Below are 144,179 nucleotides of genomic sequence, written 5' to 3' on the forward strand. Positions count from 1 at the left end.
GTGATATTAATACAAGAATACATTCACCTTTATTTAAAACATAAATAAGTAATTGATCTGAGCATTGCTGTTTATTTGGTCACTAAAAAACTAGTTTGGTTTTTGGTGAATCTTTCCAGATCTTCAAAGACTTTGTGGTCAATGTACTGGGAAAAGTACCTCATTGACTCCAGTCGGCACGGGCTGTATGGGTCATCTTGGCTAGTTTTATGGATATGGTCTCCATTTGACCATGCTCATAGAAACAAAGCTTGCATTCCTGAGGCAATTCTCATTTTTCATGGCTCCACTTAAAATAAAAACAACAATAAGACATACGTGCTACTCTTGGCCCACAGAGGGCCATTTCTTTCCAGCTCGTCCCTATCTGTCTCTCTGTCTGTATCTGTGCGCTCATGGAGCCTCCTGCATCTTTTCCCCCCTTCTTCTTGACCCTCTTCTATCCCAGGTGTGAAATCCTCATCTCTCTCATCATCTGAGAGCTAAAAATCTGAATCTCCGTTAACTATCTGGTACAGAAAAATTATTTGATTAAGCCTATAACATGCTACACTAAATGTATTATTTCATTTATATGATATTACGTATTTAGCAATATTTGAAATTTCTTAATTTTGTGCGTCCTGTGATGCCATAGAATTCAGTTGAAAGGACCACAGAAAAGAGCCTATATGGGGTCTTTGATTTAAAAAATGTTCCCACCTGTGTGTTTAACAGTTTGCATATTTGTATGTTTTTTAACATTTGTTTGTGAATATTTTATATTTTTCCCATATCCCTTTATGATATAGGTAAATTCATTATTGAACGCTGTTGTGTTAATATACTTTATGTTTTTTTATAAATATTCATAATATTTGGGTTGCATCCACTATGATGTAGCTACACAGAACTCTTAGAAGTCACTGCAGTGAGGATTGTAAAGTTTAAATGTTATTTCTTATTTCTTTGTATTCATTCCATTTTTATATTGTTTTCTTTTAAGCCTGTCTTTGTGTGTGTAATATCCCTCCATAGAGATTCATAACGTCTTATTTTATCTTACGAAATTCTGGGCAACATCAAGCAATGTGCCACGCCCATAAACAAAGAAACATGCCTTATTATCTTCTTATTTTTGCACCCTCGTGGTATAGCATAATAAATATATACTACTAATAAATACTAGTACATTATAGTGATAAATCACACCCTGTTCCACACTGTCTGTGTGTGTAGAGGAAGGGAGGGGAGCTGGACCGACAGCGTGGCTGCAGTGCCGCAGAAATACAACGGGTCCAGTCGACCAGCAGTCAAGCTGCTAATAACATCCTCTGCTTGAGTCCTTTTGAATGGACATTTTGGACACATTTTATGTAACTGTGTGCCTTACAACCCAAAACGCGAGTGGGTTTATTTTTTTGCGGGAGCATAAGCGTGTGTGGAGTTACGCCCACTGTCACGGATATCTGGCCGAGAGGCTGACAGTGACAGACCGTAGAAAGCAGCCTGCTTTCCCCGGCGCCGGGAGCCACCAACCCGGCCGGTGGGGACCGGTGGGATCGGCTAGCTGGAAGGCTAGCTAACTGTCATTAGCCGAGGAGATCCTCTCTGACCAGCATCCTCACACACTTTGCTGCCTTGACGTCAACTTAAAAGGGTGAGCTATCGTGCTAAATGAGTCACATTTGTGCATGTTAATAGACAAATGGCTTGCGATTAATGGTGGGAATATATTTAAAAACAAGGGGATGACAGGCTCACCGTTAGCTGTGAGCTAGTGAACAAGAGAGCTAGCTAAACATTCCCAAACTGGACATAACTAAAACATATAGTAAGCTAACGTGGACAGTGGAGACAGTGGTTGACATTGTCAACTATTTTCATTTTTATTTACTGTATATAAACAGTATGTGTCCATATCATTATGCAATATCGAGAGCTCAGTGCTGTGCAGCTGTCATCTCTGAGCTGTCATTCCCAAACACCCAGCCTTAATGTGAAGTGAATGTGGTTTTTATGCACAGTGTGTGTGATGTTTGTGTTTTAATTTCCTCTCCTCCCAACACATATTTCTGTGACAGTGTGAAGATGGACTGAAACATGAAGGGTGGAACTGTCCCATCACCCAAATAAGAGGGTGTCTCTCTTAGGTATGGTTCACAAATTCCTCTTCTTTGTTCACACTCTAGTTAACCTTTGAAATATAATGTTGAATTATTTCTTGAAACTGACAGAGGTAACTGACTGATCATGGTACACAATTGTTTCTTGAACCCACTTTGTTGTGCATAATTTGTTGGTACCGGCAAACCATCTGCTAATTATGTGCAATGCCTTGTTTTTTATGCTGCTGTAACTAAAACATTTCCCAATTTGGGATCAATAATGTATATCTTATCTTATCTTATCTTATCTTATCTTATGTGTTGTAGACAGAGAGTGTATGTTGGATCTTGACCATTGGCCACTTCTAGCCTACACAACTACTTGTGCGGTTGTGTTTCAGTATTCTCAGCAAACTTGTGTCCTGGCCAATGTTTCCCCATTCCCCACATCCTGTGTTTTGAGGAAGCTTCCTCTTTTGTCCTAAAGTGCTTAGCTGCATCCTGATCATGGTCACAGATCGCACAACTGCTCTCAATGGGTGCTTTGTTTTAGTTCAGAGTTTTCCGTTTTAGCTTGTTATTGTTCAATGCTATACCTTTCTTTGTCACAGAAGGTTGCTGTTATCTTTCTGGTTAACTATCAATTTCCTCCATTTTTGTATCAGTCATAACTTCATGTGGGTGGATACTTTTCTGTAAGTTGAAGGATTGATGTATTTAGTTTGCTATCCACTCTTATTTTAATATATTATTACTTGTACATGATTTAGCCATCCATCCATTTCTCCGTTTAACCTTGTCAGTTTTAAGGCCCGGACACACCAAGCCGATTTCGGCCGTCGATAGATGTCTGGCCGTCGATGAGCGTCCTGTCGCCCTACTCAGATTGGTGTGTCCCGCACACGGCCGTGCCGACACCTTCCGCAGCCGATTCGACATGTTGAATCGACCGCGGAGCCTGCGGAGGCTGTCGGCTAAATAAATCACTCCGATTGGCTGTTCAGCTACACTATTTGCCTGAATGGTAGTGGAGCAGTACAGTACTTAAGTAAATGTACTTTGTTACTGTCCACAATCTGCCTAGAAGTATTTTAATGTTGTAGCTGTTCAAGATGGTCATTTTAAAATGTTTAAAAAATATACTGTTAGTAGGCTAGTTAAACCAATAATAATGCTACGGCTGCAACTGACAATTATGTAGGCACATTTTTTTTTCTTCTTAACGCTATGTGATTAAAAGAATAAACACAAATAGCAGGATAGGCACACATATTTTTTGTGAATATACGACCCTCCGGAGTGTTTGCAATTGCCGCAAATTCTTACACGACCACTAGAGGTGCTAAACTTTAAAACGTGACTATAGGTCGTAATAAGCTGCTGAACAATCAACCTATTTGGTCGTATGAGTTGGAGGACTTGTTGGAGGCGACACAACAGTCGTGTTCCGTCGGGACGTGTTCTTTGGTGTCAGTTTGGTTTGTAGGGGCCTTAATATGTGCAACAGCGGAAGCAGAACGGCCTTGACACCAATTTTTTTAGCAGCACCTACAACGTGATAATCAGACCACATTACTTTTTCATTTTAAACTTAATCAAAGAAATATACAGAATACGCCATGCTCTGCATGTCAACTTTAAAACAATAACTTTAGCTGTTTCATTCTATCTATGCATGTTGCTATTTTTTGTGGCCATTCTTCTGGCTCCAGCACAGGAAGGTGATCTTAATCATGCCTGCAATAAAAACAAAAACAATTGGCTTGGTTGCTTTCCTAACAAGGAAAACATAGATATGGATATTGGAATAACTAAAATAATGCGAGATGTGGGTGGTTATTCAGAGGCTGCAAGTGGTTGAAAGCCTGCAGGGAGACTAACCATCATGTCATGAGGCGCTTTCACACCGGAGTACTTTTCCCAGGAATAGTTCCGATAGTTCCTGGGATTTTGCGTTCACACCAAAAAGATCTAGAACTAGAACTTTTTGGTGTGAACCTTTTCACTCCTTTTTAGGCCATGCTCGAGAGCAGGTACTTTCCTGGGGAGAAAAAGGTTCCAATTTATGATTGTCTGGGCGAATTGCAAACCACGCCCCGTAAAACTCTGAAAAGTTTTTGTGAAGCCGCCATTTTCTTTGCTCGCATCAGCATTATTAGCATTAGCATTAGCCCAGCGCACCAACGGAGAGAGACTAATTTATGGCAACACAAAAGAAAACATGGGAGCGGTGGAGTGATGAGGAGGTGTCGGCGCTTCTGGCGATTTACTCGGAAGGCTTCAGTAGTAGCTGCTGGGAAGACTCCCAGCAGCTACTGAAGCCCCCGGCCGGGGGACTTCCGGCCGGGGACTTCAGGTGGCAGTATACGCCATGAAGTTGTTTGCGGCCTGCCAGTAAACCCAAAGCAGAAGAAGAAGAAGAAGAAGTGACGTCAGCGGCTCCCTCATGGACTTATTCTAGTGTGAACGCGATTTACTAGATAGTTCCAGGAAATAAAAGTTCCGGGGAACTAAGTTCCGGGAACTACTCCTGGGAAAAGTAGCCTACTTGGTGTGAAAGCGCCTATGGTGTCATCCCAAATATTTCAAAAGTCTAGTGCAGGAGGGCATCTTGCCAGCGGCCTTTACCAATGCATCCAAACTGGGAATCAGGGGCAATGTTGTGTCTAGACTTCTGAGAGCTTGTGGATATGAAAGTAGTTTTGGTATTGTAAAAGATTCCAAATATCATGAAAAATGTTGATTATTTTATTGATAACTGTTGTTGTTATACAACTTTATATCATGCTATTTACAAATGGTTCTTTGCTCACAAAAAGGACCAACCACCCGTTGTTGAAAAGATGAGCCAAATATAGCTTGAACTCACTAATACTTACTATATTTTGGATTGAACTGTGGTGTAGTTATATGATTTAGTAATAAGTTATAGCGTCTTAAGGGATTTATTATGTAATCTTGATTGTAGTTTGGATTTTTGCATTTGTATATAGCTGCAAGCTTTATTATCACAAATAAAGACTTAATCAAAGCGAGGAAAACCCTTGAAAGTATACGTCAGTACAGTGTTGTTTTGAGGGTATTTGTTTCACACTTTAGCTTGTAAGTACCAAGCATAAAGTATCTGTTTCTATTAAATATTTAAAGCTAATATAGTCTTGACAGCAAAAATTATCCAGACATAGTAGCTTTCATAATTGCAATAGCTCTACTCCTGAAGAAGGACAGAAGCACACTAATGTAATGAGTGAAAGATGGGTATTGGTTTGATGAATCATGATTAAAATACTTTGGTTTTTCTTCTGTCTCTTTCCATTTTTGAGAGCTGATAATGGCTATTAATTGGCTAAATGTTAAGTGATGTTGTAATTTCCAAAGAGCCCACACAAACACATATTTTCCACTCCTTGTGTCACAATCTGTTGCCGTTGAGTCACTGTGTTGTTTTTGTGTTTGAGTGTTAGACATGAGCAGTCTGTCTAAGGTCCCACAAGATGCTGCATTTCCAGTACTCAATAAGAGAGAATTAAATGAGCACATTATTACTGGCTAGTAAGCACTTAGTGAGAAAATTCAAAAGATATGTTATTTTGTTCGTCACTGGTTTAAGAGAAAACCAATATTGGTTATGGATACAGCACTGTACCTTGTGACATGTTTTTTTGTTTTCTGGGTGTGCACCCATTGGGTTTACTTTTATTCCATCTCCCTTTTTCACATTTGTTTTACAATACCCTGGTACCATGCTCAGTATAAATAAATCATGCTTTTTCATGCTTCATGTGCTTATACTGATGATATCAATTTCAAAAGAATACAATACAAATTAAAAAACTTAACATCAAAAGGTATAAAGATAGGTTGTCATGAACACCTTGATATGAACCTAAAAAGACTTGCAAATGAGAAAGGAATGATTTCAGGTATATATAAACTTCTCCTCACCTCCACCGCCAATACTAATCTGCAGACACAGAAAAGATGGGAGCAGGACTTAGGCATCACCCTTACCCCAGTTGAGTGGGACAGAATCTGGTCGAACTCAACATCAATCTCCAAGTGTGTCCGGTTTAGAGTAATACAGTTACAAATCCTTCACAGAGCGTACATCACACCCTGTAGACTCAAAAAGATGGATCAAACACTCTCTGGCCTATGCTGGCATGGTTGTGTGGAAGTGGGTACCCTTTTACATTGTCTTTGTCCTGTCCGGCTGTAAAATCTCTTTGGGACGTAGTTGGAGATACACTCGCTGAGATTCTGAACATAGAGATACTCTTAACTCCAGCTACATGCTTGCTGGGATCCCCGCTCAATGGCATAACATCAACATTTGCAAGTAAACTCATAGCCCTAGCATGCCTTTCAACTAAACGCCTCGTTCTTATGAACTGGAAAGTCAGAAAGCCAAACTGCTTCAATTTAAATAGATGGCTGGAGGACTTCCTAAACATCTTAAGTATGGAAGAAGCTGCTTTCTCCCTGTAATATTTGGTTAAGCCAGACAACAGGCGTTGGGATAAGATAAGGGCTTTCCTGGACTCAAACCATCTCGGCTGCCAATAATAAATATAATAATTGTAATAATATTAATAAATAAAGAGAAATAAACTATGAAGAAACAGAAAAATAATGGTAATAATAATGAAAAAAGTGAAATTAAATGGGAAATGGATGAATAGGTGAATCAGAAAAGGAAGAGATGTGTATGTGTGTGTATATATATATATGTGTGCATATATATATATATATATATATATATATATATATATATATATATATACATTTATTTGACTATTTATCTATTTATTTATCTATTATAAATGTTTTTGTTTTATAATAATAATGAGGAAACAATGAAGTATATCTATATTATGAAGCAAATCATGTATAAATACGACGCCATATGCATACATAAAATGTAACTGACACTGTAATCCCGCTACTTTCCCACCCTTCATGTTATTGTCCTGTCCTGTTTGTGATGTGTGTGAGCCATGTCCTTGTCCGTATATTTATGTCTTTGAAAAAATGTCTAATAAAATACAAATGTTAAAAAAAAATTCAAAAGAATATATTTTTGATAGAGCTGCTTAAATCATCTTTAGAAGAACACATGTTTGTTCCGTTAACATCCAGTATGTTTCTAAGTGGTAGAGTAGGTTATACAGTAAGTTAGAATTTCATTCAATATTGATTCAGAGTGCTACGACTTTTTGAAACTGCTGAACACCTACAAACAGGACTTCTGATGCACAGATGTGAGCTGGGCTTGGAGAGCTTGTGATGAAAGTCTTTTGTTGGATTTGTCCGCACAGTTAGAGTATCAGATGAGACACTTGACCTGGCTGAATTTCCACTTCTTTTGTCTTTGAATTTAGTCTCAAGTGTCGAGTACTGTCAAGAAATGTTCAGCGAAGGCATCCATTGTAGACCAGGGACTGGATCCAAACAGAAAGATAAGCGTGTTTCTCTCAGGATTGTTTCATGCGGTGGTGCTGAGTTCATCAACAAATGCTATTCCAGACTGAAGTTTGATTTGCTGACAAATGGACTAGAGATTTTACAAGATGCTCTCAAAATAGGTGAAGTAAAAGCCATTGGGCCAGTTGATGGGCCAGAATAAAAAATTAACAACTTGAGCCATACCGAATTGTTAAGTTTCGCAGTGGCAGAATTTGTGTTCATGCATTGTAGGTTGTTGCTAATGTCGGTCGAGAGTAAAAGTATTTAAAAGAAAATGGTCTGTAAGTGTCTTGGTTAGATACACTTGAGTGACATGACAGGGTAAACTATGCCAGTTCTTCACCTGACTTGCATGCTCTGCTGTCAGTCACTGTACTTGCTGTTTTGTGGTTGACTGAACACGCTTGTTCTCTTTAACTCAGTGAGCACTGCTAAGCCTCGGCAACATGCAGGACTGCAGATTCACAGAGCTGTACTGGCGAGTTTTCAACTGAAATTAGCTCATTTTCAAAAAAGCCACCAGATTTTAAGTCATCCTTATATAAACTTTCTTTATTTAAGGTTGCCACTTAGTTAATTATTGCGTAATTGGGTTACTAAATCAATGCTTTTTTAAATGACACTTTTTGATACATTCTTTTAAGTCACAAGCCAAATAAACAGTTGCTCATTTGGTCCACCCAGTTATGTATACTAAACAACATTATTAGTCAGAAAAAATAAACATGAAGTCAAATGTATTAAACAGTCCAATTGCATATTACTATTTGTATGTTATGTATTACTACAGAGGGGCTTTCATTGAATTCGACTTAAAGCCTGTTTCTTTACATTATGACTGTCAAAATATTTGTTGTTCTTTTTCAGGTTGTGCTCTGCAGCTTCACTCTGACTGAGCTGGGAGACAGAGAGGAAGATGCCTCCCAGGCCGTCCTCAGGGGAGCTATGGGGCATCCACTTGATGCCTCCCAGGTACGCACACTAGAACAAATTGTGAATAAAAATGCTTTTTTGACCGTAAAGAATAGCCTCAAAAAGTACACATGCCTGTTCTTTTATTAGGTTTAAGCCTTTAGTGATCGTTTTTAGAATGTTATTTTGATATGGTATGTTCCTTATTAACACACTGAAATGCCTAACGAGGGCCTAGTAGGCTTAGTGAAAAGTACATTTAAATGATTCATCAACATATTATAGTAATGCTGAGAGTTTCTGCAGGATCCTGGTGGACTGCCTGCTGCCCAATGGGATGATTCTGACCCTGGAGTGTCTCCGTGAGGCCACGCTCATCACCATCAAACATGAGCTGTTCAAAGAGGCCAGGAAATATCCTCTTCATCACCTCCTGCAGGAGGAGACATCCTATATCTTTATCAGTGTAACACAAGTAAGAGTTAATCATCTCAATTTGAATATTTCTTACACATAAGTTTCCACCTAAATACATAAAACACAAGGGAAATCCATTATTAAAAGTTTGATGGACTAACCCCAGAAAATCAGTTAATAATGAAGAAAATAAATGTTTCTGGAGCTGCTTTAGGTGCTGGTAAAAAAGTAATAAAGAAATAGGTCTCTAGAACTTGTGTTTAAAAACAAACTGTTTCACCTGTAAAAAACAAACATCCATCCTTCACCTACAGGAAGACTGTAAGTTATTTCAGAAATTCCCAATGGTTTTGTGAAAAACATTTGTTTTGCCTGCCTGCAGGAAGCCGAGCGGGAGGAGTTCTACGACGAGACCCGGAGGTTATGTGATCTCCGACTCTTCCAGCCTTTCCTCAAGGTCATTGAACCAGTTGGCAATAGAGAGGAAAAGATCCTCAACAGAGAGATTGGTGAGAGGTTTTTCTCCTCTAATAGCACTTGTTCTATTGGATCCTTTGTGAAAAAATGTGGACGAAATAAAGTTTGGAACATGACTAGTGCATATGCTTGTTCAGAAAGAAAAACTATCTCCTGCTACCTACCAATGTTGAAAAGAACACTGACACTGCTTTGTATTTTTCAGGTTTTGCCATTGGTATGCCTGTGTGTGAGTTTGACCTTGTGAAGGATCCGGAGGTTCAGGACTTCAGGAGAAACATCCTGAATGTTTGTAAAGACTCTGTGGAGATGAGAGATGCCAGCGGGCCCCACAGCAGAGCGCTCTATGTTTATCCTCCCAATATAGAATCCACACAGGAACTTCCAAAACACATCTATAGCAAGCTGGACAAAGGTAGGCAACAGCTTAAGACTTGTTTCCAGTCTAACATGTTTAACAGGAACATTTAAAAAAAAAACTAATTATTATTATTAAATAGAAAACAGAACACGAAAAGCACTTAAAGACAACAGGGAGCAGGAGGTACGTTTTAGCCTCCCATCAATACTTAATGACTACTAGCCAGCTACTACAATGGATATGAACTGCAGTAATGGGCAGGTCAATCAATGACTGATTGAGGTACTACTACTGTCAAGCTAAATACATACCACAATTTAAGGTGGGTGGTTATGGTTTTTCTGGGTTGCTGCTAGAGTAAAATTTGATTCATTGATTCATTTTCTCACCTTTCTTTTTGTCTCTCTGTCATGTTTTGTAGGTCAGATTATCGTTGTGATTTGGGTGATTGTTTCTCCAAACAATGACAAACAAAAGTATACACTGAAGATCAACCACGACTGTGTGCCTGAACAGGTAGGATGAATATGGACTAAAAGGAAAAGACGATTGATTAGTTATGGACCACGTCACTCTTTGAATATAACACGTGGGATTTAAAGGGTGTCTAATATAGGCGCGTATCTTGTCCTAAAGGTGATTGCAGAGGCCATTCGTAAGAAGACACGCAGCATGCTGCTGTCCCCAGAGCAGCTGAAGATGTGTGTGCAGGAATATCAGGGTAAATACATCCTCAAAGTGTGTGGCTGTGATGAGTACCTGCTGGAAAAGTACCCCATCAGCCAGTATAAGGTAAGGGCGTCCCCAGATGATAAAGACATACAAGAAGAAAAAATGTATTTGGAAAATTTGACCTCAAATGACTTGAATGACAAAAAGTAAATATTTCCCGAGAAATTCTGCAGAATGAAGAGTTGGAATGTCTCAGTTTAATGTCTCACACAAAAAAACAATCAAACCATCAAAGGATGCTCTTAGATAGATCAAGCTAATCCCGAGATTTTAAATAAATCCCTGTCAGGATATAGCCAATGTCTCATCCAATTGAGATCTTTTATTTATTGTAAACATTGAGTATATGTCAAAACAACATATTAAAACACTGGAACCATTCCCTCATCAAGCACAGCAATGTGATCCCACACACAATGTCCGTGTGAGCCAAATCAAAGCAGAAGGTGCACACGGTATCAGTGTTTCCTCTACAGTCACTTCGCGGCTGCTGGAAAATGACCAATTGATATCACTGTCACACTTACGCATGCTGTAACTCTAGCAGCTCTGTGGACTCTAACCGTCCATCTCTGCGTCACTCCCTCTCTCCTTCCCTCCCTCTAGTATATCCGAAGTTGCATCATGCTGGGCAGGCTGCCTAACCTGATGCTAATGGCCAAAGACAGCTTATACTCTCAGTTGCCTACAGACAACTTTGTCATGCCGTCGTACTCTCGACGCATCTCCACGGCAACATCCTATATGAATGGCGAGACATCTGCCAAGTCGCTGTGGACCATCAACGGGACCCTGCGGATACGAATCCTGTGTGCCACCTATGTTAACGTCAATATACGGGACATAGACAAGGTGGGGGCGCGCAGACATTACATGAATATACCAGTGTTTGTGCTTCTCAGTCAAATTAAACAACAGATCATTGACTCTAATACTATATCCCTTCATAGATTGTAGGAGAAGATTAAAATGTAGATTAAGAGATTTTTTTGTAGTAACATTTTGTATTCATTCTATTTTTGTAGATTAATGGATATTTGTTTTTAAGCTAAATCCGTTGACTGTTATTTCAGTTGTGCAAAGTGTCCCATCTTCCAACTCCCTCACTTCCTGTGGAAACAAACAGTCATTGTCCACGTCTCCTGTGAACAGAGACCTTGAAGGGAAAGCAGTTCTGGTAGCTCATGTTGATGTGCTGTCAGGAATCATTTGCACAAATGTTATGTTTTCATAAATGCCAGACTGCTCCATAAAGATAAAGCTCATTTAATGTGACAGCTGTTACAAGTTGCCAATGGTGTCCAACAGTTAACTCTTTTACAATGTTATAGTGCAGCTATGCCAACCACTCTTATTGATGTTTCCCTTTCTCGTTCTGTTTTGCTTCTCTTTTATATTTACAGATTTATGTGAGAACAGGCATTTACCATGGAGGTGAACAGATGTGTGACAATGTCAACACGCAGAGAGTACCTTGTTCTAACCCGAGGTAATTGACAACTCTTCATAAAATACCTTTTAAATTACTAAAGCAGCCCATTCCTGCAGGACTTTTTTATCATGACTTTATTTGTAATGACCTCTTCATTATATAGTGACAAAATGCTTAAAAAACATGACTAGTCAGAGAAAAGTTAAACAAATAAGAAGAAATAAGATAAAGATATTTAAATACAATGAAATGAAATGAAATGAATCAATTATTAGTATCCAATAATATAAATAACTTCTACTTCAATTTAATTTTCTCTTTGTTTGACTTAGAAAGTAACAATTGACACTTCAAATTCACCTTAAGTAGTCTAGTGCAGGAAGGGAATGGTAACAGTTACTGTAAGTGCTGACTATAGTAACACTAAACTGCTGTATTACATTACTGGTGAACCCAAGTCTACTCTATTGTATGTACTGTATAGGCCTGTAAGAACAGTCCCTGTGTGATAGCAGTGAAAGGGGGCACAGGTCTCTTTACGTCATTACTTTCCCTGAAGGATTATATTTGAGATTTGTTCTTGTTGTACTTTTTTGGCCTTGTCTCATACATTTTCTCTGTATCTCTTTCTTTTGTTTAACTACAGGTGGAATGAATGGCTCACCTATGATATGTACATCCCTGACATACCTCGAGCCGCCAGACTCTGCCTCTCCATCTGCTCTGTCAAAGGCAGGAAGGGAGCCAAGGAGGTAGGATAGAGAGCAGTGAAGGAAATGACCACACAATGCAACTTAACTGGACAGGAAGTGGACATGCAAAAAACAGGAAGTGTCTTACTAGGCTATTTTGATACTACTGTTGAATTGTTTTGAACAGTTAGGAACAGTTATGGAAAAGAAAACATACATATAGGGGAATGCAATATCTTTGGATAAAAAACACCAAAACATCCATAACCGGGCAAAACAAACCAAACATAAACCAATGTTATCCAAAGGATAAAAATAGCTGATCATACAAATACCATCAGCAGTATATGCCATATCACAGATAGGCACACAGTTCTGCAGAGAGCAGATGACCTCCATGTGTCTCAATCCTTTATTCAACACTCGCATACCTAGCCATCCTGAAGGGTCCTACTGTATACTGTATGTGTATAAGTGCCTCTTGTGTGTGTATTGTGTGCTGGTATTGCTATATGAAGCTACCTTACATCATGTGTCAGTCTCTCTCAGTATATGTGTCCGAGGTGAACGGGAGCTGTGGTATCGTCTTTGGCTCTGTTTAATTACTAATCAGCCATGGGCACTGTGGTGGCAGAATACATCCACAGAAACACAATCAGCGGGAGAGACTTTTCCATTCATGCTTCAATTTGTTTCGCTAGTGCAAGCCGTGCTGATGGCATGTTTTGCAACAGACTTTTATTCTCACTTAAAACTCATATCAAGTATTTTAATTAAATACTTCGAAAATAGACAAATGTATACTTTAATTGTGGAACATTTTAAATTAGGGCTGAGATGTTAGCTGTTTAATATCTTGTGATTTAAAACTTAAAACGTTATGCTTATTTTAGGTGCATAATATTAATATCAAACGTACAATACAAATAATAATGGTATGTATTCTGTTTGGAAACCATGTGTTGTAAAACAGTTTGAAGTGTGTCTGAGGTTTTGTGCATTAGGTCAAAAAGTCGTAGCAGACGCCCACACGGATTGATTCTTCTTCCGTCTCTCTTTGGTACAAAAGCTGAAAGAAAGAGAAGCGGGTGTATGTGTGTGAGAGAGAGAGTATCAATGGATGGCAGACATGGATATTGTAACAGACACCCGGGTAAGCCCTATCCCGTACAGCGCAGAGGCTGAGGTCAGGTTAACGGATGCTCTTTCAGGCCCAACCTGATAAACACTTCTTTACAGCAGCCATTTGTTCCAGCACTTACTATTAATAGGTGCATTTTGACTGGCTGTCTGCATGTAACTCTGTCTGGCTCCCCATGTTGCCCTTTGTCCCCTGGTTCCATCGCTTCCCCCTAGTGAAGAATCACTCTGAAGATCAAGATGTTATCATAAACATTTCCTCTGCTTTTGTGGAGGCTAGCTTAGTGGCTCTGGTAGAAGGAGTACTGCAGTTTAAGGATTGTTCGATAAGATTTATATATTATATTAGATATTGCCAAGACCCATCATTTTACCGTCCGTTAATCCATAATCAATTACTCATAGAAAGGTTGAATTTAGAGTTGAATTGATGATTTTGCCAGAAATGCTCTATTGCAAACCAAAAAAGGGACTAGAGGAGGGCAGAACTCAGCCAGTCATGAGCGCTAAAAATAAGTAGTGTTATATTTTATTGCTCAGAGCCTTTCTATAACACGCTGATATCATTTTACCAGTTGGTGATCCTACTAAAGGGGGCTTCAACGTGAATTTCCCCAGTCTGGAACTCATTTTCCAGATCATTCAGACACCACTTATAGGCAGCACAAATCCCCTTCCTCTCATTGTTAACAAAAGTTATTTATTGATGTTTTTATTTGTATTTACTCCAACATGTAATTGGTTGTTCTTCTGTAATCCTGCTGACAGACCAACAATCCAAACAAAAACATAACCTCCTAGGAGGTAACAACAGACGTGTTGTCATATACAGCACCAGAAAAAACATTAAGTCACATTTAGGATGAACTGAATGAATATCTAGCAAATATAAAAAGCCTTTAAAATCACTTTACCTGCATACTATAACCTACTTAAACCTTGTAAGACTCTTTAAACTCTTTAAGTTTTAAAAAACACTCATTTTTGTCAGGGTATCACCCCATTGTAAACTAACATGTTAAAGGCAAACACACAGCAGCTCCTTGATCTGCTTTCTGAGTAAGTAAGTGTTCTCAGCAAAAGGGAACCTTAATGAGACTATATTCTTTCACAGTGCGAGTCCCAGAATATGTTGGTGTTAAAAGCCTCTTTGATATTCTAAATGATTCACCATCTGTGTTTGTGTTTGTTTTTTTCCCATGAGCTTCACACATTGCAATTAATTCAATTTCCACTCAATGGGTCCTTCTCTCTCTCTCTCTCTCTCTCTCTCTCTCTCTCTCTCTCTCTCTCTCTCTCTCTCTCTCTCTCTCTCTCTCTCTCTCTCTCTCTCTCTCTCTCTCTCTCTCTTCTCTTACTTGTCTGTCTCCCTTTAGGAGCACTGTCCACTAGCTTGGGGTAATATCAATATGTTTGACTACACTCACACTCTGGTGGCCAACAAGATGGCTCTGAATCTTTGGCCTGTCCCTCACGGCCTTGAAGACCTCCTCAACCCCATCGGAGTCACTGGATCCAACCCTAATAAGGTATTTGAATTAAGCAATCTTTCAATCACATTGTTTTGCACTGTTGCTTCATTTCATAACAAATGTACAAATTTACCATTTTTGTTATTCACACAATGTGTTGATATTCATTTCTACTTTCCAGGAAACCCCATGCCTGGAGCTGGAATTTGACCACTTCAGTAGTTTGGTCAAATACCCAGAAATGAATGCAGTAGAGGATCATGCAAACTGGACCATCTCAAGGGAACTGGGGTTTAACTACAACCTTTCTGGACAGGTAATTACCTGCTAACAAGCTTCCTATCAGTGGGCTAGAAGAGTACAATAACACAGTGTATATTTTAAATGTTTTGAACCTCAAACACAAGGAAATAAATGTCAGTTATAGCTTAAGACCATGAGGGGCCTCACATGTTTAATGTTGCATCTGTAAGAGGGCTGGACCAAAATGTAACAATATTGAACTGATTACATACATGTCAAGTGTGAAATCCACAGCAATTGCAGCATTAAGAAACATAACGAAATACAACTTAAGCTCCATGTTCATTCATTGACATGTAAGTTACAGTGCTCAAATACACACTTAATAAATAAAATATAACATGTACAGAGTTACTAAGAATAGAATAAGTAAGTTATTAATGAAGGTGTTTGAGTTTCACTGCTCATTACACCCCTTTGTAGTGTGACATTGATTTAGGAGTTCGTAATGTGAGGTGTGGGTCTGTCCTTGTTGAAGGCATTTCTTGCAATAACAAAATCTGCCCAATTAAAAGTCATGCAGGTGAGTAAGTAATGTGAACAGAAAGCTGTGTTGTGTACTGTAAGACACCACATTTAATTATAGTAAGGTGTTATATAAACACATTTGTGAATATTACACATTTTATATTTGTAGGGTTCCCTTTGGTGAAATAGTGATTGCTTTTAACATACGTAGGCAGCACCACAGTTGATTACAGTAGGTTGAATGTATGAATAGATGCAACGTGTCACACACACACACACACACACACACACACACACACACACACACACACACACACACACACACACACACACATTAATTGAAATGAAAGCCATTTTAACTTTCTTTCTGACATTTCATAAAAATAAAAAAAACTGTTTGATATAAGTACATCAATACATTTAAAAAATGTATATCATTTTCCACCCAACCATGAAATATAAAATCTCCTGGCCCGAGTCGCCCCAACACTTTTCCTGTAACTCAGTCGTGCAGTTAGCTGTCGTGTTCAGTTATTCATGATGGTGCAGCTGATGCCGTCTTATCAGGTTTCTAGATGATGTGTGGCATGAGAGCCATGACTTGTGTGAGGTTGGAGTTACTCTGCCATGTGAGAGGATGTGAACAGTGTGAGACAATGTGTTAACTTATTCATGATGTCTGTGTCAAATGTGGTGAATGTCCAACTCAATAAGCGTGAGGATATCATCCGGCTCACTTCTGAGCAGAACATTGTTTTATTTTATCTTAGGTACAATTTAAATCTAAATTAACATCAAATTTTACCAGAATATTGAAGATTTTGGCACTTGGTTTCATAAAGGTGTTTGGTTGGGCGAGGGACAGTTGAATGTATATACAGATTTATTTTGGCAAAGTAATTGCCAAAGAAAAGAAACTCAAATTGGCGATTTAAGGGAAACAGTAAGTGCTTTGACAGCCTAAGACTTACGCCAAATGTAAACAGTATCTGGCTGCATATCATACCAACTGCATTCTGTCTGGGTCACAGTGTCAATAGATATTGAAGTGAAACGTCTGTTATTCTGCAGCCAAATGAATCCATTTAGATGGTTTTGCCAACATTTGTGTGTATCAAAAGCATAAATACATGCTATATTTTATTTTACTGTAGATATGAAGGTTTAACATGTTGTCTACCTCCCCCAGTTTTTGTCTCCTATTTTTCTACAAACACTAGTTTTATCCTGTATCTGATAAGATAAAGTCAGGATTTGCATCATTAGAATGAATAAATATCAAGTAAAAGCCAGAAGAATACTGGCATTTAAATGAATTCAAAGTTAATTTCCCGCTTCTCATGAGCAAGCTGCTCCTGTAAAAACAGACCCAGATGGTGACTTGAATACAGTTTCTCATTTTGCCAACCACTACCATGATCTAGGGCTGTGCAATTAATCGTATTTTAATCGCAATTACGATTTTGGCCTGCCACAATTACGAAAACAACATAATCGAAGAAAATGATTATTTTGCTTTGCTAGGTTGTGGTTGTATTTTTGTATTGATTTTTCAGTTGAATTATACGTTCAGGGTAATCAACAGTTAAAAAGATACTGTTCAAATTATTATTTGTATTTAAAAGTTCAATAAATGGATGTTTTCAAAGGCAATGAATAATCGTATTTAATAATCGTGATATCAATTATTGACCAAAATAATCGTGATTATGATTTTTGCCATAATCGCACAGCCCTACCATGATCTGGTACTCTAATGTGTGCATATAAATAATAAGTGATTGTTGGTGTAAATGAAGGCTGTGGTTGTCTCAGATCAGTATACAATGTGCAGTAATTTAGAAATGTAAACTTTGAAAGCTGACGGAAATGGTTGAATAAAACAAAATATATAGTGCAAAAGTTAAAATGGTATGAATTACAGACTTGTATCTTTTGTGGTGTGTGGTTTCAGGTCCATCAGACTGTGTGATCTATTAGGGCTGTTCAATGTGGATTTATTTATGATGACAGCGTAATGTGGTGTATAAAGTTATTCCTTAATCTGTAACTTGATATGTTTGACAAGCACCGCAACAGTAATGGAAACAGTTGGTATCGTTCCAAGCTTTATTGGCTCCTCATAGTAACTGCATGGTTGATTATCCAGAGAGGCACATATTTATTAGATAAAGATACTGTGATGCCAAAAAAATAAAAAATAAAAAAGTAACAAATGGTAGTTTTAACAATAAGCGTCAAAGAAGACAACATCGCTGTTTAAGGTTATGATTAAAGTTAAATCATGACAGCCAATAGATTTATTATGGTACTGTTGGCAATAATAATGTTTTTATTTGTACTTTTTTGTTCTGTTTTAGAGCAACCGGTCGGCCAGAGATCATGCCCTGACGGATAGCGACACTGAGCAGATGAGACAGCTGAGTAACAGAGACGCTCTCTCAGAAATCACTGAGCAGGAGAAAGACTTCCTCTGGAGACACAGGTAACCACACAGCCAGCAAGTATAACACTATAACTACCATATATCACACATAAAGTACTACTTGGATTGAAGAAAGTGGCATGAATTGAACAGGTCAAATTCTATGTAGCTGTACGTGAAAATAGATTCAATTCGGGCTTGTTATTTTTGGTTGGTAGCTAAAAGTGCTATTGTTTTGGGTTTTATTCAGCTGTTATTCTGAAAGGGACTGGTTGGTACAGTGGAAAGAAAATAGTTCCTACATTTAAATGCTCACAACAAAGTCTGTGTCATCTTAAGTAAAGGGTATGATTTCTGGAAGAGACATTGCTGTTGATCTTTTAAATAACTTTTGGTGTGAACTGTCTATTTAATAATACATAAAACAAAAAAAGTTAAACAACATTTTAAAGAATAACCAGAGCCAAATTGTGTACGCTGAATACTCATGTAAATCAATATCACTTATCAGATTTAGTTTTAACTTTGTATGCAGGATGTAGATGTGTAAAAACAACAGATTAAAACTTAAAGTGGAAATGTAGTTATCTCCTTTCTTATTTTCTACCAGACACTACTGCATGAACATCCCTGAGATCCTTCCCAAGATCCTGCTCTCTGTCAAATGGAACTCCAGGGATGAAGTAGCACAGGTAATGTCATGCCATTTCCTACCTGCTCATTACAAAAACACTCATACATACTCAAAATAAACTTGATCAACGAGTAAAGGAAAGATGTTTTGGGGGATTGTGAAAAATACAAATACATGCAGAAAAAAGTAGGTAAATGCAAATTGTGTTTTCCATCTACTCCATGTTGGACCACTTAAATCAACTTGTTAGGAAAGAACTCCTTTTTAAGCTTGAGTGTATACTTGAGTTAATATATTTACCGCCGCAGACAGCTGATAGTTTATAATGAGTATTAAATCATATTTCTTGTTTGTCTCCCAGATGTACTGTCTGTTGAAGGAATGGCCGTCCACCCGCCCTGAGCAGGCCATGGAGCTGTTGGACTGTAACTACCCAGACCCCATGGTCAGACACTTTGCTGTATGCTGCCTCGAAAAATACCTGACCGACGACAAACTGTCCCAGTACCTCATCCAACTTGTACAGGTGGGTCTGATACTTTAAGTAGACTGTGGGGTGCCTTTGTACAGTTATATCTGTAGGAAAGCAGCTGTATTGAAGACTCTAAAAGTCTGCCTTAAGCTGTTGCTTTGTGTACTGAGGCTCCATGGTGAAAAACAGTATTGAATCCGAAATGACTAACCTGAACCCCCGTTATGCATCTCGATCATTTCTCTTCTCCTGTTCTAGGTATTAAAATATGAGCAGTATCTCGACAATCCCCTGGCCCGTTTCCTCCTCAAAAAGGCTCTGACCAATCAAAGGATAGGTCATTTCTTCTTCTGGCATCTAAAGTGAGTCACCATCCAGATTGCTTTTTCCCTAATGTTTATGCAGCGTCCTTTCTCTGTGAGCTATTATTATCTTTCCTTCCTGCTTCCCACTCCCTTCTCTTTGTGGCTTCTTCACAGGTCAGAAATGCACAACAAAACAGTGAGCCAGAGGTTTGGGCTACTGCTGGAGGCGTACTGCCGGGCCTGTGGGATGTACCTCAAACACCTGAGCAGGCAAGTGGAGGCCATGGAGAAGCTCATTAACCTCACTGACATCCTCAAACAGGAGAAGAAAGATGAGACGCAGAAAGTAAGGAGAGCAGCAGCACACACTTACACACACGTATTATACATTTGCACAAAAAAACATTATGCTTTTGTCTGGTTCAGGTCCAGATGCGGTTCCTTGTGGACCAGATGAAGAGACCGGACTACATGGATGCTCTGCAGAACTACACCTCTCCTCTCAACCCTGCACACCAACTGGGAAACCTGAGGTAGGGAGCAGCGTGACTGAGCCTGTGTGTGCATGTGTGCTGTTGTAAAAAGAGGGCATTGTACAATACCTTGAATGAATTTGTGCACAGGTTAGATGAATGCAGGATCATGTCGTCAGCGAAGAGACCGTTGTGGCTGAACTGGGAGAATCCTGACATCATGTCCGAGCTGCTCTTTCAGAACAATGAGATCATCTTCAAAAATGGAGATGGTAAGTAACACACGGACACAAACAACCCACATTACACTTTGCCACACTCAAGTGTTTTGTATCTCACTCAATACCACCAGTATGCCATTGAAAGAAACTCTGATAGCTTTAGCTCTGTTAGCCGGTAAAGGCCTTAATAGGCGCTTTCACACCAAGTACTTTGCCGTACTTAGTTCATCAGAACTTAGTTCATCAGAACTCTTTAGTTCTGAAGCAGATCGCGTTCACACCGGAATAAGTCCCTGAGGGAGGGTTAGGCAAATGAAGCCGCTGACGTCACTTTTTCTTCTGCTTTGGGTTTACTGGCAGGCCGTAAACAACTTTACGGCGTATACTGCCACCCGAAGTCCCCGACCGGAAGTCCCCGGAGTTGGGGACTGGCTTCAGTAGAAGCTGCTGGGACTCCCAGCAGCTTCTACTGAAGCCTTCAGAGTAAATCGCCAGAAACGCCGACACCTCCTCATTTCCACCGCTCCCATGTTTTCTTTTGTGTTGCCATAAGTTAGTCTCTCTGCGTTTGTGCGCTGGGCTAATGCTAATGCTAATAATGCTAATGCGAGGAAAATAAAATGGCGGCTTCACAAAACTTTTTGGGAGTTTTACGGGGCGTGGTTTGCAATCTGCCCAGCCAATCAGAAATGGGAACCTTTTTCTCCCAGGAAAGTACCTGCTCTCTAGCAGGGACGGAAAAGGGGGTAAAAAGGTTCTCATGAACTAAGTTCTAGTTCCGGATTTTTTTGGTGTGAATGCAAATCTTCGGAACTATATAGGAACTATACTGGGAAAAGTACTCCGGTGTGAAAGCGCCTAATGGGTAAAAATCTTTTTTTAAATCAATATTTTAATGTCTTAAAAATGCAAAGCCATTGGATTCAGGATTTTCAGTTTTTTTTGTGATCTTGCATTGTTTAATCTCAAAAATAATTAGTAACATCTAATTAAAAATGTTTGCCATTAACATCAAACAGATCCTGATAGCGGTTAAAATGCATATACAAAATCTCTGATTTCATTCCAAGTGTAGTTAAAAATGTTCAATTTAATTTACTTAGTCTGTAGGAACCCTCTAACCAACTTCATTGTTTATGTTTGTGTTATAGACCTGCGGCAGGATATGCTGACGTTGCAGATTATTAAAATCATGGAGAACATTTGGCAGAATCAGGGGCTGGACCTACGGTACTCTCCCTATTCTATTTTCTCGATCCCTTTTCCTCCCATATTTTTCTTGCACAGTTTTTTCTGCTTCAATTGATACATTCTCTAACTTTCTCCTGCCTCAGTGCATATGGCTAAACAAATCTGTTGGTGTGTGTCTACAGGATGCTTCCGTACGGCTGTCTGTCGTTGGGAGACTGTGTGGGGCTCATTGAGGTGGTTCGCAGCTCCCACACCATCATGCAGATTCAGTGTAAAGGAGGCTTGAAAGGAGCCCTGCAGTTCAACTCAAACACTCTGCACCAGTGGCTCAAGGACAAGAACAAGGGCGAGATGTGAGCTCCTCTCTCCTGAGATTATTTTTCACATCATTAGACAGGGAAGAACATAAGAGGACTTTAGTGTGACCCTTAAAGAAATCTGCTGTTGCTAAGAGTTGCAGCCTATTTCCTGCCCACATAAGTTTCCAAATCCACATTAGTTTTTTAAAGAATTTTCACATTTCCAATTGCTTTTAAATGCTAAATTAATTGTGTCACTGCTAATTTGTGTGTGTGTTTTTGCAGGTATGACCTGGCTGTGGATCTGTTCACGAGGTCCTGTGCTGGCTACTGTGTAGCTACATTTATCCTCGGGATAGGAGACAGACACAACAGCAACATTATGGTCAAAGATGATGGACAGGTAACTTGTGTATGAACACCAGACACTTTTATTTAAGGCACAGTAGGACACGTTACAGTTTTCCCTAACAGACACATAGTGAACAACCTGCACAATGTTTCAATCCTAATCTGTCTAGCCAAGCCTCTGTTTTTTCTTCTTCTTATATATGAGCGAATACTCAGCAGACTGAATGGCACATTTTATTGAAATAAATTGGTATCAGCAGTAAATAGATTTCACTTAAGAGGAGGTAACTTGTTATAGAGAAACTACTTTTTGACTTTGTGCTTTCTTCTTTTCCCTGCTCCCCTCTAGTTGTTTCACATAGATTTTGGCCATTTCCTTGACCATAAGAAGAAGAAGTTTGGCTACAAGAGAGAGCGTGTGCCCTTTGTGCTGACACAAGACTTCCTCATCGTCATCAGCAAGGGTTCCCAAGAGTGTGCCAAGACCAAAGAGTTTGAGAGGTACTGCAGCATTTAAACTATGTATTAGTCTTCTACATGCAACTAATAAGTCAGTCTGTTGATTGGTTGTTTGAGGTTGTAGAATTCCAAAATGTGTCTCTTAATGTGCTATCCTGAAATTCTGCCATAAAAAAGGTTTGGTATACTGTAGGTGCGTTCATCTTAAACTAGGTTTAAAGGGTTACATTGTTACCACTGTATTGAAACTGGTTTTGTCTTTTTTTTATTTTATATTGTAATGCAGGTTTGATTTTATGTTTTTATATTTTGAGGATTAGGGAACTTGGGAGGGAACAGCCCCTAAATCTTCTTCATATGGCACCCGACTGCAAGTTAAACAGACCGTCTCTCGTGGAATTAGGTGGTTGTTACTGCCAGTGTTGGGGGTAACGTGTTACAGTAATCAGATTACATTTGTCTCTAATTCAGTAGTGTAACGCGTTACTGTTGGTCTTGGTTACAGGACAAAATTATCTTGTTACTTGCGTTACTTTAAGGTCTTCTACTATCTGCATAACTGGAGGACAGAACATTTAATAAAACGGCCTGTTTCACTAGTGCTACACACGCAAGTTCATGGATGAGGAAACAAGGCAGAAATTACAGAGTTGCATAGCAGAGATAAACAGGCATGTCTCAGCAAATATCGTTGAGGAAATGTTGCCCGTTTCAACGGTGGAACTGCAATATTTCTGAAACATATTGAGCAAGATACAGGTAACGGGGCTGCCGCCATCATACAGGAAAACACAGCTGAATTTCAAACAAAGAGCAGAAAACCGAGGTCTTGTGTACAGTATTGTCCTTATTAGATTAAGGATGTGTGCTTATCTGGGCATCTGATGTTACAGAGGGATCCAAAAGTAATGTAACTTGTAGTGTAACTAATTACTTTCAGCAGTGAGTAACTAAGTAAGGCATTACTTTTTTTTTTAAAGTAACATCTAATGTGTAATGCATCACTTTTTTTGAGCAACTACCCCAACACTGGTTACTGCACAATACTGAGTTTAGTTTTAGTTTTTTTTATTCTTGTTGTCTTTGCTTCGACCTGTTTTGTTGATATTTCTCACATTACATTCCATCTCCCCCCAGGTTCCAGGAGATGTGTTATAAAGCCTACCTGGCCATCCGGCAGCATGCGAACCTGTTCATCAACCTGTTCTCCATGATGCTGGGCTCCGGCATGCCTGAGCTGCAGTCATTTGATGACATTGCCTACATCAGGAAGACGCTGGCCTTGGAGAAAAGTGAACAGGTAATAAGACTTTTCCCCTGAACTCATATCCACTCCGATCTGATATTGTTATTGTCGTGTATCTCACATTAAAATGTCATCATCTTCTTTATTTGATTCTGCTTTGTGCAGGAGGCGTTGGACTACTTTATGAAACAGATGAACGATGCTCACCATGGAGGGTGGACCACCAAGATGGACTGGATATTCCACACAATCAGACAGCATGCACTGAACTGATCTCCTGCACACAAACAACACAACACCAGTCCCGCCATGAAGTAACACCTCAGTGATGAAGGAAGTTTACACCCATACCATTTCTGTTCATCTAAACAAGGTTCCGGTTTTTCTTTGGCCATAATCATATGCTTTCTTCTCAACAATCGGTTCTACAAGAGATTGTTGTCTCCATGTCCTTGTGAAGATATTCCCTTCCTGGCCAATGCATCCACAAACAGGAACAAACTGGGAAACAAAGAAAATGTTACCTCTCACCCTGCTGCTCTTGTTGGGAAAACACAAATTGGACAAAACAGCTTAAAGAAAATCGTCCAATCGTATGAAGCCACAAAGTAAATCCAACTTGCTGCCGTTCTACTGTGTTAGCTCTGCACTGTGGCTCCATCCCAGAAAGAGATGCTTGTATCTCTGCTGAGAAGATAGCGTGCACAAAAGAACATATCAAACCTAGTATTTGTTACGCAAATATGTTGCACATCGCAAGATTAAAGAAGTATGACGTAAGTATGACTTACCACTGTTCCCTCCTGAGCTGATTTGGTGTCAGCTTCGCCACCTTTAACCCTCTGTGAAAAGAACTGCATAAGAGCCTGTCGGTTGTTTTGCACAGCTCTAAAGTCTCCCTCGGCCTCAAAGAAAAAGCACTCCACCCTTGGGAACATTTGTTGGTGGCGCTGCTTTAGACTCATAAACTTCAGGGTGATGATGCCTCTCCATCAAAAAACAGCACTTAAAAAGTAGTAGAATACTATACAGGTTTATTATGACTTTTTTTTATTTATTTATGTATCTAGTTTATCCTTTTTTTACACATGCAACACTCAACTCTCCAGAAACACACTTGTTTGTTTCAATATATATTTGGAGTTTTTTTGTATTTGTGCTTCCTTTATCTGACTACCATGAGTTCTGCAAATGACGACTACTAATGCCCTTTTCGCCTCCTGCAATTCTAAGTTAAACATCAGTTTGTTAGTGACGCTAGTTTGCAGCTTGGAATTTGTGATAATGAATTTGTTTGGGGATGCACATTTGGTAATGAAGGAAAGTGCCAGTCTCACGCTTTGAATAATGTGATCTATTTAAAGCCTCTGGCTGTCTATTTTGTTGGCGAGCAGAAGCCCAGGGGAATGTCACGTCTTCCTGATGATAAAATGCCTTGGCGTCACAGAACCTGATTCACATTGCTAAGCCCGACAGCCTACATATTTGTAGTAAACAAACCATGACCGCACTATTTACATGAAAAGCTAGATTTTAGGTTTTAGTAACATGAAAACCAATATCTTTTTATTATTTCTAACTATGCGATATTTATCGTTTCATCTCTTTAAATGTCAACTGATGGACATAGTTCGTCATACACATTTCGTTTATATGTTTATCCATTTTTATTTGAATAACATCTTTCACTGAGCATGTAATAAACCTGCCAGTATTTGAGCAATGCTCTCTAAATCCTGGCTCTTTATTTTCCAAACTTTTTACATATCCTCCCCAACGGAAACATATGAGCGTGTAGGTTTTTCAACATGTTTAAGTCAAAACAAAATAGCCTTTACAAATTCCATTGGATCGCTCAATAGTAAGCAGATAGAGTGATATATAGCTGTAGAGGAAGCATAGTCTCTGCCCACACCTCCTTCAGCTGTGGTGTCTATAGGCAGAGGATGAGGGGAAATGTATGAATTAGACGTTAGCGCCATTCTTTGGACATGTTAACATAGTTTTATCAACTGATATCAACATACTTTTTTATCTGGTAGCTCGATTAAGCCACTCTTAAGTTCTATAGTGATCGTCACAATCACATTTAATTGAAAGACAGGGATTTTGACTTTGTTCCATTGAGCAAAGTCACCTTGTCTTTTGAGATTGGTATTAGCTATAAAATGTGTTTTTATAAACAGAAAACCCTGATTGACTGTAAGCTTAGCCAGTTGAGAACGTGTCAAATGATGAGCTTTGTTGAGGAGAGAATGTATTATTTAACAAAAGTAGCTCAGAGCAGCATCATGAGCCCCTGACACCTCTACTGTGTACCTAGAAAGATATTTGGATGTGCTCATGGCTAGATTATCATCTTCTGTTTGAAAGTAGATCTGCCAGTGAAAAAGGAAGTATGCACTTTTCCCAACTGTTGATTGTATGGAAAAGCCTAAATGGTGGTCTGTTCTGGTATGGCACACCTGTGTGTTGTCATATTACTGCAACATTAGTGGCTAGAATGTATTGAGCTGTAAAATATGTGCACTCTTTTTCTGGTTTTTGCGTCATTTATGGTTTCTCTCTAAAGTGTCAAATGCAGTGCCACTAAACATACAAGAGGTGATCGGCAGAGAGCTCTTCTCTTCTTTCTCTCAATGTGCCAAACACAGGTTCACTGAGGCCTGTGGAAGATAATGCTGAAATTAAGTAGGCATATCAGTTTATCTTAAAATAAAAAAGAAGAGGTTGGTGTATGCACCTTAAAATAGCCTTTTTGTCCAGAAGAACGTTAGCCTAGTGTGCATGTCAGGATAACCAGTTTGTACACTTTGAAGCAGCATTAGCCGTATGTATGTAGAGTTGCAGTCAGACTGCTTTTTTTTCTATCCTGAGCTCATATATGACAACCTGCAGTGTTACTATCATTATTATCTCTTCCCATGTATATGTTTGTGTGAACTCATTTCTCTCTGTACAGGATGCAGAGCTTCATTGGCAGGCCCCAATGAAAACCCACACTGTGTGTATGTAGCTTACATGTGTGAGATGACACTAAACACTTTTTAATTGTTTGTTAGGAAACATAAGTGAGAGGGAACTTTTCATACGGTTGTAAATGTTTTACTTGAGATATTGCATATCAGAACCGCAGCTGTATTTTGTTTTTGTTTTTAAGTTGAGACTGGTTGTTGTGCATTGTCTATTTATTACTGATTGTGAGAGCTTGTGTGTGTGTGTGTGTGTGTGTGTGTGTGTGTGTGTGTGTGTGTGTGTGTGTGTGTGTGTGTGTGTGTGTGTGTGTGTGTGTGTGTGTGTGTGTGTGTTCATGTGGTAAAGCAGGGCTGTTTGTTTAATAATGTGGTTATTGATGCCACAGTTATACATGAGTGAAGAAACAAGTATTTCTTGAAGTGATGAATGTTGTTCTAGAGCCAAATTCCAGGTGCAAAGTATTACAAATATATATTTATTGTTCTTTCATTATCCTGAGACTCAAACTCATGAAAATTAGGTCCAAGTGATAGCTCTCACAGACAGCATGATTATGTGTCTAAAGTTCTGCTTGTCCTCAACTTATGCACTGAATTTGTACAGGGTATCTGCAATAGTATTGCACTTGTTTTTCCACCTGTGAAGGCTGTGGTGGCTTCCATGCTTTATCCCTTTTGACTTTAAAGCAACATTAAAAAAAAAAAGGTGTAATTGTATGAATCAACAATCTACATAATGATACATTATCATTTACCTGCTGTTTTCTCAGAATGTGGAGTTATTGAATCTCTTTGAACCCGCTTGTGTGCTGAGAAATACTGTGAGATTTCGTGAGGTTAAACAGAGAGGGGAGGGAGGTCCTGTTTCCATTCATCTTCAGTTTGCCCCTGCTAATACAATCACAAGATGTTAGCTATGATTTTAAGACAACCAGTGGACATAATAACAAACACACAGGAAATAAGAATGCAATTTAATGCAATATCCATGCAGTGTTTACTGCTCTGTGAAAACCTATTGTTTTTTATGATATTCAAATGTGTTTCTGTTACGATCTGTAAACATAATCAACAGGTGTTAGTTTGTCCACCACCTGTAGGAACTCTATTGTTTCTGTAAAGCAGTTCAAAAGCCACTGTTACTGCTTTTGTTTTTAATACAAATTGCATTGCTAGGAAGCCTTTGAATAGGCTTTGAACAGAATGAATGTCAAGGGTTTTAAACTATTGTACTTCCAAGAGCAAGTATGACTAATCAATAAGATTATTGATCATTAGTGATCATTTAGCTTTTGAAGTATCCTAAATGTTAAAGGGAAATATCGACTAAATGGTCAGTAGCTTAATGTTCAGTTCTGTATGCAGTGCTCTAAACTACACTAGTGTGTCGAATATTTCCTCAACATGCCGTGCTGTCAGAACCTTAACCTATACTATGAATGAATGTACATCGAGCCATGTTTCCCACAGCCTGTACCTGCATGAGCTTGGGTAAAGAGGAATATTCTTTTTCATTGTTTTAGTTTTCATATTCAGCCTGCTAAGCAGCCATACAAATGTTTAGAAATGAATGCCTTACGTTTATAGGAACATTTTCATCGTCACAATAACCTGCATTTATTAAAAGAAATGTATTTCATTTAGGCTCGCAGGGTAAAGATTTGTACCCTGACCGACTGACTGGTCATCTGAGTGTTTGTGAAGATGTACAAATAAATGTGTTAAACATTCACCCCGCTTCTGTTTGCTCGTACTTTCCCCTCCTGCAGTTTCACTCTACAGCAAGCCTTCACAAAGCCTTACTGGATTGAATAAAGCAATGAATTATATCGTCAATATGTTCAAATGTAATGACTTTATTTATTTTATTCATTTCCAGGGCTTGAAAAGAAGATTTCCGGGTATCCAAAGGACTTCATCCGGATGTTGACAATGTTAAAAGACCAGTAAGATCATTTAGGCTGATAAAATGATAATAGGAAGTCAAAGGGATACCGTGTAAGTCAGTGAGTGCAGGACCATTTTACAGAAAGAAACACATAATCGATTAGCTGCATTTATATTCACATTTAACCACAGCACAAAGAACAACGTCTTATTTTCGTGCATATCTTTCCCTTTGAAGAAAAGACACATGCTATTTTCTCACATCTCTAATAAAACCGACAAATTGGGCACTTTGATTTACTCAAAGGAAACTGAACCTGATTATCTTAACAGTTTAGAGCTCTTTCATCACTTCAGTAATTTTCTCCAGTGCTTTCAAAGAAGCAACAGGTCCCAAAAACAAGTTGCTTTCACCTGAGCTGGTTATTTTATCAACCTTTTGCATCTTAAATTTGAAATTAATCAAAGGTGTTTCTTTAAAGAAAAATGTGCTACAACCCAGAAAATAAAGCACTAGTCTAAATAAACAAAAATCTGTGTTTGGAGGGAGTAAAAAGTGAGATCATTTTGAATACAAATGTGTTTCCCTTGAGGATGAATTCATCCCAGCAGGTCTGTATCGCTGAAGCCCCCCTCTGCTGGGGGCTGGGGGCTGGCCTCCTCTGCCAGGCCAGGTGCTGTGGGGGGGATGGGGTTGAAAGGTTTCCAGGGGTTGGACGGGCAGTGGAAGGGGCTGTCGTTCCCAGCTTCTGCACCCATGTCCGGGGAGGAGGGGGATTTGGATGCAGTGGTGTCTTCCTCAGAAGACTCTTCTTTGGCCGAAGCCTTGGCGGTGGGGGGTGGGCTGGTTGTGGTTGGAGGCGAGGTGGTGAAGGGGACTTCGAACAGGATGTTCCTGAGAGGAGACCAGCCCGGGGGACGACGCCTGGTAAATATCTGGAGAAGGAATACAGTAAGACACTTAGCAACTGGACGGTTTTACATTTTAGAATGAAAGTATTGTGATTGAATTAAAATGGGAAAGATGAAAAAGTATGGGCATCCTATTTTACAAAGTCTATCCTTTTTATCTTGAAGGTTTATAGTATGTAACTGTGATAGATCTTATTTGGCATATTGCATGTTGTCTTTTATTTACAGCATACAAACTCGAATGTCTAAATTTCATTTTCAAGATATATCACTATCTAGTATTTGAGCAGATAGTGAGAGCTGACAGGTAAAACTTATTTTATATAGTACTTTTACTTTCAATTAAAAATAGAGCTGTTTATCATAGATTCAATTAAGTCGATGTGCTCTTTATTCAATTTCTAAAACAGGCTAAATGTTTGAGCATCTTGTGGAAGTGGGTCTCACCATGCGCAGCATCCCTTGTTCACACTGTATATTGGCCTGTGGGACCTCAAACCTCCATGGTGCTACGTCCACTGTAGAGTTACAGTTGGCAAACTCCTACACACAAACAGAGAGAGAGAGAGACACATCAGTCTAATAAACGTGGAGCATTGGATGGGTAACATAGGGGTCATGGGGTAGAGACACAAAACAACCACTAAGACGAAAAAGAAAATAATAAAGAACGCAACATCACACAAAGCCAAATAAAGCCACCATCAAGAAACACATCAACAACAAAAGGACACACAATGACCCAAAGACACACAGAATGACCACAACGAGACACAGATCGACCACTTTCAGAACCAAAACAAACAGAATACAGCAACAAGGAGACTCGTAACAGCGACAGAAAGACACAAAACAACTAAAAAGACACAAAATACAACCACATATAACAACAACAAAGAAACAAAGACTATGTCAGTGCTTACCACATTCTCATTATCAGGGACACACAGCTCGTTGAGGTCTTTGTGTTCACTCTTGGGACAGGTGGTCCTCCTCATATCAAAACGCAGCTTGAACCTGAATCCTGCGACGACCTACAGGGAAACAGATACAGATGCAGACAGTAAAGAAAAACCTTCTTCTCCTCTTCATCTTCACCTCTCTCCTCATATCAACCCGTTTCTACCTGTCTGGTGGAGGAGCCCACAGAGTGCAGGGTGAACAGGTGAGTAGAGTCCGATATGGAGTTATACTTGGAGATGGAGACAGAGAGAGGAACCCTGAGATCCTCTGAGTTCTCATCGATCTTTGTCGGGCATCCCAAACAGACTGATTTCACTGGGACGACGTAATCATCTGGAGAGGAGAAAGATGGTGGAGAGAAATAAAGAATGAGAAGACAGCAGATTGACTGGGCTAATCATGCTGTTAATTCTAACCACAAAACCTAATTTCTGTAAGACCAGATCCAACTGAAGCAATCTACAAAACAATACAAGTTTTATTTTTCCAAGCTGTGCCTTTAAAAGTTGCAAAACATTTTGTTGGCTGGATAGAAAAACAACTATTTACTGGATGCTTTCAGTGGGCTGGTTGGGCAAAGATTAAAGTCTAGACTATCACAAGTTAATATTGCTCTCTCTCTCTGTATCTGAACATTATATTTCACAATCAGCTTCTCTGTGTATGCCGTGCGCCCACGAGGTTACACTTTCCTCAATGAATCACTGTTTTCTTAATGAGAAATACACTCCACTAATAAACAGAGTCATAGGGAACGTTATCAGCACACCAGATGTTCCTCTTTCCATACACGATATACGTTAAGAATATGTAGGTACCTGAAATGTGTTCCTAAGTAAAGTACTTGAGTAAATGTATGTAAATATGAAGCGTCACATGAAAACAAATTAAAGTATTGATCAACTGGGCCTGCATGTAATATCATATGTCTAAGTTAAAAAATATACTTTCGATCATTTTGAAAGACATTTCTCTATAAAATTTAGTTCAGGTTTCTGCCAAAAAAAGTTATTTTGGATGTATTTATTTATTTATTACTATCCTGTTTATGTCTCTGTTTTACTAGCTTTGAAGGGTCGCTTCAGTTCTTGAATCTTGAATCTCAAATGTTCAATATTTTTTTCACACTGCAGGAAACACGAGACGAAAAGGCTTTATCTTTTATCTCCAGACTTTAATTACTTTAGATATTTTTTTAAAGTATAGTTCTAGGTTTGGTTGGTGATGGTGGATTAGATAGAACTAACCCTCTCCATCTTTTCTTATTTCTTTGTGAAAAAAGCTGGATATTCTTGTGTCATAACTGATAAAACAATAATATGACACTTTGTTATTTTCACTCACCGAGCAGGCAATCCACCTGTCGAGTGTCTGCCTCTGTCTCTGTCATGTAGACAGTGGCATTGCATGAAATTGGTTTCTGAAAAGAAAAACAGCTTGGATGATTTAATTTGTTTTAATCAAAGATTTGGTTAAAAAGAACACAATGGTGCTCTAGGAGGAGATTCAGGTGATAAGGTGGGGGGGTTACCTTGGTTGGTTATTGGCTAATGGTTACACAAGCCAAAACATCGTTATGACATCATAAAGTGGCCACAATCTGATCAGCTAATTTTCAGACAGGTTTTTATATAAATGGATCAGGACAAAAAGAGAGAGAATCCTTTTTCCTGAAACTTTCAGAATATCTTTACACGGAGGGGACACCGAGGGGTTTATGTATAAAAGACATGAAAAAGTGGATTTTGCATAATAGGTGACCTTTAACTCTGAATGTATTTCCTGTGTAAACTAAATACGCTGGAAAGACATTGGGCACTGTTTGTAGATTTTTACTGTGTGTCACTGCTAACAAAACCATGGATGTCTGCAGCTGTTTTGCTCTCTCATTATTACCTCTCTTCCGTTGGGCAGATAGTCGCAGACAGTCCAGGGTTTGTTGCTGCCAGCTAGACAGTCGCTCCTCCTGGTGGTGAACTGCAGTGAGTACACTGAGTCCGAGCCATTCTCTGACTGGAGACACACACACACACACACACACACACACACACACACACACACACACACACACACACACACACACACACACACACACACACACACACACACACACACACACACACACACACACACACACACACGCACACACACACGCACACGCACATGTTCAGTGTACCAGAGGTCATAGTGTGTAAACATGTTTTCTTTACATTTCTTATCATCCCACAGCTTTAGTTCCTGTTGTTTCACCACCGTCCAGTTTCATCTCTAATATGATACTTTAAAAAAAAATTCAGGAGGCCACAATCACCACATGTATGAATTATTATTATTGTTAAAGGTGGGGTAGGTAATTTTGGAGAAACCAGCTCGAGTGCGCTAGAATTTGAAAATACACAGCCGGAGAAAATCTGCCACTTCCTTACAGAGCCCCTCCTCCAACACACACGAACGTGACCAATGAGCAATGAGGGCACGAGATAAGTGTGTGCACAGATGGAAGGCTGACAGGCAGGTAGGCCATCCAGTTATTCTAGCCGGGCCGGCTAAAATGATTGGTCGTGCTTTTTACAGTATTACGGCTTCCACAGATGACATTTTTTTATGGATTTTTTGTCAAAGCACTTAAGATATTCATTGCTATCGGGATGTTAAGAGCATTCCATGGAATATAACAAAAAGTGTATCTCGAGCCGGTTTCTCAAACTTACCTACCCCACCTTTAATACTATTATTATTATATTTTATAATAAGTGAAACAGTTAAAACCTCAATAAAGCTCATGAAATAATTGCATTGTCCTAGTTATTGCCAATGTCTGTATTATATTCTTTAGCAGTATTATGGTGTCGAGCAGATTCAAAATGTTTAGTTTTGCACATTTCACCCTTTTGTTTTTTAATTGTAGTGACTATATTAATCACCCTTCATTTTTAGTATGTCTAAAAAGTCCCTCTTACAAGAAATATGTCACCTTGGCAACATGTTGCTTTTGTTAGTGTCTTAGAAGTTGGGGACTTTGAGCATTAACAACAATATTTATATTTCTAAAGTTACAAAACTGCCTTTCATGTGTGACTGATGTTATATCTTAATATATCATTTAAGTGTGTTATCTAATATAATTTATTTAACTTATTTATATTATGAACTTTTTCTTTGTTTCTAATACTTGAATGTAGGAATATAGTTGTAACATAGTCTTTTTACAGTGTGGTATTGTTTTACTACAATAAAAGATTTGAGTACTTACTGGCTTGGTTAAGCTACACAGCTGCTGCTATACTGTTGGTTTACAGTGAAATATTGAATCTAAACTAATTTTACTTGTTTTATTTGAATATTTTGTAAAGTAAAAATAACTAAATAATTTAGTGTGTCAATGTCAAGTTTTCCTTTATCCTTTTATTCAAATGTGACTCCTCTTAGTAAAATTGTAACGATAAAATGTCTAAATAACCTATGTTAGACATTTGTTAATAAGAGCACTTCAATATCCCACATTTTCTCAAAGAAATCCATAATAAAGACAAGGCTCTGTTTCCTTTGGCATTTAGCTCCATGTTTTCATTTGTTCCCGTATTTGTTTCCTTTGTCTATGTTTTATCTTATTGATATACCAGGTGATTAAGTCATCCTTGGAAGTTATGAAAGGCATACAATTCTGTCTTTTGTCATTGTTTTGATTGAGGGACCCCTAGTGGCAGTAAATAACATTCGATGCCCTAAACTTAGAAACCTCTTGAGGAGGTCTCCGTTTGCGTCCCATCGGTTGGCATGTGAACTCAGTGAACTTGGTGTATTCCTGTACAGAGGCTGCACATAGACACAGCAAACACAATGTCTGGATGATACTGTCATGTATGGAGTGTAACATCTGTGCAGCTTTCACCTCATTTCACTGAGGAGCAGTGAGGGAATCAGAGTGGTAGAGGCCAAAGGTCGACAGGGACAAAGTACCAGTGAAAGCACACAGCAAGCAAACACAAAGACACACACAAGCACACACAAACACACACACACACACACACACACACACACACACACACACACACACACACACACACACACACACACACACACACACACACACACACACACACACACACACACACGCACACGCACATGTTCAGTGTACCAGAGGTCATAGTGTGTAAACATGTTTTCTTTACATTTCTTATCATCCCACAGCTTTAGTTCCTGTTGTTTCACCACCGTCCAGTTTCATCTCTAATATGATACTTTAAAAAAAAATTCAGGAGGCCACAATCACCACATGTATGAATTATTATTATTGTTAAAGGTGGGGTAGGTAATTTTGGAGAAACCAGCTCGAGTGCGCTAGAATTTGAAAATACACAGCCGGAGAAAATCTGCCACTTCCTTACAGAGCCCCTCCTCCAACACACACGAACGCGCACATGACCAATGAGGGCACGAGATAAGTTTGTGCACAGATGGAAGGCTGACAGGCAGGTAGGCCATCCAGTTATTCTAGCCGGGCCGGCTAAAATGATTGGTCGTGCTTTTTACAGTATAGAGTGGCGAAGTCCCTCCCACTTACTTCCGGGGTATGGGACCTTATTTCGGAAAAATTATGCATTGAAGTCAATGGGGAGAGAAAACTTATCTTTCGATCCCGTTTGAATTGTGCCATGAATTACACATATGATGTTTGTCAATCTTAAAAAATCATTTCCATGTCAAAAAAGTCACAGTTTGTCGTAAAACTGTTGAAATATAAGACTATGAAAAATACGTAACTAGAAAGACTACAAATCCCAGAGTCGCGTAAGTGATGTCACAATTGTTTACCTCCACCATTCAGATACCTAAGATCAGCGCAATATAGATATAATCTATCTATATGGCGCTGGCTAAGATAAGATAACTTTAACAAGATGCCTGTGTGCTTAGTACCAGGTTGTTATTATACCAGCAATGGGTCTTGCTCGTTCTTTTGCTTCCCGTCTGATGAAACGACCAGGAGTGGCTTGATCAAGTTAGCTACCTAGCTAGTAGCTAGCACGTTAGTTAGCATTACAGCCTTGTCATTTTTATTAGCCTTAACATGAAGTAACATTAAGTAACCCAACATGTTAAACAGTAAGAGTAGTAGTCATATTTCGTGAACCCTTTGAATAGTACTGTCACCGGTGTGATCATTCTATAATACACCATTTAATTCCGGGGGAGAAATGCTAACGCTAACGTTAGCATCGGCGATCTTTTCTACTTCATGCTATCTGCACAAATGGTTGACATTAAACATTAAAACGACCAGGCAGTTCAGAGAGAATCAAAGGAAGGCAGGCAGGCAGCTTTGCATGACATTCTTCAGGACGTGTTTCATTGTGGTGATCAGTGGCGACTGGTCATTAGGGGCAGGTGGGGCACAGCCCCACCTAGTGTCAGCAGAAAGTATTACAAATAATGATTACAAAAATGCAAAAAAAAAAAAAAAAAAATATATAAAATATATTTTAAGATCATGTTTAATCATCTGATTCGTCTGTACATTGCTGTTTTAGTCTGTGTTCTTCTAATTAGTGTCTACAGTCACAGTGTGTGCCTATTGAGCTGTTTAGAGCCATGTGGGACAAAACCTGATTATGCCCCTTCCTCTCGCTGTGAAGTGAACGTTGACTGTAAAAACTTCACTGCGCATGCTCAGAGTATTTTGTAATGAAATGTGTGTGGCAAAAAAATAATGACCAGAGGGGCACGGAGCTACCATCCCCACTATACGTCGTCTCAAATCATTCAGAGCTGATTGGCTGTAAGTACGTGTGCCGCGAAAAGTGTGCTGTGTGAAGAGGAGACGAGAGAGCTGCAGTGACGCGTCCTAAAACCAGGAAGTAAGCTGCGCATGGCTTCCCTCGACAAAAAAGCAATGAGATTTCTCCAGAGGATTTTAGAAAATAGCTCGAAATAAGATCTGTGGGAAACGTACCTGTTAGATAAATGCACGTTTTGATTAGCCGGATAACATCCACATGTCTACCCTACTTATATAATTTTTTTATCATAAATCTATGGATTAGATTTATGATAGACTTTTGAAACTACAAGAAGATAAGGAGGACTTTTACAAAAAAGTAATAGAAATGTTTGTCCAGAAGGATAGGCAAATGGACTTCATCTTCAAGTCAAGGTAAGACCGCAATTTTATTGAAAATGGGATCTTACTAAGAGAGAACAATTCAATATTTAAATGATAAAATTACATTTTTTGGGTATCCTTTTGTTGAACTGTCTGTTTAAAATTAATCGAAGCATCAGACAAAAAAAGCTTTTGAAAATAATATTATATTTTGGTTTAGGTCAAAATATAATATTTGTAAACCTGAAGAGTCAGTGCCAGTGCCTCACCAGCCATGAACCTCACTGCACGTCACTGCAGAAGCTTATATATAGACATCTAAGTTTTTTGTGCCCCACCACTTTTGTACATATAAAAACGCCACTGGTGGTGATAGTCAATCGTTTGTTGACAAGACAGTAGTGACGGCCATCTTGGTGACGTGTGTGGTTGACCAGAGATGTAGTTCATTTAGCGTTTCACACAAACAAATGTGTTACTTCACAGTTTTACGACACATTTTTTTTTTTTTGACTTGCAAAATTATCTTTTAAATTGACAAACATCATATGTGTAATTCGTGGCACAATTCAAACGGGATCGAAAGATAATCTTTCTCTCTCCATTGACTTCAATGCATAACTTTTCCGAAATAAGGTCCCATGGGGCTCAACCGGAAGGGGAGGGACTTCGCCACTCTATTACGGCTTCCACAGATGACATTTTTTTATGGATGTTTTGTCAAAGCACTTAAGATATTCATTGCTATCGGGATGTTAAGAGCATTCCATGGAATATAACAAAAAGTGTATCTCGAGCCGGTTTCTCAAACTTACCTACCCCACCTTTAATACTATTATTATTATATTTTATAATAAGTGAAACAGTTAAAACCTCAATAAAGCTCATGAAATAATTGCATTGTCCTAGTTATTGCCAATGTCTGTATTATATTCTTTAGCAGTATTATGGTGTCGAGCAGATTCAAAATGTTTAGTTTTGCACATTTCACCCTTTTGTTTTTTAATTGTAGTGACTATATTAATCACCCTTCATTTTTAGTATGTCTAAAAAGTCCCTCTTACAAGTAGGACAATGTCAGTATCTACAACAATGCAACACTGTAAGAGTAACCATTTTCCTCAAAAAACCTACAGTAGCATGTCACACACATCATTTCTTCCATCCCTGTACCTTGCTGGCTGACAGTATCTGAAACAGGGCCAGGTTGTGTCCGGTGCTCAGCCTCTCGTTGAACTTGTTCACGGCGCTGCTGACGGCTCTGTCCACAGACGGGTCGTCACAGAAGATCAGAACGCCAGGCTGCACCTCCAATGCCTCCGGTGAAAAGAAAAAAATATAATCAGATCTTTACTTTTTCTAGTAAAATCCTGATGTTTCTGACAAGCAGGTGAGGACTTGCATTTTCTCCTCCTTCATTAGTGAAATATAATGTTCTTTATTCCACAACATTTATCTGACAGTTACCAGTTACTTTACAGATAACATTTTAAATACTAAACAAGTTCACTATATGAACAATTTGACTTTGCTCACTAGGTCATAATGCAAGAAAGTTGTAGTTGTAGCTACAGTAGGGTTTCTGATTTCTTTCTGCTTACCTGGCCATAGACTGAGCTGTGGAGGCACAGCAGGCCGAGCACACAAAGCCCCGCTCCGCTCCTCATCGTCTGATCCTGATGGATGTTTCTGCTCTGCTTCACAGGAAATAACAGTAAATATAACAACAGATAGTGAACACATCAATCCACAGTTTACCAATGTAATGAAAGTGTATTTCATGTCGAAATGACCTTCTAACCCTGGCAGCGTGAGTCGCAAATGTCTTATTTCTGGCTGAATCAGAAACAATTTTAAGCTTTCAAAATGATTTAATGCAAATATTTAATATAGCATTACTTACAGAATATGAAGGTGAATGCCTGCTGTCGATGTCGCTGTGCTTGAAGAGATAAATGAATGAGTGAAGTTCTCCTGAAACTGTGGGTGGGAATCCTGGGAAAAATGATGACACACTGATAGACACATACACAGGGGACAGGAGGGCACACACACACACACACACACACACACACACACACACACACACACACACACACACACACACACACACATTGATGCTCAAAACGCTCAGTCGGTAAAAGGAGAGTAAATGTTTGCTCTCTTGTTTGCCCTCCAACTTGTCAAATCAATACGACTGTCAGTATCCAAGAAAGAGTATTTAAAGAGGTAACATCTTCCTTCATTAGTGAATTCAAATGAGCAAACGCTCTCATACCTAAATACACACACACACATTTTAACACACAAAGAAGCATGTATGTTTGAAGATAAACATAACTAACTGTACGTGTTTAGGGGCCATTGTGTGTGTGTGTGTGTGTGTGTGTGTGTGTGTTTGTGTGTGTGTGTGTGTGTTTGTGTGTGCTTGTGTGTGTCTTTGTGTTTGCTTGCTGTGTGCTTTCACTGGTACTTTGTCCCTGTCGACCTTTGGCCTCTACCACTCTGATTCCCTCACTGCTCCTCAGTGAAATGAGGTGAAAGCTGCACAGATGTTACACTCCATACATGACAGTATCATCCAGACATTGTGTTTGCTGTGTCTATGTGCAGCCTCTGTACAGGAATACACCAAGTTCACTGAGTTCACATGCCAACCGATGGGACGCAAACGGAGACCTCCTCAAGAGGTTTCTAAGTTTAGGGCATCGAATGTTATTTACTGCCACTAGGGGTCCCTCAATCAAAACAATGACAAAAGACAGAATTGTATGCCTTTCATAACTTCCAAGGATGACTTAATCACCTGGTATATCAATAAGGTAAAACATAGACAAAGGAAACAAATACGGGAACAAATGAAAACATGGAGCTAAATGCCAAAGGAAACAGAGCCTTGTCTTGGTTAAAATGATGGATTTCTTTGAGAAAATGTGGGATATTGAAGTGCTCTTATTAACAAATGTCTAACATAGGTTATTTAGACATTTTATCGTTACAATTTTACTAAGAGGAGTCACATTTGAATAAAAGGATAAAGGAAAACTTGACATTGACACACTAAATTATTTAGTTATTTTTACTTTACAAAATATTCAAATAAAACAAGTAAAGTTAGTTTAGATTCAATATTTCACTGTAAACCAACAGTATAGCAGCAGCTGTGTAGCTTAACCAAGCCAGTAAGTACTCAAATCTTTTATTGTAGTAAAACAATACCACACTGTAAAAAGACTATGTTACAACTATATTCCTACATTCAAGTATTAGAAACAAAGAAAAAGTTCATAATATAAATAAGTTAAATAAATTAAATTAGATAACACACTTAAATGATATATTAAGATATAACATCAGTCACACATGAAAGGCAGTTTTGTAACTTTAGAAATATAAATATTGTTGTTAATGCTCAAAGTCCCCAACTTCTAAGACACTAACAAAAGCAACATGTTGCCAAGGTGACATATTTAGCACATAAAGTTAGAGCTACATGCTTCTGACTCACAGAGTTTTACCATCATAAAGTTTCCATCCGAGGTGTCAGCTCACCGCCTCCTGTGACTCTGCACTTCCTGTGCACGGCTCATTTGAGTGTCAAGGTGGTCGACAATTTCACATTTACAAGCAAAACCACAACTGAAGCACTCACACGGCTCCCATCACATCACTGCTGCATTATTCTCCTTTCTGTTGTTTTCCGTTAACTATGATGCTAAAGGCTCAAACAGGTGGATGGTGTCTCATAATCCTGGCTATTATTGCAGGTAAGTTTGATTTTCTAATCTCATTACACCCTTATAATGGGCTTCTCCACAGACTGGTCAACTGCTCAACTCAATGCAGTATTTAGGGGAGGCTTCCTCCAGATAACAGAGAGGGCTTTCACATCCATATTGCCCACACAACTAAACTCAAATAAAACTTAAAAAAGGTCATGCAAAGTTAAAAACAATAACCTAAAGGATATTTTATTTTTTTGTGATTTTCTTTTACCTCAAATCCACTTAAGTATAACACATGTTTGAGATTTAGAATCTTGTCAGATTTTATAGATCAATTTGTGGGATTGTCCTCAAAACAAAATTAAACTGTTATTTGAGTGTGAACATGTGATTGAGACATTCTAACTGATATATTTCTTAATTTGAAATACAATGGTCATCTTCATAATGCTGTGTTGCCTTCCCTGTGAAAACCTACTTGTAAATGTGCTTTGTCATAAATGAGGATGTTCTGGTTTCCTCTCTCAAACAGACATCTACATTTAAGTTTCTTTCTTTCTTAATCTGCAGTTAAAAGCATACAGATGGTATGAAAATAAACTGAGATAAAAACATTAAGAACAAGGTTTGCAGCAGCAGCTTTCATGCAATGTGTTATTATGTGTAATTGTTCAATTACTGTAATTATTGCTATAAACCAATGTCAAGACAGCCTCATTCTTACTTCATAACCAAGTCATTTACCAAGTAAAATGTACTTGTTGCAAAGTGGACACGCCTGGCAAAAATGTACTTGTTTTCCTATTCTATTTAGACTTTCTGCAAAAATGTCCAATCCAAGATTCTGTTAGAGCTTTGGCAGGTTAACAAACGTGGACAAATACCCAGCATTCCAGCATGTCCGTGTGCTGGCTGGTTTCTTGGCACATAACTGAATATGTGTCTGCTGTGTGCAATATGCATCAAATAGATAACCAGATGTTGATAGTGACATGTCTCTTCTCCCCCAGGTGTCCAGCTCCAGGAAAATGAGCGCTCTGTCCAGCCTGCATCTGAGCCTCACATCTACAGGCCGGCGCTGCAGCCCACCGAGACCGCCCCTCCAATAGGTACACACAGGGGCGTCGCCTGGACCTGAAAACATTCGGGGCTTAGCCCACAGTGGCGGCGGCACTACAGTGGCATTTTTTACTGCAACACTCCCCACGCGCACACACACAGTACACCCGCGACTGTTACAATGAAGGCTCGATAATCAGCTCACGGCATATAGGCAGGGGTAAAGTGCTATTTATGAGTGGGGGGCTCACCTCCTCAAGGGGGGTCCGGGGGGATGCTCCCCCGGGAAGATTTTTTTTTAAATATTGAAGTTAAATGCATCAATCTGGTGCACTTTGAGAGCAAAATGAAGAGATCTATGGATACCTCTCTCAACACCCATATGAAACAGAACTGTAAACAGATGTACTTTTTCTTTATGGATATTTTACTAATCACTCCCCTTTTAAACTCTATTCTTGTTTTACTGCCATATAGTATTTCATAACTGTTTTTTCTTTATTCTCTTTTTTTTAATAACTATAATGATCATATGAAGGTGTGCCGCGGAAATAATCTTTTGAATAATTTGTGACCAAACCGTTTGAGACCCACTGAGATAACTTAGACTAAAGTTAACTATCTAAACAGAGAGTCCTTTAGCTAGTCTCTCAGTCTGAGAGGAGAGGACTCTCCTCCAGCTTGTTGTGGAACAAACAGCTCCTTATGTCCGTTAGTGCAGCTAGCTAACCAGATGCTAACAACACGGTCCATGCGGTCCCTCCCTCCCTCTCTCTCTCTCTATCACACTAAATGCGCTATTGCCACACACACACACACAGAGCCGAGCTTGAATGACACAAGCACACGTTTATTTCCATGCAACTCTCTGATTGGTCTGGTGTCATGCCTCTGTTGCATTCACTGAACACGGGAAATTACAGTGCTGCCGTCCTCTCTTGTGTCATGATGAGGTCGTAAAGCACGGTTAATGTATTATATTATTGAGGGAGAATTGTCCGGGGCTACAGAAAAAACATTCGGGGCTAAAGCCCCGGATGCCCAGGCCAGGCGACGCCACTGGGTACACACCAATCCCTTTGAGATAAAACATAAATTATTTGCACCACAGCAAATGTACCTACATTTAAATGTAGACCTAATTGGGTTTAAAGTTGAAAGGGAAAGTAAAACAAATAATTCAGGTCAAAACATTGGGGGCTCTTTTGTACGGAGCCAGAAGTTATTAATAAAATGAAAACAGATTGTCTCTAATTCAAGTTAAATGACCTTTGGCTGTCTGTGTTAATGTATATTTCTGTGTGTTTGTGCACAGAGACCTACAAGCTTGACAAATCCTGCATAAAAGCCACCATGGGAGTACAGTACATTGTCATTGAAAAAAAGGTTAGTGTGTGTTTGTGTTTGGGTGTATGCGTGCGTGTGTGTTTTCCTCAGTGTATTTTTGTCCTTTTTTTTGTATTTCAGCACATTTCGCACAGCGTGCATGTTCATTTCTGCATGTCTTCGTGAAGTGTTTGTTTCACTGTACAAACAAAAGAAAACTAAAATGTCCGTAACAATCTATTTAAAAACAAATAACAAGACGTGTGTGCTCTGGTGGAGGTGATACATTATAATTTAAAACTAAACTAAACTCTTTTTTGCTCGAGTACTTGTCTGGTGACTGATAGGAGACAATGAAATCTGACACTGTCTAAGTAATATTTCTCTCCTGTGTGCATTCAGAAGGCTTGGTATTACAACCTGGAGCCCTCCAGGGTCAGGATGGGGGGGTCCTGTGGTGAAGAAGCTGCTGTCCTCTCTCTCACACTGCCTGACAATGCTGCCAGTCTGCAGCTCACCTTCAGAAAGGTACACCAAATGTCATACATCCCACTTTCCTTCAAAGTGTGCATTTTCTTCCACTGTCCGGAGATATGCAGGCAATGGTGGAATGTAAATTGACTATACTTAAACTCAAGTACTATACACATTTGAGGTAATTGTAATTGAGTGTTGATTTTATGCAACTTGTACTTCTAGACCACTACATCTCAGAGGCAAAACTTGTATTTCTTACTCCATTATATCTATTATGAGCACTTAAGTTTAGTTTAGTCAATTTTTCATACCATCATGTCAATTTTAATGCCTTAGAAAACACCTCATAAATGCAGTGATTATGGAACTATTAGCAATAGTAAAATGAGGAAGACAAAACTTTGTTACGTGTTATGTGTATCTTCAAATTCAGAAAATATAGTTTCTGCATCCAAACTCTGTCATAGAAAAGATTAATAGAATCATTGACGCTTCCAGCTTCACAGAACATCCAAAACATTCACATCAACAGATAAAGTAATGTTCATTAGAAAAATTGTTTTCAGAATTCATGCATTACTGGATCAGCTTCAATCTCTTTTGTTTTTGTCTCCAGAAAGGGAATATTTTCTACGTCTCCAATCTAACCGCTCATGTGTCTCCTCTGCCTGTCTGCCAAGGATGTTCCAGTAAGACCAGATCAAGAGATAAAAAGAGAGATGACATTTAGCTGGTATTTCTGATTCTGAACCTGCCCACACAGAGAACATAACCATCCCTGTCTAACACCCTTTCCTCACAGATAAGACTTACTCAGGTGTGTTGACGAATGACAAGCTGTTTGCAGCGGCTGATGGACAGAGCTTCAAGTGCAAATCTGAGAATCTGCTTCAGACGTCTCCGGAGCTGAGGATCCGGCTGGTTCCTCTGCAGATACAGGCCTTCACTCTGCTCAAAGGACACTACGGAAAAGGTGAATGGGTTGATCATTAGGTACAAGGGAAAATATCCTTTATATAAAAAAGTATCTGGTTTCATACTGCGCTGGTAGATATAGAACTATAACAACATTTAGTCCTAAAACCGTAATTAATATCATAGTGAAAAGACAATTACAAACTCACATTGTTGAATAAAAGTAAATACACGCTTGACTACCCCATATGGTATTGTCTGCTTCCTCTCTTGTGTTCAAACTAATTTGAAGACACATGGACAGATAAATGAGCATGAGCACCAATTTTTTTCAAAAAGGCCCAAGGATTTAAAAATCTAATTGGGCTTATTTCTGTTGTACAGTATCACATTATGTTCATGCTTTGAAAGCACTTCAGTTTTCCCTCATTCTGTGATTAATCTCAATCTAGCATAACAGCTGGGAGTTTTTCCAGATACAGATGTGATCTATAATGTGAGCTTTGAGCATTCGATTTTTGAGAATCACACACAATGATAATTGGTCCCATTGGACTGTGTTAACAGTAAATATCCTGAAACTAAAGCAGGTTTATTGCTGCTGTGTTATTGATCTAATCATTATGGAAAACAATGTTCGTGTTATAAATGTGAATCTCTGCACTGCAGCTTTAGATCTAAGGGATTGATGTGTATGTGATATCTGCAAGTCATTCATCAGATCAGATTATATATGGCTAAATGAAGGTACTGATTTGTTTTTTCATTTTGCTCTCCATGTTGTTTCAGAGGTGGAGTGTTGGGCTGACTTTACCCAGCGAGTTATCCCCATCATCCTCGGGGCCACAGTGGTGGGTCTTTTTCTCATCGCCGTGACGACCTCCCTGTTCATCAAAGACCGCCACAGAGAAGGATATGACAGGCTCTGAACTTCTGACAACTGGATGGAGATTACCTTAATCTACAATATTATTTCATCATACACTGTCACAAAAAGTTCTCAAATTAGCTCTCCATAAAGGAGAGGTGTCATGCTTTTCCGGTTATTACCCGTCCCCTTGTGTGTTATGAAGGTTTTTATGCATGTAAACGGTGTGCAGAGTCAAAACCCTCAAAGTACACCCTGTAGCGAGTAAAACTCTAACACAGAAAATACCTCCCCAAAACGCCTCGTTGGAGATACGTCACTGCCCATTTGAGTCTTCCATTTCGTTCCGGGTACGGCATGATGTCAAGCGGTACCCGGAACGAAATGGACCAATCCTGAAGAGCCGTTACGTTACGTCCGCGGAGCCGTTACGTTAAGCCCCCGCTGATTGGTCCAAATTGACCGATCCACGGACTTCCTCACACACACATCTGTGTGCAGGGAGCAGGCAGCTCAGTTGATTTCTCCTCCCTGGCTGCAGGCTGATAACAGACAGTTGGGATCGTGGCAAAATTCTCTCTGCAGACCCATTCTCACAGCGTTTATCAACCTTTTTCTTACTCAATATCAAGCCACACTTATTGTTTTTACTTCGGATGTGAGTTTGTGTGTGCTCAGGATGAGTTTGGCTGTGTTTCGCTATGTATCCTAAACAAGGAAACAGCACCTCCACGGAGCTCAGCGCGATTCACAACGTCCCGACCAATCAGAGCACACTGTGCTCACAGGGAGGGTGGGGGCTGGAGCTTTTGGAGCTACAACGAGCCGTTAAAGGCAGATAGTGAAACTCAGTGAATACACGTAGTTTACAGAGATGCTGTATGAGAAACCAATGTGAGTTTGGAAAAATGCACAGTATAAATCTATTCTAGTACACCTCAACAATGGAATTATGATCAGTGGAAATGGCCATGACACCTCTCCTTTAAAGCAGAACGGTCTAATGCCTATACATCTTGACAATGTTGTTAAATTTATTTCTTTGACTATTATTTAATTATTTTTTCCAATTATAATTTGTAATCATCACAATTGGGTTTAACATTTATTTTCCTTTTTATTCTGTATTTAATGATAACTTTTGTTCACAGCTGTGTGTTGTAATATTCATATGTGTGGCATATTCCAGAGTTAATTGATAAAAGGGATGAGCCCTTATTGACACAAGCTTGTTAATGATTAAGTAAATAATCATAACAACGCTTGCTAACCTACATGTCAGAGATACTAGAAAATGAACATCGCATTTTTTTGTTGTTGCTTTAATTGGTAATAATGTATTTTGAATAAACAAATATTTCGTTTTTACAGCAATTGAAATACTGTACATAACTGCATAATATTGTAGTGTTACCAGAATACTTGTTAAAATTAGAACCTTTCATCTATTTTCCTTTGATTTACAAGGAATACATGTTTTTATAAATAAAATATGTTTTAAATGTATAATAAGTGGGATTCTCTCTACCTGTGTGACAGAGAAACGCTGCCCTCTGCTGGCGCTGTGTGCTCCCTGCAGCGTCCTCCCCACCTCCATATCCCTCTTTCTCATTGGCTCCGCGTCACTACGAGTCCTTTAAAAGGTCAAAAATAATAGTACAGATTTTTAGACGTGTATTGCTGTTTTTACAAGTGCCAGTGTAACATTTAAAAGGTCGGAATATTATTCATGGTTCGGTTGAGTAGTTTGCTTCTTTGAAATCATAACCAAACTGTGTATGAACTGTTTAATATAATAACACTTCGCCTTTTCCTCCTCAGCTGGTCATTTAGTGAGTTAGCTAGCAGCTATCACCTCAGCAGCTGGTAGCTATGGCTGCAGTTATTCTGAGTTTCCCAACTCTGCAGGGTCTGAGGATATTCACACAGTGAGTATATTTAAGCAATTCAGTCAGTTGTGATTTTGCGTAAAGCAGTCTGCTCTTCTTAAGTAGTGTTACACAAACCAGAATCTTTTTGACCTTTTTTTAGCTTTCAAGTTTGCAATGCTATTCCACGTCTGAGCTAACATGGATGCATTTGTGCAGCTATCATTGCTACGCATCACTTTGTTTATTATTCGCTGGTGCTCGTGATGGCTGGACATGACAACAGGACGTTGTTTTACCGTCAACCTCAACGTGTTGTTGAATAGGTTTTTTACCATTATGTGAGCTAATGAAACAGATAAGAGCTGAGCAAGGTTAAATAAAGGTAGCAAACTGCCAGCTAGCATGGCTAATGTTGCTGCTTGTACACCATGCACACTGTTTTGTTTCTACCTGTGACATTAGTCTTTTATAGGTATCACATTCAGCCTATTTATTAAGACTACAGTTTTCTTAACTGTATGTGCTTTTTTTTTTAAATAGTTTTTTGTCTATTTAGCATCTTCTCCGCACTTTATAGCCATGCAGAGATTTGAATGGCATTAAGTTGTCGTCATCTTTCTCCTCAGAAAATTGTCATGGACCAAAAGAGGCGTGAGATTCGTTTCAGGAGGTGAGTGAGGACATATGTACATGTATAAACAATCATGGCTCAGTTGGGGACGTGTTGCAATTTAAGAGATGTTTATGTTTTTGGTATTCAAACTTTAGCTCTCCCCTCTGGGAGCCAGAGTTATGGTCTGAGGTTAAGCACTAAAACACCACAATTATATATGGCCATTATGTATCTTTTGCTGGGAGTTTATTTATTTAAAGTAAAAAAAGATACTGTTGCAGCCTCTTATTTAATTAACAATTTAATTTAGTCTATTAAACTTAAGAAAATATAGAACAATTCAAGTCCCAACAATTCAATTTGTTATTGCCTGTTTTGTTTGAACAGTTCACAGCTGAAATATATTATCATTGTAGTGTTATAAAGCAGAAAGATAACATTGAAAAGCTGATGGCATAGATGATATTGGGTTTTTATTGTCAAATGACTAAAACCAGTCATTGATTATTCAAAAAGTTGCCGATTGATGTATTTGTAATATCTGGTTTGCACTGTGGATCAAACTGTGCTGTAATTGTTTACAGCACAGTTTTGTTTTGTTTGATCAGTATGTAGCAAATTAGTTTTCTTCAGACCTTGGACAGTGGTGTCTGCAAGCCCTATAAAATGTTTTGAGTTAGTGAGGTGTTGACTGCTGTAAAGTAAAATTGTAGACCATTATTCATCGTTAAAGTGTCTTTCTGCAGAGGTGGGAAGGATAGAGAAGGTGCTGATTGCCAATCGAGGAGAGATTGCGTGTCGTGTGATGCGCACGGCCAAGAAGATGGGCGTCCGCTCTGTGGCTGTGTACAGTGACGCAGACAGAGACTCCATGCACGTGGCCATGGTGAGATGATGGCTGACTTAAGTCTTGCAAAAGCTGTGTCTTTAGAATTTGTACAAATCTGCTTCTCAGACTTTGTTGTCTTTTTTTCTTATTTTTTCTTTGTTTTTGTTTTTTGTAGGCAGATGAAGCCTATAATATCGGCCCCGCCCCCTCCCAGGAGAGTTACCTGTCGATGGAGAAAGTTTTGGAAGTGGCAAAGAAGTCTGGATCACATGTGAGTAACCCCCTACTTGAAGTATTTTAAATAAAATGGGAGATAATTCTTTTCAGGTCGTATCAACCTGTCCTTTCGTGTCTTATTTCCCGTTGAAATCTCAAGGGACTTTGACGTTGTTAAACATGTGTGTTTGTGTGTGCAGGCGGTCCACCCTGGCTATGGCTTCCTGTCAGAAAACACAGAGTTTGCGGAGGCGTGCAAACGGGAAGGCATCATATTTATTGGGCCACCTTCCTCTGCCATCCGAGACATGGGCATTAAAAGGTAACACTCACCAAATATGTACATTTATATATTTTCCACATTTATTTAGAATGATTCATTATTTGTGGTATCAAAAGGAGGCATCATTTACTCTTACTAAAGTTTCTTCCCCAATTTTTTGGGTGGAGGTTTTTGATCTGCTTTGAGGGTCCAAAGACAGAGGGTGTGTCTCTACAAACTATAAAGTCTCTTTTAGGCGAAGAAAATAAATATAATTAATATAGAATAAATTAGGAATATAATTTGCTGTTGTAAAATTGACTTTGACACTTATAGCAATAATTGTTCACTTTTTCTCATTTTAAATGCTTTCTCCTTTTTTAGCACATCCAAATACATCATGTCAGCTGCCGGGGTGCCAATCATTGGTGGTTACCATGGAGAGGACCAATCAAATGAGAGACTGCAAGCAGAGGCGGCCCAGATAGGATTCCCTGTGATGATTAAAGCAGTCCGTGGAGGAGGAGGGAAGGTCAGAGGATGCCAAAAAGCCTAAATAACTTTGACAAAGAAACTTCAGGAAACATAGAATAACTGTGTGTGTGTGTGTGTGTGTGTGTGTGTTCAGGGGATGCGTATCGCACAGTCGGACTCGGTATTCTTGGAACAGTTGGAGTCGGCGAGACGAGAAGCCAGAAAATCCTTCAACGATGATGTCATGCTGGTTGAGAAATTTGTAGAGGATCCCAGGTAAAAGCTATATTTAATAACAACTATAATACATTTTACTCAATCAGTTAGTGCTAGTTTGACCACCTTTCCATGCTTATTTACACATTAATTCATAATTGAATGTATGTGTCTGTCTCCTGTAGACACGTGGAGGTGCAGGTTTTCGGGGACATGCACGGTAACGTTGTCTACCTGTTTGAGAGAGACTGCAGCGTCCAGAGGAGACATCAGAAGATCATAGAGGAGGCACCGGGGGTGAGCTAAATCAATACTGACTCAGGAGGGAGCTCATACATAAATTAAATTTCATTTTAACACGGACAGGCATATCTCTTTTGAATGTGGATTTGCTACAATTAGCCAAAGAGAACCTGACTCGAGGTTTAGGATATGTTCCGGGAATAATCCCCTGGTCTTATTGTTGGATTAGAGGAAGTGGTTCTGCTATTCCAAAGAGTATGAAGTCATTAAATATGTTGGTTAAAATTAAGTGTCTTTTTTATTATTTATTCTACTATTTCAGACAATTTATACATCCGACAAACAAACACAATGAGTAGAAGCGGGAGAGCAGAAAGCCCAGTTTATACAGAGGTAGCCCTCCCGTTAGTCATCCAGTTGCAGGATAAAGAAAAAAATATAAATCCGTAATTAAATACGCACACAGATAAACAAAATTATATATGTACACTTATACAAGAAATATGAAATCTACTACTCTTCTTTCTTTCTTGGTAGAGGACACATGTCTGTGAATTTCTTTTAATATGTTAGTGAGCTAGGTTTATGGAGGTTACTGCTGCACTTGTTTCAAAAAGACTATAAAAAGCTATAGTGTAAACCTCTCTCATCTATCCATAGTTTTAAACAGATATGATGACTGGAATATATTTGTGTCTATTGAATGTTTTAATGTATTTTCTTTTCCTTGTTTTGTCTTCAGCCTGACATTAGTCCTGAGGTTCGGAGGAAACTTGGAGAGGCAGCAGTTAAAGCGGCCAAGGCTGTCAACTACGTAGGGGCAGGTGAGACCCCTGCACACACCTCCCCCACAGCCCCTCCCCACAGCCCCTCACCCCCAACACACGGCATATCAACATCGTATTGTTTGTCTTCCTGTGTAGGGACGGTGGAGTTTATAATGGACGCCCAGCACAACTTTTACTTCATGGAGATGAACACCAGGCTGCAGGTGGAGCACCCCGTCTCTGAGATGATCACTGGGACCGACCTGGTGGAGTGGCAGCTCAGGGTGAGACAGGAGGGAGAGGGCAAAGAAAGAGGGAGGAATATATGCTCCAAACATTTTCTTTTTATCTGAAGGAATGATGTTTTCAGTCACATCCAACACTGTGTAAATCTCCTCCAGGTGGCAGCAGGGGAGCGCCTGCCTCTCCTCCAGGATGACATCATTCTGAGGGGACACTCTTTTGAGGCTCGGATCTACGCAGAGGACCCCAACAACGACTTCCTCCCAGGGGCGGGGCCTCTGCTGCACCTCTCCACCCCGGCAGCAGACCAACACACGCGCATAGAGACTGGAGTCAGGGAAGGTGAGGAGTCAAGATCTAACTGGTTGTTTTTATACTGAGGGTTTCAATTCTTTATATAACAGGATTCAGAGTCCTTATGACGTTGCCTGATTTAACGGTATTACAATAGCTGAATTGTCTAAACGTACAGACAACAAAGGTCATGGTTATAAAGACCAAGGGAAAAGAGCTAGGGTTAGAGTAAATCATTCTGAATAAGTGACAAATAAAGTAGTTTTTTTTGCCCCTTTATCTAGTGTGTTTGTTTTTCAGGGGACGAGGTGTCGCCACATTATGACCCGATGATTGCGAAGCTGGTGGTGTGGGGGGAAGACCGCTCTGCTGCTTTAAAGAAGCTGCGGTACTGCTTACGCCAATACAATGTAAGACACACACACACGCCGTCAGATGATGCTATGCATGTCGTGCAACTAAACCTGTGAAACAAATACAGTATTAAAGGTCCCCTATTATACTGTTTTTCATCAATATATTATAGGTCTCAGATATATATATACAAAACATGTCTCTGAAGTGTTTGGCTCCAAACACCAAACAGATCATGCATTGTAGCATCCCATAATCCCCTCTGTTTCAGCCCTGTTTCAAAAGTGCTGATTCTCTGTCTGTTACTTTAGATGAAAATAAGGAGCCACGCCCCTCTGCGAGATATTTGGTTAAAATGGTGCTCTAGGAGGAGATTCAGGTGATAAGGTGGGGGGGGGGGTGTTACCTTGGTTGGCGATTGGCTAATGGTTACACAAGCCAAAACATCGTTATGACATCATAAAGTGGCCAAAATCTGATCAGCTAATTTTCAGACAGGTTTTTATATAAATGGATCAGGACAGAAAGTGAGCGACTCGTTTTTCCTAAAAACTGTCAGAATCTCTTTACACAGAGGGGACACATGTTTATGTATAAAAGACATGAAAAAGTGTATTTTGCATAATAGGAGCCCTTTAAGTAAATCTAAGGCCCCTGCATGAAGCATTTAATTAAAGTTTTACAACAGATAAATGCAAAATGCCTACAAATAAGTCATGGTTCTGTGATTGAACTGTCTTTGCCTCCTCTCTGTCCTCAGATCGTGGGACTGAACACTAACATTGACTTTTTGCTGAGTCTTTCCGGCCACCCTGAGTTTGAGGCTGGAAACGTGACGACCAGCTTCATCCCTCAGTACTACGCCGACCTCTTCCCCGCTCCCAGGGCTCCCTCTGGGGAGACCATCTGCCAGGCGGCCCTGGGCCTGGTACTGCAGGAGAGGAGACACACACAGGAGTTTGTACAGGCCTCCAATGGTGAGCGGAGAACACCACAACGCATATCTGCCACGTTTGATTTGAACATTTATATAAATGGTGCAATGACGTGATTTGGGTTTTTTTCAGACCCCTTCTCCCCGTTCGGATCCAGCAGTGGCTGGAGAAGCAACATTCAGTATAACAGAAACATGACGCTCCAGCTGGGAGACAAAAGTAAGTCAGAGGGCTATGGTGGGCTTTACTGCCCCCTAGTGGTTACAGTAGAGAGGGAGGGGAGGATGGGAGAAGAAAAAGAAAGACAACTAGAATCCCAGGTGATATGACTTTGTCACTTATTTTGAATTATTTACTATTTCTCCACTAAATGCACTACTGACTTTGGTTAGCAGCATCCGACCAGAGTCAATTCAAATATTTGTCAATTCAAATATTTGTTCAATAAATATTTGTTATGATCAACTATCTTTGTTATACATTCCAGGGGTGGGCATTTTACGGCCCGCGGGCCACATCCGGCCCGCGGGCCACATCCGGCCCGTTGGCCGGCCTTGGCCGGCCCGTGTGAGGTTGATAATAAATTATAACATAATGAAAAAAAACAGCAACCTTTTCAAAATAAAAGCAACACAGCTGTATTGCTTGCATGGCGTAAATACTTTTCTAACTGTGTTGCTTTTATTTTGAAAAGGGCGCTGCTGTTTTTTTAATTTATTTACGTAAACGCTTATGCCGTGAACAGCTACGAGTGATGCTGGCCGGCTAGTCCTCGAAATGTCCGCTAAGGGAAAAAAAAGAAAGATCGATACTGAAAAAGGAGGCATTTGAGAAAGTGCCGCTCTCCCGACGCACTGGAGAATTGAAGACATCGCGGGAAATCTGGAGCTTCAGCTGCAGAACAGAGCGGTCAACTTTGACTTTTTTTCCTTGGCTTTGGATGAGAGCTGCGATGTACGTGACACTGCCCAGCTACTCATCTTCCTACGTGGGATAACTACAGACTTCAAAATCACGGAGGAGCTGGCAGCCATGCAGTCAATGAAAGGGACAACAACAGCGAGTGATTTGTTCACGGAGGTAAATGCATGTGTGGAAAAGTTGGGACTGAAATGGGACAGGCTGGCAGGCGGATGACAACGGATGGTTGTCCAAATCTGACAGGGAAAAATGTTGGACTATTGAAGAGAATGCAGGATAAAGTGACAGAAATTAACCCTGAGCAGAAATAGGTATTTTTGCATTGTATTATACATCAGGAAGTGTTGTGTAAGTCAGTGTTAAAAATTAACCATGTTGTTGATGGTGTAACTAAAATAGTTAACTTCATCAGGGCAAGAGCATTGAATCACAGACAGTTTGTTGCACTTTTGGAGGAAAGTGAGACTGAACATCGTGACATACCCTACCATGCAGCTGTCAGGTGGCTCAGCCTGGGCAAAGTGCTGAAAAGAGTATGGGACCTGAGAGAAGAGATTCAAGACTTCTGTGTGAAGAAAGGAAACGACATCCCACAGCTTTCAGATGCAGACTGGATGGCAGACCTTGGTTTTGCTGTAGATGTGACTGCACTAATGAGTGAACTAAATGTCAAACTGCAAGGCAAGGGCCTTTTTGTGCATGACATGTACAGTGCAGTGAAGGCTTTCATGAGAAAGCTGCAGCTTCTCTCAAGCCAAATGGAGGACAACATTCTCACGCACTTGCCAACACTGAAGGAAGCCACACCATCAGCTGATCACCTCCAGAGGTACTCATCCATGTTAGAAGCACTGCATGGTGAGTTTTCAAGGCGATTTAAAGACTTCAAAACAGTTGAGAATGAAATGAACATGATCTTTTCCCCATTTACATGCCATGTGGATGATGCACCCAGTGATGTTCAGCTTGAACTCATTGACCTGCAGTCTGACACACTTCTGTCAGAGCACTTTAGGTCAGTCTCACTGCCTGAGTTTTACTCTTCCCTGAAAGAGGAGAACTTTCCACACATCAGGAGACGTGCTCAGAAGATGAGGGTCCTCTTTGGATCTACCTACATATGTGAACAGACATTCTCAGTGATGAAGTTCAACAAATCCAGATACAGATCCTCTATCACTGATGATCACCTCTCAGCTGTCCTTCGCATATCCACCTCAGACATTGAACCAGATTTCCGTGCACTTGTTCAAGCCCAAGACAGACTGGATTTTTCTCACTGAACAAGTCAAATGAACTAAAAAACAAAACTCAAAAGCACTCATTTCTTTTTGTATAAAGCTGATTCATTTCTTATCTTTAACATACTGTAAAACATCTTTTCAGTATTGGTATATTGAGCAGAATTAAGTTCAACTTATTTTTGATTCGGCCCCCCAACACAGCTCGAGTTTCTGAAGTGGCCCCTTGTAAAAAATAATTGCCCACCCCTGCATTAGACAATAACATTTCCTAAAAACATCCTTTTTTGGTCCCATCAACAGACCAATGCCAAATATATTGAATTTATTATGGCAAAGGAAAAGAGCAAATACTCAAATGTATGAATTACATTTTTTTTTAAATAGTGTTTTCTATGGACTCCAGCGCTTTCATGGCATGATTACTACACTTTATTTTCTAACTGTCATTTCTTTTAGACACAAAGCGATTTAAATAAGTTACTTTAACTTTAAGTTGGAAATGTTGCGAGTGCCTTTTTTACAGGCAGATGAGTAAAGCAGGTAGACTCATCACTGTTTCATGACTGTTTGAATAATGAAGTGCAGAGCTGATCTTCTCTGGCAGTTTGGTAATGAACTCGTATTCATTATTCAGGGTTCCTGTTATAAATGTCACTGCAAAAGGCCAAATGTAAATCAGTGATGATGATGATGGTTAGCTAGAGGCCCCCTTAAATGACTTTCCTCCTCTCAAACTTGTTTTACCAAACTTTTCTTCTTGTTTTTGTTGTCCTTTAGAAGTGGAGGTGATTGTTGGGTACTGCAAAGATGGCAGCTACACAATGCAGGTGAGCTAGAGCGTGTCCTGTATCTCAAATCATAAATCACTCTTATCATGTTTAGGTTTTTATTTTTTTCTCATTAATGCACCAAGATAGTTTTTTTTATCAAAGTGGCAGTTCACCTTTTGGTATTATGACATACTAGCTGGAGCTCACACGGTTATGATGAGTTTGATTTACTTTCCTTTAATTCAACGTTTTTTCATTTGAATGTTGAGCATGAGTGATGGACGTCAGGAGGACCGAATCCTCTGAATCAAGGGCAACTAATTAGCTTTGTCTGGACCTTTGAATCCAATCTGAAAATGATCTTTATCAGGAAACTCAGTACCTGAACTCCTCTCACTAATGATGGCTGTGAGATGCTCTTACAAAATCCAGAAAGAAACTGGACTTTTGAGTTTAAATCATAAAACCACTGTGGTTAAGAAAAACAAGGTAAAGAGTTGGGTGAATCAACAGCAAATCACTTGCATTAACTGCATGTCATGTTTTTCAACATTCATGTGATGTTAACATATTTAATCCTTCAGCTTGGCGAGGAGGTGTACCATGTGACCGGGGAGGTGGAGCTGGAAGGTGGAGCGTCGTTCCTCCACTGCTCTGTCAACGGCGTGAAGTCTCGTCCCAAACTGGTGATCCTGGACGGCACGGTGCATCTGTTCTCCACGGTACGTCCTGCCAACACTAACTGGAGTCACCTTAATGCACATTATTCTACTTATTATATATTTACATGCACGTTTGTATATATTTCTAAAGTCAGTGAAGCATTACTCATGTCTGTTAATGCTTAAAATGTGCTATCTGTTTTTGATTCAAATTGTTCTTATACAAGTTTGTTATATCGATTAATCTGCCTATTATTTAGTTCAGGAATTACATTTTTTGTCCATTAAATGCAGAAAAAGGTGAAAAACGGTTGTCTCATTATCCTGGAAACCATCATTAAGTAGTTTGATTTGCCTGATAACTAAACAGAACCCTTAAAGTAAATGTAGCAACACATAAGATGAAACAATTCATCATTTTTCTCTTTTAAGAAATATTGTTTCTCACTCATAAATCTATTTAAAACGTGTATTTGTTCATTAGATAGCTTGCCCTGTTTACAGTTGATTTACTGCAGGGTCAGTTCCCCAAATAAGAGATGTTCTAACTCCTCTCTGCAGGAGGGCAGCTCCCAGGTGTCCGTGCCTGTCCCAAAGTACCTGGCTGCTGTGAGCGGGGCGGGGGCCCAGGGCGGAGCGGTGGCCCCCATGACCGGGACCATAGAGAAGGTGAGGATACACTTTTTTAAATGTTATAATTAGCTGTAGCTGCTCAGTCTTCTCTTCTTCTTCTGCTTCTTCTCAAATGGCAATTGCAAAATAGAATAAATAACGATTATAACACACCTTGTTGTTGTTTGTATAAGCACTGTAATACACTCCTTCTGATCAAAAACAAGTCAACCTGGGAAATAAATGCAATTTTCTTCATCCTTACACTTTCTTTATGGGGACACCTCAGAGTTTTATTGTTTACCTGAAATGAACCGGCAGCCAGTTTAATAAACTGAAGGAGAGAGCAGACTGAGTTATTCAGCTGCTCAAAATGATGGCAGTCAAAGTAGACCTGGCCGTTACATTTGAATTGATCATTCCAGCAGGAAGTAATAAAGCCGGACATTAGTTCCTCATTATCCTTGAACAACATATGTATCCTCTGGAGTGAGTGTCCTCTGTCCAAAACAACTCTGTGCTGTGTTCAGGTGATGGTGAAGGCCGGGGACACGGTGGCTGTCGGAGACGCACTGATGGTCATGAACGCCATGAAGATGGAGGTGAGACACACACACACACACACACACACACAATACCATTTCACATTTAACACACACTCTGCTGCGTTTGTACTAAAGTTGTTTCTGTTTACGCAGCACACGATCCGGGCCCCTAAGGCAGGTGTGATCAAGAGGGTCTTCTTCAGCGAGGGCTCGCAGGCCAATCGGCACGCTCCTCTGATCGAACTGGAGGAGGAAGAGGAGGTTGAGGAAGGGAGCAGCCAGTAAACAGACTCAGACAAACAACCACGCCCTAAACACACACTGAAAGGTGGCAGGGAGGCGGAGCTAGTTAGTGAGACAGCTGCAGGGGGAGGGAGTCTGGAAATGGTTGGTGTTCTGAAGATGAGACAGGATCTGAATCTGGAGTGAGTCTGGATTAGACAAAAAACCCTAGGGACCCAACACTCCTATGGGAAGGGTAGAAGCTGGTAAAGTCACCTAAAATGTTTTTGGGCTTGACTTGTGTGTCAGCTGCTCAGTAAACACCACATCAGTCTCTCAGCTGCCTTACACACTTTAGAATAGCACTTTTATTTTGATTGCAGGATTTTTTTGATTTCTCTTTCTTGTGTGTTTATATTCTTGAATCAATGAAGCTCTGGCAACTGTGTTTGCCTTTTTCCCATGTGTCCTCTTTGTTTCTGTCAGTGATGTTAGTTAAGTTGTTTATTATCTTGTTCAGGACAGTGAGTACTTCTTGATCTTTACAAGGTGACGATATTAAACACTTGTGTGTAAGCAAATCTGATGACGTGTGAAATCAGAAACCGTTCTTTCAGAATTAGTGCAAACTGTTCAATTGTGCTTCCAGACTGACTCCCAACTCTTCATCATTTTTCCCCTGAAAGTGTGATTATTATTAAAAATAAAACAGATCTGCTCAGCCCCTGTTGTTGTTGATGAGATTGTAGCCTGGCAAAAAGAGAAAGGTAGAACAACGCTCCCAAATGATGAAGAGATTCCCATCTTCTGAGACCTAGTTTGATGATGCCCTGTAAAGTATGACCTGTGGGTCACGGACAGAAGGTTTCTGTGTTTCCACTGGTCGCTCTCTTTTTACTAACTTGTGTTATGAGGCCTTGTAGATTTAACCTGATGATCACTTGTGTTAATTTTGCAGATGTGACCGATGACTAGAAAATATTGTATTGAAAATACTGTAATAAAAATGTTTCTAAAGTATGCACAGCGTCAAGTCATTCTTGTTGTGTTTGAAGGTGTGTTGCTTAGTTTAACACATTTCCCTCTCCTCTTAATCCTTTTGTCATGTATTGAGCTTTACCACGCCTTGAGTCAGGTGGTTCATTCCCCCAATACGTTGTTTATGACAAACCATTACATCCTGTTTTTATTACATACTAGAACATTTTATCTGACATTTTGATGACCTCCTATAATATGATGTTTTAAAGAAATGTTTTTAAAAGATATACCGGTACTATACTATGACATTTTAATGGTATGAGTACAAGTCCTAAAACAAGTGATATGACATTTGATGGCATACTTAATTAAGGCAAACTATATTATGACGTTTTATTGCAGACCCTAATATGGCGTCAAGACCTACAGACTACACGTTAACATTTTATGGCAGACTATTTTTAACATTATTTTTATGGCATACAAAATAATATTTTTTTTATATGACTACTCTTATCTTATATTCTATTACATTTTGATTTGTATGATTTTATGGCACACTTTTAGAGCATAAATAGGGTGACGTAATGTATTGTAAGACGTACTATACAACTGTCACAAAAAACCATGATATAACTTTAACCTTTAAACTTTTATGCAATTTCTATGGCATTATACTATGACATTTATTTATGCCATATTATTTTATGACTTTTTCGGACATGTTTTTATGACATGCTATACTACATTTTAGTTTTTTCCTATACTATGTTATTTTTAATGATCATTTTATGGAATACTGTAGTATCACTTTTGAATGCCAATGATATCCTTTGAAATATAATTGAATTTCTTAAAACATAGTGTAGTATGACATTTTTGGATGTACTATTCTAAAATATTATTTTTGACTTTTACTTTAGTGCATACAATACTAAGAAATTCTTTATGAAATGGTATTATCTTTTTAATACATTTCATTTTACATTTATGGCATACTATACTATAACTTTTTCATTACTTTTTATATGGCACTATATTCAGACTTTACATGACATGTTACTTGTTAGACGCTTTTATCCAAAGCGACTTACATACTCAACACTGTGGGCAATCCCCACAGGAGCAATTTGGGTTGAAGTGTCTCAGGGACACAACAACATGCTGACTGCAGTGGGGTTTGAACCAGTGCTCCCCTGATCCAAACACCAACGCACTATTCCACTGCGCCACAGCCTCCCTGACCTTATTTGAAATACTACAACATACTATTCCATTACTTTTTTTAAAAACATTTAAAAAGAACAGTCGCACACCACAGAAGTGTTTCTTAAAAATGTATTTATTTCGTAAATAGAACCGCATCTTCATAAACATGAGCTATACGACAGATTTACAGACAGGAGGAGGAAGGACACACAGCGACACATAAACAGAAGAAGATGAAGATGATGGAGCTTCATCAAACCGTCCGGTGCAGCATGGCTGACCAATGAGAGCACAGAGGAAACATGGTGTTCTGCCTGAAGCTGAGTCACATGACCTTCTGCAGCACAGAATGGATCGATTGACATTTTAATTTAGATTCCTCTTTTAAGCTTATCCAATTGTGGAAACTTTATTTGATTTAAGTCTGCAGTCTTCCAAAGCATCTCCGCACTGACGGCAACTTCTTAGTTCAAAATGTCCGAACATTATCGTTAAAGTTAGAGCCTTCGTACTGTTTATGTTAACAATGACTATATATTCAATAGGATCTCTACATGATTGTGTAGATTGGATGTAATAAGACTAACCAGACAGATTTCTATGTTCATTTGTTCTTTACTCCTACGATACAAAGCCAATGTGTTCTGAAGCAGGAGGATTTGGTTTTAGACAGAAGATGAACCGCTCTTGATAAGATACCTAATTAAACCTAGAAGGTGCTTCTGATGGATGACCTGATCACCATCTGCAGTCAGACTCGATCAAATATTAAATGACAACTTTTGAATTATGTGTCCGGGTAATCCCCTGCTCTTAGAAATACCCCGGAGGCCTCGTATCCAAACACGGCGTCTCCTTGTGATGAAGCTTCGATGACATCAGTGCTTTGACGCTTTGGAGAATCAGGTTGTGTTTAATGTCAAGACGATCTTTAAAAAAGACACTATCTTTTTTCTGCATTAACAGAAGCATAGATGTATAGTGCCAATATCAATGACATGTAATTAAAGGAATCTGTATGGATACACATATACATATATATTTTGAAAAATAATTGTATTATTAAATGTAACTTCATAATGGGTCTTTTCACAATACGGGGGTTTTATTGCTTGGTTTTATTACATTGTATTTTACTTTAGAGAAAGGACATTCTGTAATTAAAGTGTTTATTAATAAAAACCCTCTCCATCATTCATTTCTGGTGGTTTTTTAAAAAAAAATCTTTAGGGAAGCATTATTTGCTAATAACTTATTGTTGCTTATTTGTTATAGGATTATAGATTGAATTATCATATTTAGAATAACTTCTATCAGGAGTAGAGCACAAGGGGGCATCAGAGCTGTCTGTGGCAGGCAGGACTCGTCTTCCCTCACACTTTTGGTTTTCTGTCAGGAAGAAAGTAGACCTTTTTCTACTTTCTTTTTGAAAAAGTATTTGAAAAGGTATCTAAGGGGTGCTTCTGGATTTAGTATTTGACTCGCATACAGAAACAACAATGGGGGTTAACTCAGCAGATCCAAGATACATCCTGATTTCAATCCCTTGTATTTGTCTATCTAAATTAAACCTACATGTTCCCCTACGTTCAAACAATACCCACAATGCAACTCAATAGCATTGTATTTTCTTAGAATTCAGAGAATAGTGCTCCTATAAGGAAACAGACCTTTATGTGTGACATTGCAGCAGAGACATGTATTTGTCCTAATCCAGGCACAGATTACAGGTATCATAGTTTTATCCAGTTAGACATTTTAATAGCAGATATGAACGGATATGTTGAAGAAAAGGAAATAAAACAGGTTTCTGAGTAATGTAACTTAAAGTTTCCAAGTTTTGTTTTGCTCTTTCATATCATTGAATATAACTAACTTCCTGTTTACTTCAGAATGGCCTTTCAGATCAAACAACACATAGATCATGTGAGACACTGTGGGAAAGTTGCTGCATTCAGGCCATGCACAGAACACACATTACATATTGATATGAGAGAAAAACAAAAACACAGGAAGGAGAAAAGAGTACCGCGAAAATAATAAATAGACACTTTCATTGTCAGGTGCACCTGTAGGAACAGAAATGATATAACAGGTACGCGTCAAACAAAGTGTACCATATGGAAATAAACTTCAAAGATATTGACTGACAAAAATGATATTTACTTTCTTTGAACAGTAACCGTAGCAACAGAAACATCCTATGACTCTGCGGTGTGTACTGGTCGTGTCAAGTTTAAAACGGTTGTCTTGAAACATTTCTACATTTCACTTCTGGAGTCAACTGAACATCCCCTTTTTATGGAAGAAGAGGTCAAATCATTCATCAAAGAGAAAGGTTTGACCTTTGACCTGCTGGCTACATGTGCTGAGGTCCAATAGAGAGCTGACAACAAGGCTACGTACCGTCCTTACTTCACCCGGCATCGAAACACACCAACACACACATTCACACACTTCATCAACGTAACGGCAAAAAAATGATTCAGATGGTGCGCGATGATTTGAGAAACAACACAAGGTGATTTTTGATATGTGATTCGTGCAAACGCTCTGCTTCTCTTCTCATCTCTGTAGAAGCTGAATCATATTGATCTGATATAGCTATTCCTCTAAAACGTAGAGACATTCTTCTGTCTGGGTCGAGCAGCCGTTTCTGTCTCGCTGAAATAAAAAGTGATCCGATGCTCAGGGAATATTTTCAGGCAACTCTAGAGGGAGAAATGGATCCTTTTTGACTCAAAATATTCCCTGAGCATCACGTTCTTCAACCGCTCAGATGCCTTTTCTAACCGCGAGAAAAGGCATTCTGGGGGAACACATCTGGGAACACAGCTTCTATCTGCAGTACCTCTTTAGAATCTACATAGAATATAACTTCTTGAAAATATATGGCTTTTTAAACAGACCCCAGCCGCCTGCTGCAATGCAGCGGGGGGGGGGGGGGGGGGGGGGGGGGGAAGCAGCACAATAACAACAGTCTTCCTAACAACGATATAAGCTTCCGTACAATCAGGCACAAAAATAAACACTTTTTCTTTCACACTCCAGTCCTTTGGTCTTTGGTAGAGATGAATCTCCTCGTACAGTATTACAGGAGATCTGTCTGGATAAAACAGAAAGCTACACGACTGGGAAGCTTTGTCCCTTTCCATCTGGGGGAGGGTCCAAGGTGCAGCTCAAACAGGAAGCAACACGAGCTGCTAGTATATGTTCGATTGTGGCGGCTGGTTTCTATACGCCCCTGTCTTGGGTTTATTTAGCATGTCCAAACCAGGATAAAGTCCTTAGCTACCGCCTGACGTTAGCTAGCAAAAGTCCAGATCTCCAGAAATCTTTTGAGTCTACAAAGTACGTAAGACTGCTGAGAATAAATAGCCCCATGAGAGTTATGTAACTGATCTGAAAGTAGAGATGTCTTTACTTTAAGTAAGGTGTTTCAGATCATGTTGAAGGACCCTATAAGCAGCAGGAATCTGATAACGGTTGCCGCTCAAACGCTGAATGATCTTCCTACTGGAGAAGCTTCCATCTGACGTCCTTCTCAACCTTTCTAGAGTTCAGGTATTAAGCTACTACAAGCTGAAGCCCTTTGGTTTCACCGCGATGCGTCCAGCATTGATCTTAAACTGGAGAAGCTTTATGAAATGGTTGCAGGGTAAGGGGTTCGCATAAAAAGGAGCCGCCCCCCCCCCCCCCCCCCCCCCAGCCCCAGCCCAAGCTCTGTGTGTCACTGACAGCCCCCCCCCGGGGGTCAGCAGTGGGTGACCTCGATGGGCGACAGCGTCAGGATGCTGCGGTCGCTGGAGCCGAAGTTCTCCGTGTCGCTCCAAGACCTGAAACAGGCAGCAGTGAGTGAGGGTTAGGAGAGAGAGAGAGTGTGTGTGTGTGTGTGTGTGTGTGGGCGGGGCAGGGGGAGATAACACACTGATTCCTGAAGGTTTGGGATTCTATTCTACACAAGCAGGCGAGAAGAAGCAGAAAGTCTGAGGGATGGAGAGTTAGTAATGGGTGGGATGGCGTTAGTGAGGAGTGTCTTAAGTCTCGCCTCATTTTCTCACGCTTATTAAGGTCTAAGGATAACAAAGTGTTTCAGATCATTACATGTAAAGATGTATTTTGTATGAGGGATGTGGAATATTTCTGTTGCGTCCCGTTGCGCTTTACTCATTGGTTTGCAGAGGATTGGAACCAGATTAGGTGTGTTAAAATATAACTTAATCAAAAGAACGTACAGATATAAAGTCCATTGTAATATGACAGAATAATAGCTATTCATTCACTATGAGGAAGGAACATTGATACGTTGGCATTGCACTGCTAATGCCGTTCATTATGACATTATTTAAACAGCAATAAAGGAACATAGAAAACATTCCAGGTCACTACAAAAGTTCAGTTTTGATGAAGTTGTTCAGACAACTAATTATCCCGTATAACCTTTATGCCTCCAAATTAAAACAAATGAGGGTTAGGGTTCATTGCTGCACAGAAAAATGTAATTTCTCTGTGCTGTGCATTTGGAAACCTGTTGAGGCGAGACTTGAGCTACTCATGGATAAAAATCATCCCAATCATCATAAATATAAATTAAAGAAATGAATTTAAAGCATCAACAACATACTTTCCTCACATGTCCACTCTCATGATAAACTGGGCTAACATCTGATTCTCTGCAGGTCAAATACACAATACTGTGAGCTCAGTCGGGTATCGACTAGAAAAATACGAATCAGACTTTCTCTCGCACAATATTAAACATATATGCATTTAGTACAAAATCTATGATATCATGTATTATAATGTATATATAAGTACTTTCTGTTATTAGCTTAGCAAGCTGGATCTTCTTTGGAAAATGCACACAAACTCATCCATTTCTAGGGCGATCAAAACATTTCCCCCGCTAAACCCTCGGGCTGGACGAGAAGAGAAAATCCAACATGAGAGTCACAGCTTGCCACTATATGAATCGTAAAGGTCACAACCAACCCACCCCCAGCGTGCTGACTCACATCAGAGAGGGCCGGGGTCACTGATCAGAGCGTCTCCCCTAAAGCAGCAGAGAGGCGGAGCTTCAACACAGGCCGCTACACCTGATCTCCACATGACTGAAACGCCTGAAACGCCTGAATAGATGTGTAGCTGAACATACAACGAGAGGAGAACTGCACCTGTCCATCCACATCTTCAGATATTTCTTGATTTCTAAATGTCAGCTGCTTAACGTTAATACATTCTCATGACCTTTCATTTACCGCCGCTCTGTGAGATGAAGACAACCGTTTTAAGACCTGGGAAACGGGGCCACCCAGGGACTTTAAATAGGCCCGATGACTCAAATGGTGCTCTGACTGGAGGCTCTCCCCACGTGCTACATCACCAGCTCTCTTTCTACCAGGTCAACCTCAAACATCTCGGGGCTGAAAGCATCTTTGTTCCCCGGGTTACGGCTGAACAAAGCACAAAAAACACTTTTGGAGTTCAGCCAGTGGGACCATGAAGCCGAGAAAAGACCAGAACAGGCACATTTTTTACAAGACGAAGCTCACGAGGGACGTTAAACAGTACATGAATAAATGATCTGGAAGGTCGAACAACATTATGCAGATTTAAACACAGAAAGACAGACAGACAGGCAGGAGGAGTGTGTTACATACAGGTTTACAGTGTATACAAAGTACCAAAGGCAACAGCAGCCCCCATGCAACAAGACAGAGTCTGGGTATTCTTGTTTTGTAGCTAGTAGTGGACAAGACAGGTGGAGTTATATACTGTCTTTAAACCTGTGGAGAGAGGAAAACTCCACCCACCTGGAACACCCCTGGGTATCAAACAAGCGTACCCCCAAAAGAACCTCTTTTCAGAAGCACATATAAGGCTTCAGGATCCAGTAGAAAAAGACAAATAGTAACAGTAAGTAGCAAAGAACAAAATACTCTCTGACTACATTTCCCAGCAGCCTCTCTGGTTAAGGATCTCCCTTTTCTAGGAGAAGCAGATGTCTGCAGAGATGTTAGAAAGCAGCTGAGTTTGTATCTGTATATATTGTTTCAAATGATGGTGCATTAAGTTCAGGTTCAAAACAGATACAAAAAAATAATAGTTTTATGAAACACCAAGTAGGATGTTTTATTTGTGTTGGTTTAGTATGTATAGTTTTATTGTGGATATACAGTATGCCTGCTTATTGTATTTAAATGCTTTCAACAATGTTTCTTTATTTCAAGTACCTGGATGTTTAAGAAGCCTTTCTGGAATTGCCAATCGTAAAGCCCTCCTTTTTTCTACATTCGAAGGTACGGGTAAAATCAGTTTGACATGGCGATGAAAAAGCACTCCTTTGTTATCAAAAACCTCTTTGACTCTTGACGTCTGTTCGTGCTTGACGCCTCTCGCCATGATTCAGAGTTGCAACAACAGGCAGCGAGCAGCCAGCTACAGTTTGGCTTCCAATATATAACAGATATATACGTTTTGTCTTACATATGTTTGTAAATATGCTTATTAAATGTTCCTTCCAGTCATTTAGTATGTTATATAGGACTGGGTGTATATATGTTCCCTTTCCCCTAAGGCAGTTTCCTAGCATTAAGGCCAAATCTGGGCAAGCTTGTTATTTATTTAAGTTGTTTTATTTCCTCAAACCCAGACGAAAAAGTAGAGGAACGCAAAGATTGGGTGAGGAAGAGAGGAGAGGAGAGAACAGGGTGAGGGAAGGAGAAAAGGGAATCACATTCAGATCCAACTTGTCTTTGATTTGTCACTGAGTTTACAGTATAACGCACAGCTAAGCACAGCTTTTTCCTTGTGATCATGTTCATCCTTCTGGGAGTCCACATTGACTGCTGTTGGAAGAATTCAACTGGCTGCTTCGTGCCAAGGTCAGAAAACAAATCAATCATTCCCACACGAAGAAATTCCTCTAAATTGAATCATGCATTTAGTGGCAATCTGACCCTGGAGCGTTTCCTTTCTTTCAGCGAAGTGACCCTGACGACGATTGAAATCGATTATTTCACGGAGCATATCCCACCCACCTCTGTCTGAAGAATAAAGAAGGGTATAAATATTAAAATGTAGGACTTGTGTTATGCTCCTGACTGGCTGAATCAATGTTACAAATCATCAGATCAGAAGATGGTAATTCATTTCTCACAGGGCGTTATTTGTATACGTTAAAAATTGGTTACAAAGAGATGTTACATCCCATCATTTCATGTCTCTACTATGAGATTGATGCGTCTCCCAGGCTAAACTGAGGCAGAACACAGAACCTGCAGGTTGCTGTCCAGAGGGGCTGAAGGGAGGAACAGTGCATCCCCTTCATGACCTGCATGCTATCATTAGCCTGAACAAACACACAGTGATGAACCCACAAACATGCATGCTTCTGAGCGGGCCACAGCAAAGCTCTCACACACCAACAACAAGAATGCTACATCTTCATTACTGATGTGATCGATACCCAGAGTCCCCAGCTGTTTTGGGGAGTATTAATTGCTCAGCAGAAAGGGCCGATTAATCCATGACCGCACTGAGTCACTGCGATTCAGACAAAAAGTGACAATAACACTGAAACTGCAGATCGGGCAGCCCGGCAAACTGTGAACTCAGCGCACTTGTCTTTAAAGCTGCGCAAGGCAAGCTTTTTATGAAGAGAACAACAAGTTATAGATGTTTTATCATCGCAAAGTGGAGCTGCAGCAGAGAAAGACATGATCTGCTCTTAGTGAGAGCTCCCTTCTTGCAGTAAACTGACATCATGTTTCATGACTTTCACCCCTCAGAAATGTCAGGCCACCACAATGCACAATTGCCAATTGCAGCTTGAAAGTCCAAAAAACCCGCCACTTATAAAGCACTTCCATATCTCTTCATTTATGGTTTAAGGACAGAAATGTGCACACGCAACATTTGGTGTTTGGATAAGAAACAATTCAAACAGCTAGTCATTATCCGGCCTCTTCTAAAAATGGTGAGGCCCTCCAATGAATAACAACATAAAACAAGCAAGTCAACTTAATTACTGACATATAGACAATGGTGTCATCTGTTAAAGTGCATTAAGGGTTAGGCAGTTCTACAAAAAGAAACTGGCTTATCAGGCTAATGTGGACACCAAACCTCTGATTTAAAGGAAGTATTGAACAGAATCAAAGCAGACAGACACAGTGTATAGATGATTATGACATAGAGACGGGCTAATATCTGCCCTGTCCTAATGTAGAGGCTAAACAGACAGGACAGGTTACAGTGTATTATTGAGACCTGTTGGATGCATGTATGTCGAACCAGGTCTCCAAATTCTGCTTCTGCCAAACATGGAAAGGATGGCCTTTTCAATGTTTTCAGTTATTGGTCTCTATGATTTTGGTTACAATATGAACTGATATATTTATGATGATACACTGTGGACATTACACCGTTCGGACTTTTCAAATAAAAGTGACTCAACACTCTTAACATTGACTTTGATGCAAATAAGAACATCATTACAGCTGTCCATGATGGCTTGATCCACACACCTTTCTCCCGGTTAGGTCGTTGTCCACAAGTCACACCCTAAAACCAGTCTCTTTTAAACCCTGCTCCACCACTGTTGTACGCCTAACCTGCAACGGATCTGAACAAGAAAGCGTTACAGTAGTTGTAGCCATATTAAGGACTAAAACACTCAGGACTCCAGCCCAAATGTTTGATCATCAGGGTTCATAATCACAGTTTGTGGTTGTAGTCCTCCCCACCTGTTGCTGCGGCTGGATGCGTGGCAATTGTTGGCGCTGGCCTGGCACTGCCCGGTCATTCGCTCCAGGAGGGAGGCCAGGCGGGAACAGCCGCTCTGCCCATGTTGGTAGCAGCACAGGGACTCCACACAGCTGAGGGCCGGGGGGGCTGATAGAGACTGGAGGGGGGGGGGGGGGGGGGAGAAAGAGCAGGATAAGGAGGTTGGTGGAATAGGGTGAGAGAAATGACAGAGGAGTAAAGAGGACAGAAGATAAAATGCAAAAGAGAAAGAAGGAGGGAGGGAAAAAAGAAGAAATGAATACCAACACTGTACAGTTAACTGTCACATTAGGACAGGGTGATTGATGACTGGAGGATGACATATTACATGCTGCCACAGGAAGAGTGATGGGCAGGGGAAACACTGAACACATGCTACACAAGGGGTTGAAATGTCGCAAATAAACAAATAAATCATAAAACCGAAGACACAAAAAGGCTCTTGCATTATAAAGTTGTGGTTAAGTAGAATACTTTGGTCCTCTGAATTGTTTGATAAACACATTGAATTGAAGTCTTTTATGTTCTGAAAAGCCCCAGAGCTATCACATCATATCATTGTGCATTATACAAGAAGATTATCTTATACTTGAAATTCAGTGCAAAAATATTTTCAGTGTTAACTTAGATGTTGAATTACACCTCCAAGAAACCCCTCCCTGTATACATTATTCATGATTAATCAGTGTTGCAGTGATGCATTGGGAGACAAAGCTGAATGAAGTTGCTGCCTGTAAACCTGCAGGGTCAGGCTGCTCTGTTCTGCTGACTCAGCCCCCGAGAGACAGACAGTGTGATGAGAGGAGACAAAATGTGAAGAGCAGTGAGTGTGAGGTTACACTCCTGAAGTTTGCATCCTGTACACTCCTCTTATACAACCTCAGACTAACTTAAAGGTGGGGTAGGTAAGTTTGAGAAACCGGCTCGAGATACACTTTTTGTTATATTCCATGGAATGCTCTTAACATCCCGATAGCAATGAATATCTTAAGTGCTTTGACAAAAAATCCATAAAATAATGTCATCTGTGGAAGCCGTAGTACTGTAAAAAGCACGACCAATCATTTTAGCCGGCCCGGCTAAAATAACTGGATGGCCTACCTGCCTGTCAGCCTTCCATCTGTGCACAAACTTATCTCGTGCCCTCATTGGTCATGTGCGCGTTCGTGTGTGTTGGAGGAGGGGCTCTATAAGGAAGTGGCAGATTTTTTCCAGCTGTGTATTTTCAAATTCTAGCGCACTCGAGCTGGTTTCTCCAAAATTACCTACCCCACCTTTAAGTGGCCTAGATGGTGCCATTAATCAGCTTTATTAAAAATCCTTAGAGAAAATCACTATGTGGAGGTATTTCGAAAATGTGCTCATGTAGAAAACAACTTCTGATCTTTTGGACATATTTTGTCATTTAGCTATGCATTAAGCATTCAGCTAGGAGCGAGTGTCTCCTGTGATACAGTTTAAAGTCCTGTTTTGTAGCCGAGTGCCTTTTGTATTCCACTGTGTTTTGAATTGTTGCGACTCTCTGCAGCAGAAATTGGAGACGGTGTTGGCATCGAACCAAACTTCTGCTTCTTGGCTGGCAATAGCAAAACACAAACAGGATGATGTGATTTATTCTGGCAAGTTCAGGTGCCCCTGGATAATAAATGCAGGTTTTTTTCCATCTGAACATATTGCTTTTCCTCCCTCTGAGTAACAGCAAACAGCCACCACTTGAGCAAAGAGCAAAGTTGTAGAATGAGGTTTTCTGAAACACACATTGGGTCCAAACCACTGTGAAAGCAGTGGAGGCAAGTCTTTCCTAGAGTAGTGTACAGTATATCTGTTGGTTAAATGCACTTTTATTAACCCTAAAATGACTGATTTAGCTAGTATTAATCCACCAATTGACTTTATATTTGAAGTAGCATCAGTTTAAAAGGGCTTCTACTGTTTCTCAGAAGCATCAGCAGGCAGAGTTGAGATAATTGGGTTTTGAGTGGTCGTCATGTTAATAAAAATGCTGTTTACGAGAGAGATAAACAAGAAAGTAGTTGAATGTAAGGTCATAAGTAATGTTTCTGAGCAATTGTTTGGTGGAAGTAATTTTTTGTTCTAGAGACGGAGCAGCAATATGATTCCTAGAGTAAAAAATCCGACCAAACCTTTGATAAACAGTGTCTGTAAACCGACTGCTTGAACTGAGGGTTTTGTTGTGAAACAGCCAAGGCCTCAGTGACAGCTATATTGGTGACATCATCCCCTGGCTGATTTACTATATTAGCTATAGAGTTCAGCTAAAGTTCATGTTTGTTGACCATTTATTTTTGCACAACCCTACAGTACAGGAGTTTGTTTAAACAACTGAGAAAACAACATCATTTTGGTGACTGCAAATGTAATAATCTATGTTTTAATATTAAATATGATGTGGAGAAAAGAAAACACTAAAAGTCCAAAATTGAATAACAGCAACTTTAAAAATCATACTTAAAGGGGTTATACGAGATATCAAACACTTACAGGCACAAATAATATACTGAGGCTTCAATATGAAGTATTAGTATGTGGGGATTAGATGGTTGAACAAATATACAGCGAAGCATGCCAACAGCATTCTCTCTCTTTAAACTCTGATCCCAGATCTGATCAACTACAGTGAGGGGTGAATTGAGGTCTTAACAGTGAAGGATGGGGACAATCATGGTTGGATGAGGATGAGATAATTCATGGAAGGGTATATGTGGGAGAGGATGGGCCCATTCATACAGGAAGTGAGACTAAAGGATATACAGGAACAGTATTTGTGACATATGAAATAAAGGGCAGTGCAGGTGCAGCTTTGGGGGAATGACTGGAGGTGCAGGTAGTTTTAACCAAATATAATATACATATGTGGTGACAGCAGCCCTTTGGGGTTGGTTGGTCCTCGGGGGAAGCCATAATGCTCGGATAGTGACAGGGGGACAAGGGTAGTGAAGTATGGTACTACCTAGGGGAGCAGGGGTCTGGGCCGGGGGCAGCAGGGGGAGGATAAGCAGCTAGCAGGTGCCAATTGTCCTCCCCTGGGCTCCGCTGGGCTTTAACAGGGTCATATTCTGGGCCGACTGAACCCTCACCCTCTTCCATCTGAAGGACACAAGATGCTTACAGTGAGCCCCCTGGCTGGTCAGACATCAGTCAGCCAGGTGGGCTGTTGGTAGTTCAGACACAGAAACATGACCAGTAAAGCAAAACTAACCATCACACTGCAATAGTATCCACAGGTCATTTGGTCCCATATTAAGGCTTGATTCAGTTGAAGTAATGGGATAACACCTCTCTTCAGATAGGGCTGCAACCATTGATTTTTAGATTATCAATAGAGTGGTGCAGTGACGAGTCCTAAAACCCGGAAGTGAGTTAGTATTTGACCACTACCGGTTCCCTCGTCTCAGAGTCAATGGGATTTTGACCTGTTTGATAAATGCAAGTTTTGTTCAGCCGGATAATCTCCACATGTCTACCCTACTTTTATAATTTTCTAAATCATAAATCTAATCGCCAGAAGCAAAAGGCCAACGTTATGCTATAAACGAACTACAGCTGAGTACAGCAGGGTCGCACGACTTCAACGTCACGCCAACTTAAGATCGATATTCAAAAATACAGATTCAAAATGGTACAAGTTGAAGAGTTTGTTTTAACAGTTTGCAAGAGCGCAGGTACTTGCTTTCAAGCAGAAAAGGGCAAACTAACTTAGCAGGAGTGTTTACGTGTTCGGTGTAATGACGTACAACGTGCTCGACAACTTCTGTAGTCCTATTCAGCCACTTGTTAACAACCATCGTTTTTCAGACACGTAAACACTTCATAAATCACCAGTGGGGTCACTGCTGATGTATTTAATGTCGTAGAACAAAACGTGATCCGTCTCTTCAATTTGTGTCAAACACAGACCTTATTTCCAGCTATTTTCCAAAATCCTATGGAGAAATCCCGTTGATTCTGAGACGAGGGAACCGCTAGTGGTAAAATGCTAACTCACTTCCGGGTTTTAGGACTCGTCACTGCACCACTCTATGTATCTGTCAAACTATTTTTCTCAATTAATCGTTTGGTGTGAAATATATCAAATAATAGTGTACATTTCCAATGCAAAAGAAGATAATGTCTTTAAATGTCTTGTCGATTTAAAACCCAACGATATTCAGTTATATTTCAGTTAGAGGCTGAAAAAAACAGCATTTTGGCAACTTAAACAACTAATCATTTATCCAAATGGTGATTTTTCTGTCATTCTAAACGATAAGTCAATTAATTTATTGCAGCTACTTTCAAATGCAATTATTGAAATGGGAAAAATGATATGATTATTAGAATTTTATCTTAAAAGTAATTTTCATTTGGGCAATATTGGAAATTATTTCATACCATTGGTTAGTGTTTTACTATGTTTTATTTAGTTTTGTAAATGTATTTGAGTTAATACGAGACTAAATGACTGTGGATACATTTCAGTGCTGCTTATTTACCAACCAGTGAATTGTCAGTAAGTAAACAGTCAGTCGGCGAGTCAGTCCTACAGTGAGCTCTGATACACTAACACATACAGTATATATAGACCAAATCAATGCTGGTCCTGTTGTTAAAGCCCTTCACAAGTGACCTCTCCAACAATTTAAAGCAAAAGAGTTGAGAGCACATTTTTTGCCTTACAAGGCAAATAAGAACCGCTGCTTCCTGTGGTTTGAAAGACGACGCCAATGAGCACCCCGGGTCCTATTCCCCTGATACAGACCTGGACCTCATCCTAATTGGCACTGTGAGGTTATCATAAATCACTGCTGGAGAAAAGGTCTTTCAGAAGGGTTGAGTGGATGTGATGAAGTCACTGGAGGAGGGCTTTAACTCTCACAAAAGCAGAGACAAGTGAACACAGTGAGAAGCTGCAGGCGTGAGAAAGATGTCTCGAGGGAAACGCATTCTTTGAGTGGAGATAAGAGCACATTTATTAGCATCCAAACCAGAAGGCAAACAACGGAGAACCCAGGAGAGCCCTCCGGGTTCTACTGCGAATACCTCTCTGATCTAATTAAGAAAAACAAAAGACTCCGATAGATGGTGGTACTATTGCTACAGAGCTGGATAGGCGCTTTACACAGCACATACACATAAATACATGCTTTGATTTGGAACCCAGTAAGAGCATCTTGTGTAGTTCTACCAATTCAAGAAATAAATGACTTAAACTGAGGAAATGGGATCTCTTTTGCATAATGTGCTCTCCATTCCCATAGAGCACTTATGATCAGTCAGTCTGCAGTTTGTTTCTGCTCATTGACTCGGAAGGGGACTGCATGGCTTATATTGGGTGTGACTTGGAATATACACTCATTTGCCAGTGTTTCAGATTCACCTCTCCTAAACTACTGCAAGTTATATTACTCATGTGAAGCTACCAAAAGTTCAGTTTCAGCAAATAAACCTTTGCAGAGGTAGGATTTATCTTCAGGACTGCATCCGTGTTCCAATGTTTTACACCGGTGACTGAATGTAATGTTAACAACTTTAAACATACAACTAGGCTATTATGTTGTTATAAATCCAGAGTAGCATTCTCAAGCTAGTGCTACAAACCATCAGTGGTAACATGCCACAGCTGTAAGGCTAAAGATATGCTTGCAGAAAACATGAAAACAAATACATACATTTTCAAAATAAATAAACAACACAATGTGTGGCGTACCATACTGCCAAATTGGGGTTATTTTCAGTGTCAGTAAATATTCAGATCAAACTGCTTGGCCTATAAAATATCATAAAAAGCCAATATTTCATGTTTGTTTTATCTCACCAGTAGTCTAAAACCCATTGATGATAACAAAAGGATGCCAAGCTTATAAATAAACTATACATTTCTTATGTCCAGACAGTGTTGTCCAATATCAAGATTCTTTGGAGGGCTTTAGGTCTTTTCTCCTCACCAAAGAGATCTAACACTATTGTAAGCATTTCCTTTGCAATCGGTTTCCAAGGATGCTTGCTATGACAGCACAAGATCTTCAAGTCATGAGTCTAAAACGGTTGTGATAATAACACAGCAGTTTATCACGCTTATTATTGGAAAGCATTATGCTGCTGCCCAAGTCAGCTCAGACCAGTCCAAGAGTCTGTCATGCAGCTGGAGTGGGGGGTCAGTTTGTGCTGGTGGTCTGCAGAAAACATGCAGGTGGACTGAATTCTCTGGAGAGAAGGTTGTATCAAGTGGGAAACCGTGCTCAGGTGGTTATTCACTTTGTCAAAAGGACGGACCATGCTGTAGATTAAAGGGAAGGTGTGATGGGCTGCACCATGCGACTTTAGGATATGTAACTGTGTGGCGTACCATACTGTGTTTGTATGACACGACCAGGAGCTCATGATCAGGTGCTCTGATTAGGGACTGATGCAGATGCAGGAAGTCACATTCAGAATGACCCTAAATAGTCCCTGTACAACAACATTGCTATTACACTTTATCGAGTGCTAGGGCAGAGTCAAACTTAACCCAATTACATCATTCATTCCCTCTCTCATTCCTCTGTATGTTCATGCAGTGGGGGTGTAATGACAGGGACCATGCTTTCATGGGCAGGAGTGGGGGATGTCTCAGAACACATTCTTTATTTCAGCCTGTCACTAAAATGCAACACATGCAGCAGCTGAAATGCTTTATGTCACATTTTTGGCAATAAATCCTACCCCAGAAAGCCCCTACATATATGTATACCCCCTCCTCATCCTAATGATGGAGAATGCTGATTGGCCTGTTCAGGGCATGCAGTCACAGATATAACAGAAAGCAACTGTTCCAACATGATCAGCACACGTCTCTGCAGTGCATGTGCTGTGTTAGGAACAGGCTTCAGTGGGACTAAATCAGGTCCAGACCAGGGAGGAAGAACATTTCCGATTGGCCTGATTGATCAAAAGCAGGAGTGCTTGTTACATAAAGCAATGTTTCACATTTCACTTTCGGGTTCCAAGACAAAGAGTGTCGTTCCCCTTCTCAAAATACATTCATACTGTACATTTGATTTTAACCTAATGTTGAATCAAATGTTGAGCTTTGCATCAATCAATCTTTTTTGTATGTATATTTTTTACTTTACTTTTGATTAATGGCAACGCAACAAAAATAATGTCAAGAAACATCATGTAAAGCTTTTGCATTAGTGTTGACACAGATTGGTGTGGAACATGCTTTTTTTCTTGTGTCTATCATAGTCATCTAATACAATTATCATACTGATTTTATACATTTAATCAGCAAAACGTTGCAAATAAGAGGCCCTGTGGTAGTTTCTTAAAGTGGTATAATATTTGAAAATCATATATATTCAATGCTGACTGACTATTAACAGATATACAGTCGCATCCCAAAAACGTCTTATATAGAAACACTGCTTCTGATAAAGCACTCCTGCTTAACTTGTTTTATTTGAATTGATTTCTGGATGTATTTTAAGCCCAGGTCTGAATCAGTCTTGTGTCCTCTACCTAATTTTGCCCAGCTGGCTCTTGGCTCTGGAGAGCGGCTGCAGAGCGATGAAGTCATCACCTATCGCCACACGATTGGTATACATCTACACCGGGAGCACACACAGAGAGGATAGGAGGAAGAACACACACAGACACACAGAGAGGTTAGATAGCAAGGTCTCTCACACACACACACACGCACGCACGCACGCATTTAAACACACAGTTTAGAGTGTACCACTTTCAGAATCACACACACGCATACATTTAGGGACAAAACAGGACAAAGGTTAGAGCGGAAACATCACAGAGGATTGGAATAGGCAGCTCCTGAGAAACACGACACGAGTTTGGAAAGGAAGAAGGAATAATATAAAACATAAACAGTCTCCAGCTGGACGAATCAATACAATAACAGCATGGGTCTGCTGAGAGGTGACCATGCACGCTGTGTGTGTGTTGGATTAAAGCAGTGTTTCTCAAAGTGGGGGGCACAGAGGCATGACAGGGGGGGGCGCGAGAGACCAGGAGGGAAAATGTTTTTAAAAAAAAAGATTTTTTGAAAAATTATTGATTCGAAAATAATATGATACAGTACAGTACAAGTACGTCTGGGTCTCTGTGTTTCATTCAAGCCCGGCTCCGTGTGTGTGTGGAACGAGCCATTTTGTGTGCGTGTGCGCGAGAGAGAGAGAGCGCACCGGTACCGGAGATCGTTGTTGTTAGCTTCTGGTGCTAGCGAGCTAGTGGCCGGGTCTCAAACGGTTTGGTTTTTTTATTATCACTGTTCTAGCAAAGGAATGCTCACGTTCATATTGATGTATTTTAATCAATGTTAACTTGGCCCATTACATGACTATTTGTGTTGGGGGGGCCCGACTTTTTTTTTTCTCCAAAGGGGTGGCCACTGGATTAAAGTCATGCGGTGTGTTTTCATGTGCAACCAAACACCATGCTGTTCCTGTAAAGAAACGGGTAACTCATGACCACTGAGGCTGAGAAAAATATGAACTGTTGGAACAAAGTGACACAGAAAATACTTCCTCTCTGTGTCTACAATCTGAGTTACCTTGACATTTTACTTTATGTTCTCCCTCTCAGGCTCTTGTCACATTACAGGAAATAGAATTTCATTTTTTTGCGATACAAGTAGGAGGGAGTATTAAATCTAACAGTGCGTACAGTAGAAGACAGCTTAACTACTGCAATGTGTTTGTCCTGTCCTGTTCCATTTCATTACTTTGAATTAGTTTTACTTTGGAACATGTGGAGCGAAAATGAAAAGCCCATAACTACAGATATAAAAAAAAAGTTAGGATTATTTTACTACTGTGGTATTGAGCTGGCTAGTCTCAAATTGTTCCCATTGATTGCAATTAATATCTTATCTTTAAATGATAATCTTATATCTGACTTTTTTCTCTCATTTTGACTTTTGAATCATGATTTGGCCTGACAAAAAGGTCATCTTGGCTTGATCACTTAACCACTTTAAGCTAAAAACAATCCAGGTTTGTAAATGTAGGCTACCTACACACTCAAATATCCAAAACTCAACTTCTAATGAGAGCAGAGATAAACAAAGACAACATCTTCCATTCCCAGAGTCGGAGTAGACACAGGAGTAATGCAGGATAGTTCAAGAAGTTTCCCTAGAAAACGTTTAAACAGTGAGTAGAGAGAACTGCTGTGACTAACAGTGACTATAAGGTGCTCCTTGGAGTCCGGCCAGCTGGGTGCAGGGCGTGTGAAACACTGGGAAACCTCTGAGGAAATGAACAGATACATCCTGGAAGAGCCTCTTTCATTTGCAGCCAATTAGAAATGGAACCTTTCCTCTGTACCAAGTAGAATCCACTTCAGCAGATTGGCTGGACTTCTTTACAAAGGTTCCCAGAAAACAACCTGTAAAAGTCCTCTTTCTGCCCCTCCTCCCCATTTTACCTGACTCTTCTGTGTGCTGGTGGGCTGCAGATGTCGGTAGAACACCTTCTTCACCACATCGGGGAGGAGGCAAGTTATGACGATGATGATGATGGCGAACCAGGCAGAGCCGCTGGACAGAAGCTGCACGAATACAAAGTACATGTCCTGCGTGTGGAGGAAGGGCCTGGAGGGAGGGGAGGGGACACAATGGTTACATAGTGCAGAAAAAAAGATGGAAACATTTTTTTCACACAGAGCAGAGACCCTGTGAGAAAGAAAAACATAAGACTCCGTAAGGAACCTTTCTTACCAGATGATGCCTCCATAGAAGAGGGAGAAGATGAAGTAGAAGGCAATTGAACCCCACGTCACAAAATGGTTCATCCATGTCCAGAAATGAGTCTCTAAAGCAAGCTGTTATTACACAAATACACATACACGAACAAGCACATACAGGAGGGGGAGGAAATGAAAAGAATGCGTAAAACACTGACACGGGGACAGTTAAGGCATCAATAAACCACAGCATCCGTCTCTGTGCAGTAAAAAAGACCTTGACCCCGACCTGTGACGAATAATTTCCTGTTAATGGCTACTGACATCATCGTTATACTTCAAAACATACTGTAGTTTGTTTACTGTGGCGATATAAGTGTTTCCATATGGACCCAAACATGCTACACAGCTCTCAGTTAACCCCCAGAGTAACAAGCTATACTAATATTACACTGTCATTATACAACACAAATACCATGAATATTTACAGCTGAAAATAAAAAAAGGTATGTAACTATAGTAAGTAAGGTTATGAAAATAAAGTAAAATGATAATTTGATATCATAACAAACTAACAAATAGCAATGTGAAAGAGAGTGAGCATAACATTGGCTGTAATGTACCTTTAATGTGACTGTGATGACCATGACCGTGAAGACCAACGTTCCAAATGTCCAGTTCCCAAACATCTATAAAACAAACACTGAACTGTTAATGAAACTATCAACAGTATCACACTTTGGCAATAGAACAGAGGAATACTGGATATGTTTACATGCATGGACCCAGTTAATAACAACATAACAATATGCATGGTCGACCTGTTGTATGCAATATTTATACTTTACAATTTCTTCTTCCTGTTGTGTGTTGTGTGTTGTTCCTTTTTACCTCAGCAGTATTAAATAAGTACTAGTTCGCCAATCATTGAAATGTAAAAATATAACATTTTGTTAGCATTTCATTGTAAGGAATCCAAGTGGCTGTATTTGACATTAACCGCTTATTTTACTTGGATTGATCATATTAAAACCAGTAATCTGGATCGAGGTTGGGAGTCAGGACAGGTGAGACTGTGAAAGGGTCGTGCTTTGGTTGTGGAGTAGAAGAAATCAGACTCAGTTAAAAAGCTGAGTGGTTTTATGATGCCTTCAATAAAGGCCTGGACTCCTACCATGTCACCTCTGCCACTAGCTCCACCGCCTGCTATGAGAACCACTTGGAGAGCTGTGGGGGGCATTGTTTTGTTGCCAGGCATTTCAGGGCCCCTCTGGAGTCTGAACACTCAAAAGTAATAGTGAGAGGAATAAGGTGCAGCCACACAAACACAATTCATGACCCCTTACAGGAATATTGTTCTAGTTCATTATATCTTTAAAAAAAAACATGCAGAATTGTTTACAAAAGTCCTTAAAAACTCGGCTCTGTGGAGCACATTTGTTAATAAAATGACTTTTGTTTTATGATCTATTTACATATTTACTGTAACCATCACCTGCTTTTAATTCATGACAGTACTGGTAACACTTTTGATAAACTTTGCACCTTGTCTAGATTTGTAATAATCAAGAACGAAATGACCCTGATTTTTTTATATTTAAACCATAAAAATGTTATTGTATGCAAATGATCGTATCTGTTTGACTACTGTATGTAAGGGTTAACCATGTAACCCATTCAAAGTAAGCCGTACTGTACATACATAAAATCTGCACTGTTCGTACAAATGACTTCGACCTGCACTCGCATCTGCACACATGAAAATATAATTAACAATCCGAACTCAAATATGTATGTATGTTCATTAAAATAATCAACGTTTACCTTGTTGTGATATCTTCTACTAACAGTTACTTATATACTGTTATTTGTAATTGTATTATCCTTGTGTGAATCTGTACTGTCATGTTTTTCACTCTCACTCTGTTGCTGCTTTAAAGGTCCCATGTCATGCTTTTCTGGTTATTACCCGTCCCCTTGTGTGTTATGAAGCTTTTTATGCATGTAAACGGTCTGCAAAGTCACAAACCCTCAAAGTACACCCTGTAGCGAGTAAAACTCTAACACAGAAAAGACCTGTCTATGCTGCCCCAGAACGCCTCGTTGGAGATTTTTCTTTTTCCATTTTTTTCTTCCTGGTCTAAGTGACGTAACGACGACCAAATGGACCAATTGGTCCAAATGGACCAATCCGTGGAGCTCCTCACACACCAGGATCCCTTGGCGTCACTATCAAATGCAGTGGGGGGACCTTTAGTGTCGATTTTCAACTATTAGGGAGTCCCATTGACTTGCATAGAGCTCCCTGAACGTTGGTAATAGACGAGTTGGGATCGCGGAGAAACACTCACTCACCCTTATCTTTTCTCAGGCTGTGAGTGTGTGGCGAACTGTGTGGCGAACTGTGTGGCGAACAGCCTGGCTGTGAGTGTATGTGTGTGCTCAGGCTGAGTTCCGCGATGTCTCGCTGTCTCGCAGCAACCAGGAAACGACACCAGTAATCCAGCTCACACTGTCCGCTCCTCGATCCTCAAAGGGCGGAGCAGCGAGCCCCGCAACGTCCCGCCAACACGGCACCCAGACCCCACGCAGCATTCTCATCTGTTTGTCATTACTGGTGTCATTTCCTGGTTGCTAACAAACGCCATTGTAACACATAATCACTGATGTTCCGCTGTAACGGTGGTGGACTCATCAGAACAGAGTGGTCGAGCTGACCAATCAGAGCACAGTGGGATAATAGGGAGGGGGGGTCAGGAGCTCCAACAAGCCGTGTAGGACAGAGAGTGAATAGAGATACTATCCAGAGATGCTGTATGAGAAACCAATGTGAGTTTGGAACATTGAACAATGTAAATCTATTCTAGTAGACCTCAACAATGGAATTATGATCAGTAGAAATGGCCATGTCATGGGACCTTTAACTCCTGAATTTCCACATGGGGATTAATAAAGGTCCATCTTATCTTATCTTACGACACAATTCTAGGATATATAACTATACAAGCAAACACTTGAAGCCTGTGGTCTGTATGTTTAAAGGCAATGATATATTCATGTGTGGATCTATTGGCCTTTTGTTGTATGTAAATGTAGTTGTCTATGCAGTAGTAGTAGATTTTTTTAAGTAAAAGTTTAAATTCATGCAGGTTACTAAAACTATATTTTAAGCAAAATGCACATGCCACTGCATGTTTTCTAACTTCCATCATACTGCTCATTTCAATATTTAAAACAAAGTATAGGTATGAAAAATCATAATTTTCTACATCATCATTAGCAAGACAACAATATGTTTAGGAATCATGCTGATAGTCCTCTCATTACCCCCCCAGGAAGACATGCATTCAACCGTAGAGCAGACTCTTACCAGCTGCCTGTTAGCTCGCAAGATCTGAAGACATGCACAGCGTGAAGGTAGAAGGAAAAAAGAGAAATCAACGAAAGATAGAAGAAAAAGACAAGCGAGTGAGAGCTAAAGGAGTGAGTGCTTTCTGAAATACCAAACTTTAGAGAGAGAGAGACAGACGGCAAAGTAAAATGGAAGGAAATTGATTTAGTGATAAACCAGAGACACAGAAGATATGAAAAGAAGAAATGGTGAAATTAGTAGATATACTGACATACATGCTAGCACAGATATAGAGACAAACAGTGTACAAGGTGGTTACAAAAAAAAGACAGAATGAAGAAGAGACAGATGAAAAAAGAACTAGATTAAGAGAAGGATTGACTGAAGAAATACCTTCAGGCAACCAGCCGCATCAATAACAATAACTCATCATAACATGGATACACACATTTCTTTCTAATCTACCAATCATTTCCTACAGCAACCATTCTGATAAGGTAAGCAGGACAATTCATTTTCTAAGGATTTTACTATAAACACACACTCAACAACCATACACACAGACACACACAGACTAGATCACCTGTCCATTGCCCATGAGCGTGGTGTCATCTCCCATCAGTATGTAGGATCCGAAGAAGAAGATGAAGGCGTGACAGAAGCCCAACAGAGTCCAGTACAGGAACGTCCGGAAAGACAGCAGGGAGTTCTTGCTGATGTCCCTGTAGGATACAGAAATAGTTTTTTTGTTTTCTGAGAAGAAATATATTGTATCATATCTGTGGCTCATGGCTATTACTTTTCTTATTCATAACTTTCATAATATACATCCCATAATTCATCACATTTTTAACGTGGAAGTCAATGGAGAAACTCTTCAGACTTGAACAATCTTCATGCAACTTCAACTGCTAACTGCTCCTTCATACTTTCACTCAGAAACCTCATTCCAACTTTAAAATGTTACACATCTTTCTGACATTATTCGTGTAACACAACTTTTAAATCTGATTCGTACTTTTAGAGATATTAAAAATTGTTCTCAACAGCTCTACGTCAATTATGGGGTTTCATCATATGCCGTTTCCATGGAAACTCATCCCTCGCCATAAAAGACGATGTCGCTATAACTCCTAAGAAAATGTTCATAAAGTGCTCAAACTTCACATGTGTGCTAACAGTCCAGCCGTGAAGACATCTACGGGACAGTTTTGAGATTTCTTCAAATGCCGTTGCCATGGCAACACAATGCTCGCCATGAAACACGGTTTTCTCATAACTTCAGTGAAAATGCTCCAAACGGCCCAAAACTTCACAGGTTTGGTAACACAGCCATCAACGCATCTAAGCGTATTAAGGGATGTCATCAAATTCCGTTGGCATGGCAACAGATCATTCGCCATCAAGTTAGTTCAAAAGTTTGCAGTTCAAATATTCTGCTGCTTTTCCAAGCCTTTTTACTTTATTTTCTTCTCTCATCACACATTCAAGCCCCCAGTGTTCATGTATCATTTCAATCTAAATTCTTCACTTTCTTTTTACACATTACATTTCAGCATAGCAGTTTAGCTTCAGATTTTCAGCATAAAGCATTCCCACTAGCAATTTCTTCAGGAATTGCATTCTCTAGTACTACATACTATTTTGTGCTTGTTCTTATCAAAATGTAAACAAAATGTATTTTAGCCATCTTTGTTAAACAGTAGCAATTTGTGAATGTAGATGGTGTACCACAAAATAATTTACTATGTTTTTCGTATACATTTATGGCAGTTATACATACATTTTGTATATATGCAAGCGACCCTTAAACAGTTATTGCTTTTGTATAATATTACCGAGATACCGAGCTTACCTGTACAGGCCAGGTTTATTCTGCAGTACGTGTGGATGGAGCAGCTGTTCAAACAGGCTGAACACCAGGATGGGAAGCGAGGTGAAGCAGATGTTGTACAGTGTCAGATAAACACTGTCATACAGAGTCTGGGACGGAAAAGAGACAGCATTTCACTTAACACAAACCCATTAGACCAAACTTAAACAAACAGGTTATCTTAGATAACTTACAATACATTTAAAAAAAAGGCAAGAGCTTTATCAGGTTTGGATACACAGGCAAAAAAGAATGGTTGTAATTTCTTAGGGTCTCGGACAGAAGTAATTACTTTAATAGCAGACAGAAGTTTAGATTTAATGCCAATAATAGTCTAATAAATAATTCAACTCGAGTTCTAAAGCGATGTGGTGAAGAGTGAGAATGAAGAGTTTAAATGCAAAGTGGGACATCCACTGTTTAAATAATACAGCAATTTTCACAGGCTTCCAGAACAACATTTCAATCTCAATGTTCTGGCTTATTGGGCATTTTAATTTTGAAATAAAAAATGCAAATCAAACGGGATATCAAACTCTCTCACTTCGAGGGAGGTATTTAAAAAGAAACTCAGGTATAGTTAAGAATGCATTCTAGGAAGCCAATGGCATTAAAACCCTAAACAAATCTAAAATGACATGAAATAGTGGAGGGTGTAGAGATAAAGAGACTTACTTGTTGTGAAAACAGACAGAAGAACTGGTATAAAAACTGGGGCGTGATAAAACACACGTTCTGGAAAAGAAAGAGTGAAAAACAAAAAAAATATTGCAGTGAAATGAGAGATGGCCGAACACTGGGCCTTGTAGAGCTCCTACAGACTTATTCAGCTCAAGACATGAATTTGTGCGAGTCCAGTTTAAAAAGCACTTTTCAAAACTCTGGATTATCATTCTGTAGCTTGTAATACAAATAAAATATGCAGATATATTTAAGTAACTCACCTTGTAGAAAAAGTACTGTACAAGCGTAGCTATTCGAATGTAGTAAAAGTGACCGTGGACAAGCAGAAGTTTAGCCAGGAACTTAAACCTGGGGATTGCATAGTCACTGTTTCTCACGGCCTGACGACCCTCCTTCCCCATGATACCTACACACACACACACACATTGAAGGATACACTGGACAATACAATATCAAAGTTAGAGAGCACACTGTGTTTGAAGTGACTGTTTACCTATGCCCACATGAGCTTCCTGTATCATACTGACATCATTGGCTCCGTCCCCAATAGCTAGGGTGATTGGTTTCTCTGGGGAGGTTTTAAATAGACGCACCACCTGGACAGAACAACATATCATTGACACATGGACACGAGGGTAAAGAGTTTTGGTGTGTGTTTATGGCAGAGGACTGGTACCTTAGCTTTCTGCAGCGGGGCCATGCGGCAGCACAGCACAGCTGAACAGTTTTTACACACTTCCATAAAGAGTTTCTCGTGTTCCCTCAACGCTAAAGACAGGCTGGCCCCGTCCACGACTAACCCGTGCTGTATGACATGGTCCTCCTTGATCCTGGAAGAAATCAGAGAGCAAGTTTAAGAATACATGATTAGTTATGGATGAGGAGAGCAACAGAAAGAACTACTACATCTATCTAATGCTGTATTAGATTTGACTGTTAGTCTATTCAGCAGCAGATAATCTTGTTACTTTATGTTTTGTTTTCTACACATTTATCACAAACAAATCCTGTTTTTATTTGGAGTGTTTCTATTTTAAATATTTAGCACTTAGAAGCACTTTTTAGTTTTTGTTGGTGCGCAGTAAGTTGAAGCACCCAAATATGGTATTTAAATATTTACGTCCAGTTTTCAGTTGGGACACAAGCATACAAACAAACAGCACTTTAATCACTGTAGCAAGTCCTGCCCTTGACTTTTATTAGAGCAGCAAAGTAGGCCTGCCTACTGCAGAAACATTTCCAAAATCTGACATCTTGAAAAATTTAGAGTATTCTCACGTTTTTATTATTTACAAAAAACCCGACAGTTAAACCCTGATGCAGACAACAGCGTCAGACTCAGGACATAATTCAAGTGAAAGTCATGCATATAAAAAGAGAGCTCCAATGTAATCAGAATATGTTGCTTTAAGATGCATTTTAAGATTTACTGTGTATATTTTACATTTTACGACACACACTCACCTCCTGTCCAGTCTGCGGAGCTGCTCAGCACACTCGTTATCAGAGCGCTGCTGCAGGAGCTCCAGGATGTTCATGGTTCTGTGGAAGTGTCCGCAGGACAGGCTGACGCTGACCGCCGTCTCATGTTTGTCCCCTGTCAGCACCCATACTTTGATCCCTGCCAGACGCAGAGCCTCGATGGTCTCCTGGACTTTGTCTTGGAGTCTGATAGAGACAAGGGTAGGAAATAATATAAAATAAATGTACTTATGTTTGTAAGTACATATGCTGTTTATTCAAAGCTTTTAGTGATCCCTTTGTATAATTACATTTAATCAATCTCCAGGTGACATATTTATTTTCAGAGTTGTTGTGGCTGAGGCCAGCATTCAAACCTGGTGTTTTACTGCGGTTGTCAATTATGTGGTCAAGCCACAAAGGCTTGTTAGGCAGCTAAAGAGGCCATGATTCAATACACCTATTTTTGGATTGGCAGGAAGCTCTTTTTATAGGACACAGACAGGCAAGGTCTGCGAATATACAAAACCTTCTTCAAACCAAATAAGATAAATCCAATACATTATGGTTGGATAAATAGGTAGTCATAGTTTAAACAGACTTATTCAAAAGCAACACTGAAGGAGGGTGGAGACTTTGAAAGAAAACTCTGATAATATGACCATGCCTGTCAGCGTTATTAGGCTCAAGAGAGGAATTCTAGTAACGCCTTCCATGATAGAGAAGATCCTTTGATTGTGACCATGTGTGCCTGAGGAGGAATTCATTACAGATGCAGAAACAGAGCAGTGGAGATAAACAAAGGGAGAAAGGAGAAAGGCTTATGTGAGGAGCAGATGGTGAGCTGATGCAAACTCACATCAACATTCACTTCCAGAGAGGCTCAGTGGGGTGAAGCTTCTTTCTCCCTGATGACTATACATTGTTTGTTTGTTGAAGATTCTCCTGCTCTTTTAGTTTATCTGTCTGTTTATAGTCATGTGTTTCCAACTGTTTGTACAATCTGCTCTGATGTCAAACTATCTCAGTTTAATTTCCTAGAACATAACAATCTTCAGTTAGTTATTTATATTTCTTAACCTCAACAAAAGTCCCATCTTTGAGTGAAAAAATTACATTTCCTAGTTACAAAACATTTCACAAGACTAATGATGTTCATAAATTACGTTCTTGCAGGAAGGTTTCCCATGTCCCCATTCTTTGTTTAGCGTTTAAGCATGCTACTTTGAACTTATAAGCAGTAAAACTCTAAGTGCAGCTAAGGCAGATGAGAATGTAATTAGTTGATGAAAACCAAAGTGTTGGACAAATTACATTTTACTGGCACAATCTGCGTGGACAACCAAAGTTATTTTGAGTTACCTTTTGGCTATTTCCTCTTGACAATCTGTTTTTAATGGTTTAAGGCAGCATTTCTCAAAGTGTGGGGCGCGCCCCACTGGTGGGGCGCAGAGATGTGATAGGTGGGTCGCGAATGGACGCGATGAACGGGAGATTATAATTTTTTTAATTTTAAATACATTTTTTGGACCTCAGGCCGGAATCGAACCTGGGTCCTCGCGGGCGGTAGTGGACTGTTACAGCCGGAGACTCGCAACGGCGGTGGACTTTCACAGCGCTGCTGCGTCGGAGCCGCCGGAGCCTCGCAACGGTGGGTGTTTGCGGCGGCGGATGCAGTACCGGCGCAGCGGCGCTGTGAAAGTCCACGGCCCACCTATGCCAGAGCCAGCGGCCCACCGAAAGCAGCATCCCACCAACGGCAGCGACCCACCGGGAAAAGTCCCGGGAGAGAGAGCGAGAGAGCACACCTTTATCTATTTAATATAGCCTAGTTGTAAAAAATAAAGTAAGAAATCATTCCAATGTGTATAGGACAGTAAAAAAAAGAAAACCAGTTTAAAAGGGGAGTGATTAGTAAAATATGCATAAATAAAAAGAAAGAATGCTAACTAGGTAACATAAGATAAGAATAAATGATTTGTTATTGGTTGTGATCGTATTCTAAAGATGTTTGGATTATTGAAAAGTATACAGCTCCCTTTCATCTGAGTGTTGAGAGCTGTATCCATACATTCATGTTGTGCTCAAAGTGCACCAGGTGCATGCCCCCGGACCCCCCTCGAGGAGGTGAGGACCCCAAATAAAGCAGGTTAAAATAATTAAATTGCATACATTTTCTTTTAGTAAACACTGAAAACGGGTCCCACAGACCCAAACAGCAAACAAAGGTTAAAGGTCAGCATATCATAATGTTAAAGTGCTAAATATCTACACTGCAAAAAAAAACAAAAAAAGAGGAGTAAAAGTAGCTCACGACTTGTTTTATTTTTTGAAAGTAGCTCTCATCCTAAAAAAGGTTGGAGACCCCTGTTATAGAACGATACATTTGAGGAATGAGGAACAGGTGGGCCTTTTCAAGCCCCACCTGTTCAAAGTGGGAACCACTGGTTTAAGGCAACCAATCCTAAGTGTCTCATTTAAATAAAAAGCACAGAAGTCAACCTGCAGTCGATTTAGTTAGAAAAAAGTGAGGAGATAATCAAAGTCAATGGGTTAGCCCTTTGGGTATCATTAATGAATATATATATATATATATATATATATATATATATATATATATATATACACATACTGTATGTGGAGATATTTCACTCCTGACCAAAGTGAAGGGCCGACCAACCTTCAGACTGACATCATCATTTATACAGCCGTGCTGCTAACTGGCTTTAAATGCACAGGAGGCACTGAAACATCAATCTAAAGCTACAATACATTGATTTTTCTTAAAGCTAACCCTGCGGAAATAAAACATATGTTTTATCTAAACATTTACTATAGGTCAGCACTTTTCAAAGTGTGAGGCGCGCTTCCCTGGGGGGCCGCCAGAGAGCTTCAGGGGAGACGCAGCGTGAGAAAAAAATAACGAGAAAAAGATGAGTAAAGTGTCACTTGCACACTTTTGGCTGTCTCCCCCACCTCGCCAAAAAGGCTGTATATAGGGTAACCTAATTCCAACACTTTTAACAACCTAACATTTCGGTGCTGCTTTCTGTTTGGACTGTAAAGATTTGTATGTGATGTGAAAGACGACATATGCATAAGAGGTATGAAAATGTGTTTTTTTAAAGGGGCAGCACTGATTCATTCAAATGTATTTGTTTGTGTTCATACTTGTCCTCGACCCCCGTTGCTCCAAGGAGATGCAGATCTCTCTCGATGTAGCTGAAGGCCTCCTGCAGCCGCTCCTCCCTCTGCTGCAGCGCGGTGCGGGCTGCGTTCAGATGCCTGTCCACATCAATGTACTCCTCCGGGCTGAAGTGACGACATGCTACAACCAAGGTCCGCAATCCTTTCTGCAGTGGGAGGAGGAAGGTGGGCGTCAGTCAGAATATAAGAAATGTAAAAAAAAAGGACAGAACAGAATATAAAGACAGGAAGAGGTGAGCTTTGTATAGAGGAAAGCGTGAGTGAGTTAAGAATATGTGTAAAGGAGAAAAAAGAAGGAAAGCAAGCTGAAAAAGGGCAGAGAAAAAGAACAGAAACCACATGATCAGAGCTTGGCTTTAAATCACAGAACCAGCCAGAGAGGAAGACGACCACAAATCAACCCGGTCCAGAACCCCGTCTCCCGGGTACTGACGTCCGATGACATGATGTGGGGGCCAGATGTGTGTGTGTGTGTACAGTATGCGTGTGTTTGGGCCTGTTGTGGTGAATAATTTACAGTCTAATAGGAGCACAGAGCCAAAAGTAATCACTTCAGTGCCTGGAAATGCCAGGCCTGCGCACATAAAGAACACGCACTTCTGATGATATGGATCAGGAGGCAGGCCCACGGCCATCCATCCACTAAACAGATGTGTAATATAGTCATGAAAGTTGCTGGAGAGCCTGTTGAGGAAACACATTTTAAACTTTTGTAAAAAAAAAAGAAGGAATTCTCACCAAGGCAAAGTCATCAACGTGTAGTCTCGTCTTTTCGATCTCACCACTGGTAGCGAAAGGCAAGATGGCCGACTCAGCGCCCTTGGTGAACAGCACTTGGCCACCTTTAAAGTCAAAACATAATAAGATGATACGTTGTCAAAATACTCTTAATGCAATGGAAAACATTACCTTGGTACACAAAATGAACTAATGAAAACCCTTAGAATAAACATCACAACAAGGCTATATAATGTATTTTTAATTGCAGTTTATATTACTTTTTATAATTAGCGTTTTATAAATTTTTCATCTTCTGTTAGACATCATGATCCATTGCTCTTCCGTAAAGTGCTTATTATTGCTGCAGTAAATATATAGTCAATAATGCTAAAATCCTGTATACTTCCAGGTGGAGTTACCTGAGGGAGTCTGCAGTATGACGCTCATCCTCCTGCGGTTAGCGTCAAACTCTAACACATGGAGCCGTTTGTATCTGAGGGAGCACACTTAGGTTAACCTCACTTTGGACTTGCAGGACAGAAGACACAGTTTCTTTCCTGCGAATAGATGTGTTTGTATTGCATGGTTATTTGTTGTTCATAGTATTAAGGGGTTAGACTTACTTTTCTGACTTGCCAAATGTTTTGATCTCCATGGTCTCTCCACTGCAGCGAGTGAATTCCACTCCCAGCCTGAGGAAAAAACAGACAGCAGTAAAAGTTACCTTCTCTGGAGAATGGACTATCTGACCTTTAAATACGGGGTCTTTATAAGAAAAACGATGTAACTTTTAGCTAGAGCAGTCTCCTCAGGCCACTCGGGACTCTATTTCAGCGACAAGTGCAAAGAGGTAGATATTTAGTGCACAGTCTCTATGTTCACCTGCTCTTTTGGCTTATGTACTTGCAGCAGGGCAAAGTGCAAAAGCTCTGGGGCCTCATTTATAAAGACTTGCGTAGGATTCACGTGGGAAGGTTGCTTACGTAGGACAAAGCAAATATATACGCACAGACATTTTCCGATTCATAAAACACTGCGTACCGGCGTAGGACTTGCGTGCGGCACGTCCTACGCCGGTTTCCCTTTATAAATCACAATCAACTCGAAATGCGGCACAGCTTTTGCGGGCTTCACGTAACGCCCATATTTGCCTATAAATAGTCAAAGAAACGCCCCGTATTAATATTCATTTTGACTGAAGAAGGAAGAAGAAGATCGCAGGAAATGACGACAGAACAGCTAAAAAAGACATTTCACACCGTGTCAGATTTTGGTTCTTTTGGGAAGGTGGAGACAAATCACATTGTTTGGTGGATGCAGTTTGAACCAGAGTAGCAGCATGGAGGTCGGATCGTCACCAAAATAAATAAATAAGTGGTCCGAAAAAAGTTAATGACAAAATACACATAACCTTCCTCAGGCAGTGTGTCAGTGTGTTTGTGCCGGGGACAGGAGACCCCCCCTTGATGAGCAACTGTAAGAAGGTAACGGAGGATCCCTGTGGAGTGGAGTCAATTCATTTTAATTTTTTTATTTGGTGGTTTGTGTTCCAGCTGTCGATCAGCTGTGCGCAGCGTCTCCACTGCAGCCTGTGCATCTCAACCCCCCCGCAGTAACTCTATATCCACCAGTTAAAGGAAATAAAACTAATGTGTTGAGGTATTCCATACCTCCTGTGTTTTATGAGCGACTTATCAAGTCTTGGCAAACGGCATAAAACATGATTAAACATGATGGTATATAAAACCATGCTCGTATCTATACAACCTATAGAAATACAAAACGGCCGCAGTTTAGACGTAATTCTGTCCTTCTGCATCATTTATGAGAATACAGGTCATAACATTAAGACAACATATTCGAGGTGGTTTTAAATAACATATCCGTGTATACTTATTTCTCCAAGTTAGGTTTTTGTGTGCACTGAGGAGTCTCAAACAGGCGTTTGTTTAATGATTTTAAGATTGGCTTTAATCAATGTTTGCAAATTGATTCTTCATATGATACATGAGGTAACATTTTATTTATGGTATTATTTCCACATATTTCTCTCCATTCTTCCTTCTGCCAACGGTGTCACAGTTTCTCGTCTCTCCCGTTTTTGTGCTTAGTGCGTACGCATGGGTCAGAGTTTGCGTGGAGGACCGCACATTTTCCCGTCAAGTTTGTTTTTTATAAATCGCAAACATTGCTTAGAAACTGGCGTACGCCATCTTTTGAGCGTACGCACCGTTTATAAACGAGGCCCCTGGATGGGGTTGTACACTTAACATGTCACAGCACTATTCTCATTATTAAGGAATTGGCAAATCACAATACAGAATACCAACAACAGCAGAATAAAGTCCAAAGATATGCAATACCAATATCTTTTGAGTAATCTGACCAACTGTGACTCCTTTTTAAATAAATGGTGTTGTAACAGGTGTTATGTTTGCGGGTGAATATTGAGGTTATGTTTCCAAGTGTGTCTGCTTTCAGTTTAAATTAAAACACAAAAACAAAACAGAACAGATGCACTGTCTGGGGCCAAATGGAGCATGAAGGCATTGGGTCATGGGTGCAACCCTCACTGCATGACATAATTCAATTAGATGCAATGAATTGGCATAGGCAAGAATCCCTGACTCCTGCCCAATGAAGCCTTATAGTTGGCAATTTAGAGGTACACAGCCTCATTTCTCATTCATAAATGCTCCGTCCTTCCTAGAACTGGAAGAGTTTTGCAGCTTCCATCTTTATCTAACTGGTATAAGAGAATCTGGTCTCTTTCTATTAATGTATTTGAGACATTTTACACAATCATTTGTTAGAGGGTTTTCACTGTACATTAAATCGTGGCCTGCTCTATATTTATGTGACAAAAAAAACCCTCAAAAACAAGGGTTACAGCAGGAAAAAGGTTGGAGTGCTGTGAGTAAACTGAGAATGTCGAAAACACTCTTGGTTTCAAAGTCAGCATGCACAAATCAGCTATTTTAGCTGAATTGAATGTACCCTCACCTCTTTGTTGCCTCTACTAAAGCTTTCTCGTCAGGTGAAGAGGCGTAGTACTCTATGTGATTGGAAGAGAAACCGTTTGAATGGGAGAATGGGTCTCCGCCCCCGTCTGGCTGATCGTAGCTGATCTGAACCGTGTGACACAAGGACACCGCCTTGAGAAATAATAATTCCTCACCCATCTGGATGAAACGAGAACAGGAAGGGGTTAGAAAGTTAACTGTCATTGTAAACATAAGGGAGATGTGATTAAAAGTCAATCATTTTGTGCATTTCATGCTGCAACAGGGATAAATCCATTAGGCCAATTATCTTTCCTTATAACATCATTGTCTAATAGAGTAATTTAAAGGGGCTCTTTTATGCAAAGTTTCAGGTTCATACTTGTATTTTGTTCCTCTGCCGTAACATGTTTACATGCTTTACTGTTCAAAAAGTCTTTATTTTTATTTTCCCGGCCGGCTCTGTTGTGATTGGTCAACAGCTTAGAGATGTCCCACCCCTTAAGCTTTCACATACAATTTGTTCGAGCGCTAGCCAATAGAAACACAAGTGTTACATAATGATGTCACTATGTTACATAAGTAAACAAAGGAAACCATTACAGGGGGGGGGGGGGGGGGGGGAGAGAAACTCTCTCTGGAGGGAACTTTGGGATTTTAGCCTTTGCAGATCATTTCCAATGCGCAAAAACCTGTATTACCCAGTACAGAAAAGGGAAAACCCTAAAAAGCATAATAGGGCCCCTTTAATCATATTCTTCGGTGGTGCTCGTTAAATGGCAGAATTGGGAACAGTGTATATGTTCTACATTCATATGCGAGTTACCAGGTGAGGTGTAGAAGCGTCTGGTGAATCGTCAGTCATTCCCTCCGGCACCAGTTTGCTGTTAACTTCCCGGTACTTGATGCCATTGATTGAACACTCACGGAAGTGCATCTCGTTTTCCGTTAGCGTACCCGTCTTATCTGTAAACACATACTCCACCTAAGAAAATAAATAAAAGGATTATTCAAGCAGTAGATGTGAGGCAGAGGGTCCTTTCCTATTATTAGGATGACAATGTATGTGTTGACTATTTAATAAAATACAAACCCTTATGTTATGTCAAAAAGGTTATATTTCCTGCAGTTGAATATGCATTATATTTAATATCTAACTGAAAAACTCAAATGTCTATGCAAGTCTATGTCTCTTTGCTCCTATGCTTTATGTATGTGTTCAGGCACTTGCATGGCCTACCTGTCCCAGCTCCTCGTTGAGGTCAGATGTGTTGACCTGAGCTTTCTGGTCGGTCTCCTCGTGGTAAAGGTCCATATCCCAGCCAATGAAAAAGGAGCCAAGAAACTTCTGCATCTCCACAGTAACGTAGAGCGAGATGGGGATGATGAAGTTATAGAGGACCAGAAATGCCAGGAAGTCTGAGATAAACTTCAAGATCTAAAGGAGAACAAGACAGAGGGCCTAAGTGAAACAAGATTGCGAGATAAACCAATGTGACCTGAACTCTGGGGGAAGATATTGAAACCGTTTGTAACTGTAGTTGGAAGAAAGATGGAGAGTGGGGGAAAGAGAACAGACAAAAGTGACGAGAGAAGAAGGATGATGATTTGGTACAAAACAGGAACAAATTAAAGTTTGTAAATAACAAAAAATGCCTCTAACAGCATTTGGAAAAATATGTTGTAAACTGATCCATTTAGGATAATAAATAATACAAGAGTATCGCAATCGTTTTTTGTCATTTATCTCAGCTTACATTGTGCTTTATCTGAGATGGAAAATAGAGGAATGCCTTTGGCAATGTTGCAATTTAATGTTATGTTTTACTGGTGGAAGACAAAAACAATATCATTGGAATATAAATGTGCTGATTACTAGGGACAACTGATTTAAAAAATATATTGCTATTGCTATTATTTTGACAAATATTGCAATATGTTCACAATATTTTGCAATGATCTGTAACACGGATTTCTAAAGAGAATACAATTGTTAGGAACATCCCTACAGCACCACTATACTTAATTCAGAACAGTATTTTATCCATATTGCATTTAAGATAACATTTCATGTTCAGCCCTACTTTATACACATCTCAGCCCCACACAGACTGGTGGTGTGATCAATGATCCTTGTAAATCAAAGCAGGCAGGGTAATTCATTCCCATTATGGAGGTAATTACTGTATGTGACAGGAAAGGAGAGTAAGAGCGCACCACATACTGAGAGATTGAGTGTCTCTCAGACATTGAGTGTCAGCAGCTTTAAAGAGACAGGTTTATGACATGCTACCTACAGTTGAGCTCTGTCTATCCCATTTTACAAAATAAAGAATTGAACCTAATACATCTGAATAGTTCTGATTACAAAGCAGGGAGGGAAAACAACTGTAATAATGTTTGTATTGAGATATTTTTCAGTCTAGTGAAGGACCAATATATTCCCTGGAGAGAGGAGATAGCTGTGATGGGGAGACATGCAATCCTTGGTTAATGGTATACAAAGGGGACAGGGGGCTGGAGTTGCTTTTAAACTAATGGTAAAAACACAGCCATTCATTTGTTACAGGTATTACTCTCTTTGTCTCCAGGGATAAGGGAGTGCACTGAACAGAGATTTCTCCCCCCTCAGTGTCAAGACAGGGAGGCTGCTGTTCTCCCTGACTGATCAGTGTTGGCAGGTAGGCTGATAGGCCGGCAGACTGTCCCCATGAAAGGCACTTCCTCACTTAAGCCTTGTTACAAAACCTCGAGACACTGAAACCACCCTTCCATCACCCGTCTAGATCTGTGCGTGTGTGTGTGTGTGGGTGTGGATTCAAGCTCGGGTTCGTCTTTACATCTTCACTCACTCCCCCTATTACCTTATACTTGCAGTAGAGAGAGAAAGCCCATTATTATTCGGAGTGGAGATTAAAGCGGAGCAACAAGAAAGTGAGAGAACAGAAGTGGAATGTCAACTAAAATCTCACCTCATCTTATCTCTGCGGCTGATAGCTTGCTCTGCTTACAAAAAGAAAATCAATGCTTTCTTCTGGGGCTTAATACGAAGAACACTTACCGGACTGCTGTTTCTCTCTTGTTCAGTCTTCTGGTTGTAGAAAGGCTCGTCCCATTTGTCCTCAGCCTGCCAGGCGTACTTCAGGATGGTGCTGAGGATGGCCTCGAACAGCAGGATGCCCAGGTAGATGAGGAGGAAGGTGTTCATGGACCTGACAGGAGAGGATATTTTACATTTAAAGGTTATCTCCTAAAACAGAAGGAGATTTGCTTCCTCTGAGAGACCACTTACTTCTCCACTGCAGAGCGCTTCTGAGACTTGCCCTTATAGTTGAGCGCCATCTTGGACTCCATCCCTGTGTAAACCGCCACGGCTGCAACAGCACAGGATTAAGCAATAATAAGACATTAGCCCGTTAATAACCCTTCACATAAAGTTATGAAAATGATCAATGTTTGCATGGTAGGTCATTGATTCTGGTTCTCTATGCCACACAATAACTGTCAGGGCTGCATGATTTGTAAAAAATAACGATAGCGATAGTTTTCACCGATATTGAAACTGCATTTTTTTTTAATAATGAACATTTTCGCATTTTCGCAAAATATATTATTATGATCATGGTGTGATTTTTTTAAGAGGATTGGTGTAAAATCTGTTTTGTTCAGCTTGTAATAATCAATTTGTATCCCGAGATATCTCTGCAGCTCCACCACACTTTATTCACATATGGTATTTGAACACATATTTAGCCTTAAATAAATATGGTTCAACTTGTGATTTGAATATAGTCCATCTGGAAATGTAGATAACATTTTGATTACATTTGAAGCACTTATCACAGTACAGACAGACAGACTACTAAACCATTGCTATAAAAGTCTACAGTTGAGATAATCATACTTTTGTCACATGATAATGAGAGGTCTGTTTTTCCCATACTGTCCAATAAAATTGTTTTTAGTGTCAGTTCCACCTTGGCTGTGTCACCTCTCCCTGATGCTTCTATAATCCACTGGAAGCATTTCAGAAGCAACCTGTTTTAGTTTTTTCTGTCAATTGATTTATTTTGTATACCATTTTTTCTTAATTCATCATCCATTGTTATATTTAATTTACCCCGAACTGCTTCCCTCTCAGGTGGAGGTTTTGACATTTACAGAAGCTTTCCTTTTGATTTGTATCGGTACTGACTCACCAAAAATCTCTTTGGTATTTTTCAACCTGGCTCCTCGTAGCAGCAAATTCTCAGGACCCAGCGGTCTGACATAAAACAAACAAAAACAACAACATGAATACAGAAAAAGATGGATGTGATTTCGGCACAGAAAATAAACAGTAGGACATTGATATAAACTCAACTCAACAGTAGACAAGGCTTATACATCTGCAATTTGAAGTTGTTTTTTTCAAATTTAGGAGCTTCATTTCTCAAACAGCTTCCCTATCAACTGACAGCCATGTAATACCATTTATTGTTCATCTTATTGGGCTGTATGTTTGGCAGCTTATCTAGCACACATACTATTATTAATTGAATTACAAGCAGCTGGATAAATCTGGTCTCACCTGACTATCTCCTCATCTTGCTGAGTAATCGTAATCCGACCGACAAACCTGGAAAACACAAAATGCATTTTAGTTGAGTGGTGTGAGAGAGACAGTAAGTACATTCAAATGCACACAGGAAACTCGGTTACAGTATAAAATCATGTAAATGTAGGAAATCCGAGAGAGGCTTTTACATGCACTTCAATAACGTGATTCCTGTGTTTATGTGCAGCTGGTCAGCAATCATATTCTCCACTACACTCTGACATATTCTAAATGTATTAGATCCAGGCCTCTGCAGCATGCACAGACTTTTTTCTTGCAGTACTTGGAATAACAGATTGGTGATTAATGAACACATTTGAGAATGTTTCCAGATGTTAGAAGAAAAAAACAACTCTAGGAAAATGACATATGAAGGCCTGTGAATTTCACTTTCAGTTGATTTAGTAAAGTGTATGTAAACACTGTGAGGGTTAAGAGAGTCACAGCAACCAAGAGAGAGGGGAGGGGAGAAAAATGCCACCGAAACACACTGGCCGATCTAAAAATACCCTGATCGATCTTAAAGTAGCTAGCTGAGACCGACAGGAGGATGAAGGGTTGTTGAAGAGGTGATGAAGCCTTCTCACTTCATCACTCATTTAATAACACATCTCTGGCTGGGCATTTCTACCATGTATGAATTGTTGTGGCTTTTTAGAACCAGGGGTCTTTGGAGATCCCAGAATATCAAATAATTGAAAATATGAATCTATACTTGCAATTGTTACTTACAGTTACAAGTAAAAAGCAAATATAAAGCTAGAGTATTTCCTTTATGAGGATTTGAAAGGCAGAACATTGGCTGTTATTGTTCTAATGCAGTATGCGTATGCTACGTTTACTATATGTGACTTTGCACTGGTCTTTTCCTGCTCTTATCCAGAAAGTGTGTGCACACATAGACTGGATTACCTGTACAGGTCGGCTTCTGGTTGTTGACACTCCACCACAGCCTGCAGAGCCTCCAGTTGGGTCACCGACTGACACACTGATGTCTCCGCCACAGAGAAGTGAGTCTGCACACATGAAACACACAAATACAGGTAAATCAAAGAGAAGCATTCTATATATCGATACATTTTTAGTTTTAAGGGGACATTTTTATACTAAAGACAGAGTGTGACCACATGTGCAATCTTGGACAAAATTATATATACCGGTAGTTAGAACATAGAGCTTTGTTTTATGAAGCCAGTTGCACTGAAGATTTAAGAAGGGCAACCATACAGTGCATCGACTGTAAAATCTGTACCATAGTGTGATGGTGAGATGCAAGCAACATTTGTTTTACTACATTTCTCTAAGGAGAACACATATATACATTTGTGCAAATGTGCCAGTGTGAGCCAACAGGTGTATATCCAACTGCAGACCTTAAGCAAGATGTTCCTAAAATAATTAGGTTTAGGTGATCGTTGAAAAACAGCAACAAACCAAACACTCTCGTGACAGTGCAAAGCCAGGCGGAGCAACATAAAAAGGCAAAACATTATTAAAGTAATACTTCAACTATGTCAACTATTCAGTTCACGTAGACATGCAAGCAAGCAACAAAACACAGCCAAGCAATACTGAATACACCCATCTTTTTACACTTGTAAATGTGCAGAGCAGCAATAATAAGTAGGGCATAAATAAACACGAAGACACCATTTGGGACCGCTGTTAGCTTTCTATCCATCTGACCTTCCTTAACCCCCCACATATTCTGACACAACCAAAAACAGCTGAGCCCTTTTTGTTCATGTATACTTGGACGGATAAACCTGATCCAAAAATACTGTAGCTACAGAGTTTTGGAACAAGCACTCCTGGGGGAGAATAAAGAGCATCACTGTTCTATACATTGCAGAATAAAAACAGCTGCAGCAATGAATAAATATATCAAAAGGGGCAAAGATTACGCCAACACATTTCTAGGGCAACCTAAAGAACCCACTATGCTGTATAAATAAACTATAACAGAAGCAGCAGCATGTCGTTAGAGAGGTAATTAAGCAACACGGCCTCTGGCAAGACTGTAGGTGTGAGGGTGAGGGTGAGAGTGAGGGAAGGAGAGGATGTTCTGAATTAGGACGTGCAAAAAATTGAAACTATATCATTGTATCTGAGTAACTTAAAGGTGTATTTTTAAGAGATGCAAACACCTGGCACAGACACAAACTGGCATTGGTCATGTGACCTGATGTCTGCCAATCCAACAGCTTTAAAATGTGTCTTTTAGATGCATTGCCTCAGAGCACAATATGCTGTATAAATAAACTATAACAGAAGCAGCAGCATGTCGTTAGAGAGGTAATTAAGCAACACGGCCTCTGGCAAGACTGTAGGTGTGAGGGTGAGAGTGAGGGAAGGAGAGGATGTTCTGAATTAGGACGTGCAAAAAATTGAAACTATATCATTGTATCTGAGTAACTTAAAGGTGTATTTTTAAGAGATGCAAACACCTGGCACAGACACAAACTGGCATTGGTCATGTGACCTGATGTCTGCCAATCCAACAGCTTTAAAATGTGTCTTGAAGATGCATTGCCTCAGAGCACAAAGGTACACAACATATTGGTACTCTTCCAAGACTTGTATTGCACATTATTACTATAACTTCATATGCTTATATAAACATTTATTTATTTAATTCAAAAAATTGTGCAACTTTCACAAAACCTAATTTCCCCACGGAATTAATCAAGTATTCTAATTCTGTTCAAGACCTATAATATCACAATAAAAAGAACCAGGTTTTTATGAGTGGCATGAGGTTGCATGCACTCAACCCTGTTATCAACAAGATTTATATCCTGCTGTTGGTTTTGCAAGACTCCACTGATCTGCAGTAACGACAGAAACGCAGCAATGCAAGGGAGAGAGGAAGAGGGCTGCAAGTTAAAAAATAGTTTTGGCAATGTTTTACGTGGAAAGCGCACCTGTAAGGCTAATCAGTAGGCTAGTGGAGTTTTGCAATTTTGGATCACTGGATTGGTTGTGGATATGCAGCAGTCTTGTTCACTAAATAAAATATATGTTCCTGACGCAAGTATAAGGAATAGGCTGTCTATTTAAAGTTTTAAATAAAAAACTGATACTCTCACGTATACTCCCAAATTGAATATATCACGCAGCAGACCTTAAGGTTGGTTTCTCCATCGAGGCTGGCTGTGGTGATGTGACAGGTGCCGTCCTCACGATCTGAAGACAGCAGCGCCAGGTCAGCTGGGAACGTCTCATCTTTAGCCACTCGGACAATGTCCCCCACCTGGATGGACACACATCAAAGTCAATATTGGTTAAGTGTCCAACATTTTCTTTAACCGGGTGTTGAATTGTATCAAAGTCTGCATTTTCATAATATCATTTAATGTTTTCTGTGATGATTCCACCGTTTCTTATTATTTATATATTAACACAGACAACAATTCATTGTGTAGCTGGCCAAAAACAGGAAGAACACTATGGAAATCCAAGTTTATACAAATATACAAATTAGTTCTGTTTTTATTGACATCATTATCCTCTACTTCTATATGGACCAGCTCTACATAAACACCCCGAGAATCAGGAATTTAACAGCCAGGCTTGAAGTATGTATGTCTGTTGGCTATAAGCTGTGAACAATGCTATTTGTAGGTGCTTTTAAGAACACGTTTTACAAGATGTAATGTCCTGTTCTCAAACAAAGAGCAAAGCTTTGAACTTGTATGACTGGTATAAACAAGGTTCCTTTAGGGTGTCGTTTTTGCCGTCTTACTCTGATGTTCTTGGATTTTGTCTGGACGAGACATCCACTGCGAACCACAAACACTGGAGCCCCGTTCACTTCGTTGTCTGCCTTGTGTCTCAGCCAATCCTCGTAGCCCTAGAAAATACATTTGTTGAATATTATTATTATTGATCAACTGTACTGAAAATTATTCTAAACACACCTTTTCATATCAATGCCAAATGCAGTACTGGTTAGGTAATAGAGATCCTTAACCAACAACAACAGCTTTTTAATATTTGTATGTATTTTTATTTTGTGGCTAATGACACTAAAAGGAATGCATTTGAATTCAACTGAATACTAAACTAAGTTGAAATGGGTTGGCTATCTCAAGTCAACAATTTGATCTAACTTTAATGTTATGCACTGTTTGTTAGTTCCACATTGTCAGCCCAATAAAGAGGAAGCAACCATATGCTGATTTCCTCACCTGTTTTATGGCAGTTACTGTGATCACAAAGAAGAGAGGCAGGCCACTGGTGACAGGGGAAGTTGGGGTGTCTATCATTAGCTGGAAAGACAAATACAAGAGGCAAGTTTGAAGATAATTAATTGAGGTGCAGCAGGTAGAACATTGAGAGACTTAGTTAAAGTGGGTGTGCCCTATCAGAGAAAACAAGTGAACTAGAAAGACAACAGAAAGAAGTAGAGGCAGATGTGTGAAACAGGAAATCCCTATAACTTCCCTCCTATTCTCGTAGGTTAACTGTCAGTTTAGATATAAACACACTCACACTCAAAAAGGGATATGAAAAGCTTCAAAGGCAACATTTACTCGAGCTGACACTCAGATTACCCAACCTCACATGAATCATTGAATAGCTGTTATTTTAGAAAGTTTAGGTGTCCCAACACTAACCCTAATCCTTCTCTGCAAATGTTTAAACAAATCTTCCTCAAAGTACTACTTTACTCATAAATCATTCATTCACAAACACATTTTCAATTTTGTTTTGTGGCCTTTATTGAATAGTTAATAGTATAGAGAGGCATGAAATAAGGGGAGAGCGTAAGAAAAAGAGAGAAGGATATGTGCTCAAACCGGGGACTTTGTGGTTCTATGGTATGTGGTTATATTGTTCCACTCTGCCACAAGTAAAAAACTAATAACATCAGCTTATAATAGTTTAGAGAGGCACAGGACAAGGAGATACAGCACAATGTCCTTATATGGTTTCCCTCATAACAAATATATATTTAGCAACTATAGACAAGTGCAAGCCTTTTTCCTTCAAGGGAAACTACAACTGTTAAATTCAGTTTCAGAATTACGGTGGTGTGCAGTTTAGATCCATATCCGGCCAAAATGTCATCACTTTGCCCTTATATCCTACTAGACATTTGTGTTTATTTTATATTTAGCATATTAATGCTTGAGTTAACGTCAGACACTTGTGTTGTGAGGTTAAAGTGACCTTCAACCATCAAAATCTATCCAAAAGTGGACATTGTGCCAAATGTTTTAATTTCCTGAATATGTTCGAGATATCGCGACTACAAGAATGGGACGACAAACCTGAAAGCATAATATAAAACATAATAATAAAAAAGAACAATACGGAGTTCGTATTGAGTGACTGTAGGAGGTGAGACAAATTTGAACTTAGAAAAATTGTGTGTAATGTATTGTTTGAAAAAGTCAGTTAACACCCTATGCAAAATGTGTTTTACATAAACTATGATCCAAGCTGAGAACTCCATCTAAAAAATCTAACAAAAGCTTTATGTTCACAATGTCAAGATGAGGTCCTCCACTTAGCGATTTTATACAAGTCTGACTTCAGCTTCACTGACGGGTGAGTGGGTGAAAAGAGAGGCTTTTTAGACAGAGTCAAGTCGATTGCTCTGGCTTCACTACACAGGCCCAAATAAATCAGGAGCAGGCTGAACATTTGAAAGCCAAATCTGACTTCAGCACAGGCTGACTGATGCAGAGTGAAGGCCTAACGCCTCGGGTAGATGTAAAGACACACATATTACTTAATGTGTTGGTGTAATGTTTTAATTCAGAGGCAGACCTGTCCTGATACTTGTCCTTAGTAGTCTATGAGTCACTAGCTTACTCGTGTGCAAACAGACAAACACACATTTGTAATTCAGGGCAGGGAAACTAAGGTCGCACTTGACTTGTCATCTGAGGGGAGTACGTGTAGCTGTAAAAAAAGAGTTATGGGTGTGTTTGTGAGTGTTATTACCTGTACAAGGAAGATAATGAGAAAATAGAAGTTGGCTATCCTTCTGAACTGCTCGAACAGATTCTTAGGGATGAAATTCCAAACTGTGTACTGAAAGAGAAAGAAAAAAACAACTTTGAGTACAAATGCTATTTAGGCAGGGTATCTGTGGGTTTCAAAAAGATATATTTGAGACTCTTTTTCCGCCTTCTTGAATGCAAAGAGCTAAGTAACAAGTTAAATATACAAACAAATACACAAGGCAGATACAACTACTCTATTTATGAATATGATGTAAGCAGGCAACAGAAAATGCTGAATTTGAATAAATACTTGTTTTATTTATACATTTTCACATTGTTCTCATACTTCCTTCCTTTAACAACAGGTACATTGATTCTTCTAAATGAAACAAATATGTACCATGGCATCAGTCAATTATGTTTCTGACATAAACATTGTGGGAAGTGGTAAAGGACTTCAAATTTACATTTTGATTAACCATTAGATTATGAATAGCTGATGTTGTTTTTCTGCATGTATTTTTAATACCCTGCTTTCACCTCATTAAGGTGAAGATCATCACTTTGGTTCAGAGTTAGAAGAAACACTAACCTTGTTTTTAGGGGGGGCAAATTCTGTCACTTAAAATGCATGACTTAAATTGAATTTGATTCTAACCCAAGACATTAAACACTACTTTCATCCATTGAATCAACTGCCTTATCACTGACATGCATCCCTGCTGTTGATGGTAGCAGCCTTTTTGGATTATGATCCTTTTGTTCATCTTTCATCTGAACTACTAATCCCCTCACAAATACAAACGTTTATTTTTGATCAAAGTTGATCCTCTTATCAATAAATCATGCTTCACTTCTTATCTCTCTCCCACCACTCCAGAGCACCGGATACTTTTTTTAACACTGGTCAAGCTGCAAGAAAGCAGTGTATGTACGTGACACTTTTTATTTCACACATTGTTGCTGTCACTGCTCAAGCATGCAACATGTCATAGTTGATGTTTCTTAAAAAAAGAAAGCAGTGCCCTCATAAATAAGTGAACAGTGGTTCCATCACTTATGTAATTTGCACTCTTGGCTTAAAATGAAAAATCCTAACATTTTGTGGTTATGACAGAATTTGAAAATAAAGAAAACATCTCAAGAAGTTAAGACATTTTCAAGAACAACATCCTTACCTTATTTTCTAATGTAGACAATTGTACATTAATCTCATTGACTGCCTAACATAATATCCTGTAGTGTGATAACAACATGTGGAAAACACCAATAGTGGTTCGATCAACATTAAGTACCTTGGAGGAGATGATTCTGTTGTCGGCAAAGCGTTGCGGTATGTAGTGGCCATGCTCAGGGAAGCGGTTTGCTACATAAATCGTCCTGGTGTCACTTTGATGGGGGGGGTCAAAGCCCTGAGGGACGGGAGGACACATGAGAAGAGAGAGGGAAGAGGGTTGGGGCAGGAAAGAGGAACAAACGGAAAATATGGGGAAAAGGAGGGAAAGCTGGTTACTTACAACTCTTAGTACGTTTATTGACAGAAACGACTACAAATACAATGATAATCAATGGAATCATATTCAAACTAAAATGAAAAGGTCCCAATAATACTGCATGTTTCTCTAGGTTTCCTTTGAAATGCACATTAGTGAGCAGCCAGATAATATGTTTAGGGTGGTAAAAAATGCTTGACCAGCAAGTTTGTTTCTGGTAATTAAAAAAAATTAGTAGACAAAAATTCAATATATGTCTATGAAAGCGAGACCATTTTTAGGTCAGGACATTCATTAAATCCAGAATAAAATAATAGCCCTACTCGAATACATACAGTATAGCCTAATACACGTACAATTCAAATGGGGTGAAGGTAATCAAAACTACACTAAAGAATTTGGCAAAATATTTATCAGTTTTAGTCAATTCACTCTCACACACACTCTATTACCCAATACATTACCAAGGAATGCGACAATTGCAATCAAAAACTGGAAATGTTATGAGGATTATTATTATTAATATTATATATATATATATATATATGGGTGCATACCGGTTCCCGGTATTACCGAAATACCGGTTACTGGTGGCTACGGTATACCGTACTGAAATCAGATCCGGTTTATTTATTTATTTTTAATAAAGTTAGGCGTAATATCCTTAAACTCGCGCCCAAACCGCCAGCCAATCAGATCGCGCGTCTTGCAAAAGCTTCGGTGATTGGCTCGATTGCCAAGCAACGCCCTTCACCTTCCTCCTGAACGTCTGAGCCTTTCGGTTAGCTTTTGTTTTTTCATTAGCTCGATGTCGGCACGAAAATCTAAAGTGTGGCTGCCAGTCTGAATGGTGGGGTCTGTAACCACTGCAAGAAGTTTATTTCTGGGAAAGGCGGCAACACATCCAACCTCTCAAAACATTTGCTACTGTCACATCAAATCAGAGTACAGGAATGTACAGTCTTCAAGCCTGTGTTGTCAAACGTGTTTTTCATTGTTTGTTCAGTACTAAAAGGTTGAAGTCCCACAATTAATTCTAATATTCATTTGACATGTTAACTATATCATAAAGCGCTTCATGGGAGTAATTGCGGGATGAACCCATTGTTCCCTTATGCAACATGAAAGTATCACGATATGTATCGGTCGAGTATCGGTATCGTTCAGTGGTATGGGTATCGTAAAAAAGTCAACGATATGCATCCCTATATCTATATCACGTCTTAGATAAACAGTTTCTGATTGAATTGTTAATGTAGCAGATGTTCTGCTATGTATAACATTCTGTTGCTAAGGACACCCTGATCATAGACTCTTGGGACCAGGTCCAATCATATAAATCCTCAATAAGAGGTTGGGTACATTTAACAACACTACTCCATCAGCATCACCTTGGAATATTTATTGAATAATTGTTATTCTATATTGAAAGGTGCATGAACGGTCCCCAGTAAAGAAAAGAAAGTAGAAGGACAAGAACAAGAGGGGAGCAAAGGCAACAGAGGTTAAAAGCGACAAAAAGCAGGAGGACAGGGAAATCAGCCAAATTGAAGAAGACAGCCATGAAGTGAAAACTGAACCGAACACGGTGCAGGCTATGGGAGTGTTTTAAGTTAATTGAAAATATATGTCAAGAGGATTCAGAATTACTGGGCAGAAAACATCAACCAGTGTTGCTGAAATGTACAAAATGCATACTAACGAGAGAACATAGCATACTCAATGTTCAGTTACACAGCAATTGGAGCTGGAATAATTCTGAACTTGACATAAAGTTAATTGATCCTCTTAAAAACATCTATTGTTATGGTTGCAGTTCTAACCATTGCTACGTAGTAGACTACTTTTATTAGCCAATGTAATTCCATCATTTTTAAATCAATAAAATCATTGATAAAAATGTGTTTACATTCATCTGCAGAGCAACACAATGACATGCAATTGCCTTGTCTGTTCTTATATCATTTCCTGGTATTGTCCTGTGTCACATACTCGACCCGAACGCTATTCTAAGAAGGTTAAAGCTCACAATAACTTGCAAACTGCTCTATGACGTCTATGACGTCTATGACGTCACACACACACAGCACACACACACACACACACACACACACACACACACACACACACACACACACACACACACACACACACACACACACACACACACACACACACACACACACACACACACACACACACACACACACACACACACACACACACACACACACACACACACACACACACCACACACACACACACACACACACACACACACACACACACACACACACACACACACACACACACACACACACACACACACACACACACACACACACACACACACACACACACACACACACACACACACACACACACACACACACTTTCTGCTTCACTCTATCAAGCTCTCCATCTGCTGCTGGTTTCATATTGTTTATTATTTAATAAATTCACTGGGTCAGTGTATCAGTTTTAAATATTGCAGGGAAAAACTGTATATACAGAAACAGTCACTGAGCTTCAAGAGGAAGAGCTGCTATTATCTTGTGTTGTCGTTTGTGACATGCACACCTCCAGTGCATCATCAAAGTAAAACCACATGTATACTTAAACCTCACTGTAACTAGTGTAGTGACATTTTAAAACTCACTGTGAATAACAAAACCTCACACATTTTTAGGAGATGATTAAGCCTTTTTTAACCTTCTCAGTGCGACTATTAAAAACATTTAAAGGAACATCCAGACTCACAATGAAAGTGCCCACAAAGTACTGTATTCATAGTTTAGAGCTTCCCTAAAACTTGACTTCACTGCTGGGGAAATAGAAATCTACCAAATAACACCACTGTTTGTTAACACCGGCTGCTAGGCATTTCCCACGAGGTGGTCACATTGAACTAAAAATAAAACGTCTTTTTTTTCCGGCTTCAGTTTTTGTGACATTGTGTTAAAACTGCATATATAATTGCTGTTTAATATGCACTTTGAAAGGCCACACCTGTCAGAAAAAAAGCTGCACACTAACATGGATTTAACACATTTTGAGTGGAATAAGCAAACTCTAATGTTTCTTAGTTTACACTTAACAGATATTAAGTGTCACAGAATAGCAAAACAACCTACAGTATATGACACAGTAATTGCAGACACTGACAGGAAGTGAACTTTGTAAGCCATAAATGGCTACATCTCACACAGTAACTGTTGAGTCACTGACATTGATCAACAAGGAGAGCGATTATGATAATTGTGCACCTTAGGACAGTAAACCAGTGAGTCAACACAACTTTGACATGACTACAGCAAGGACCTAGTGGTTGTAGGAGGGCGTTTTTTCTTACTCTCCTCCCAGGTTTTCAGACAGTCTCAGTAGTCGGAGATTAGCACACCACCACATAAATCAACCATCAGTTGTGTTGCTTAATCATTAATATCTTTGCACACAATAGCTTTGGTTATCTTTACTGCTGGCTGAGTAAATACCTAACAGCCAGGTGTAACTGTAACAAAGATGTGGCCTTGTGAAATTAAGGGAAGCACCTCTTCCAAAGGTTTTGAACACACTGCAATGCATAATAAAGTAATTATTGTCCGTGCTTTAGTGTGGGGCTTCACAGTGAAAAAAACGATTAGCTTGAGTTTTTGGTTCATCTTGTTGAACTTGCAAGTGAACATACAGAGGATGGATTACATCCATGGTAATTGAAGTTCATAGATCTATAGAACAAGACAAGAATTGGTTAAGATGACAAATTGTTTCCATTGGCTAGCTTCGCCTTTGCTACTTTTCTTCTGTTCTCTATCACCACCAACAAAGATATATGCACGATCGAAAAGGCTAACGTCTAATGCAGCTTCTTTTTTCAGATTTGCGCTGAAAGATCTCAAACAGCCTGACAGTAAATGACATGCAGTGTCTTGTATCCTGGTGTGACCATACATATACCATAAAACACTCTAATTAGTCCAGAGCCAATCTTTCTGTCACAACAACCATACAACATGTTCCTCACGCTGCATATATCAAATACAATAATGCTTCACAATTAATCGCTTCATTAGGCAAATAGGTCTCACATTGCCTGTATATAATGAAGGCTAAATGCTGTTGTAATATGCTAATCGATAGTATATTTGCATCACTCACCAGACGAAAATACAATGATAATCTATTGATTGGCTGGTTGAACATTCACTAGCCATTGGGCTGAGGGACAAGAAACTTTATTTAGCAGTCCGTTTTGCCAAACTGCATTTAACTTTTACAGGTAAACTGCGATGTTTTCCTTAAAGAGGCATTGAAATCACCAAAACATAGGACTTTAAAATGGGGAAAACATAGAGACAATCAATTGAGCATATTGCTCATTCCCAAGACATGCATGCTATCATTTATCTCAGAAAACAACAACATGACTCACTATACATACAGCCAAAACCGCATCCATTCACTAGATTCAGATATCTACAATATATACACCTCATTGTGTTGCACTGTGACCTAAGATTGTCATTGTCATAACTACGCTGTAGCTATGCACACATGACAATAAAAGCCTTGAAACCTTGAAACCTTGAAACCTCCGATGCACGACTACGGCAACCTGGTCCCAATATGGTCATTATATTTTCATTCAATTCAAAGCAGGCTATTACTTTTGTGTTTGCCTCTGTTGATAATATGTATATTAATATGTATATTATCAACAGAGGATGTACATGTATGTATGTATGTTAAACTTTCAGACGATCTTGAACACCATCAAATGTTCAATGAGCAGCAGTGATGATGAGCCAGAGACCTAACATGAACTCTGCTAGTGCTAGATTCAGTACTTTGGTACAACCTCTCTAGGTGGAAATTATTGAGTAGAAATGTCTGAAAACTGCATAGAGCTGAGGTCATAACCTGGCTGATGGATAGGTACGACTGGCACTTAACCTATCCGTTTCATTAAGTACAAGCAATGAGGTGTACAAGCCATTTTTGATTCCCCCAAATACTTATACTAATCAAAACAGTGAAGATGGATATAACAAGTTAGACATTGATTTTAAAGCTTACAGACTGTGCAACCAGGCTTATATTTATTACCAGTAAGAAGTTAAATAAAAGGTATATCAGACCTTTTCCAACTAAACTTTAGAAGTTTAAGTGTCCTAATTTGCTATAAACTTACACAAAATAACAGGCCTCTTTGTCATTTTTATTGCAATGACAATATATATATAAAAATAAATAATACTGACAATACAGCAATCATTTTAATGTAGCTTTCTAGTAAACCCTCTTAAAATCAGACTTTTTATTTTATCCCTGACTCTCGTGCCCCCATCAATTTGAAGGCAGACAGGTAATTACACCTTGCATAAAGCCTTTTGGGAATTCTTGCATTGCAAAGCCTAATACTTCAGAACCACTGCAGAGCATTGAGGCGTATCGTAGATTAAGAGGCCTTTAATCAAAAGCCTAATCAGAGATGTAAAGAGGGAGAGAGGAAGTCGCAGTAAGAGCTGCAGCACAAAGAGGAAGAGCGAGAGCTACAGAGGGATGTTTGCAGTCAGATGCGGTGAGGTGCTGCTTTTGACCGTATTACTTATGACAAGAGCTAACAACATGACCACAGGCATGACAGAAAGATATCTAACAACATGTGGCATGACATGGATAGCCTTAAGAGCTACAGATGATATGGAATTAAACAATTGTATCAAAGGTGGCATGGGCCAGTCAATATTCAAATGTTTTTCTACTTCAGATTTTGGATTATTAGGGTTGCTGGAACATGTCCAAATGTGATCCTGAGCACGAATGTAAGTGTGTTGGATATTCTGTTAGCTCAAAGGGCTAAGATGCATAGTATATAATGGTATGTTACAAATACCAACTGACATTTACATCACACACACACAGAAAGTTTATTATCATTTTCCTCATATAAACTTGCAGACACGGAGACCTGATATAAGTAATGCATCAGTGAGCATTTTATAACCGCTAGTTTTCTTTTGTTTTTCTAAAATAACATCATGAAAACATTGGTCTGCATTACCAAGCAATGACTATGTTTTTTTATATATATCTGTTGTAATTTATTGTCTTTTATTGTGATTGTAGTAATGTGTTTTTATTACATGTACAGCACTTTGGCTCGACCAAAAATCGCTTTTAAATGTGCTTTATAAATAAAACTTGATTTGATTTGATTTGATGTTCAAAGCCCTCCTCTCTTGGTGCATTGAAGCAATATCCAAAATCCCTTATCACTCGCAAGCCATGCCAAAGACAAGCTTTACATTAGAGTATGCCTATGGGAAATCTAAAGTTAGGAAAAGAACGTTTTGTCTGCGTTGGGCAACGGACAGGAATAATATATAGTGACTCCCTATAGGAAATAGTGACTAGCACAAAAGGTTCCTTTGTGATACTTGCAGAACAGGATGTCAAAAGGTCTTCTAAGTTGCTTGCACTGTAATTTGAGTTAGTCTTATATGTTATGAATGCATTACTAGCATGATGTCAGCACTGCTGGTGGGAGAAGAGGGATATTAAAAGCCTGTCATACTGCCCATTAGGACTCACCCTCATCTCTTCCTCTTTTCTGCTTTATGTCACCAGCAAGACACTGATAAGGAGCATATGAGGGAATGACTATCCCTGCAGTACCTTCCAACTGATATAAAGGTCAGACAAATGCCCCCTGACAAACTTTTTCATTAGGTTAGTTGCATTTTAATTACACTTTTAATTAAATAGGCAGGTCAATTATGTGGGATGGGATGGGTCAAATGAACAGAGTTATCGCAAATTAGGAGGAGGCTACTATTTTTATGGAGTTTAACTCTCTGAGGTGCTCTTCGAAAAAGACAAAAATTAACCTCTATTAGTGGAAAGAAAAGATTTACCAACTTGCAGCTAAGCAAGTGTCACTCTAACCCAACTTAAGTACAGGGTGAACTCAGGGACTAAGGAATGGGAGCTCAGACACACTATAACATTGATTAAACTCACTGTCTGTGGTGACATCAACAGTTGGACCAATGTCATGACTAATCCCATTTCATTCATTCACATGGGCATGCCCGCTCACATGCTCACACACCCAAACTAACAGTCACACGACTTTCATTAGAGTCAAGGCAGGTTCTTATCCTAAGTTTACTCTGACAAACATACTAAAACAATATAAAGTTCATTGTGTCATTGCAGCATGATTGAAACACACATTATTCATTCCTCCAGCGAAATTAAACTATTGACATGTAAATCACTCTGTGCTGCTCGTATTGTTTTAAACCTGGATCAGGCAGGGCTCTCATGGATCATTTCGGACGTTTATCGGCACTACCTGTGCCTTTGCCTATCGAGGCGTGGCGTCACCACACAGCCATGTTTGTAGGCAAACAACAGGTGATGACAGCAAATACAGGATGCTCTCTAAACAAATGATACTCCCGAGATCGTTAAGTTACTGTTCATGTTTTCCAGTCCATACAGATGTACACTATGAAGTTAATTAAAAACACACCGCCGATCCAAAGATGTCGTTAAAGTTAATATAAGAAACGCTAACTTTTTTTTGTTTTTGCTTGTGAGTTGAAACTACTATGTGAACAGCTGTTACACGTTTATCAGCTCTATTTAGAAATAATAAGCCATTCTAAGTGTATTAATGGTGAGTAAACGTTAATATTTAAGTTTAACCCACTTGAAGGTTAGTTAGCAGTTAAACTTTGCCAAGTTTGACATCGTTAGCCACTTAGCTAGCTTTAACTCTTGTGTTTATTATTAAAATAAGTCTGTGTTAAAAATGGTAACAAACTTCAAATGAACTCAGAAGTGCACTTTAAGCGTATCCCAGTGGATTTGCTGTTTAAGTTTTAACATGAACATTAGTTTAGTAACACAATTTCAGCTAATTAACCGGAGCTAACTAGGAAGGTAGCTAACATTACCTACACCTGACTGTCATCACAGCGAGACCAACACAACATTGTTTTGGACACATCGGCAACAGCTATATCGCTAGGTTAGCTTGCTAAATGTTACCCAAATAAAGTTTATACATGTTTCCGTGAGCTACGAATTGCATTAGACGAGCACTGCTGTGGGCTAATGAGGACTAGCTTAAAAAGAAAGGTAGGAGAGCAGGTTTACCAGCTGTTGTCGTATCCACCGAAGCATCTTAACAAATACGTTAGGAAGTAGACAGCACAGTCGCTAGCCCAGCGCTAGCAACTAGCTACTCCAACAAAACCGTCCCGAAACATAAATATTTCCCCCCAAAGGCAGCTCTCCTCGGCCGCATTACGCGACACATTCATGCAGTATAGGTGTGCAAAAAAGGTAATCCGGTCATTCCTATTCCGCGGTAATGTCGGACAAATGTTCCCCGGTGAGAGTGATCGGCTGGCCACGGAGTCCCAGAGAGCTGCACTACATCTCTGCTCTGCCACGACCAGTTCCCCCTGCCAGCTCTCAGCTCATTGCAGACTCTGGCTGCTCTCTAGCGGCCTCTCTACGCCCCCTGCCTGTCTGCACTCACAGGTGATGGATGAGAGGAAAGACAGAGAGAAAAGACTTCATGTAAAACTACAAGTATCATTTAATTAAACATATAGACATGATATATTATCTATATAGGTTAAGATTAGGCTGGATAACTAAATAGGCAGGCAAATGCCCTTAAGTCAGTTTGGGAATTGGTTTGGGTCATTTAATTGCAATTTTGTTTTGTAATATAAAAATATATACTTAGAAATCTCAAAGGATTTAATTAGGTGCGATAATAATGTGCCATGTTGAAATCTCATGTTAATGTCAATTATTAACATCTGTGCTTTTCTTATGTAAACATTTCTGCACTGAGATAAAGGTATATCAAGGCCATGTCTTGTATAGGGGCAAAACAAATTATATAAACTTCATTATATAATCTGATATTGATGATATATCTAATCGCTAATGAAACCCTGTACATTTGTTTTGTCCGTGGGTCTCCAAGCAAGTAGTTTGGCCTTGTAATTACAACATCTGAAGATGAGAAATTCTCATCAGACATGAGTATGTTAAGTGAACGTTTGTCTCCTCCTTCATACTGTTCTGAAATGCCCTGAAGATTCATCATATATATATATATATATATATATATATATATATATATATATATATATATGTACTGTATTGCAGTGTCACTAATGAATTGCAGTGTTCACTGCAATGGAAACATCATACTGCATACATCAAATAGTGATAATGCAAGGCCCTGAGTCATATCTAGATTGCATACTAAGCACTTTTTCAAGTTGTTGAATATTATTTGACATAAAGCCAATAGAGCGAAGACTTAAAGTGGATTTGCTCTCTCTAAATGTGCTTTGGATATCTTAAGCCAGAGGGAATTCGTTTTTCATCTCCTGCAGCAAGCCCTAACCGAACATGACCTAAAAAACTTTTCCTTTCACATGAATTCCCTTGCTCATTTTCTCTGATTGATTGTGTGGCTCCTTTTCAGGATGAAACATTATAAAAACGTAGAACAAAAAATAAAATGGTAGCGTACTACAAAAAATGATTTTTTTATCTGGATAAAGCATGTGTATACTCTTCTCCTTAAACTTTCAGCATGGCTGTCCCGTCCCCCTGTTTTCCCAGAATTTCTATTGTAAAGCATCTCACATAAAGTGAGGTTATCCTTGTGTAACTGGCTCTCTCCAGTGATTAATCCATTCATGTCCCCTCCCTTCTCCAAGGCGTAGCTGCAGTTCCTCCAAATCAGTCAATAATGTATATACAATAAATAATTACACGCAAGGGAGGATGACGTCAGCATGTCTCAATAACATGCAAGGTTTGACAAGACTGCATGCTTTCTAAATTGATTGTTGTATATGATTGAAAACACTGAAGGGATTCTGCAGTGATCAATAGCAAGAAAAAGCAAATGGTAATGATCGTGTGTAATCAGTGTGTTTCAGCAGCTATATTTGGTGCAGAATATCTGCAGCTGCCCAGTAGTAAAGTGCTTTTCTCTCTTTATCGAGCCTCCTGAATGAAAAAGTAATCACACAAATGTATTTGAATAATTTCCAAACCTCTCATTTGCCCAATAAGGCAGTGAATCTCAAAGTTGGGTCAGTGCCAAGTGGGGTGTTTTACTTTAAATGATTATGGTATAAATCTATAGTTCAATAAGTAATATTATAATTTTAAAATAGCATTCTAATCAAACAAATTGTATATTATCTTAAACATCTCAACAACAGAGTTTTGCGATTTGGAGTGAAACATGTCAGTTCAAACTACTCTTGATATGTGTGTATGTGTTTCTGTGTGTTTTGTGTGTGTGTAATGTACAGACCTTTTCACTTTCGAGTCACCTTGGATCATATGTTTAGGTACATTTTGAAAATAAATTAATTGATATCAGTTGCAATGTATTATGGCTTTCTATGTTGGGGTGGTGCAAATATTTGTTTACATGTCTCCTATCTTTGTAATAGATTTCTCTTGTGTTGTTATTTAACACAACACATTTCTACAAGTGTATAAAATATGCTATGTCAAAACACTCCAAGAAACATACATACTGTATATATTAAAACAAACATTAAGAACCTCAGCCTCGATGCTTGAGTGATTCAACTCAACCCCACATGAACCCCAACCCCATTATAAAAGCATTTTTTTAAACAGGCAAAAACAGTGAAACTGAGCCAAACACCACCAACACACATTTATCTCCAGGATTGAAATGCTTTAGGTTACTCTATGAGTCAGCGCAGTAAGGCACTGACTCTGCACAACATCTTTTGTTGCAATCCCACTCATCTTTCACATACAATAGCCAAGGCCTTTTGGGTTTTTTCAACTATATCTGAAATGTCCCAACTCATCTTAAAAAGACAGCTTTACTCTGCAAATCCTATGGGTAATCCGCTATCTGTCTGCGTTTGAGTGTGAGCCATGATCCCAACAGCCCTGCCCATGTGACTGTCAGGGTAATCTCTGAGTTTCACTCATTTACATAACAGCACTGCAGCAGCAACATCTGGGAGCTCTCACCTCACAGCTGGATTGGATACAGTATGCCTGGCTTTGATGTGATTGGTTGGCAAGGAAGTGCATGTTTAGTTGTTGGTGTTAAGATAAAAACCTCACATCTATAAACTTTTACAGGGACTGGGAACATCCTTCCCTGATAACCTAGAAGTAATCTCATAGAATTACAGGGTGACAAGGCAACTAAAAGATGTGACGTTTTGTGTACATGTTGTGCTGTCGGAAAAAAACCTTCCATTTAATCCTTCTGTTTGGCATTTAATGTAAAGTGCTCAAATATATTATCCCTTGAGTCATGCACTTCTTTGCACTTGCCAGACCCTCTCTGTCCTGATATCATCATTTCATGTAGGCTTCATGAAGCATAAGCATAAGTCAGATCATGTACTGTGGTCACGCACAGTTGCTGCCGATTGAAACGCTGTATGCTTAATGGACATCATTGTGCCTCAGACAGGAGCAGACTGCTGGCCAGTGATCCATAATGCCCTTGATGTCTGCAATGTAAATGGATGGCACAATACCAGATAACGTCTGGCTGCCTTCCCATGTCTGCATTGAATTTAATTCCCGTTACACTGATATCCTACAAGTGCTTGTCATATTAAATGCTGTAGGCTAACAGGTTGAAATTATTCACCATACTGCACAGATAATGGTACAAATCCTGCATGTTTAGTGTGTGGGTTAAGCATAGCTCTGCAGTATGTTTAAAACCATTATAAAACATAAGATTTTTGCATGATGAGTCATATACAGTATTGAAATGCAAAACGGCGTCAGTTTAGACGTAATTCTGTCCTTCTGTTTACTTTTATTTTTGAAAACTTTATTTTAAATTGTTTGAGCAGTACATAATATACAAAAATGACATTGATAATACACAAAACACACAATGCATTAATATATATATATATAAATAACCTAAACAAAGAGCAGAACGTTTATATTCCAGTGAGACTCAGTTCGGTCACAGACTCAATATGCCCCATGGCTGAGTCTGTGATTTGTCCAGGGATCTTCTTCTACTTAGTTCGGTAAGTATTTGTTTCACGATGGTGTCACTGTTTATTATTGTCTGATTTAATATCATCTTGCATCTCATTTTCCAGATCTGCATACACGTGATGCAAATGACAAGCCGAAAAAGTGTGTAGAAAATGTTATTGAGCGCGCAATTGAACATTTCTGAGCACAGAAAAATATATTTTGCAAGCACATCAATTATATTTTGAAGAGAAATTGACTCTAAGCCCTCTCACAAACTCCTGTATACGTGCGCAAGCAGACCGCTGCACGCGCTCTCAACTGATTACTTTCCAAAGACTGCAAGAATAAATATAGAGGTTATACATTTAGGCAAGGCAAGGCAAGTTTATTTATATAGCACCTTTCAACACAAGGCAATTCAAAGTGCTTTACAAAAAATGAAAGACATTAAGAAAATGGCCAGGGTTGGGAGGGTTACTTTGTAAATGTAATCAGTTACTGATTACTGAATACATGGCTCTGAAAGTAATCCGAATACAGTTACAGTTACGTGTCTTAAAAAAGTAACGTAATCAGATTACTTTTAGATTACTTTTGGATTACTTTCTTTTTCCATCACAGATGGGTATGTTTTGGTGAACAGGAGACACAAAAAGCAAAAGGAAACTGAACGTGTTTTTACTGTTTTAATGGCTTATCAAGAGCACAACTGAAACATAACATCTGAAACGATGTAACAACATAATACACTTTTTGGGGATGCAGCTTGGGATGTGAGGAGTGAGGGACACGGCTTAGAACGGGCGTGTTGCCTTCTGTCCTGCCAGTGTTGGCAGGACGTGAATTAAAATGTCGAACTCGGACTTCATTTTAAGGACATTTCAGCCAGGGGTGTAGAGCTATATTTGTTTAAGCACCGGATCGGCAAAACAGGAGAGTGTGTGCACCAGTCTGCCTTGATCATTCATGTCCGTGACACTCACAGTATGTGCTGCCCGCAGCTGTTTTATAGAAGGAAAACCTCCTTCACTTCATGAAATCTCTGCAGCACCAGGAGGCAGCGGGAGGGTTAACTCAGCCTCTGAGAAGAGGAGCGCGCAGTGCCTTTCACGCACCGCCTTCACTGTGTTTACCTTCAGAATCATTAGAAAGGCTAATGAGCGACCGCAGGCTGATGTGTTTTAACCACACACACCTCTACACACACACACACACACACACACACACACATACACACACACACACACACACACACACACACACACACACACACACACACACACACACACACACACACACACACACACACACACACACACACACACACACGATTTAAACGCAGACTTGTGTTCCTCCATGTTTCGTTGTTATTATTTCACTGAGCGGACCCGCACATTTTTTTCAAACGCACCCTTTTTTGGTCCATCTGCGGCGGTAATAGGTTTTGTGCGCTGTGATGATTCGGCTGTACCTTTAGTAATGACTATTAAATGTTGTGAGGAAATCTTTCCACCAATAATTCCAATAAGTAATCCAAAATGTATTCACTTCAGGTTTACGAAAGTAACTGTAATCAGATTACTCGTTTTTCAAATGTAACGCGAGCTGAATACAGTTACTTGATTTTTGTATTCTGATTACGTAACGCCGTTACATGTATTCCGTTACAACCCAACCCTGAAAATGGCATTTAAAATCAGTCATTAAAAAGCAAAGATAATAAAATAAACATTAAAAGAAAAAATACATGAATAAAAGTTACAGTGCAGTTTAAGATGTGAATAGTTCAATTAAAAGCAGCGGCAAAACGAAAAGTCTTCAGCCTGGATTTAAAAGTAGGCCTAGTAACGGCCCGTCCACACGGCGGCGTGCGTTGAAGCTTGGCGGTGGGCGTGTGTGAAGCTTGGGGATTTCTCGCGAGCAACGCGACCAACAACCAATCACATGAATCTCCCGCCCCCGACATACGAAGCAAAAAAGCCCGAAGTAAACTGGATATAAACTCCCCAAACAGGCGAAAACCTACCACTGTCTCTGCCACCTCCCTCCATGCCTGGCTCCTCCGGTTTGTATCCCGGTAGATAAAGAGGGACTGGTCGTATAGGACCGGGTGATTCCCTACTGCTATTATTATTTTATCCTCCATTTTTTGGAACATGAGGAAATGACCTGCGGTATGGCTCTCCCAGCATACACGCGGTTTGATTGGCTAGCGCTTGTACTGTCAGATTTGCATAAGCGGGATTTGATTGGCTGACGCCTCCGTCGAAGCTTCAAAAGTTGAACATTGCTCAACTTTTGCAGCGAGCACCGCGAGCAACGCGTAGCGACGCTCCCACAATGCAGTTTGGCGAAGCGTGACGTCACCCCATTCAAAGTGAATGGACAGAAGCGTTGAAGAGTCAACGCACGCCGCCGTGTGGACGGGCCATAACGGCACACACATTTTTGGAAAAAGCTTGCCGGCGGGCGTGTCTGAAGCTCGACCAACAACAAATCACATGAATCTCCCGCCCCTGAGACACAAGCAGCGGTTTGATTGGCTAGAGCTTGTACTGGCATATGATTTGATTGGCTGACGTTTCCACCGAAAGCTTCAGAAGCTTCAAAAGTTGAACATTGCTCAACTTTTGAAGCCTGAGATGCCTGGAAAGCTCCGCTCTGCTTCCCACAATGCAGTTCGGCGAAAAGTGAGGCAAAGTGATGTCACCCCATTCAAAGTGAATGGGCAGAAGCGTTGGAAGATTTTTTTAACGCTGCTGTGTGGATGTACCGTAAGAGTTGCAGCGGACTGGCAGGTTTCTGGTAGTTTGTTTCAGATATTTGGAGCATAATAACTGAACGCTGCTTTACCATGTTTAGTTCTGACTCTAGGGACAGAAAGCTGACCAGTCCCTGAAGACCCGAGAGATCTGGATGGTTCATAATTTAGTATTAGGTCAGAAATGTATTTTGGGCCTAAACCATTCAAAGCTTTATAAACCAGCAGCAATATTTTTGAAATCTATTCTTTGACACACAGGAAGCCAGTGTAAAGACTTCAGAACTGGAGTGATGTGATCCACTTTCTTAGTGTTAGTGAGGACTCGAGCAGCAGTGTTCTGAATTAGCTGAAGCTTTCTAATAGATTTTTTAGTGAGACCTGTGAAGACACCATTACAGTAGTCCAGTCTACTGAAGATAAAAGCATGGACAAGTTTTTCCAAATCCTGCTGTGACATTAGTCTTTTAATCCTGGATATATTCTTTAGGTGATAGTAGGCTGATTTAGTAACTGTTTTAATGTGACTGTTGAAACTCAGGTCAGAGTCCATGACTACACCTAGATTTCTGGCTTTATCTGTTGTTTTGAACATTGCAGACTGAAGCTCAGCACTAACTTTTATACGTTCTGCCTTGGCTCCAAAAACCATTTCCTCAGTTTTATCTTTGTTTAATTGGAGAAAGTTCTGACACATCCAGTCATTGATTTGTTCAATGCACTTGCTCAGTGTTTGAATTGGAATAGTCTCCTGGTGAAATTTAAATGAATTCTTAATGGCCTTAGATATGTAAAGTATATTTTAGAACTTGATCACAGCCCACAGTAATAAACTGTTGACAGGGTTACAATTAAGTCAGGGTTACAATTATTTAATTCTACAAAAAACAATTAAACAGATACACAAGATATGATTGTTTGTAATGCAACGTTTATGATTGTATACATTTCAGTGGCATGTCCAGTTTTTTGACTAGGGTGGCTCTGACTAATGGCACAATGTAAATATGCACAGACACGTCAAATAAAACGTATTTATCATTTTTCTCAACTACTCATGTGTTCTTACTGACTTTACAGTATATTACATTCAGAATCATTTTTATAATTTTGACCTCAAAGTTAATATACCAATCACAAACCAATTGAGTGGCACCAATATAAATCCTTGATACTTTAAGCCTCCATAAAGAAAGATGTCCTCCAAAATGTGACTGGATACAAAAGAAAGCAAATTCAATGACAACATTTTAAATGAAAAAAACAAGTGGATCAGATTGTGCCTCACTACAAATATACATTAAAACAATTAAATATGAACTCTGTTCAAGCAAATAGGTAGACCTACCAATCACTACAAATCCAAGAGGCAACACAAATGTAAAATAAATTACAACACAACACAATACACAACAGAAATAATTCAAAGTATAAATTACAAAAGAAAATGAAAAACATTGCCTATGGAAACAAAATAATGTTTTAACAACATTGTGACAAACTACAAATCCACTACACAACTGTTGGTGGGTTTCACACCTGTAATGGTTCTGATCAAACTGAACAGTCTGAACAAGATAGGTGGGAAAGGGCACTGTAGCTAGAGCTGCAGGGCCAGGCATTTAACTCTGCATTTCAACAGACACTTTGCCACAACTTTAAAAGACTTAAAATATATAAAAAACTCATTATAAATTACATAACAAATGTTTAAAAAAATGTAATGACATTATCTTAATGTGACATAAAAAGCCTTTTGACTGTGAAATCTGTCTCTGACACATTTAATGATAACTAGTAAGAGTAAAGATAAGACTTTAAAATATGAAATGACGTAAAATGAAGATAAAATAAAATAAGTAATAAAAAAAGATATGCATAAGCCATTAGAGCAACAGGATTACTTTTTTAAAATGAAATATGCATGAGCTACAGGATTGGCACGTGTACCTTCAATCTGTCTTATTTATAATTTGCTCATGTGCTTTTATGAGGTGTGTTTGGAATCCATCACAGTGATTCAGTGGCTGTCACGCCCATATTTCAAACCTAACAATTGTCTTGGCACTTTTGCTGCACTTGTGCAATTTGCACTTTGTTATTTACAGTCCCTTACCCTAGTTTTCATACTGAATGTCATAAGCAAGGGGTCCATCAATAGCAAAGCCAAGGTAGAAAGAAACCTTTTCTGTGCTGCAACCACTTCTTGTACCAGCAATGAGAGCTGGACGCACAGGGATTTTCAGTTTTCTGTAAATGGCGAACACCTCTCCTTGCTCAATGGTTCCAACGACTCGATGAAGACGTTTGATAATCGCCTGTGTTTTAAATATATTTCCATTTCGCCAAAGTTGTGGCAAGGTGTCACGTCGCATTTTTTTAAAATTCTCATCTAGTTGAGGTTTGGAAACAAGCCTACTGAGTCCCTCTTCTTTCCCTAAGTAGAGGTGGGCAACTGTGCTCCTCTTTCGAAGCAATGAGAACCTCTTGCAGGATGATCTTCGAATTGCTTTCACATATCTCACGATTTCTTGGTTTTCCTGAGTAGAACTTGGCCAGAACAGCAGCAAAGCCAGATAGTATGGGTCTGGGAAGGGATACCCAGATCCTACATCTGTCAGAGTTTTCAAAAGCAGATCAGAAAGGTGGTTGAGTGTCTTTACATGCTTAGATTTTGGTTTCAAAAGGTAAAGAACTATCTTCGACATAATGTAATTGATAGTTTCCTTTGTCTGTTGTTTTTTATTGAAGAATTGCTGTTTTTGTTGCAAGAATGCATAGCATGCTGTGATCTCCTCAATCTCTTCGGCAGGCTTGTCCAGATGCTGAAGAATCCCTGTGAATGTATCTGCATGTTTCACTTCAAGAATCAATCTTCGTTCTTCAATATTTCTTTTCAAATTGAGATTAGGATTGCTTAGTCGTTCTTTTTGCATTTCATCAGTTGCAGTGCAAAAAAGATTTACAAAGTCTTTAAAAAACCCACTGACGGTCCAACGATTCTTTGAATCAAATTCGGAGTTGTTTCCTTTAATACATGTGAAGTAAAAGCTAAGATGATCAAATGTGTCTTTAACTTCAGTTTTCAAACCAAGGAGAAACTGCTCATGTTCTTTGATGATCTCCACATATCTGTTGTTGATGTCATTGTCATCCTTATGCACGCTGGTGATTGGGATTACTTTTTGCAGGTAACTCTGGAAGTACTTCTTCTTCATTGGATCTCTTTCCTCAAAGAACGGCAATCTGCATAATATCTCAGAGACTATGAAGGCAATTTCCAGCACACCCACATAGCCGTTAACATTATATGACTTTCTGGGAAAGTCACCCGACTCATCAGCAGCAGCTTTATCCTCAGGGTCATTCTCTGTGTTTGCCAGCTCTTGAGCGCTTTTAAACGCTCTGATGGCATTCTCCGCTTTTTTTACGTTTGTGTTTAAGTCTTCTGGATTGTGTGATGTTTCCTGCTTTTCTCTGTTGTTGTTAGATTTTAAAAGACTTTTGTGAACCTGCCCAATTGTGTCGAATGTGTATGAGTTTTCATTGATGTTCTTGGCCTTTTCTGCCCATTTCAGAGCCTCTGGGAAGTCAGATTCCTTGATGTACAAATATCTTGCCAAGGCCTGAGGAATATATGCACTTGTTTCAAACCTGGATGATGCTTTCACAAATATTTCTTGGACAGTTTGTCTTCCTTGCTGACTGTGGACTTTGTCTATGAGAGATGAAAATCGTCCTCTCTCATCTTTGTTGCGCTGCCTTTCAATCACCATTTGATGAATTGACAATCTGTGTTTGGCAACTCCAACACTGAAGAAGAGATCACAGTGAAGAACCTCCATAGTAATATCGCTCACTTTTAAAGAGAAGCTTCTCTCTAACTCTTCCAGACAGGCAGATGCAATGGCCGGATGAAGGATAGGGATTGCTTTATATCCTCCCCAGTCTTCAACCTTGTGTACAATGAGAAAGTTGGAATATGGCTTCATTCTGTCCAGTACACTGTCTTCTCTCCAATGCATCATTTTCATTCCCAAAAATTCTTCAGCAAGAGAGAGAGATATTTCGGATTCTGCAACATAGGTATTCAGTAATGCTAAGAAAGTAAACACAACACAATACACAACAGAAATCATTCAAAGTACAAATTACAAAAGAAAATGAAAAACATTGCCTATGGAAACAAAATAATGTTTTAACAACATTGTGACAAACTACAAATCCACTACACAACTGTTGGTGGGTTTCACACCTGTAATGGTTCTGATCAAACTGAACAGTCTGAACAAGATAGGTGGGAAAGGGCACTGTAGCTAGAGCTGCAGGGCCAGGCATTTAACTCTGCATTTCAACAGACACTTTGCCACAACTTTAACAGACTTAAAATATATAATAAACTCATTATAAATTACATAACAAATGTTTAAAAAAAATGTAATGACATTATCTTAATGTGACATAAAAATCCTTTTGACTGTGAAATCTGTCTCTGCCACATTTAATGATAACTAGTAAGAGTAAAGATAAGACTTTAAAATATGAAATGACGTAAAATGAAGATAAAATAAAATAAGTAATAAAAAAAAGATATGCATAAGCTATTAGAGCAACAGGATTACTTTTTTACATTGCAAACTGTCTCACCGGTTGCACCAGTTCTCTTTATGGGGTGTATTTAAAATTCCAGCAAAGTGAATCACTGTCTGTCACTTTTTTTCATGCTGTAAAATGTATGCATCAGTGCTTGTGTTGCACTTGTTTGTACAAAATTAAATACGCTTAAGAGAGAGTAGGAATTAAGATGAGACAGTTTGCCACACCTGAAACAAGCAACAACAAAAACAAATAATAAAAACTCATCATAAAATAGACAACACATGTTTTTAAAAGCTTAAATGTCACAAAGTGAATACAAAATCAAATATGCATGGGCGACAGGATTGGCACGTCTTCAATCTGTCTTGTTTATAATTAGCTCATGTGCTTTTATGAGGTGTGTTTGGAATCCATCACAGTGATTCACTGGCTGTCACGCCTATATTTCAAACCTAAAAATTGTCTTTGCACTTTTGCTGCACTTGTGCAATTTGCACTTTGTTATTTACAGTCCCTTACCCTAGTTTTCATACTGAATGTCATAAGCAAGGGGTCCATCAATAGCAAAGCCAAGGTAGAAAGAAACCTTTTCTGTGCTGCAACCACTTCTTGTACCAGCAATGAGAGCTGGACGCACAGGGATTTTCAGTTTTCTGTAATTGGCGAACACCTCTCCTTGCTCGATGGTTCCAACGACTCGATGAAGACGTTTGATAATCGCCTGTGTTTTAAATATATTTCCATTTCGCCAAAGTTGTGCCAAGGTGTCACGTCGCATGTCTTTAAAATTCTCATCTAGTTGAGGTTTGGAAACAAGCCTACTGAGTCCCTCTTCTTTCCCTAAGTAGAGGTGGGCAACTGTGCTCCTATTTCGAAGCAATGAGAACCTCTTGCAGGATGATCTTCGAATTGCTTTCACATATGTCACGATTTCTTGGTTTTCCTGAGTAGAACTTGGCCAGAACAGCAGCAAAGCCAGATAGTATGGGTCTGGGAAGGGATACCCAAGTCCTACATCTGTCAGAGTTTTCAAAAGCAGATCAGAGAGGTGGTTGAGTCTCTTTACATGCTTAGATGTTGGTTTCAAAAGGTAAAGAACTATCTTCGACATAATGTAATTGATAGTTTCCTTTGTCTGTTGTTTTTTATTGAAAAACTGCTGTTTTTGTTGCAAGAATTCATAGCATGCTGTGATCTCCTCAATCTCTTCGGCAGTCTTGTCCAGATGCTGAAGAATCCCTGTGAATGTATCTGCATGTTTTGCTTCAAGAATCAATCTTCGTTCTTCAATATTTATTTTCAAATTGAGATTAGGATTGCTTAGTCGTTCTTTTCGCATTTCATCAGTTGCAGTGCAAAAAAGATTTACAAAGTCTTTAAAAAACCCACTGACGGTCCAACGATTCTTTGAAACAACTTCGGAATTGTTTGCTTTAATATATGTGAAGTAACAGTCAAGAAGATCAAATGTGTCTTTAACTTCAGTTTTCAAACCAAGGAGAAACTGCTCATGTTCTTTGATGATCTCCACATATCTGTTGTTGATGTCATTGTCATCCTTATGCACGCTGGTGATTGGGATTCGTTTTTGCAGGTAACTCTGGAAGTACTTCTTCTTCATTGGATCTCTTTCCTCAAAGAACGGCAATCTGCATAATATCTCAAAGATTATGAAGGCAATTTCCAGCACACCCACATAGCCGTTAACATTATATGACTTTCTGGGAAAGTCATCCGACTCATCAGCAGCAGCTTTATCCTCAGGGTCCTTCTCTGTGTTTGCCAGCTCTTGAGCGCTTTGAAACGCTCTGATGGCATTCTGCGCTATTTTTATGTTTGTGTTTAAGTCTTCTGGATTGTGTGATGTTTCCTGCTTTTCTCTGTTGTTGTTAGATTTTAATTGTTTTTTGTGAATCTGCCCAATTGTGTCGAATGTGTATGGGTTTTCTTTGATGTTCTTGGCCTTTTCTGCCCATTTCAGAGCCTCTGGGAAGTCACATTCGTTGATGTACAAATATCTTGCCAGGGCCTGAGGAATAGATGCACTTGTTTCAAACCTGGATGATGCTTTCACAAATATTTCTTGGACAGTTTGCCTTCCTTCCTGACTGTGGACCTTGTCTATGAGAGATGAAAATAGTCCTCTCTCATCTTTGCTGCGCTGCCTTTCAATCACCATTTGTTGAATTGACAATTTGTGTTTGGCAACTCCAACACTGAAGAAGAGATCACAGTGAAGAACCTCCATAGTAATATCGCTCACTTTTAAAGAGAAGCTTCTCTCTAACTCTTCCAGACAGGCAGATGCAATGGCCGGATGAAGGATTCGGATTGCTTTATATCCTCCCCAGTCTTCAACCTTGTGTACAATGAGAAAGTTGGAATATGGCTTCATTCTGTCCAGTACACTGTCTTCTCTCCAATGTATCATTTTCATTCCCAAAAATTCTTCAGCAAGAGAGAGAGATATTTCGGATTCTGCAACATAGGTATTCAGTAATGCTAAGAAGGCAAACATTCGGGCCTCCTTTTGGCTGATATCAAAGTTCTCCAGTGTGTTATGAGCAATGCCATCAATATATTTCTTATCAAAATTACTTTTCATGATCATGAAGCTGTAAAAGTTTTCAGGTTTTTCATGAGTTTCTTTGAGCTCTTTGAGTTTCTTTTCAAAGTCCTTCTGCTCTTCTTGTGTCAATGAAGACGTTATATGTTGACTTTCTGTTGGAATGTGCTTTTTGAATTGCTCTTTTGGGCTATGGCAACGAACACAGTTAAGGATAATGACTTTACAGTTTGGTTCATCATCCAAATTAATGTTCAAACTAACTTCTTTACGTATGCAGCTCACAAGGTCGTTATGATTTTCGGTTCCTGTTGAATCATCCACTAACAGCAATACTGGAGATGGTTTCTCACTTTCAAGTTTCATGAGTCTTTTGACTTGAATGGCTACTTCTGTCTTTGGTACTGTGTTGTCTTTCAGCACAGCGCATCTTAACTCATGACGGAGATCCCACATCACATGCATTGCTAAGGTGGTACCTCCACAGCCCGGTTGGTGAAACAGATTGAGCAGAACACACATGTCCTGTGAATCTCTCAAGTTATGCCTGATCATCTTCTTTACATTGGCATACTTGTCCCGCTTGATAAATGGCTTATCTTTGTTTTTGTCACAGAAGTAAAAGTTCCACCATTTTACTTTGCCTCCTCTGAAGAATTCCTCCTCAACGTTCTTTCTAAAATCTTGGAACTCTTCACTGTTTTCATCATAGGTATTTTCACACTGATTCAGACACAAAATATCCAGAGCAGTAATGAAATCTTCATCCTTCTGTTTCAAGGCAATGGCACTGGAACCAGAAGAGGGAAGTAACCTTCCAGATGACTGATTGAATGGCCCCAGTGCCATTATAGTACCATTGATTTCACTTAAGGTTAGTTCATTTATTGATAGACATTCAATGTCGAAATCACACTTTTCCTGTATCAGCTCCCTCCATTTCTGGTATGTGCTCTGAGATTCACAAATATTGATGATGCTTTCCTCCTTGATGTGTTTTATGAATGATTTGTAGATGTCAACGATTGGGTCTTTCTCAGTGACCACAGGTGAAAGAAGGAGAAATATGATGAGACTTCTTCCATGGTGAAAAACTTCGTGGTTGCAGATGAATGATACTAACTGTTCTACGTCTCTGCAAGATTTCCTCAGCCAGTTCTTATAGTCTAACTCCTTGTTCAAGTCACTGTCAAGGTCATGTCTGCCATTGCAGAAGATCCAGCTTGTCTGCTTGCAGAGGTTAAGGTCCTTTATCACTGAGTCAGTCTTTCCTTGATATTGTGATGGAGTATGCAGATTGGCTAACCTTGACTCTCTGTAGGAATGACAGAGTCCCCCAGGAGCAACAGAGTTGGGGTCAAAGTCTAGCACACAAAATAGTTTCAGCTTAGTCAGAAACTGGAGATACTGCACTTGTTCTGGACTGCTCTTGTTCACAATAACAACAAATCTGTCATATTGGTCTAGTGAGTTACCACCACAAGTTAACAAATTCTTCAGTTTCTCCCCCTGGTTAGCTTCTTTCTTCAAAATGTATTTTGAAGGAAGACTCTGCTGCTTCAGTTGACCTGTATGAACAGTATAATACATCTGTTATTCAATATAGAAACAAAACACGCCTAAGAAACCAAGCATTTTCATTGTTATCAAATCCTAAAAAACAAACAATGTGTCAGTCCGCCTCTGAATACTCTTGGCTTTTTCTCAAAAAATGTAAATCCTAAAACAATTGACTCATACAGTAACTAGTTGAATTGTATAGAAAGCGTCAGTCATTTAAAAAAAATGTTAGTCACTGTAGTTCTTCTTACAAAAATGTATCAAGAAGGATGACATTTTTCAGCCATGGATTGATCTGAATTTGGTGCTCTCGTGACTTTTTGTGAAAGCATGACAGTGTATGTGTTCATTTTAATGAAGGAGCATGTCACCAAGTGCAAGAGTGGGTAATCGTCGTGCTCCACGGTTTGTACATTTGTTTATCAGCTTTTTTGTAAAAAAAGGCTTGCATTTTGTTATATCCATCTATCTGACTGCCCTTGGATCCAACTTCCTTCCAAACCCTGACACAACCAGTATATCAGGCATTTAATACAAAGGTAACTCAGTATTGGTTCACTGTTTTGGGAATTTGTAGAAAGTAGTAATGTGTGAGTCAGTATGTGCTAGGTAGTATTAAATAGGATTTAAATCATTACAAAATAATGCAAATCAGCAAGAAACTAACTCCAAGAAGTTATCTAAAGGTCAAGCTACTTCACTATTTGAAAACCTTTTTTACATTGGTTGTCTTACCAGTTTTCTTCTCCAGATCACAAGCAAGTGGGCACTGATGGATGTTGAGTAGAATGTCTCTTGTGACTTGTACAGCCTCATAGGTTCCATAGTGGTCAGTCATTATCTTGGCAGTGTCCTTAGTGTCCTTTCCCTCTAGTGTACCTAAAGGAATTTGATTTGTGGATTTAGTGAATTCGTGGAAATGAAATTCTTTCAGGTCATCTTTGGAAAGGTTGTCTAGAATTTTCTTTATTTCCAAAGTGATGTTTTGTTTGTCTTCTTGGACTGTGGTCTGCAGGAAGAAAAAGTAGATATTAAGTGTACATTTAGAAATGTAATTAGAGCCTATATTAGTGAAAACCTTTAATATACTATGACTTATAAAACTGCAAAACACTTTACCCCAATCATTTCTTTTTTCCTTTCCCCCAAGTCTTTTTGGTTTGTCTGCTGAATTCCGTCCTTCTCTGAAGCTTTATTGAATTGCTGCTGAATATTTTCAGATTTATCTTCAGCCACATCGTCGGTTTCTGATTCAATTTTGTTTTGTGTTTCTGGTTGATTGGTTGTTATGGCCTGAGGTAGACTCAGTTCAGGTTGAGTGAGGTTTGGCTTTTCTGTAAGATCTGTGATGTCAGAGATAGGTTGCAGTTGCGGTTCTGGTTTGTTGTTCAACTTGTGTAGTTCTGCCAGAATCTTTACAGCAGGACCACTTTTAACTTTCAAGTCCAGAAAATCCTGCTTCTTGAAGCAAACCAGGCAATCTCCAGTCACATCTTCCTCTCGAAGCTGTGCTGCATATTTGTCATATACCTTCACATGCTGTAGTAACCACTGGGTCACTTGCTGCTTAGTCCAATTTTCCACATACGCTGGGAACTGTGACTCATGTCGTGATCCTTTCTTGAGACTTTCTAGATAAGATGTGATCTTGACAGCAGGACCATGTTTTATTCCCAAGTCCAATATGTCTGTCTTTCCAAAATCATCCAAACTTGATCCCGAGACCTCCTCTTCAAAGAATTTGTCTGCAAGAGTCTCATGAACTTTGACCTCTGTCATCAGCCACAGGTGGACGTCTTGCTCTGTCCATTTTTCAAGGAGTTGAGGTGAGGGCCTTGTTGTCATTTTGACCACTAAAAATGGTAGTAAAAGATTCAAATAATTAACGAAGAGATACCTAAGAGAAATTAATGCTATAACAACATAACAAAGACACATATTTAAAACATTTCTTTATAGAAATCATGATTCTATGTGTACCTGATCACTATGATTTCTACTGATACATGATGATGATTTTAAATCAGTTTTAGGAATATTCAAAAATCAGAAGTTCAAAAGTTTTGTCAAAAGAAATGTTGATGCTTTTAATTAAAAAAAAAGATTTCACTAAAATGTACAACTCAAATGAACAAATTGCACACACCGACACACGCTTACCAATCGACGAGACCCGGTTGATTTCCGGGACTCCTGTTTGTCTGTGCTGCAGCATATCTGTGCCGCTGGTAGCTTATATATCTTTTAATATTGTTAAACTATTGACCAACCAATCACACGTTAATAGAATCTTTATTAAGCACTCATAACTCTCTTTTTCTCTTAACGACTTTGAGCTTTGCTAACGGTAGCTACAGTACTGTAGCTTGCTAGCTAGAGATGGCTCTCCTCCCTCACTCTGATGCTCTCTCCTGCTCTGTGTGCCTCATGTTTGGTAACAACCCTGCTTCCTTCACCGCTAACGGTACATGTGTTAAATGTAGTTTATTTGCAAGGTTGCAGGCTGGAATTGTAGCGATAGAAGCCCGGCTCTGCATTTTAAAAAGTCAGTTGTTAGCTACAGTCAGCAAGCCCCCGGTAGCCTGGGCGGGCCAACAAGAGATAGCTCCCGCTCCTGCTGTCAACTCCAGAGCAGCTGGGAGACTGTCCAAAAAAAAGATGGCTCTTACAGTCTAACAGGCTTCTCAGCGCCTCCTTTTGGGCAGTCATCCTCTCAAAGTCCAATCCCAATATTGACTGTCTGCCCCTTGACCACACAAAGTAATCTATTCAAAAGTAAACATGATAAACAAAAAAAACATAATAAAAAATGAGTACCATCTCTACAACAGTGCAAAACAACAGGAACATTAATTGTGGACTCTTACACATAAGATCTCAAGCAGCTAAAGCACTATTGGTAAATTATTTATTTTGATCAGATAATCAGATTGATTTATGTTATCTCACTGAAACTTGGCTCAGACCCAAAGAATATGTCAGCATAAATGAAGCCACTCCTCCCAGTTCTTATCAAGTTTAGTACTTAAAACTGATAAGTAATAAGTCATTATTGAAGGTGACTTTAATATTCATGTTGACGATTATAACAATAGCCTTAATACTGCTTTACTTCTTTATTATATTAAATTGGTCAAAATGTACATGAACTAACCCACGGGCATCACCACACCAGTGGCGTAGCCACCATAGGGCCAGGGCGGGCCCAGGCCCACCCAGTTTACTCATTGGCCCACCCTGAGAAAGCTTCGGTGTAATTTTTAAATTTTTAAATTATTATTATACATTTTTTTATTCACCCATTGAGAATATCCAAGCATTCAAAGTGAAATTCAAGTGAACAAATATCGAGTTGAATTACTGTTGTATGTGTTTTATCCTCTGAACGGAACTCATTTCCGGTAAAAACTGGTTGAGGTGGTATGAAGATTTTCCCTGGGTGGAATACAGCGCAAATAGGCACACGCTTTTCTGTCAAATGTGCAGACATGTCCCCAGCCCAGGAGCTGAAGGTGCATTTACGAGGGATGAATATGTAGACTGGAAGCACCTGTGTAACTCGTTGGAGAGACATAAAAAAAGCGACCACTGCAAGTCCATGAGCAGGTTTGAATGCTACAACCTATTGTTGCTGTTACCTAGTGCAATAAAAGAGTTACCTAACGATTGTAAATAACCCAATTTGTGTTCTGTGAAACTGAAAAGGATATTACATTGTTTTTGTTGCTTTCGTTGCAGTTGTATGCAGGGGTTAAGTTGGGATTTGATATGTGGGGGGGCTCTGTGTGGAGGTGCGAGAGGGGGGCGGAGGGATATAGGCCTACACTGTGGCCCTAAAGCAACTGCTCCATTATCTGTATCAAATGCACACATTGATGCCACCAAATGTCACAATAAAAATAGAAAGTACTACAAATAAACTGGAATTCATTTACATCTTAAATTATTAATATATATACACAAAAAAAGGTTTACAAATAACCAACCTTCAAATTGTTTTTTTAAATCAACACTGCTCTGCACACTTGCTAAAGAACATTTGTGTGGAAATCTCAATTCATTTGTAGGGCTGCGTGAGTATGGCCAAAAGTATGGGAGTAAATCTCACTGTAAACTATTTAATCATCACCAAATTCTGTGTTATTATGATCGATCATAACTCAGCTTTATGCAGACATACATTTAGCATGGTGTACAGGGCCGGTTTTTGGCATAGGCGACATAGGCGGTCGCCTAGGGCGCCAGATCTGGGGGGGCGCTGCGCTGGCAGCTCTGGGAGGGGAAAAAACTTTTTGGACTGTTTGCGCTCATCCTAATTTTCAGCCTTGATGTAACAACATTCATCATTAAGTCAATGTAACACCCACTGTAAGTGATGAAAGTGGGGGGTGTTGGCTTATCAGGCATCCGCAGCTCACAGCCAAAGTGGGCGTGGGAGCGAGCAAGAGAGATAAAAGCAATTTATGTAAACAAATATTTCCAAGGCACTCCTTTATAATTATTGGGATGAACAGGTTTGAAATCATTTCAATGTATACTACAGGACAGTAAACCAAAAATATCGTTTAAAACTTGAGAGATAAAAAAATATGCATAAACAAATATTAACTAGGTAAAATAAGATATGATGAACAACACAAATAAAATAAGTTACATTTATTTGTTATTGGCTATGGTAGGTTATTGGTTACAGTGTTTCTCCTAGGATGGAGTCATAGCAGCGGTGCTAAGGCACGTGGGCCCAGCATAATGTGAGCGTGGAGCATGTGGAACTTTTTTGTGTGTGCACGTGCGAAGTGCGCCCCGCCAATTTGTTTCTATGTGTCTGCCAGCACAAGAAAGGCTCTTGAGGTCTAGTACCAGGGCCGGTTCTAGCCAATTTTATATAAAGAATAAATGAAAAATCTCTACAAAAGACAAATACACTACAAAAACAGAAACTTATTGACATAGGTAATATACGTCAAAATGGCTTCAAATGTATTCGGTATTGTATGAACATGTTTGAATTGGGGGGTGGACGTCACATCCTCTAGGGGGGTCCGGGGGTATGCCCCCCCGGGAAGATTTTTTTGAACATTTTAAAGTAAAATGCTTCAATCTGGTGCACTTTGAGCACACAATTACTAGAGACCTGATCTAGGAGGTACAACTCTAAAACACACATATGAAAAAGATCGGTTTACATTTTAATAATCAAATAAGTATATGAACATAACCAATAACCCATAGCCAATAACAAATAAATGTAACTTATTTTATTTTTGTTGTTCATTCATATCTTATTTTACCTAGTTAACATTTATTTATGCATATCTTTGTATCTCTCCAACTTTAAACGATATTTTTGGTTTACTGTCCTATAGTATACATTGAAATGATTTCAAAAAATTAAATAATACATTATTCCGAGTGTGCTTGCTTTTCTCTTTGAAAGTCATCACATAACGGCATTGTAATACACGTTTCGGCTGAATTAAATATTACATATCTGCCGTAGTTAACTCTATGTATAGAGCCCTGATGACAAGACTTCTAGACAAACAGGAACTGCCGCCAAAACTGAAAACTTGACGTGGATCTTAAATATATAAGCAATTAAACAACATCTTACATTTCTTTTCACACAATACGTCTCCTTGCAGTATCAACACTAATTCGACTGACTTTTATATTTGATCCAATTGGTAGATAGGCTGTATTTACGCCATAACGGTGCACAGCTGATAGAAAGGGACACCTACTGGTTAAAGCACGTTATTGCATTTTATAATTGTATTATTAGATATTAATAGGATCCCTATAAAGTATATTCTTTACTCGTCGTTATTCTCTACTAATAGTTAATTAAAGACTGTATATAATGACTATTTTGCACATCCCTTTCAAGATTTCAAGATTTTCTAAGGTTTATTGACATTAAAGACTGTATATAATGACTATTTTGCACATCCCTTTCAAGATTTCAAGATTTTCTAAGGTTTATTGACATATCATATTATACACAACTACGGTGTAGTTATGCAATGAATGAAAAACTTGGGTCACAGGTTCCTCAACAGTGCATTACAAGACATCTATCAATATGTGTGTATACCTCCACCATTAAACTGTCATATTCTGCACATTTCTTATACTATCTACATACATCTTATAAGAGTAATACATATGTATAATATCAGTTAAAATAAGTGCTTCAACATAGTTAACATTGCTGGAGGTATAAACACATATTGATAGATGCCTTGTAATGCACTGTTGAGGAACCTGCAACCCAAGTTTTTCATTCATTGCATAACTACACCGTAGTTGTGTATAATATGATTGATATGTCAATAAACATATCTTGAAAGGGATGTGCAAAATAGTCATTATATACAGTCTTTAATTAACTATTAGTAGAGAATACATGTAATGATCCACGTCACGTTTTCACTTTTGGCGGCAGTTCTTCCTGTTTTCAGATAATAAACACCATTTCCCAACGTGCATTGCGGCCAAACCGTCCAATCACTGAGCTGAGGATCTTGCATACGTCTGTTTCCGGTGTTTATGACGATGTTATGTGAGATGTGAGATGTGAGACTGGGTTGGAGAATTGCACAAGGGAAAATAACGTATCTATGCCGCGGATTTTGTTAAACTAATACGTTTGCGCTGTGGACCAACACTATAAATTGACGGGGAAGGGGGTAGCAATAAAGATAACACCATTAAACAGTTACACAACATAACAGACATAATATCGATAGCAGCGTCCCTAGCAACCACCTTGGTAACAATGAAAACGTTGTATTTACACAATTTCCTGAAGTATTCTTCGTAATAACTAGCAAACTAAAGATCATGTACATCCACTGCACACATAATCTGAAATAACAACTCATATTTCTCGCATCAAATGACATCGAAACGCATTTTAATGGCCAAACTAACCTTAAAATAGGCATTTTCTACCGAGAATAAAACGAAGGTCGGCCATGTTTTTTTATTTCTGCGGAGAGAAAGTTAAAGATCACGTGACATAGACGCCAGCCATTGGAAATGAATGGTGAAAAAAAACGTAGGGATCCTACAATTTCAGAGGCGTTTTTGTAGAAATACTACGTCCCAAGTTGTGGACCAACGTAGTTATTACACGTTTAGATGTGAGACTGGGTTGCTCTCTCTCTCACACAGACACATCAAGAGAAGAGAGAGAGGGCGATCAAGAGAAGAGAGAGAGGGTGATAGAAGAGTGAGAGGGTGATCAAGAGAAGAGAGAGAGGGTGATCAAGAGGAGAGAGAGAGGGTGATCAAGAGAAGAGAGGGTGATCAAGAGAAGAGAGAGAGGGCGATCAAGAGGAGAGAGAGAGGGTGATCAAGAGAAGAGGAGAGAGAGGGTGATCAAGAGAAGAGAGAGAGGGCGATCAAGAGAAGAGAGAGAGGGTGATAGAAGAGTGAGAGGGTGATAGAAGAGTGAGAGGGTGATCAAGAGAAGAGAGAGAGGGCGATCAAGAGGAGAGAGAGAGGGCGATCAAGAGAAGAGAGAGGGCGAGCAAGAGAAGAGAGAGAGAAGAGAGAGAGGGCGATCAAGAGAAGAGAGAGAGGGTGATAGAAGAGTGAGAGGGTGATCAAGAGAAGAGAGAGAGGGCGATGAAGAGAAGAGAGAGAGGGCGATCAAGAGGAGAGAGAGAGGGCGATCAAGAGAAGAGAGAGGGCGATCAAGAGAAGAGAGAGAGGGCGAGCAAGACACATGGAACATGGAAGTCATTGCAATGCATTTGAGCTGTAACAATTTGATTCAAATCATTTCACTTTTCTGCATTTCTCTGCTAAGTTCAGCAACACACTTACTTGGTTTTTGTAGCTAAAAGCAGCTACCATTCAGCTAATAAAATATTCAGCTTTTTCTGCATTTTCAGCTAAATTCAGCCACAAATGTTCACAGTTTACAGCATTCGCTCGCATTTTCTGCAGGAAATGCATTTTCTAGTTTACACTACATTGATGGAGTTGGACCTCTTTAGATTTATTTACCTTCTCCATGCACCTGGGAAGTAGGTTAAGTTGTGCCAGAAATGTCCATTGTTCTTGTTGGCCAGCAACCATTCCTTACAACAGGGTGTGGTTCAAATGATGCATTTGCATTTTTGTAGTCACAAACCGCCATGTACATGTTTCCTGTCACACACTCTGTTCTGTCGTGTTCCCCTCTGCTACATTTCCCTGATTTATACATTCAGTAACTTCCAAAATCTTTTGACAGAGAACTTATATCAAGCAGGCATTGCTGATATTATATATAAATGCTTACAACATTAGCTGAAACATCTAATTATAATACAACATTGTTGATTCAGAAGAACTTATTGGGTACACTTTACAAACAAAAAGCCCTCTCGCAAAACGCACATTTGTGCAGCCAGTGATTTTTCTCACCTTTTAAGGTCCTTTTAACGGCTCATCTGACCAGAGTTTGGCTGCTAGCCTTCTTTCCTGGAACATAAGAGGTTTCATGTAATTCTGAACAGAAATGTAACAGCACTTCTGTTTCCTGGAAATACCAGTGAAATGAATACTGCACTGCGCACTAAATGTCCTACCTCTTGCGCTGTCTTCACCCGAGTAATCGACAACTCCTTTGTCTGAATGTTCAGCCCTTCCATGTGACATCACTTCCTGTTAACCCTTGTGTTATGTTCACATTTCGCACCCTTTGGTAATGTTCGTGTCAAATTGACCCGGGACATATTTCAGGGTTTAAAAAAAATACAGAACTAAATTCAACATGCACAATTCCTTATATATATTGTCTTTAACTCATTCCCCAACAATATAAATGAAATATATGATTAGTTTTTGAAAATACTCTTTGCTAGATCAAATTTAACAATGGAAGTGTCCATCGTTTTTTGTGTTAAAAATGTAATTTATGTTAAAAAAAATACACTGTAATAAAAACTAAGTTTACATTTTGCTCATGCTTTTCTAGGACAAATGTAAATGAAACATTTTTTCATTAATGTTTATTATTTTTAATCTGTCATATACTAATCAAAGCCCTGAAGGAAATAAAGCAATTTAACAGCAATTGAAACACAAGAACCATACATCCAAAAGTATTTGGATGTGAAATATATAGAGATGACGAAACATCCATATAAATGACATAGAACAGATATAAACACAAAGCAAATTCAAACAATTAACAGTCACTATTCATAAAATACAGTATATCCGAAAAATATATTGATGAAGTGACGCTGCAGAACATCATGTGAGTCAATGGGCAAGTCCGTTTAGGAAACACATGATGTTCAGAACTTCTTCGTGTGTATAGCACAGATGTACTTGTTGCAGTTGCTGCATGTAGTCTGTGTCTTGGAGTCTTCCAGCAGCTGGCTGTGGGGGTCTTCTTGCGGCTGGCTGTGGGGGTCCTTCAGCGGCTGACTGTGGGGGTCTTCCAGCAGCTGGCTCTGAGTCAAGTTCATCTTCCAATTCGCTGTCAAATTCTGAGTTTACCTCCACATTATCCTTATCTTCAGAAATGTCTTCCTGTTCCACTTCACCGTGTTCTTCTAATGCATTCCACTCACTCTCATCCATTAGCTCCAAGGCTCTCTGAGCAGAATATCTTTTGGCCATTTTGCTGGTAGATAATTGTAGTTCTGCACTATACACTGTAATGTGAGGTTATGTCTCTGTTTAGTCCCTCCTCCGGCGTGCAGGTGCGAGGGGGACAGTGCGAGAAAATGTAAAATGTTTATACATTTCTGGAAGATCTAAAATGTTTATAATGTTCTAGGATAGTTTTGTGTACACACTACAAAGGGTAAAGATCAAGGAAAAACAGGGTCAAACAGCTTCTCTATGCATACCATTTTGTGTGTGTGTGTGTGTGTGTGTGTGTGTGTGTGTGTGTGTGTGTGTGTGTGTGTGTGTGTGTGTGTGTGTGTGTGTGTGTGTGTGTGTGTGTGTGTGTGTGTGTGTGTGTGTGTGTCTTTAGTTTGTGTGTTTCTGTGTGTTTTTCTCTGTCTGTCTGTCCTGGTATTGTATCTGGGTCAGATTGACCCGAACCTCTTATGAAGGACATAAATGCGGTTGGGCATTTTTTCATAAGTGGAAAAAATAAAAACAATTCCACGTCCTTCACAATAAATAAGCCCCGGCCATTGGGTTTCAGGTTGAACGAAAATATCCTTATATTTTATTTTATTCATTGAAAATGGAAATCGGGTCAATTTGACCCGAACACCACACAAGGGTTAAAGCAGGTTTCAAGTTCAGACAAGAACAAACTTGCCTACGCCTTCTTTTAATGTCCTTTATTTTATAGAATATAAAGATTGATCAGGCATAGAAAGCATTAAAACTGAGAACATGACTGCCACAGATTAAATCAAACTCATAAAAGAAATAAAACAATACAAGCTGAAGTGTCTGGTAAGCATCAGGAATGACTTCAAAGCAGTTATTTGTAGTCAAGTAGAAAGTCATCGCTCTCACTGAAACTTGGCTCAGAGTCAGACCCAAAGAATATGTCAGCATAAATTAAGCTACTCCTCCCAGTTCTTATCAAGTTTAGTCATTAAAACTGATAAGTAATAAGTCATTATTGAAGGTGACTTTAATATTCATGTTGACGATTATAACAATAGCCTTAATACTGCTTTACTTCTTTATTATATTAAATTGGTCAAAATGTACATGAACTAACCCACGGGCATCACCACAACCTCGACCTTGCTCTTCTATTCCTATATCATTCAGTAGTATTGACTTCATGGTGGTCCTGTCTGACATCCACATAACTACTTCTTTGGCAGCACCCGGAAGATTGTTGACATCCACCTGGATCCAGCTTCATTTTCTTTTTATGTATAGACGTATTATCTTTTCTAACATTTGGACTGTCTAAGTTGTAAATGTATTATCTTTCTAGATGTCTACACACAACACCGACTGCACGTATGTCCGTCCTGGGAGAGGGATCCTCCTCTGTTGCTCTCCCAGAGGTTTCTTCCATTTTTACCCTGTTTATTGTGGGGATTCTTTTAAAGTTTGTCCTAGTACAATGCAAGGGTATTTTCTAGGGCTGTCAGTCGATTAAAATATTTAATCGCGATTAATCGCATGATTGTCCATAGTTAATCGCGATTAATCGCAAATTAATCGCACATTTTTTATCTGTTCTAAATGTACCTTAGAGGGATATTTTTCAAGTTTTTAATACTCTTATCAACATATGAGTGTACAACTATGCTTTATATGTTTGTTTATTATCATTTGAACAATGACAAATATTCTCATGAATATTAAACACAACAACCTCTGAACATTACAAATATTCGCCTCAATTCAACCTAGAACCTCTCTCATACAATACTGTGTGTGTGTGTGTGTGTGTGTGTGTGTGTGTGTGTGTGTGTGTGTGTATGTGTGTGTGTGTGTGTGTGTGTGTGTGTGTGTGTGTGTGTGTGTGTGTGTGTGTGTGTGTGTGTGTGTGTGTGAATGTGGAGGATCGTTGGAGCTATGTGCAGCTCAAGGCATATATGCAGGTGTGCACATAACTTTTTGAGTGAGTTACTCAGATGAGTACCAGGAGACAGCGTTTGGTACTCACCCCACATGAAGCGTGGTGTTAATAAGTGCAGTCTTCCTCACTGTCCTCCTCAGTGTCTCCTTCACTGTCCTCTATTTACACTTCTTGCATGCTAGATGATGAAGATGATGAAGATGCACCTCCCTGTCTCTTTGTAAGCCTCCAATTTGCTTTCTCCAAAACTTGTTGCCAAAACTGTGAAGTCCTTGCATTTCCTGAGGCCAAGTTGAAGGATCAAATACTAAGAAATTATCACATGACTTGAAGTCATATCTGATTTCAGAGGTGGGAAGTAACAAAGTACACTTATTCAAGTACTGTACTTAGGTACAATTTAAGATACTTGTAGTTTACTTGAGTATTTCTATTTTATGCTACTTTGTACTTCTACTCCACTACAGTTCAGAGGTAAATCATGTACTTTTCTTCCACTACATTTATTTAATACCTTTAGTTACTTTACAGATGTGGATGAATGATGTGAAAATATAATCAAGTGTTAAATCAGACTTTAGTTCCACCTGGAGTAAATCCACAAGCTACCCTGCAGTATACAAAGTCATTCAAACTAATTTTTAAACACTTTAATGATCAATAATTATAAAACATATCATATACATTATTATGAAATGGACCAATCTGCAAAATGACTACTTTTACTGTCGCTACTTTAACTAGATTTTGATGATAATACTTTTCTAATTTTACTTGAGTAACACTTCTTCCACCTCTGTCTGATTTCAAACTCTTCCATTAACAGCCTGAGTAAGTTTGCAGCTGTGTGTTTTACTCCACTTTGTTGTAAATAAAACTGCAGCAGCTTGACCACAGAGCGTGAACGTTGTGATCAGCTGATTTTGCGCAGTTCTCCAGTGTGTGCGCGGGGCACAGAATGTGCACAGGGGAGTCTCCCACCGCAGCCAGTTGACGTAGTTTTGGTACAATTCTGTTGTACACACCGACGTTAACAGCAGCTCCGTCTGTGCACACGGCGACCAACTCTGTCGTCCAGTGATCTAAGCCTCTGCCTCCTGTGAAGCTTCACAGGTCCGTCGGTTATGTCCTGCGCGGCACGGCCAGCACCCAGTTCAATCAGTCATAGAAAGTCTGAAGATTTTAGCAGGGAGCGAAACGGCAAAGTGGCTGCTTAATGTCTTTGTTTTTTTTGGACATGTCTAATAATTTACTCCACTGAGTATTGACAAGAAACATGTGTAGGCGAAATATGTGTTTTGTTTTGATGACCTATCAGGTACGCAAAGGCGCGTTGTGACCAAGCGGCAAACTCTGGGGAAGAGCCGGTGTAGGTACCATATGTGTTCGGCCTACCAGATGTGTTCGGGGTCCGTTACGCTTACCAATGACGTCACGCATTGGCTGTACGGTAACCCAAGAGGACATTTTACACGGTCAAATACCGAATGTATTGAAACTCCAGACTCAACGTAAGAGCTTGAGCCTCTTCGGGGGGTGCTAACACTTAACCATAAACGTTATCGTTTACTTTCTCCGTCTTTATATGTAGATATTACTTTTCTCCGTTAATCTCTGTCACGTTGTTTCCAAAGCAACAACAACTTCCTGTCAACTGCGCTAACTCTCCTTCAAAATAAAAGCATGTCCATAAATAGGACATGCCAAATTACACTTAACACATAGCCTATACAACTGCAACGAATGTAACAAACACAATGCGATATCCTTTTCAATTTCAAAGAACACAAATTGGGTTACATTAACAAATAACTATAAAACAATAATACTGTAGAATAACAAAATGAATGCCGTGAATACACTGAAATACACGTGTTGAAGTGGTTCGCTGCTGATTACTACGATTCCGTACAGCCAATCACAATGGGTGACGTCATTGGTAAGCGACGGACCCCGAACACATATGGTAGGGCGAACCAAGCCCCCAGGAAGTGCGCCGGACTCAGATGAAAATATTCGTGCTGGCCAAACGGCGGTACTACACTTCCTTTTGGTTGCCAGGCCCGGAAACACTTTTTCCCATTGACTTACATGGGGAAAGAGTGGTCTGTAAATCGTTGGATAATTTTTTTTAAACTAAATAAACTACCCAGTATGAACACTTGTATAGCCCTTATTAAAAACATTCGTTCCTGAAGTTGTAAAAATGTGCTAATAACGTTATTCTGTGAGTTATTTCCCTCTGCATTATGAACGCGCATCTAACCCACGGGACCGCGCCGCCCGGCACGTTCATGTTACGTGTTCAGTACTACATGCGTTTATCTTTACCCATGGATGCACGATAAGAACGGACCCATATCGCCTTACTGCCATCCCACGGAGCTGTAATAATGGATATATTGCACATGTTTGCTGTAATTCATCATTTGTAAAATATTATACTACATGGGCTGTATGATTAAATCTTGTACCGTAAATGTTGTATTAAATAAAGTTAATATTACCGACGTAGATTAACGTCCCTGTAGCTTCTTATTGCACTAAGAAGCTTATTGCACTGTATATATACAGTGCAATAATTCTTTCATGCTAAATGAAGCTCTGTTGCTTGGATATCACTAGATCCTGTTACAGCGTAATATAAAAGTACATAACGATTGATGTGTAAATTAGCATAATTACTAGCTAACCGCTAGCTGCTAACTGCCGCCTCGTTAATATCAAATCTATCATAATAACAAACCATTACCATGCTGTCATGAACGTGCGGTGCTGTTACGTGTACGCAAATTGACGTGCTTGATGTGAACGAGCATTTTGGGGGGCATGGTTAAAGTTGCGCTATGAGCGCACATACGGGTACTTCTCAGGCATGCCGGGTAATCTGTGACGTTTCGCTCTCTCAAAAGTTGGGCCATTTTATCATCATGCGCGAATGAGCAACTCTCATAGGAATGAATGAGGCCCCGCCTCCCACGCTGTATCCAGTTCTTATTATACATCCATGGGGCGAACACATATGGTACTGACACCGGGACGCCAATACGGAAGTGCCACAAACTGCAGTTCATATATTGGCCGATAGGCGATGACTGCAGAAAGGAGCAATTTCCATAGACCCCAATGTTAAAATGCCCAATTTCACAGCAGAAAAAAAACGTTTCTAGCCCTGGCTCCAATACATTTTATTATGTATATAGTTAGATTCCACCTTCGTGATTATGAATCTGAGTGAATTGTTTTCTAACGCGACCCTTTTATTTATATTAGGTCTTAAAGTTTTTGCATAAATTAGGGCGTGGTCACTTTGATGGACAGGTACGTGCCTCACTGTCAGCTAACAGCAATTTGTCCACTCTGCTAGGCTACAACGTTAGTTAGTTGTAGTTACTGTACTTGACCCTTTAGCCGTGTTCGTGGTGATTGTGCCTTTTAGGGAATATTGTTACAAATACCAGACAATTAAAATGTCGTGCTGTGCGCTTGAATGTACTAACAGACCTTCCAAGAAGTCTACTCTCAGCTTTTTTCGGTGAGTAAAATGATAATATTATACATGTTAATCCCGTTAGCAGGTGTTTGTGTGCTTGTTAGCTTAGCTTGTTATGTAGCTTATTATGTAGCTTATTAGCCAGCTAAGGACGTAACCCTTTATACATGTGTATATATATATATACAGTTTAGTTTATGATTCAGCCTTTTATAGTATATGGCTGTGACGCCCATAATGCTAAACGGGAGCAAATGTTAAAAGGGGACCCAATTATCCCAGTGGTGGCCGCCGGAGTCCACGCCGGCCGAAGCTAACGGAGCCGCAGGGGGCTAGCTCGCTAGCGCGTCCCGGCGGCTCCGTTAGCTTCGGCCGGCGGCGGAGTCCGGCATTATAACTGGAGATCAAGGAATGCAGCGAAACGCAGGCTTGGTTCGCCTGCAGCCCGCTGTAGTATTAGCTAAATAAATTATGTTGAACAAGGCTTATTAAGCTGAACATCGCCACAATTGTTCTGCTATGTATCGGTACTTATTTTATTTTATTAACGTGTGAATGACAAGCATTACAAATAACAACAAATAGCTCATTATCTTGCAGATTGTCTCGTTTGATTATGAATGTAACGTTTATATAGTGGAACTACACTGTTTTATCAAAACCAAAGTGCCACGCAGTAACTTGGTATGCATGTATTTCAGCAGGAAATGTGCAACCTAGATGACATTTACCAACACAGACTATATAGAAATATTTGTAAAAGTTGTTCATGCGTTATTAAGTGAATATGGCATTAACCCTCCTGTTGTCTTCGGGTCAAATCTGACCGATTTACTACTTTCATCAATCATAACTTTTTTGTTTTACATTCGATTGCATTAAGGATTTATGATATCCTTCACAGTAGACATTTGAACATATAAAATTGCTGATTGACCTTGTCGTGGTGAGTGGGCTTTAAACTAAGACGGGTAAATAAAATAACAAAAAACATAATAACAAATTTAAAAAAAAAGTTTGACAGACAGCCATGCCCAGCATGGGCCTGGAGAGCTACAGAGTCCATTGGGGGGA

General features: G+C 39.5%; 7 protein-coding genes across 12 annotated transcripts; 3 read left to right on the forward strand and 4 right to left on the reverse strand.

The window, feature by feature from the left end:
• The first annotated feature begins 1,299 nt into the window (after positions 1-1,299).
• Positions 1,300-28,980, forward strand: pik3ca (phosphatidylinositol-4,5-bisphosphate 3-kinase, catalytic subunit alpha). Of its 2 annotated transcripts, XM_034147464.1 has the most exons (26): positions 1,300-1,639; positions 2,064-2,132; positions 8,421-8,525; positions 8,772-8,940; positions 9,265-9,391; positions 9,565-9,774; positions 10,142-10,236; positions 10,357-10,512; positions 11,059-11,304; positions 11,856-11,941; positions 12,531-12,636; positions 15,093-15,245; positions 15,370-15,504; positions 18,320-18,444; positions 18,995-19,076; positions 19,380-19,544; positions 19,749-19,852; positions 19,970-20,141; positions 20,222-20,328; positions 20,419-20,540; positions 21,641-21,719; positions 21,863-22,033; positions 22,265-22,382; positions 22,680-22,831; positions 23,927-24,089; positions 24,201-28,980. In XM_034147464.1, exons 3-26 carry the CDS (start codon positions 8,470-8,472, stop codon positions 24,306-24,308), a joined length of 3,207 nt encoding a protein of 1,068 aa, XP_034003355.1. In that variant the 5' UTR covers positions 1,300-1,639; positions 2,064-2,132; positions 8,421-8,469; the 3' UTR covers positions 24,309-28,980. The 2 variants fall into 2 exon arrangements, with proteins under 2 accessions (XP_034003355.1, XP_034003356.1); XM_034147465.1 differs by lacking the exon at positions 2,064-2,132.
• kng1 (kininogen 1) lies at positions 28,851-38,866 on the reverse strand. Of its 2 annotated transcripts, none has more exons than XM_034147466.1 (9): positions 38,779-38,866; positions 38,477-38,572; positions 38,049-38,192; positions 32,669-32,785; positions 32,117-32,192; positions 30,936-31,105; positions 30,733-30,843; positions 30,257-30,352; positions 28,851-29,833 (listed from the first exon to the last, which is right to left on the reverse strand). In XM_034147466.1, the coding sequence occupies exons 2-9, from the start codon at positions 38,540-38,542 to the stop codon at positions 29,498-29,500; spliced, it is 1,116 nt and encodes a 371-aa protein (XP_034003357.1). In that variant the 5' UTR covers positions 38,543-38,572; positions 38,779-38,866; the 3' UTR covers positions 28,851-29,497. The 2 variants fall into 2 exon arrangements, with proteins under 2 accessions (XP_034003357.1, XP_034003358.1); XM_034147467.1 differs by having other exon boundaries at positions 38,477-38,569; positions 38,779-38,860.
• Positions 38,867-40,487: 1,621 nt separating this feature from the next.
• On the forward strand, positions 40,488-45,472 carry LOC117495979 (lysosome-associated membrane glycoprotein 3). Its single transcript, XM_034147623.1, has 7 exons — positions 40,488-40,642; positions 41,611-41,709; positions 42,975-43,045; positions 43,388-43,513; positions 44,079-44,151; positions 44,265-44,435; positions 45,167-45,472. The coding sequence occupies exons 1-7, from the start codon at positions 40,585-40,587 to the stop codon at positions 45,304-45,306; spliced, it is 738 nt and encodes a 245-aa protein (XP_034003514.1). The 5' UTR covers positions 40,488-40,584; the 3' UTR covers positions 45,307-45,472.
• Positions 45,473-46,863: 1,391 nt separating this feature from the next.
• Positions 46,864-58,560, forward strand: mccc1 (methylcrotonoyl-CoA carboxylase 1 (alpha)). 3 transcript variants are annotated; one of them, XM_034147626.1, is made up of 20 exons: positions 46,864-46,888; positions 47,067-47,173; positions 47,743-47,786; positions 48,476-48,615; positions 48,734-48,829; positions 48,975-49,096; positions 49,421-49,568; positions 49,665-49,786; positions 49,912-50,023; positions 50,712-50,793; positions 50,893-51,020; positions 51,138-51,321; positions 51,574-51,683; positions 52,388-52,604; positions 52,695-52,781; positions 55,505-55,554; positions 56,082-56,219; positions 56,721-56,828; positions 57,302-57,373; positions 57,470-58,560. In XM_034147626.1, exons 2-20 carry the CDS (start codon positions 47,118-47,120, stop codon positions 57,599-57,601), a joined length of 2,148 nt encoding a protein of 715 aa, XP_034003517.1. In that variant the 5' UTR covers positions 46,864-46,888; positions 47,067-47,117; the 3' UTR covers positions 57,602-58,560. The 3 variants fall into 3 exon arrangements, with proteins under 3 accessions (XP_034003517.1, XP_034003515.1, XP_034003516.1); XM_034147624.1 differs by having other exon boundaries at positions 46,882-46,959; XM_034147625.1 differs by lacking the exon at positions 46,864-46,888 and adding an exon at positions 46,954-46,977.
• A 4,867-nt stretch (positions 58,561-63,427) lies between these two features.
• On the reverse strand, positions 63,428-113,018 carry atp11b (ATPase phospholipid transporting 11B (putative)). The gene is made up of 30 exons (XM_034147627.1): positions 112,715-113,018; positions 104,348-104,464; positions 103,051-103,140; positions 101,286-101,366; positions 100,841-100,948; positions 100,220-100,348; positions 98,008-98,111; positions 97,069-97,116; positions 96,698-96,762; positions 95,791-95,872; positions 95,560-95,710; positions 93,739-93,936; positions 93,325-93,483; positions 92,500-92,678; positions 90,120-90,188; positions 89,916-89,989; positions 89,515-89,618; positions 88,741-88,922; positions 85,573-85,776; positions 84,785-84,938; positions 84,602-84,704; positions 84,369-84,514; positions 84,100-84,159; positions 83,407-83,534; positions 82,135-82,273; positions 78,823-78,888; positions 78,234-78,337; positions 77,942-78,107; positions 68,476-68,633; positions 63,428-63,564 (listed from the first exon to the last, which is right to left on the reverse strand). The coding sequence occupies exons 1-30, from the start codon at positions 112,739-112,741 to the stop codon at positions 63,483-63,485; spliced, it is 3,477 nt and encodes a 1,158-aa protein (XP_034003518.1). The 5' UTR covers positions 112,742-113,018; the 3' UTR covers positions 63,428-63,482.
• Positions 113,019-120,220: 7,202 nt separating this feature from the next.
• On the reverse strand, positions 120,221-123,607 carry LOC117495762 (sterile alpha motif domain-containing protein 9-like). Its single transcript, XM_034147261.1, has one exon. It carries the CDS (start codon positions 123,506-123,508, stop codon positions 121,487-121,489), a length of 2,022 nt encoding a protein of 673 aa, XP_034003152.1. The 5' UTR covers positions 123,509-123,607; the 3' UTR covers positions 120,221-121,486.
• Positions 123,608-124,476: 869 nt separating this feature from the next.
• On the reverse strand, positions 124,477-136,699 carry LOC117495761 (sterile alpha motif domain-containing protein 9). 2 transcript variants are annotated; one of them, XM_034147260.1, is made up of 5 exons: positions 136,680-136,699; positions 136,516-136,572; positions 129,214-129,947; positions 128,830-129,103; positions 124,477-128,102 (listed from the first exon to the last, which is right to left on the reverse strand). In XM_034147260.1, the coding sequence occupies exons 3-5, from the start codon at positions 129,937-129,939 to the stop codon at positions 124,489-124,491; spliced, it is 4,614 nt and encodes a 1,537-aa protein (XP_034003151.1). In that variant the 5' UTR covers positions 129,940-129,947; positions 136,516-136,572; positions 136,680-136,699; the 3' UTR covers positions 124,477-124,488. The 2 variants fall into 2 exon arrangements, with proteins under 2 accessions (XP_034003151.1, XP_034003150.1); XM_034147259.1 differs by lacking the exon at positions 136,680-136,699 and having other exon boundaries at positions 136,516-136,661.
• Positions 136,700-144,179: the final 7,480 nt, after the last annotated feature.

Source organism: Trematomus bernacchii, unplaced genomic scaffold (genome assembly GCF_902827165.1).
Source record: "Trematomus bernacchii unplaced genomic scaffold, fTreBer1.1, whole genome shotgun sequence".
Classification (NCBI taxonomy): Eukaryota; Metazoa; Chordata; class Actinopteri; order Perciformes; family Nototheniidae; genus Trematomus; species Trematomus bernacchii.

What these genes read in the sequence shown, in the direction of transcription:
- LOC117495761 (XM_034147260.1), bottom strand. Translation starts at nt 129,939, where the DNA reads ATGACAACAAGGCCCTCACCTCAACTCCTTGAAAAATGGACAGAGCAA. An exon ending in GGAAAAAAGAAATGATTGGG is followed by an intron (nt 129,104 to 129,213) that starts GTAAAGTGTTTT and finishes TTCTTCCTGCAG; the next exon opens with ACCACAGTCCAAGAAGACAA. An exon ending in TGATCTGGAGAAGAAAACTG is followed by an intron (nt 128,103 to 128,829) that starts GTAAGACAACCA and finishes CTGTTCATACAG; the next exon opens with GTCAACTGAAGCAGCAGAGT.
- LOC117495762 (XM_034147261.1), bottom strand. Translation starts at nt 123,508, where the DNA reads ATGATTTCTGTTGTGTATTGTGTTGTGTTTACTTTCTTAGCATTACTG.
- atp11b (XM_034147627.1), bottom strand. Translation starts at nt 112,741, where the DNA reads ATGCTTCGGTGGATACGACAACAGCTG. An exon ending in AAATACCAAAGAGATTTTTG is followed by an intron (nt 95,873 to 96,697) that starts GTGAGTCAGTAC and finishes GTGCTGTTGCAG; the next exon opens with CCGTGGCGGTTTACACAGGG. An exon ending in TCAACGAGGAGCTGGGACAG is followed by an intron (nt 93,484 to 93,738) that starts GTAGGCCATGCA and finishes TTATTTTCTTAG; the next exon opens with GTGGAGTATGTGTTTACAGA.
- kng1 (XM_034147466.1), bottom strand. Translation starts at nt 38,542, where the DNA reads ATGAGGAGCGGAGCGGGGCTTTGTGTGCTCGGCCTGCTGTGCCTCCAC. An exon ending in ATCTGCCCAACGGAAGAGAG is followed by an intron (nt 32,193 to 32,668) that starts GTAATAATGAGA and finishes TTTTCTTTTCAG; the next exon opens with AAACCAATTTCATGCAATGC. An exon ending in TGGGCTCCTCCACCAGACAG is followed by an intron (nt 30,844 to 30,935) that starts GTAGAAACGGGT and finishes GTTTCCCTGTAG; the next exon opens with GTCGTCGCAGGATTCAGGTT.
- LOC117495979 (XM_034147623.1), top strand. Translation starts at nt 40,585, where the DNA reads ATGATGCTAAAGGCTCAAACAGGTGGATGGTGTCTCATAATCCTGGCT. An exon ending in ACATTGTCATTGAAAAAAAG is followed by an intron (nt 43,046 to 43,387) that starts GTTAGTGTGTGT and finishes GTGTGCATTCAG; the next exon opens with AAGGCTTGGTATTACAACCT. An exon ending in TGCAGCTCACCTTCAGAAAG is followed by an intron (nt 43,514 to 44,078) that starts GTACACCAAATG and finishes TTTTGTCTCCAG; the next exon opens with AAAGGGAATATTTTCTACGT.
- pik3ca (XM_034147464.1), top strand. Translation starts at nt 8,470, where the DNA reads ATGCCTCCCAGGCCGTCCTCAGGGGAGCTATGGGGCATCCACTTGATG. An exon ending in GTACCTTGTTCTAACCCGAG is followed by an intron (nt 11,942 to 12,530) that starts GTAATTGACAAC and finishes GTTTAACTACAG; the next exon opens with GTGGAATGAATGGCTCACCT. An exon ending in ACCTCATCCAACTTGTACAG is followed by an intron (nt 19,545 to 19,748) that starts GTGGGTCTGATA and finishes CTCCTGTTCTAG; the next exon opens with GTATTAAAATATGAGCAGTA.
- mccc1 (XM_034147626.1), top strand. Translation starts at nt 47,118, where the DNA reads ATGGCTGCAGTTATTCTGAGTTTCCCAACTCTGCAGGGTCTGAGGATA. An exon ending in TCATAGAGGAGGCACCGGGG is followed by an intron (nt 50,024 to 50,711) that starts GTGAGCTAAATC and finishes TTTTGTCTTCAG; the next exon opens with CCTGACATTAGTCCTGAGGT. An exon ending in AGAGACTGGAGTCAGGGAAG is followed by an intron (nt 51,322 to 51,573) that starts GTGAGGAGTCAA and finishes TTTGTTTTTCAG; the next exon opens with GGGACGAGGTGTCGCCACAT.